Source organism: Dromiciops gliroides, chromosome 5 (assembly GCF_019393635.1).
Source record: "Dromiciops gliroides isolate mDroGli1 chromosome 5, mDroGli1.pri, whole genome shotgun sequence".
Classification (NCBI taxonomy): domain Eukaryota; kingdom Metazoa; phylum Chordata; class Mammalia; order Microbiotheria; family Microbiotheriidae; genus Dromiciops; species Dromiciops gliroides.
Genome location: NC_057865.1, coordinates 240,951,909 through 241,096,087, shown reverse-complemented (window position 1 = coordinate 241,096,087; position 144,179 = coordinate 240,951,909). Strand labels below are relative to the sequence as shown.

General features: G+C 37.3%; 2 protein-coding genes across 2 annotated transcripts; both read right to left on the bottom strand.

Annotated features, from left to right (window-relative positions):
• Positions 1 to 30,538: 30,538 nt before the first annotated feature.
• Positions 30,539 to 71,040, bottom strand: CPSF6 (cleavage and polyadenylation specific factor 6). Its single transcript, XM_043967687.1, has 12 exons — positions 70,912 to 71,040; positions 65,412 to 65,542; positions 62,824 to 62,893; positions 56,242 to 56,345; positions 47,467 to 47,612; positions 46,340 to 46,513; positions 46,102 to 46,212; positions 45,175 to 45,679; positions 43,360 to 43,475; positions 42,924 to 43,077; positions 38,704 to 38,896; positions 30,539 to 30,964 (listed from the first exon to the last, which is right to left on the bottom strand). The coding sequence occupies exons 1-11, from the start codon at positions 71,038 to 71,040 to the stop codon at positions 38,710 to 38,712; spliced, it is 1,827 nt and encodes a 608-aa protein (XP_043823622.1). The 3' UTR covers positions 30,539 to 30,964; positions 38,704 to 38,709.
• Positions 71,041 to 124,372: 53,332 nt separating this feature from the next.
• LOC122729389 (DNA polymerase epsilon subunit 4-like) lies at positions 124,373 to 124,867 on the bottom strand. Its single transcript, XM_043968242.1, is given in 2 exon segments — positions 124,373 to 124,708; positions 124,711 to 124,867. Coding segments are annotated over 2 exon segments (375 nt in total). The 3' UTR covers positions 124,373 to 124,490.
• Between the last annotated feature and the right edge of the window lie 19,312 nt (positions 124,868 to 144,179).

The window sequence follows — 144,179 nt, the reverse complement described above, 5'->3', positions numbered from 1 at the left end:
TCCTCCTGAATCCAGGGCTGGTGCTTTATCCACTGCACCACCTAACAGCCCCAACTTTGGTCTTTTCATTAAAAAATGCTTGGAAGTCCTCTATTCAACTAAAGATTCAGTTTCTTTCCTCTAGTGTTTAGACTTACCTCTGCAGGGTAAGTTATTCTTCGTCCTATTTTTTGCCTTTTAGGACATTATTTTCCAAGATCTCTTCTTATAGGGTAGAAGCCACAAGGTCTTTTGTGATTCTGACTCTAGGTCCTTGGTACCTGATTCTTTCAGGATGTTTGCACTATTATTTCTTTGGCACAGAAACTCTGGATTTTGAGGATGACATTCTGGAGACTTTTCCTTTTGGTTTTCTTTCAGGAAGTGATTGGTGGAATTTTCTGCCTTCTGGCCTGGGTAGTTTTAATTTAGGATTTCTTGAAATATGGTATCTAGGGTTCTTCTTTTTTCCTTTTCATATCATGGTCTTCTAGTAAGTCTGAAGTTACTTTTCAACCTGTTTTCCACGTCAGTTTTTTTAATAAGCTTACATTTTTCTTATTTAAAAAAATCTTTTGATCTGATTAAAATATTTCTTGCTCTCTCATAGTCATTGCTTTCTCTTTGATCTATTCTAGTGTTCAGGGAATTCATTTCTTGGTTAAGATTTTCTACTTTTCTAAGTATTTACTCTCCTTCAAATTCTATCCTTCAAGGCTTTGCCTTTCTTTTCTTTTAAAAAATCTTTTATTTCTTCCAGTTATTATGTAGTCCTTGTGGAAAATAAATTTTTTCCCTTTGAGTCTTTAACTAGCCATCACACTTTCTTCTTCTTTTGGAGGGATCTTTAAAAATTTTTGGGAAAAATTTGAGAGTGTTTTGATTCAATCATAGGTCCGGGTTTCATTCCTGAATTGGGGCTTTGTGGCAGGGTCAGACTCTGCTCCCTGCTGCACTTTTGGGTGGGGTGGTCTGACTGGCTTTTTTCTTGGGGTCTTTGTACTGACCTCCACCTTCCTGGGTATCATTCCTCCTTGTTCTTTGAGGTTCAATGCATCAGATCTTCAGGACCTTCTCTGATTGTCTGGACCTGAGTTGTCGAGGCCTCAGTGGTCTAAACACTCAGGCAACTAACTTCTTGCTAACCCCTAGACTTCTAAAGTGCTCACATTAAGGTTTTCTCAGTCGAGAAAGCCTCCTTAAGGTTGCCTCCCAACACAGAGCCTTGTAAGCTACATGTGCATCATCTCTAGTCCCAGTGGGGCTTGCTTTGCTAGAGGGCCTCTTCTCTCCCCCCCCCCCCCCACTGCATTTCTTGATCATTACACAGCCTTGTGCAAACTGCAGAGTTTTACTGGAGTAGATATGTGGGAACCGGATGATCTGTCTCCCATTTAGACAACTATCTTGGCAGGAAAGTTCCTGACCTTACTTTCTACTTCCCCTACCTTTAAACCTTGGTTCATGCTGTTTTCTTCTCTTGGAATACACTGATTTACTCATGTCTTCCTATTAAATCTTACTAATTTTTTCAGGTTCAGCTCAAATGCCCCAACAGACTTTCCCTGATCCCCTTAAGTAAATGCAATCTTTCCCATTACTGAATCCAATAAAATGTTATCCCTTTCTTACGGCACCTAATATATTCCTTTTATAATTATTGGTGTACTACTTAATCATCCCCACTAAACTATAAGCTTTTTGAAGGCAGGAGTGGACTATGTTATTTGCAACTTCCACAGCACCTAGGGCAGAGTTTGTATTATAAGATGGGAGCTTCAAATATGTATGAGCTGATATCCAAGGTTAATACAGAGGACACAAATATATAAGACCATGAACCATTCCCTAAAAGTGGTCAAAGGAAATAAACAATTTTCAAAAAAAGAACTGACAGAGATAGGTATCTCAGAGAGCCCCACCTCTATGCCATGCCTTCTCCTCATGAGAAGAAGTCCAAAGACTTCTCTCTTGGTTTCCTTTCCGTATTATTTTATTCTAAAAAAAGGGGGGGGGGGGGCAGCTAGGTGGCGCAGTGGATAGAGCACCGGCCCTGGAGTCAGGAATACCCGAGTTCAAATCCGGCCTCAGACACTTAACACTTACTAGCTGTGTGACCCTGAGCAAGTCACTTAACCTCAATTGCCTCACTAAAAAAAAAAAAAGAATTGACAACTATCAACAATCACATGAAATATTGCTCCAAGTCACTAATAAAAATTCAGATTAAAACAACACTAAAATTTCACCTCACACTTTGCAAATTGGTCAAAATGACAGAAGACTCTATGTGTTGGGAGGGCTACAAAAATGCTGGCATGCTAATATACACTGTTTATGCCATGAATCTGTCCACCATTCTGGGAAATCATTTGAAATATGGGAGAAAAGTCATGAAACTATATATTCTGACCCAGAAATCCCATTCTGGGCTTATATCCCAAGGAAGGCAAAAACAGAAAGGAGTATATGTGTGTGTGTGACCATATTATAGAAATACTTTTTTGTGGTAAGAAAAAAAAAAGACTTGGAACAAAATAGGTGTCCAGTGACTAGAGAATGGCTGAAAAAAAATGGCACTCTATTAATGGAATGGATTAATATATTGTGAGAGATGTCAAATATAAAGAATTCGGAAACAGGAGAAGGCTTGGATAAACTGACAGAGTAATGTAAGCAGAGTCAAGAAAATAACATGCAAAATGAATGCAAGAATAGACATGAGAAGAATATTTGAACAAAGTTGACTATTGACCCCAAAGCACAGATAAGGCGATGAACATCCCTCCTTTCCATGGAGCAGGAAAGGACTATTGATACAGAATGTTGCATTTACTGCTAGATCCTGTCACTATGTCAGGTTGTCTTGCTTAATTATTTTTCTTTATTATGAGGGACAGCTCACTGGTTAAAAGGGGAAGGGATGTATATCTAGGAATGACTGTACTATAAAATCAAAGTTATTAAGAGAAGTACTTTTTTTTGTGAGGCAATTGGGGTTAAGTGACTTGCCCAGGGTCACATAGCTAGCAAGTGTAAAGTGTCTGAGGCTGGATTTGAACTCAGATCCTCCTGAATCCAGGGCTGGTGCTCTATCCACTGTGACACCTAGCTGCCCCAAGAGAAGTACTTAAAAAAAAATCTATTCTGGATCAGTAATCAAAATCAATTTTCCCACTGGATCAATTACCATTTCTTTCCTATTACTGAGGAAGTTACCAACATCTTGCCCGCCCCATGTCGAAATTTTTTCCCCCCTTTTGCAGGGTAATGAGGGTTAAGTGACTTGCCCAAGGTCACACAGCTAGTAAGTGTCAAGTGTCTGGGGCAGGATTTGAACTCAGATCCTCCTGAATCCAGGGCTGGTGCTCTATCCACTGTGACACCTAGCTGCCCCAAGAGAAGTACTTTAAAAAAAATCTATTCTGGATCAGTAATCAAAATCAATTTTCCCTCTGGATCAATTACCATTTCTTTCCTATTACTGAGGAAGTTACCACCATCTTGCCCGCCCCATGTCAAAATTTTTTCCCCCTTTTGCAGGGTAATGAGGGTTAAGTGACTTGCCCAAGGTCACACAGCTAGTAAGTGTCAAGTGTCTGAGGCAGGATTTGAACTCAGGTACTCCTAAATCCAGAACTGGTGCGTTTTTCTAATGTCCATTTTAGGGGCAGCTAGGTGGCGCAGTGGATAGAGCACCGGCCCTATATTCAGGAGTACCTGAGTTCAAATCTGGCCTCAGACATTTAACACTTACTAGCTGTGTGACCCTGGGCAAGACACTTAACCCCAATTGCCTCACTTAAAAAAAAAACCAAAAACATTCTAATGTCCATTTTACCTACTTAACGTCATGTATACACTCACTCCCTTCTCTTTTCTGACAATTTCTTCCAATTTAATTCCTTATTAGTGTATTTGTATAGTTGATTATATATTGTCTCCCTCATTAGACTGAGTTCTTGAGAGTGGAGACTATTTTTGACCTCAAGGTAGGCACATGATAAATCTTTACTGACTAACCTTCCCCAACTACTAGTTTTATTTCTAACTAATTTAAACGGAATAGAAAATTGTAAAACTACGAAGCTCAGACTCGCAGGTTACTTGACCTGGGACTCGGACGTGAAATAAGAGTCCACATGTGGTGGTAAACGAGGTGGATTTGCATTGCCAATATTATAGAGGCATTTTTTCTCCTGCTGACCCTACGTTAGCCTAAAATAGCTTTGTCCTGAACAAACAGCAGAAACAATATTTATTTGATCTTTTCAGGATTTAAAAAATTCACTGAGTCAACATCAGTTTGCTTGGTATGTACTGACGGGGTCCCATACCACAAGGCAGAGAAACTTCAGCCCATGAGAGCACTGAAAACATGTCATCTTTTTATTCCGTGATTCCAGCATCCGACTTTTCTTTCTTTTTTTTTTTTTTGCGGGGCAATGGGGGTTAAGTGACTTGCCCAGGGTCACACAGCTAGTAAGTGTTAAGTGTCTGAGGCCGGATTTGAACTCAGGTACTCCTGAATCCAGGGCTGGTGCTTTATCCACTGCGCCACCTAGCCGCTCCTCGTCCGACTTTTCTTGACCCCATTTGGGGCTCTCTTGGCAGATCCTGGAGTGATTTGCCATTTCCTTCCCCAGCTCATTTTACAGATGAGGAAACTGAGGCAAACTGGGTTAAGTGGCTTCTGAGACTGGATTTGAACCAGGAAACTGAGTCTTCCTGACTCCAGGGCTGGCACTCTGTACACTATGGCGCCACCTAGCTGCTCCTATAATACCACATTCCAATGGGGAAATTGCCTGTACCAATGTAGATCAGCAACTCATCTGTAACTTAAGAGTCCTAGAGTCAAGGCAGAGATGAGACTTTAACTCAAGTCTTCCTACCTCCAAAGCAGACCTCTAGCCACTGGTACACCCGTAGTTCTTACCCTTTGGTCATGGATCTCTTTTGGCTATTTGGTGAAGCCTATGGACTCCTCTAAAAATCAATGCTTTTAAATGCACAAAATAACACATTACAAAGGAAACCAATTATAATGAAATGGCTATCAAAATATTAAAAAAAATTCACAGATCCCCAGCTAAAAACCATTGCCTCTCACTTCCTTAAGCACATAGTAGGCCCTCATAGAAATGCCAGCTATTATTATAATTATTTGGGGCTGGTTAATTCTACACACCCCTCCATGAACTTACCTGGCTTCCCAGCAGAAGTCCTATCTTATAGTTGGCCCGGTTCTCCAGTTGAACGTCCAACTTTCTGCTTCCCACATGCTAGTCCTCCCTTAACTACACCAATATGACAGAAATACATCCAAGGTGTCAGCAAAGCAGAATTGTAGCAGCTCAAAAGAAATGTCATGCACAAGTTTGCTCCAAATATTCACATGGACTGTTTGTGCCTGACCAGTGGCAGAGCCTTCTGAGCTCTTATTGGTCTGATCAGACATAGTCGGGTGCACTGTACCTTGACACAGGAGAACAAAGGAAAACAACTAGGATCACCTCTCTACCCTTATTAAACTCAGTTCTAACCACACCCCCTCCAAATCAAGCCCTATTCTCTCATTACAGGCAGTTGGGGCACAGTGGGATAGAGCGCCCAGCATGGAATAAAAAAGACCATAGTTCAAATCCTGCCACAGGCACATAACTTACTGGCTGTGTGACCCTGTGCAAATCACTTAACCTCTGCCTGCCTTGATTTCTTCATCTGTAAAATGGGGATAATGATAATAATAGCAACTATCTTACAGGGTTATTGTGAATATTAAACAAAATAATCTTTTTAAAAAGTGCTTAGCTCAGTTTCTGGCCCATAGTAGGTGCTATGGGAATGCTTATTTCCATCCCCACCACCATAAACTCCTCCACCACCTCCAGCCTTTTTTTTTTCTTACTCTTCTTTTTAGGAAATTAGCTTTCCAAGGCTCTTCCATAAGGGCCCTCCTTGAGCCACGACCTATAGTATCTGCAGAATCCTTGTGATGATCATTCAGCACGTTGCTGAAGGACCACAAACTTCTTGTTGCAAATTCATGCAGATGGTGCTGCCCTGTCGGTCCTTATGTATGAACAAACAGGCTCTGGCACCTGGCTCCCTGAGACTTTCCAATGTCACACTTAACTTTAGCCACCTACACAGAAGTCACAGAATTGGAAGGTGCCTAGGAAGTCACACCCTGTCTAATCTGCATCTTAAACAGGAATTGCCTCTATGTTAGAGGGATATCTCCCTGAGGCAGGTAGGTGGTGCTGAGAAAGCTGGACTAAGGAGTCAGAAAGACCTGAGTTCAAATCCCACCTCAGACACTTATTAGTGGTGTGACTCTGAGCAAAGCACTTAGACTCTCTTAGCCTGTTTCCTCATCTGTAAAACAGAGTTAAAAAGAGCACACTCATGGAGTCATTGGGAGGACTTATCAAGGACAGTGTTTTTGGAAAACTTAAAACACTATGTAAATGCTCTTATCTAGGTAGAGTGCCCTAGGGATATGACATTGGCTCTGTATTATTTCCTTTTTGTTAATGTCAAGGATGAAGGCATAGAGGGCATGGTTATCAAACCAAAGCTTAAGAGGATTTATTATGTCCGTGAGGAGGAAAAAAACTAATGGGACCTTAGAATATATAAAAAGAAAGAGTGTCTGGGGACAAGGAAGAACACCACCTAACTAGGTTCTCTGATCACTCTTTACTAGGTGTACTCCATCCCCGGTCAATAGCTCATCATTCCTCTACTTTAAGTCGTGATCTAGAAGACCAAAACCCATTCTCGGATACCATCTTTTAAAGCAGCTATTCACCTCTCAAGTTGGTAGGTCCTGGTCTTCTGAAATCTTTTACCTACAACTGGCAGCAGAGCCATTGGTAGGTTAGGGCTTAAGTGATCATTTTGAACGTTTTCAGTTTCTTCCTAAGGAATCTTTAGCAATCCTTTCCAGGCTTCTTCATAATCCTCAGTGATGCTTTCTAGGTTTTCTTCCAATGCTATCCTTTAGTCTTCATGTCAGTCAGCAGGCATAGGTTGTAGTTCTCATTTGAAAATGCTTCTCCTCTCAAGTTCCTTTCGATGATTACAATCTTGTATTCTGTATCCCTCTATTTTTCTATTGGCTTTCATTATGACCTGTGGTCCTTCAACCTTTCCCTGTTTTCCTAGTATATTAGTTCTGTCTTCCTTTCCTATAAAGGCACTGACTGGAACATAATTTCAGAGTTCATTTCTTCACTAAAAAACTGCTTACATCCTTTGGCTATCTCTTGGAATCTTGAATTTATGAAAGACATTAGATGAAAAGATCCCTTTAGTTCCCCCTCCCTGTTGTTCTCTTATTTTAGTTGTATTAAATTTCTTCATGCAAAGTAAATTGATTTTATGTAATCAAAATTATGCTGCACATATATTTGTGATCTCCTATATTCTTTGCCCATAAATTTTTCTTTCAAAACAAAGATCTGGATGGTACTCCTTTCCCAAATCTAATTTTTCAATGCTGCAACCATCTGTTTCATTTACCAGTATAAACTCACTTCCTGCTAAATTGCAGTTTTCCCACCTTGACTTGTCAAGCAAGTTCTTTTCCTGTGTAGTTTCTGTTTTGGGGTTTATTGAACACTGTTGCTTTTGGGGTTTTGGTATGCTTTTGGGTCTTGCTTATCTAACCAGTCTTGCTGAATTTATCAGTGATTTTAGTCAGCTTCCCCCCAAGACTGGGGGTGGGGGGAGCAGATTAGAGCCCATAATTTAGATTTTAAACAACAGTTTGGTGACCACAAAGGGATCTGAACCCCTCAATCTTCTGACCTTCTCTGCAAAACAAGCTGGAAAAGAAATTTTATGTTTTTAAGTTTCTCCTATTTTCATTGATTCTATGTGCCTGTCCCTTTAAATTTTCAATTGGGTTTCTTCTAAGTACCTGCTTTTCTCTAACTTTAGTCCCTTTAACCAGACAAATCATGGATAAGATCATATTAATGCTTCATTTTTGTGGATTTTCTATTTGATTTATCTTTATCTGTTTTCGCCTTTAATTAATAACTCTATAGAGTTATATAATATCTATATAATAACTCTTAATAACTCTATAAAGCTTTGGTATTATGAAAGGACCAACAGAGAAAATAAAGGGGTTGAAGAAAAACAAGAGAAACTTTATCATCATATTTCAAGAATCTGTTTCTACATATTTTGCAGAAATGCAGAAGTAGACAGCAAGATATTAATATGAGGCCTGGAGATTTTAAATATCAAAATAAAAAAATGTTCTAAATTCACTCAGAGAAATAATGTCAGTTCAAATGTTACATAAAGGTTTCCTTTTTATGCCATTGTATCTACATTTTAAAATTAATAGTATGAGTTTATTTTCACAGATTTTCATTCTTTTAAGATTGTGTTTTAAGGCAATTTGAATTTCATTGCCTTTATTCTTCCATGTGTATTTTGTTCTTCTAAATTGCTTTGTTTATCCAACTGATTATTTGATCAGATTATATAAAGTATTTCCTTGGTAAATTGATTACCATGACAAGTGTAAATTAATTTTAGAAAATACTATTTTTACAAAAAAAAAACCCACCCCTTTATTATTTGGAATTATTGCACATTGTAATTTATATTCTGAGTCAAAGCAAATTCATGATCATTATTATCCTTAATTTTAAATCCATGACACTGGGGCAGCTAGATGGCACAGTGGATAGAGCACCAGCCCTGGAGTCAGGAGTACCTGAGTTCAAATTCGGCCTCAGACACTTAACACTTACTAGCTATGTGACCCTGGGCAAGTCACTTAACCCCAATTGCCTCACTAAAAACAAAAAAATAAATCCACGAGACTTGGATTATGGGAATTTACCATTTAAAACACTAATTGCCTCCATCCATAAGAGGAATACATACAAGAGCAGGCACTGGACTGTCACAGAAGGGGAGACACACACAAAGTCCAGGTAGTGTACTACCTTGGGAAAGGCCGAGAGAACGGCTATTGGCAAGAGCTGAGGTTGGCTTCTTTTGGCTCCATTTCCCCACAATATTGTACAGATGGCTAGATGTTTTCATCCCATCCATCTCATTCTACACCTGGCTTCAATTCCCCCTCCTATATGCCTGATACCATGGACATCTCAATCCCATGCGCATCTGATTAAGCCTGACTCAGTTTCCTCCAATATGTTCAGTGGCATGGACATATATCCCATCCACTATTTTAAGCTTGGCATACTGCATGGGCTGTATATATTGCTCAAGTATGGGAATACTCATCTCCCATAATTTTTCTGTTCTTTTATGGTAACCCCCATAATTATCTCAGGTGTCACGATAAATACAGTGTTGAATTTGGCCTTGATATCTGTTAGCACAATTATATTAGATTCTTTAATTTCTCATAATGGCATGAGGATAATTAGGCAGATGATGCAAAAAGTGATGAAACAAAGATAAAAATTATTTTTTAAATTAAGATCACAATTGTCTTCTCAATTTATCCTCCACAGGGGGGAGTGTACTAATATTAAGTTTTAGAGAATGTTTCAATTTTTGTTTTTATTATATGTTTTATGTATAACAACTAAGATTCTGAATTTCCTTAGACATGTTTTTGAGAATTCTCATTGTTTGATTTAATTATTAGCAAAGCTATTTAAAGTTGTGCTAAACTCAATTTTGTAGGATATTTTCCTGATTACCAGCATCCACACATCAACACCTGAAAAGACTTCCATTCCACAACTACACCCCAGAGGACATTCCAAGAATCATCTGAGAAAAGACTTCCAAAGACTTAAATGGACATTTCTGTTTTCCTTTTCTACATTGTATACTGTTTATAATGTCCACTTACTAAAGGGGAGTGCCCCCTTTAGTTTTTTCTGTTTGTGATGTCCACCTGCTAATAGGGAAGTGCCCCCTTTAGCCTTTGTCAATGCTTCGCTCAATTTCTTTTTCTCTCTTTTCATTCCCTTTACTCAGTTAGTCACAAGCACCTGTAATGTTATTGCTTCATGTGAGGAAACCATTGAAGCACAGGGAGGGAAATGTGATAAAATAATGGAATTTGGCAGATGCCCAGGGGCCCCACCTGATTGATTTAGTATTGTTTGAATTGGGTGAGAATGAGAAACTAAGTATCTACTTAAGGATGATTGGATGGAGGCCACACCTGGCCAGCCCTGAGTGACCTGTTGGTGTATTACTGATGTCAGCAAGAGACCACTCTCAACCAACTAGCTTGAAGGACCTCACCTTTGGGAGAGGGAGAGAGGAACAAGGAAGTGGACACTTGCTCATAGAAGAACTCTCTTTTTGGTGAGGAGGCAGCAGGAGAATGTGTGTGGGGGGGCGGGCCCTCTTAATCATTTGGACACCAGCTTAGTGGTAAGATATTTCACATGGGCTGCTAGGAAAGGAAATTGCTTTCTTTCTCTTTGGCTATACTGAATTAGATCTGAGCTAGGATTGCCATGCTATAAAGAATCTGTTCTCAATCTCTTTCTCTTCACTAATGTATAATATATATTTTAATAAATCTTTAAAAAAGCCTAAACTCTTGCTGAATTTATCAGTGATTTTGGCCAGCTTCTCCCCAGGACTGGGGAGTGGGGGAAGATTAGAACCCACAATTTAGATTTTAAATAACACACCAGTTCCACTGAGATACTTTTCTTCTTTAATTGGTTCCAGTTTTTTTGTTTTGTTTTGTTTTTTGGTGAGGCAATGGGGGTTATGTGACTTGCCCAGGGTCACACAGCTAGTGTCAAGTATCTGAGGCTGGATTTGAATTCAGGGCCTCCTGAATCCAGGAGGTGCTTTATCCACTGCACCACCTAACTGGTTCCAGTTTTAATGATTACTGCCTTCTAAGAGATGCGGTAATGAAATTAATTCAGTCAATATGATTTTCATTATATTGGCATGGCCTAATCATGAAAAATGAACGTATCTCTAAATTATTTCTGCCCTTATTTCTGTAAAGATTCTTGTAGGTGGATTTCTGCAAGTTCTGAACAAATCTTGATAGGTCCGGTCCAACATATTATGCATTTTCTAGCTCCCAAAATAGTCGTAGCACACTTTTTCATAGCAAAAATACAAAAACTAGAAAAAGATAGGTATGCATGTACTAGGACAGGCTGAAAACATCAGTGTTCATATGACCATAATGGAGTATCAGCTAAACATAAAAAAATCATCAATAAGGAATTCAGAGAAATATGAAAAACCTTGTGAGAATTGATGTAGTAAGGGAAGCAAAACCAGAAGAGATGTGCCATGATAATAATGGGAATGAAAATACTACTAAAATGTGGCTTAACTCATGTTAAATATGACTCATCTTGATGAAGTATATTTCCCTCTTCCAAGAACAGAGTTAGGAATATTGCATATGTAGTAAAACATGGTTGATACCTCAGTCAATTTTGCTTAAATATTTTTGTTTTGAGAGTACTATGTGCATGTTGGGGAGGGAGTATACTGAGTTTTGTTGGTTTTCAATTGTTTTCTGTCATGTCTAATTCTTCATGACCCCATTTGGGGTCTTCTTGGCAAAGGTATTAAAGTGCTTTGCCATTTCCTTATCTAACTCATTTTATAGATGAGGAAACTGAGGCAAACAGGGTTTAGTGACTTGCCCAGCATCACAAAGCTATTAAGTGTCTGAGGCTGGATTTGAACTCAAGTTTTCCTGGTTCCAGGCCTGGTATTCTATCCACTATGCTAACTAGCAATCAATGTAGTAAGAGTGGTGACCAAAATGGAACATTAATGAAAAAAATCTTTAAATACAAAGAACAACAATAGCTTAGAAAGAGACATAGACAAGTTGGGTAGTGTTAAAATTGTGTTAAATTTAATACATTCTTTCATAAAATCCAAGTTACATGGAGTATTCTTTATATATGGAAATGTTCATGTTTGTTTAGGCTTGTCAAATTGTTAATAGATTTTTTTTTAAAAAAAAGAAAGCATATGTATCCCCTCATGAGATGTATTTGTTATTTAGCCTAGATTTAATTTGCATATCTTCCCACATATATATATATATATATATATATATATATATATATATATATATATATACATACACATATGCAATCCTGGCATAATGAACTCATCTATGTATCAGTCCTGTCTCTGACATGTACTAGTTGTGTAACCCAGGTCAAGTCACTTACCCTCTTTGCTCTAGGAAATTCTTTAAAATGACAAGTTGTAGAGATGTCAACATGCAGAATGAGGAATTTTCTTAGCAAGGAGTTCCCTATATCAAAGAACTTATAGATCTATCCCTTATCCCCCCCCCTGCCCCTTTTTGGGTGTCAATTCATAATTGTGGTCTATGGTGATTGGAAATAGGATAGAATGGAAAGGAAGGCAGCAATGGAAACCTGCACCAAGATACTACAGGAGGGGCAGAATAATGGAGACAGGTAATTAGGGCTAGAGACCACACATCTTTGGAATCTGGGACCAAGGAAGAACGAGAACACAAGCAAATTCCTTTGCTTCCTTAGTGATCAATGATGGCTTAGAAAATAGGGAATGTGAAAGCCCTAGGGACTGAAATTTATCTTTTATCCTGGTTTTAAGTAGAGTCAGTACATGGGAAAGCAGATGTAGTTTATTTCAACCAAGTTTAAGGGCTGTATTGATCAGCTATCTCAAGAATATGTTCCCCACTCTGGAATTTCTAATTTCCCAGATTTTCCCTGTTTTACTAATCTTCAGCATTTTAGGTAATTTTCATCACTTTTCTCCTCCAGTTCTATTGCTGGGTCATTAAGTGCTGCTGCAGAAATCAAGAATTATTGCTGAGTTCACAGAAAATCTATGCTATGAAACCTCACCTGAGGAGTGATGGAATCAGAAGATCAGAACACGAGAAGTATTTGGGCAGTAGTGTGAAAGACGGGTTGGATTAGAGAAGTTAGGGATGGATAAGCAGATTTGAGAATCATTGGCATTCAGATGATAATTAACTCTACAGAAGCCAATGAGAAAAGCAAGTTCAATAGCAGATAGCAGAAGCAAGGGGAAGTGACTTGATATTAGTACAGAGGAAGAGGGAGGTAGATCAAAGTATCTCACTGCTCAAGGAAGTTCTTAACCTTCTGCTGGCTACCAATACCATTGTGCACACCCCAACCCTCCCATTTGATGTCTTTAAGTCATTCTTCACACAATTAAGCAACTTCTCCCCACTGCACATACTTTTTTCAATAACTGGTTATTCATCGGAGATCAAAACTACCTAACCTACCACCCCATGAAACCTGTTTTCTTCCTCCTTCCCTCCAGCTTCAAAGGAAGAGGTTTTCTTACTCATTGGCAAAGCTAACCTAACCCCTCCAACTGTGCCCTTGATTGTCTCCTTCTGAAATTTCCCCTTTACTGCTCCGTCCCTATTTCAGCCCTTCCATTCCCATGATCCTGCTTTCTCAAGTTATCTATTTCTTTTCCCCATTATCACATCACTCACTTGCACTGGGGCTTTTAACCTCACATTTCTGACATTTTCTTTTAGGGTAATCAGTGACTTAATCCAATCGCTTTTTCCAGGGGACACCCACCTTTTTATTTCTAGACTTCTGCTTTAAACTCCCAAACTGTGCTTATCTTCTGCAAAATCAGCCTCTCCTGATTTTCCTATTGGTTATCATTATACCCTGGGCTAAAAGTTTTCAGTTGTCTTTGACTCTTCTATCTTCCCTTGATACTTCTGCCAAGTCATTTGAATTAAAGTTTACTTATCTTCTCTTTTATCTTTCTACCTCTCTTCCTCTATTCTAATATGAAGAGAATCAGTTGCCCTTGCTTGGATTACCTGCCACTTTGCTTGTTCTCATCAACTCTCAAGATTTAATTATCATCTGAATATGCTCACATCACCTATTGTTTCCTTACTCCAATCTATCCTTCACATCACTACCTAAATACTGCTGTGATCCCATCACTTCCTGTTCAGAAACTTTTAGTTTCTCCATTGTTTTTAATTCAATACAAATTTAGGTCCTCTACAATCCTCTATATCCCTTCTAGCTTTCCTTCACATTCATCTTTCCATACAACAATACTCATTGTTCCTCAAGTCTGTCTTTACCTCTTCAACACCTGAGCTTTTGTTCATTCTGTACCTTGCATCTCATGCCTTGAGTGGATATCATACTAGCTCTTCCACCTTCAGTTGCTGAACTTTCCCTCCCATTAGGGCTCAATTCAGATTTTGCTCCTTCCATTTTTTCAACTCTTCAACTGGAAGTGATTTTTTTCCTTCCTCAAATAAATCATTTGCTTAGTCTTTTCCTATGCATATTCCAGTTCCTTACTATTGTTTCCTACTAGAGTATAAACTCCTCAAGGGAGGCCACAAAATGAAAGGGTCAGCTTTGGCATCATGGTAGAGTGATTGTATATCCCTGAAAGGGATTACTTATCAGGATCTCAGAGAATGATGGCTACAGAATGTTCACCTACCAACTTGTTATCCTGTCACACACCACTTATCGTTTCTCCAGTTACCTAATATCTCTTCTCAAACTCTTAAAATAAGTTACAGCAAGTTTCTGAGTAGGATTTCAGACATTCTAAGTCAGAATTTTCAAGAATAAAAAGGTAGTTTTGCTGAATTCTGGGCTCTACTTGCTACTTGTGTTACTTTGGGTTAGTCATTTTGCCTGAGTCTGTTTCTTAATTTAACTCAGGAAAGTCATATTAGAAGACCTTTAAGGTCTCTTTCAAAGTTATAATCCTGGTTCTTCAACTGATTACTTAACTAAAAAAGTGCTTCCACCTCAATGATCATATAGAATTTTTCAGTTGCATGAGCTGTATTGCCAAATGAAAGGCATATGCAATTATTATGACTTAATGATATCAAAACTTTTAATTACGACGACCAGGAATCCTAAAATGCACTTCCCTTTCTTAAGAAATGAGGGTGGAAGGGGGCATGGTGGCACAGTAGATAAAGCATTAGCCCTGTATTCAGGAGGACCCAAGTTCAAATCCAGCCTGAGACACTTGACACTAGCTGTGTGACCTTGGACAAGTCACTTAACCCTCATTGCCCCGGGGTTGGGGAGGAAGAAACAGGGGTGGGAGTGGGTTTTAGGCATTAAAATATTGCACTGTCAAATTAGCCTCAGCTAATTTATCTTAAATTGCTTTTGTATTTTTATCCACTGTTACAAGAAATGGCTCACTGGACAGGGGTATTTTAAAATGAAAATTATATAAATGACATTTAGGATATCTTTAATTGCTATACAATATTCAAACCTAGAATTGCTTGCCTGCCTAATCTGCCAGATGCTTAGCTATTTCTCATCTCAGAGTACTAGAACCATCAAAGGAAGCATGGTACGGCAGAAATGGCTCCCAGAGCCATTGAACCCGAGTCTAAAGCACACCTCTAGTACTTGCTGCATATGGGACTTTGAACAAGTCAACCTTACTGCCTCTTGGGTTTTTCATCTTCAAAACTGTGTGCACTTAATAGCCTCTAAGATGTTGCCCTAAATAACTGGATGGAGGTCCCTATAATCACAAGGCCCTCATTAATGTTTTTTGTTTTTTTAGTGAGGCAATTGGGGTTGAGTGACTTGCCCAGGGTCACACAGCTAGTAAGTGTTAAGTGTCTGAGGCCGGATTTGAACTCAGGTCCTCCTGACTCCAGGGCCAGTGCTCTATCCACTGCACCACCTAGCTGCCCCTCATTAATGTTTTTTAATTCTCCTCTATGCTTGATTTCCTCTCATTACCCATAGCCTCTGTTCCAAACCTTTTCTTCTCCCACCCTTATTGAAAATGATTGGGTCAATCTCACTAAAAAGTCACCTGTCTCCATTAAACTTTTAAGCTATTTCCCCCTTCACTGATTATGGAAGAGGTATCCATAAGACTAATCCTGTACCCTTATTCTCATTTCCTCCACCTTCTCCAGTAGTCCCTATTTCATGTATCTTTTATTTCTTGATTGTTGGATCTTTCCCATTTGACTAGGAAAATGCTCACACACACCCTAATCCCCAAGTAATCTTTTTTTTTTCCCATACCCACCATCATATTCTGTTATTGAGCTATCCACATCCAGTGCTTCCTCAGTGTTCTGCAATCTGACTTCTGCCCCATATCACTCTATTAAAATGGATCTGTTATCAATAACCGTATAATTGCCAAATCAAGGTGACTTTCAGGTCTTATACTCTCTGTAGCATTTGATACTTGATTATATTCTGTCCTCCCTTGGATTTGGACACACTCAATTTTTCTCTTACCTTTTCAATGGCTCCTCTGCTTATCTTCTTTTTGATGCTTTAATTGGGAGCATTCTTCAAAGAAGGGCTAGTTCTCTCCCTCCAAAACCTCAGTCAGGGAGTTGATTGCCACCTCACTCCTAAATCTGTATGGCTCATTTTGACTAATCTATTGAACAAGAAAGTTACAGCTCGGGGGCAGCTAGGTGGCACAGTAGCCCTGGATTCAGAAGGTCCCGAGTTCAAATCTGACCTCAGACACTTGACATTTACTAGCTGTGTGACCCTAGGCAAGTCACTTAACCCCAATTGCCTCAAAAAAAAAAAAGAAAGAAAAGAAAAAAAGAAAGTTACAGCTCTCAAAGCCTGCTAGAGATAATCTCTTCCTAGAAGCCTCACTTAGTACAACAAAATCATGCTGCTAACAGAGCCTTTTCCTGTCTATGAGCTTTTTGGGGTATATGTCTATCAGAGGCATCTCTGGGTCCAAAATGTATGCACAGATTAGTGAAGTTTTGGAGTATAGTTCCAAAGTGCTTTCCAGAATGGTTTGAACCAACATCTCCACCAACACTAATGGTATACTCGATCTTGCCTTCATCCACAAATGTACCACTTCTTTGTTCATGAACTCTGAAATCCCTTATCTGATCAGAGCCTATTGCCATTCCAGAGTTTCCTCTGCCTTCCAACTCCCAAAATTGTGAACTTCAAGCCCTCAACCCCCACCCTCTTCTGTTCTAGGCTATCACTTCTATGTCTTCCCTGATAACTACATTTTCCTTATCTTAACCCCTTGGTCAATCAGTTCAACTCTATACTGTCATTATGTTCCTTGCCCAAGATTGTATTACCTATCTCCCCCTGCCAGGCCTCAGTCTGGCATTCATACCATCCACTGCTTTGATTCCTACCCGTGTATTGTTGAATGAAGCTGAAGAAAATCCTTAACCATGTGCTGTGTCTACTACAAATTTGTTACATAACCAAAATTTGGCCGTTACATTGACAAAAGTCAATCCTTTTACATCACAATCACCACAGCAGATCTTCTAAATCACTTTTTTAAACCTCCCATGCTTTTTCCTTCCCCAATCAACTAAAAACCATTCCCATTTCACTCCTTACTGAACACAGCATCTTTACCCTTCCTTCTTAGCACCTATCACCCAGATGTCTCCTGTCACTTTCCCCTTCATCCATCGCATGACCCTTTTCTCCTTGCTAAGTGATCCCAATTCCATCCTGTCTTCTCCAGCAAATTGCCTTCTCTCATTATTCCTCTTGCTTATCCTCAGTCTCTTCCTACTGCCTCCAAACATGCCTATCTCCTCCATTATCACAAAGTCCTCATTTGTTCCATCCATCCCCGCTTTCATCCTAGTTCTGATAAGATCCTTGACAATGCTTCTGTGTAAGCAATGCTAACTCTTGAGTATGGCATCTGACCTCCGCATCATTGAACTCAACCTATTCTCTACAACATTACTAATACTCCCTTGCCAAGTTTCATGACCTTTCCTCAATCTTCATCCTGGTGACCTCTGCAGTCTTGGACACGATCACCTTCCTCTCTTGGTTTGCTCGCTATCTATTCTCTCCTGGTCCTCCTGCCTGACCATTCTTTCTATGTGTGAGCACACAAAACTCCATCTAAGTCACACCTACTATCTGTAAAGGTCCTCCAGGGCTCCAGCCTGAGTGCTCTTCACTTCTCCCCCTGTGCTATCATTTGGTATTCTCATCAGCTCCCATGGATTTATCTGAACGCTAATGATTCTCATATCTACTTATCTAGCCTCAATGTCTTCCAGTTTTACATCTCCAACTATTAGAATTTTCAAAATAGATGTCCTGTAGATATCTTAAATTTGACAAGTTTAAAACAACTCATTACCTCCCAACCCATCCACCCCCAAACTTCCCGATTACTGTCAACTGCGCCAAAATCCTTCTAGTTACCCAGGCTTGTAACCTAGGGATCATCTTTGGCTCCTCACTCTTATCCCCCACACCCAATCTATTCCAAAGGTTTGATTTTTGCCTTTTAACATCCATCTCTTACTTTCACCAAATTCTCTACCCCCCCCCCCAAACCTGGTGCAGATTCTGATAACCTCACACCTGGACTATTTTGGTTTCTCTCCTTCAAGTCTCTCTCCATTCCAGTTCATCAAACACATTTTCCAAATTAATCTTCATATAACAGTTCTAACCATATCTCACACATAGACTGCATTCATCTTATCTCTCTTTCCCTGCCCCCATTCATTCCATCAACTCCAGGGGTTCACTATCACTTCAGCCAAATAAAAAAATCTCATCTGGTTATCCAAGCCCTTCATAACCAGGTCTACTCCTACCTTTCCAGTCTCCTTTATCCTACTTCCATAGTTTACAATCTAGTAATACTAGGCCCTGTTCTTCCTTGTACCAGACACTATTCCCCAATTAGGTATTTTCACTGGATATTCCCCATGCTTCCTTATCTCAACCAACATCCTACAAGTTTCAGCTAAAACCACACCTTCTACAATATCCTTTCCTAACTTCTAAATTATAGTGCTTTTCTTGAGTACCTTCAATTTATCCAGTACATAAATCTGTAGTCACTTGTATGTTATCTTTGCTCACTAGACTGAGTTCCTAGAGGGCAGGGACAGTCTTTTGATTTTTCTTCATATCCTGTGTTTAACAGGATGCCTGTCTCACAGTAAGCATCTACTGTCTAATTACTGCTCTTCCTTCACACAGGTCCAACACTGTCACCTTCCTTTTCTGTTATCTCTGCCAATGAACATGAAGTGGAATCTCATCATTGTTTCACTTTATGGTTCTAGGTGATTTGGGGCATTTCTTTTTTTTAAATGGTTGAGAACATGCTGCTTTGGGGATATATGGAAAAAAACTTTTTACATCCCTTGACTAATTAATCCATTGAGAAATGTTCTTAGACAACACTAACCCTAATTTATTTCTATGACTTGGATATCAGATACTATCAGAGCTTGATACAAAGGTTCTTTCTCCCAGGTTATCCTTCTAATTCCAGTAGATGTTTTTCAGTTCTTTATAGTCAAAATGTCCATTTTATTTTTTTATGGTCACCTCTACCTAAAGGTGAAGAACTATCATCTCTACTTTGATTATTATTATTATTTTGGTGAGGCAATTGGTGTTAAGTGACCTGCCCAGGGTCACACTGCTAGTGTCAAGTGTCTGAGGCCAGGTTTGAACTCAGGTCCTCCTGACTCTAGGGCCAGTGCTCTATCCACTGAGCTACCTAGCTGCCCCGATTATATCTTTTATACATAGATCATGTATTTATTTGGAACCAATTTCAATATATGGTATATGATGTTGGTTAGTCAGTTTCCATTTTTCTCAATAGATTTTCCCCAGTACTTATGCATGTTTTTATTCAACATTATGTTAAATTCAACTGCTTTTGGATCTTGTTTAAATAAGTTTGATGGATTACTGCTGATAGGTTCTTCCTTCCCATTGTGATGAACTTTGTCTAGTTAACCCTTAGAATTCTAGCTGGTACATCATAATTTGCAAAACCATTTAGGTAGTATGGTTGTTCATATTATCACAAGTCTACTATACATAATGCTCCACTTGCCTTTATTTTTGTTACTCTTGAAATTGTATTTATAATCCCTCTGTCTTGGTAGCTGGATAACTAGGTATTTTATACATTTTGAATTGTTTTTTCTCTTTTTTGGACTGATTTGGGGGGGGGAGTTATTTTATATTCTATTTTGCCGAATTTAACTTTTTGAAAATACAAATGCAAAAAGATTCTTTTCCCCCTTTGCCTATGCTTATTCCCTCAAGTTCTCTTTGGCTTGCTGCTTTTCTAACGCTTCTAGAACTCTATCATATTAACAGTGATTATCTTTTTTGGATCATTTCTGATCTTATTAAAGGCTTCTAGCAATTTTAGCAGATGCTAACCTAATCTTCATAATCTCTTTTAGATAGTTTCCATTATGGAAAGGTTTTATTCAGGGGTGTTACATTATTTCAAAACTTTTTCCGTGTCTATTGAGATCTTCATTTTTCCTCCTTATAATTTATGTTTATAATTTCCCTAACATTAAAACATTCCTGAGGAAAACCAATCTGATAAATTTAGTATTCTTTAAGTGTATTTTAATAGATGCTGCTCACTCAGCGTATCTAAAACTAAAGATCTTTCCTCTTACTTCAATTGTCTGTACGTACCACTCATCGTTTTTTGTAATCTTACCTTTAACCTTTGATCCTACTTACAAATACCAACTCCTTTCCATCCAAAACCTCATTCAAATCCCTTCCAGTCTAATCCTACCACTTAAAACATATCATTGCAAAAGCCTAACTGGTTTACCTCCTTCTTCCAAATCAACTTTTTAGCCACTCCCAGAACAAAAAGAAAATAAACAAAACCCCAGATATATCTCATCACACCACAATTTTTCTCATTGTATCCAAAAGCTCTGTTGTCTCCTGAGTCGAGTTCAAACTCCATTGCCACCCAATCTGAAACCAGTTTCATCCTCACATTATTTCTGCACCACACCAGATTGTCCTTAAGTACTTCTCCCTACTCATCCTCTGCACCTACTTTTAGTCTTGACTTTTCCCATACCCAAAGTAGTATTTTTCCATCTTGATCTTCACAACTGCTTTGTTTTTACTATTTGTATTTATTATACATGTATTTTTTGCTATTACTGTTAGACTAAATTCCAAATATGTCATTACGTTCAGCACCGTGCTGAATATGCCTGAGGGATCCACATGAAGTTTAGCATCAATATGGTGAGCTCTAGGAGAGGTAGGCCTTACCTAACTGTCCCTAGGGAGTGGCAAACTGGCCCTAGCTAGAAACAAAACAGGTCAAGGCTCCCAGGTAAAGCATTACTACGTTCAGGCCTATGAGTGTCCCTTGTAATTCTAGTCTGGGTAAGATAGGGAGACCCAGGCTTAAATGTCAATGGATTCAGCAGACCAAGGGCCAAAGTAAAGATGTCTATTTAGATACTCCAGCAAGAGATTCAAGTCCAAATAAGTCATTTAAAATCCATTTCTTGCCATGTGAACTTAATTTATGGTCTTTTTTTTATGGGAGCACAAAGATTTTGGGTTAAACATCCTCTTAACCAAAAAGATTTGTTTTAAAAATTAACTCCAATTAGATCATAGAAAGGGGAAAAGGACCCACATGTTCAAAAATATTTATAGCTGCTCTTTTTGTGGTGGTAAGGAATTAGAAATTGAGGAGTTGCCCATCACTTGGGGAATAGCTGAACAAGTTGTGGTATAGGAATGTAATGGAATTCTATTGTGCTGTAAGAAACGATGAGCAGGAGTTCAGAGAAATCTGGAAGGACTTGCATGAACTGATGATGAGATGAGCAGAACCAGAAGAACATTATACACAGTATCCTCAACATTATGTGTTGATCAACTGTGATAGACTGGATTCTTCTCACCAATACAATGGTACAAGAAAGTTCCAGGGGACTCATGATATATAACCTATATCGGATCGCCTGCTGTCTAGGGGAAGCGGGGAAGGAGGGAGAAAAATTTGAAATTGGAAATCTTATATAAACAAATGCTGAAAACAAAACAAAAAAATAAATATTAACTCCAATTTTACATGATCATAAATTAGCTGTCTGTATAGTATTATGAGGCTAGAAAAGAATTATGGGTGGTCAGCTGTTTAATGCAACGTCAACATCAAATAAAGTTGCAAATATTCATTATTTTCTCTCAACCCTAACCATACTATATATACATAAGACAATCTCCTTTTGAGAACTACCTCTGTAGCATCAATGCAACAAGACGCAGAAGTGGTTTGCTTCTATCTCTTCTATTCAAGTGCTGACCACTATAATCTGAAGACAGCTGCTATTCTATAGATCCTATGTTGTAAAAACATCTCACTAATGCTTTAGTAAACCCTTTTGAAAAATGAGGTATAAGCACCTGAATGAACTTAAATTCATTCAGGAAAAAACCCAACCATAAAAAGGCTATTTTGTGATATAAAAACAAGCATCAATGCTCACATGTATGAACTAGGCAACAATAAACAAAGTATCTGAAGAAATTACCCAGCAGAAAAATATGATGTAGCAAAAAATGTAAATGCTTATGTTAATTTCTTAAAATGATTTAAAAACCACTTTTGGTGTTTAAAATAAATTTCCTTTTTAAAAATTAGTTTTAGTTATTTTTGAAATTGAAATTTTGAAGAAATACTTTTGTAATAGTAGCTTAAATGGGCGGCTAGGTGGTGCAGTAGATAAAGCACCGGCCCTGGATTCAGGAGGACCTGAGTTCAAATCTGGCCTCAGACACTTGACACTAGCTGTGTGACTCTGGGCAAGTCACTTAACCCTCATTGCCCCACAAAAAAACAAAACAAAAACCAGTAGCTTATAATTCTTTGACTTGCATGAACTGGTAATGAGTGAGATGAGCAGAACCAGGAGAACATTGTACACAGTATCATCAACATTATGTGTTGATCAACTGTGATAGACTTGATTCTTCTCAGCAATACAATGGTCTAAGATAGTTCCAAAGGACTCATGATGGAAAATGCTCTCCAAATCCAGAAAGAAAACGAAAAACAAAAACACTGTGGAATATGGATGCAGATTGAACCATACTATTTCTCTTGTTTTTGGTGCTGTTGTTTATATTTTTTGAGGTTTTTCCTTTTTGCTCTAATTCTTCTCTTATAACATGACTAATGCAGAAATATGTTTAATGTTATTGTACATATATAACCTATATTGGATTACTTGCTGTCTTGGGGAGGAGGGGGGAGGGAAGGAGAAAAATTTCAAACTAGAAATTTTATAAAAACAAATGTTGAAAACTATCTCTACATGTAACTGGAAAATAATAAAATACTTTTATAATTAAAAAAAAAAACAAACAAAAAACCCCCCACAATAATTCCCTGGTCCCACTACCTATGGCTGAAGTGACCAGAGTAAAAACACATCGAAGATACTTCACCCTCTTTTTTTTTAAAGGTTTAAAAACTCCAAATTTCTACCCAAAACAAAAGTTCAATTGCTCCTGGAAACAAGTAATATTTCGAATTACAATCATAGAGGTGAAAGGAACCTTAAGTCATTGAGTCTATACATGTGAGGAAAAGGAGGCCCCGAGAGGCTTCCTCTTAATACTTTAAATTATCTTTTTCAAAGTTGTGATTGCCCAAGGTTGCACAGGTTTCATATAGGGCCTCTCTGACTCCCAAATCCATGGTTTTCCCCTCACTGTACCAGTCTCCTAACACTCTAAGAAGAGTACTTTAATCCTCTGAAATATTACACAATAAAATCTTAATGAGAAGCCAATTAGAACCCTTGTTAATTTTCTTTTCTATACTCAACCTTGAAGACAAGAAAACAAATTAAAGACCAATTTAAGTCACTACTTCCACATGAGTTTCTGTACAAATTCAGTCCAATATCTTATCTACAGATAGCTGATCTTCAAAATGATTGTCTTCAAAGAAAACTATACTTACTAAAGAACCATGATGAACATCTAATGCTCTCAATAAAAAGACTAAAAAATTAAAATTTAACTGGCTAATCTAGAGCTTTTGCCACTATAACACCTTGACGTTATTTTCAAATGTTTCAAAAAACACTGGCATAGTGATTGTGCAATCCAATTAAATTTAAGTCCATAAATTTAGCTTTCAACTTCAAATTTCCTCCCAACTATGCATATGCACATAAAATAGCAAGTAATTTTACCGACTCCTTTCAATAACTTAAAAACAACCAGCTAGTGGCCTATCTGTTGCAATGTATTAACCACTGAATTTCTCACCTGAAAAAAAAAAAAAAGCACAATGGTACACTATCTGGACTCCAGTTATCCTGATGAGTCCATATAAAAACAGAGTAACAGCTGACACTACATAATACTTTAAGGTTTGCAAAGTTACTGTATCTTTAAGAGGAAATAAACTTGGGAAGCAATAATTAAACTGCCCTGAAAAGATGAGTTAGTTGTCGTGAATAAAAGGCCTGTTACAGACTAGTTATGTGCCTCCAAGAGAATCAAGTTTAAATTGTGATAGTGAGCTAGAATGAAGGCTTGAGGTGTCTAGAATTTTTGAGGGGAAGAGATTTCAGTCAACATCAGGAGAACAGAACTGTCAGACTTGCTATTCTGATATTTTGGAGAGGTCAGAAGTGGCATCTGTAGGTGAAACAATTATAGTAGACAACTTCATTATTTTTAAAGGTCACAGAAGTAATCCTGGCTGTGCTCTCACACACAGTCAATATACTTGTTTGTTAGTGTTAATATGTTATATGGCCAGTAACAACAGTGCTTGTTGATATCTATGAAGCTAAGCTTTGAGACTGAGGTTGGATAAATACCTTATGAGAGATTTCCTCAGTATTCTTGGGGAATTAGCTTGAGCTAATTTATTAAGAGATTTTTTTCATTATTTAGTAATTGATGAGGTAATTGTAAAACAAATCCTTTAATTGGCTTTGAATAAAGAATAAAGTAATGAGTCACTACTAGCAGACTGAGTGAATGGGAGAAGAAAATTGCTCAGGAACCAAAGAATAGTATACTCCTGGAAGCTCTGCCAAAAAGCCAGGCACATGGCTATTTGTTCTGGAGATTACTTTTTATCCTCTGGTTCAGTAGCCTCTACAAAAATTCATCTGGATTCATTAAGTATTTAGTTCTTATGTAAAGGATGAACTAAAAATAAATCTGGGCTATTGGGTATTCAGCCTTATAAGCCTAATTCCAATTTTTGTTGCAAATTGACACAGAACAAACTTACTGAAACCACACATCCATAATTTGAATCCTTTAAAGATTTCTAAGACATCATCTATAAAAGTGCACTGTGTTTACTTAAAGCAGAATAAAACCGAGTTTACAACTTCTCCCCAAATAATTACTTTCAATCAAAAAGTTTATTAGGAGTCATGGATGGTGTAGAATATGATCTTCAAATTCACTATTATACTAATTCTAAAATATAAAAATTAAGCGATGATTCAGTAGCACTAATTACATTATGCCTAATATTTAAAGTAATTTTCACTACCTTAAAAAACCAAAACAATGTATGTAAGAAAGGCAGCTAGGGCATAGAGATCAGGACACTCCTATTTATGGTGTCTTTAACACCAACACAGAAGCTTAAAACTTCTATAACTGTTAACCACCCATCTTCTTACCCAGTGACCACAGCCAGGCTAGTCATAATGAACAGTATTTTGCATTGTTCACTAATGTTATTACAGTAAAAATTCAATTAACTAAACTTGCTCAAATTAATGTTACATGGTATTTTGGTTTTTTTTTTTCCCATGCTTGTTCCTTTTGCACATTATCTTTCTAGGTGACTCTTGAGAAATAAACAGACAATAGGATCACAGACTTTAGAGCTAGGAAGAATCTTATTGGTCAATTTAGTTATCCCTCTTACTTTACAGGTGAGGAAACAGCAATATGAAATTGAAATGCCCATTCAACAGACGGGGTTGGTGTAAGATTAAGGACTAAAACCTAAGTATCCCAACTCCTAGTCCAGGGAGCTCTCTATTATACCAAATGTTCTTCTAATACTAGCATAGAAGACAATCACAACTTCCTAGTAGGAGATGACCTTATTTCTGATACAGTATAAAATTTTACTTCTTAGTTTTACTATGTAAAGTCAGTAGTGTATGAATTATTTATGATTTTATAAAATAAGTTACAAGAAAAACTAAAAAGGACAGACTGCAAAGTATTTATCAAAACTGTATTTTATTTTTTCAATACAAGATAAATACCATGCTTGTTACTACTGCAGTTTAAGGCCAACAAAGGCCATATAGCAAACTGCTAAACAGTTACCTAAATGCAAAAGAAAAGTAAAGATGGAAAGTGGACATCAACACAAAATTCCAACTACAAACACTTTTAAAAAATGGAATGAGATTTCAAAGAAGCTAACCTGAAAGTCTAGTTCACCTGGACAGGACATTAAAATGATGTCCATTTGATCATATACCACCTTACCTTTGCACAGATATCTTATGAAGTCACCATATATTCAACAGCTAAAGATGTATGACTTTCTTTGGCCTGCTGGCATTAACTTATTATTTACAAACTCTTATTCAGGAATCCAAATAGACACTGGTTACACAGGTACAATTTTTTTGTTAGGGGCTTTCTAACAGAAATCACACAAAAATCTGATATGGTTGTACAGTACTACAAACAGTTGTCTATACAACCGGGGCCAAGGTGACAATATAATGATAAACAGGTAACTTTAAGGCTAGCCATCAACATTCGACATATCCCTTAAGACGATTATTTACTACAAAGGGTCCTCCTCCCTTTACCACCTGAGTACTATAGGTTTTCACCAACAAGCAAAATGAATTTACCATTATATTTTCAAACCATGTAACAGGGAATGCCAAGGAGTGTTATGCAGCAATTCTGTGACAATAAGAACCAGTGTTCAAAGACATCCTTTACACTAACTGCAGGCATCGACCTATTTATAAAATACTTTAAAAGACATTAATTCAAAATGAAGTTTTGTGATATATGCATGTGGAAAACTTGGTCATATTTAATACGTTAAATGGCCTTTTTGGAAATTTTGTGACTTCATTCAAATTAGTTCTAACCAAAGTCAGATTTTTAAAGATTTCCATTCACAAATGACCAGTGGAGTAGGAAGTCCTCCTAGTATTATCAGATAAACAGACTGTTATATCTCTACCTATACCAAGTGTTTATTTCCCACATAGAAAAAATAAGCAGTTTTAATTGTTGCACATTGAAATAGCAAACATCAACCACCCCAAGTTCTAAATAAGAAACAATGGTTAAGACAAACACTAAATCAATCCAAGTAGGATAAATATAACACAATTACCTGAATATTTTGAATATTCATAAAAATCCACGTTGCTTCTTCCCAATGCTAGGAAAGACAAGTATAAGCATTTCCTCCTAGAAGCCTAGACAAAGTTTTTTCTTCATATATTTTTTTTACCACTTTAAGATATTTTGCATTTTTAACAATGAATATTTCAATTGGTCTGTCAGAAACATAAATGCTACACGTAAGGCCACATCTCAATTTACTCAATTCTTTTGTATAATGTTCATTTTATAAGAAACTAGTCTAAGGCTTCCAAGAGTCAATTTGTATAAAAAATTTTTTTAAAGGCATTATTTTTTAAAAGGTGACAAGGTAATACATTATCGTAGGAACAGGAAATCAGAAATTCTTTCTGAAAATCACATAATTTTACCATAAATGGCAAATATATACAACATATAAGTCTGTAATTATCCACATACAACTGGGAAAAAACATTTACAGAGGACACAGGGATGCAACTAGTCATTATAACCAATTTTAAAAATACAGTCTTCTTAAAACTGTGAGAACATCAACAATGTAGTCTCAAAAATGAAATCACAACAAAAATGTTCTCTTTAAATAACTTAAACTGCAACTCAAACAGAAAAAAGACCTCTTATGTTACAGAGTACAGAAAATGTAATGATCGTTCAGGTATGAGCCAAAATGTTGGGAGTATTCTCAACAGAAAGGCCTATCAGCAGCATCTCTTCTTGTAAAATGATGTGTATTTTTAGATTATTGGCACATTTAAATACATGGGGGTAGAGGGGAGAAGCTTTCCCCTTTGAACACCCCCTTCATGATAAAAGATTGTGCAGCTTTCTATTAAAGCCTCCACATTTATTCAGAAATAACTGACCTTTAACGAGAAGAAACGTTCTCCACAGGAGACTAATTAAAAATAATAATCTTAGTTATTTCACATACCTTTTTTTGAATGGTTCTCAAAATCTGAATTAAGAAAGAACCATCTTTGTAAAGGGACATAGAATGGAGTACAAGTACAAATGAATGTTACCCATCGACACATTTACTAACCAAATTCCACAAGCCAACATGCATTTGCAATTTGAAGACATTGGGGGAAAAAACTGTGAAAATCATATCACACTTAATCAAGTAGCAAAAATAAGGTACTGTCCAAGTGCTACAACCGTAACGAAACTGGCCAATAGCATTCTGACTTTTTAAGACTAACAACCACTATTATTTCAAATTAAACTAAAGCTTGAAACCACATTTTTTACAATTATGAAGCAAGAAACAATGAAAGGCTCTGGAATTTTTTTTTGGTGTCTAAAAAAGGGCTGATTTCTTTGGATTCTTTTTATATGCAAAAACAAGAAAACAGTTTTCAATAACATTAGAGTTAATGAAATAATTGGACCTAGCCCATAAATAGAACTGAGAGGGAGATAGAGGGAACGTTAAAGAGGGTGTATAATTCATCCTATACATTCGTGAGAAACTAGGCAGTAAATGAGGGTCAATTGACAGTTCAACTGTAAATGAAATTGGACTTCTTTCCAGCAATAACTTACGATAATGAATTATCAATTCTGAAACAACAATTTTGGTACACTTTGCCCACAGCACAGAAGCCATATTAAAGAAAGTGGGGATGAAAACAGAGAACATTAGCAAAGATCTTCTGACAATATGTAATAAAGGCTAAAATATGTTTAAGTTTTCATGTAAATGCTTGTAAAATGTTTTGATCTTTATGATTCCATTTTAACATTAAGACAAAATTCTATTTTTATGCACACTTTAACTTACCTGCGAGTTGTCCTTTTAATATTAACTACTTCCCTTGCAATAGGTATATGTTCAATATCAATTCCCATTGTGTATTTTGAGTATTTTAACAAACAACATCAAAACTATTTGAAACCCCTATGCACAAACTAAGAAAATAAAAATCACATAACCTTAATACAACTTCCAAGTTACATTTTAAAAAGGAGGCATCACTTAAACAAAATTAAAGGAACATATAAAAATTACTTCTGATAGCATAGTTTTGACAAACATCAATGATCCCATGCATAAACATTCCAGTCACAAAAAAAATTTTTAAATAAAAATGGGAAAGGATAAATGGATAATTCCCAAAGTAAAAGGCGATTTGGGAGGAGATGATCTGATGTTAAAGGATCAAAGCCAGTGGTTTGCAGCTGCACATTACACAAGCTCTCAGTAAAAACTAACTCAAATCTGTGTCACTATAAAGGGTACCTCTTTAAAATTAAGCCCCCTAGGCCTTAATTAAAACTTATGGTAAAAACAAAAGCCAACACTCTTAGGCAGTTTTAAGGACAAGATACATTCTTGATGAATTGTTAGTGATTGATACTGTCAATGTGAATGACCTCCACAAACAAAAATCTAATAAGGTGATGGTCTGCTGATGCAGAACAAAGGCTGGTTTTTTTGCCATTTTTTCCAAATCTGAGAGGTCATGGGAACCAACTGCTTTAGAAACATACCTTTGTCAGTCATATAAACAGTTTTTAAGGTAGGGTTGCAAAAATCTCAGATGATGGATTTTGTAGCATAAACCCATAGGCAGCATGAATGTAAAGATGTATGTATATGATTCCCTTATAATGAGGGAGGATGTACATATTAATAAATATATGAGAATAAAATCTAGTATCTTAAGAAAACATTATGCTCATGAAAATCCACATTATCTGAAAAATTAAAAACTAAGGCTCTCTTTACTGACATTTGTCTGGTGCACAGCTGTATATATACTCTGTCTATGGCTTCAATACACCAAAAGCACCTTTTCAGGTAGAAATCTGCAAACAATGGCAGCACCTCAATTGCCAAGATGTTTCTTCAATGCTAATGGTTTACAATTGAATGTTCCTTTATACATTCGTGTTAAAATTAAGTTGCATACCATGGCAGATAATACAGATTTACTAAGATGTTGAACCCACAGATTTTTGACCCCTAACATTGACTGGATTACTTGGATCACAATGTTAGTCAAACTGTAGTTTTTACAATTTTACATACCATTTAGCAAATTCACAAGCCATCTAGGTAAAAATAGCTAAAAAAGCAGAATATAGAAATATTAAATACTCCGTGTAATCACCTACTCTAATATCAAAATCAAGTGCAAGAAACACTTAATTAGTATGTTTAATCCACTGAACGCAAGATTAGGTTGATGCAAATCCAAAAACTATTGCGATGCTTTTTAAAAGGACAGTATAAATATGTTTTCATAGTAACATTATCTTCAAATATTGCTGAACACAAGACTTTCCCTGAGGTGTAAACATCAAATAACTTGAACAGCTTTACACATCAGCCCCATTAAACAGTTTATTACAACACTACATCTATTGTAATCAAAGTGGTGCTGTTTACAGACATTATCATATGAACATTTTAACAAGAACAAACTACTATAAAAACAAGCATTTACTTGACTTTTTTCCAATTGCTTGCACATTATAATGGCCAAATGTATATAACCAGTAATAAAGTTGCAAAAGCTATAACTTTTAAATCACACAGGTTTCCTTCAAATAAAACAGTTAAGCAACATAAAAAGTAAAAGTAGAGCTACTGGTTACCATTTATGCAGATTTGCTTTATTCAGATCTATTCCTGTTCATTTTATCCATGAATCCTTACAGGTTCAGTTCAATCACAAGAAGCAAACTGCTGGACAAGCGTCATTTTCCCCCATGAAGAATGTTTCTTGTCTTGCAAGGTGTTCCTCTTCCTTCAGCTGTAATGTGTCAAAATTTGTGATGTAGATTTTGCTATTCCCCATAATACACAGAAAAATGTTGGCTTAACTATACAGACACAAGTCGTGCATCTACTTCACCATCATGTAATCTAACACAAAATAAGCATTATGGAAACAGTAGCTGTTTGTCTATTGGTAGAGAAACTGAAATCAAAAAACTACCTTTATATTTTTCACCCACAACACATTCTTTCTCCTCCCCCCAAAATGAAATTTTAGTGGCTTTAAAAAACCATATACGAACCAATAACAAAGCAGCTACTGTCTCTCTGTGATGATGGAGACATTTAGACCTTTTCCTAAAGAGGGTATACTACAAAAGTAAATGAATGGTGCTTGGATGATTTGACTGTATATTTTTATCCATCTACATACCAATTCTAAATTAATTAATTTAACAATTAAAAAGCTGAACTGAAAATAAAATGATTCTTTACATATTAGTTATATTTATTTAATAACATACAGGAAGAATATCTGTAATTGTTATAAATCATATGCTGCTCCATGATACAAAAAATGTAAATAAGTAGAGATCAAAATGGGCAATAACTAAATATGATGACATCTAAATACAAATTTTTAGACATAATACAAATGGAAAACATTTAAATTTCCACCCCTTTCCACCCAGACAAATTTCTAAACCAGCATTACTGGCTAGGCATAAGACATAATTTAATTTTTAAAAAATCTACAATGTTCACTTTAAATTATTGACTTTAAAAACTCACAAGTAAATGGCATAAATTTGATAAAATTTAAGTCAATAATAATCCATTACATAAATTTGCATATTTCATTGAGGTAGTCACAATTTAAACATTCAACAACTTCAAAAGTACTGAAAGCAATTTTTTTCCAGTGACAACATAATTTGTAGGGTTTTTTTTACACCAGATAGCTAAGAGATAATTCCATAAAAGACCATCCAAAAGTTCTTGTAAGGACTCCTTCAATAACGGAGGGGGTTTAAGGATTCACAGGACTCATATTTTGATGGTAAAAAGGTAGTCTGTTTTAGAATACTCTGCTGTGTGGATTCCCTCAAGTGAAAACAAATTCGCGACTACTAATATACAAAATGGATTAAGGATTCCTCTGCTAACTACTGAGCAGCGTCATGAAGGGGTTGTTTTTATTTGTGGTCTCCCTAGCTAATGTGGACGGTCTCACAGACTTCTGGTTTCCCCAGTGCATCCCACACAGCTAGCACTGAATAAACGCTAGATGATAATGCTGATGATTGGTGATGATGAGTCTGACTATACAAGTGTATGTGTTTGTGTGTAGAGGGGTTGGAACTTGATAATTAGTCTATATTTTCTTCTCTAAAACAGTTCTCAAATGCTCAGAGCTATTTTTTTTAAAGACTTTATATTGATTCTCCAAAAAAAATACTAAAGCATTGCTAGTGTTTTATTTGACTGTATTTCTAATTCTGGAACTTGAGAGAACCATAAGTCATCAATTATGAATTAAATTCAAATTTGTAGTTTATCTCAATTTTTTTCATCTTTCATCTTTTATATTCTTGGGTAGAGAAAAAAGTAAAGGAATGCAATGCAAAATATATGGGCAAAGCAAATATTTCGATCTGAAAAAAAATCAATTTTGGGGGTCAATTTTGGGGGGAGTTGGGAACATAACATGGAAGAGAAAATGTTTTTAGTACCCCTCCACACACACAACACTTTACCACATACATTGGCATTTTATATTGTTCAGTATTTAAACATGATGTTATTTCCTGACTTTTCTGGAAAGGTCTTTAAATGCATAGTACACATTTCTATATATAAACAGCATTGATTCATCATCTTATTAAAAATAAAATTAAACCCAACCTGAACCCTTAAAAAAAATCATACAGAACATAAAAGATATGGGGAACATTTCCAATATTTTAAGAAATCCTTGTTTCTAAACACTTCACACATTTATTAGTCACTTAGAAATACAAATTTCACAGTATCTCAGAAGAAGCGAATTTAAAAGTAAATTACAAATGTTTCCATTAACCCATTCAACAGCCTTTCAAAAATACTTAAGTAGACATCTACATGAACAAAGAATTATAAAATAGCACAGAAATTTCAAAAACTTTCTATGTCTGTGCTTTTAGGAATGTCATTCTGTGCTATCGTAATGATTATGCCATGCATGATAACTATGCCATTGACCTACAACAGCTAGGATTATGACAGCAGTTATAATGCAAAAGCTATGGGAAAAATTTGGAATTCATCAATCAATAAGAGAAGTTTATAAATGGAAATGAATAGTGTTTATTAAGTCCATGTGCAAAGAAACAAGATTCATTAACATTTTTGTAATGAAAAATCATAACAATTTAACAATATTTTTTAAATTATGAATGTTTCTGTTAAAAAATCTCACAAATCCATCAGTTATCTTTAAATTAATAAGGCAATTTCACATGGCTAATAAGATTTTAGTAAAGGCAAAAAGAAAAGCATTTTAAGTGGTGAATTTTGTTCAACTCAGTGGAACCAAAACTCTCTTTATGATTAAACCTTTCCTCTCTAACTTAAAATTGTACTGTGGTAGGAGAAAAGGATAAGGGCACCAAACAATGGGTACTTATATTTTGTTATTAACACCCGAAATAAAAAAGGAATGTAGGTCTAAACTCCTACATATTGATGTACTAATATATGAAAATATTATACAAACAATTCTCTGTTTATTGTAGATGTATACAAAAAAATCCACGATTAAAACACAATTTTGAGATTTTTCCCTTTTGGTCCCTGAATAGTACTTACCTCCTTTAAACTAAAAGGCTTTTCTTTAAAAGCTACAGGGTGGTATTCTGAATTGCCTCACAATGGCAGTAGGCTAATGATTTGGCTTTCTAACCATATTCAAAGTCAGTTCTAAAGCCCAAATAAGGCTCATAACACGTAATAACATATAATCTTCCCCTTCACCCAACTGGCTAAGAATTATTATATTGTGTAAATTTAAAATGTGCTATCCTTCAGGCAAGCTTTCAGATTATGAAAACATAAACTTTTCTTTTGAGTATTAGGTTTTCTTAATAGTAATAACTAATTATTCATTCAATATTAATTTGAATCATTCATTCAAACAAAACTACAGAGTCTAGTTTACAAACTAAACAGTGAAATTAAGTTTCACACTGAAATGAAGGTGAGGAGATGTAGCAACCCATAGTCACTGAGAAATATTATAAAAACAGGAAACTCAATGAATTTTTAAATAAAATTATAGTTATTCTCAAACCACCATGAGCAAAATATTTACAACACTTTCATGCAAACCATCATTTTACAAATAATGTACAGTCATCTAAAAGTCCTTAAATTTAAGGGGATATTACAAATAGACATACTTTAAACATTATTGGTCAGAAATTTTATTATATTTGGGGACCCAAAAGCATATGCAATAATAGGTAAAACACTGGCAGGACAAAAGAAACACAGGGCTAGATTATGCAGTTTTTAATAGGCTTTTAAGAGTTGAAAAAACTTGTTTAGCAGAGTGCTTAGTATATAGCAATTGTTTAAAAAATGTTTGTTGAATAAAATTTTTAATTTTTAAGTACCAAATATGAACATGCATCAGGGATCTCTTTCTGTAGCTCTTTCTGGTTTGTCAGTTCTAATCTAACTGCAATGTAACTGTGACAAAGCATACAAAATATTTGCTTCTCCCCCCTCACCCAATAAGCCAGGTTATTAAAAAAAAAAATTCAAACTCTCATTCTATAGCTGTTTTCTGGGCATCAGGTTTTCTACTATACTGCTATGCTCTTAGCAATTTTGTACAACCTATATAGAACACCAAAATGGGAGAAACTTTAAAGATCATCTAGTCTAAATATTAGAAAACCAAAAAAATCTAGGATCATAAATTTAGAACTAGGAGGCACCACAGAGGTCAGTGAATATAATCCTCTCATTTTACAGATGAGGAAACTGAGACCGCCACAAAGTTAAAAGCGCCTTGCTCAAGGTCATACCACTAGTAAGGCCTTCATGGTTCAAAGTCCTATGCTCTGTCCCCATACCAAATGCTTATAAGGTAACATTTGCCATGGGAACATTTACAGAAATGACTGGAGATAAAACAAGACTGATTTAGAGAACTGAGAGGAAGGGCAATGATCAGTCAAAATTTGACAAGCCAACAAAAAGTCTACTCTTATTACTCTCAAGTATATACAAGCCCAAATTAACATTATGTATTGTGTAGGGAATGTTACCAGAAAGAGGTCCTGCCAGAGTAAGTGAGATTTGCCATCAGCATTTTTACTGTTAAAAAGCAAAAGCATGGCTAAAACATGTGAATTGTTTGTGTCTCAAATAAGCTGTACCCCATATTCTTATTTTAAAACATGCTTGCTTTTCATAGCTAATACAAATGAAATATAGAAACTTCAGCCCAGCTTAGAATGACCCCATATTCCCAATTAATATAGTGTAAATTAACACAATTACTACACTATAATAGGGCTAAGAATTACTCAAACCAAACATTCAGGTTTTATTCTTTTCTTATTCTTTTCCAAGGAAATGAATAGGGACAAAAGAAAAAAATAAGCAACCCATCATACTTTCTTTTATGAAAATAAAGAAATTCACATCCAGAAAAGAAAGGGAAGCTTAGACTACTAATAACAACTCATTTCTTTTAAAACTATATAAAGCAAGCGCTATACTACTTATATTTTGCTTACAGCGGTTTGAGAATATTGATGAAGAAATTACAAAAAATGAGCACAATGCAGTTACATACCAAAATTTACAATAGTAGAGGTCTTCCCCTCAAAGTATTAATAATTTTATAAAAATAGTTACACAATTTTAAAAAATGAGTGAATGTACTTAACATGTTACCAACAGTTTGAACACACAAAAAATTGAGATGGGACAGACATAACAACTTGTTGACATCCATCAAATTAACAATTAAAAACGTGCCTGTTTTTGTATCAATGTGTCACTTTATAAAAATTTCCATTGCTATTTTATTTGCATACATATTTTCCACTGACATTCATTTGGCTTTCAGGCTGCTATTGATCCAATAAATACAGCTGAAGTCTTACAAGAAAGCTCAAGAGAACTCCTGAATTTAAAGCTTCAAAGCGGGGTCAACAGCAGACCTCATTTTAGTGGGTTAGCAATAATTTCTATCATTAAGGTTTGGGGTTTTAAAATTTTGCTTTTTAAGATTCTTTGGCTGAAATATTTTCTCTGCTCCACAACCTTTTAATTGACTTTTACATCTGTAATCAATAATGTTGGTACAGCAAAAGCACAACATATTTCAGAAATTCATAAGCAGTTTTTTCCCTTAGATGAAGGCACATATTACAACTTAGTTTGGAATAATGTACAAAAATAAAATGAGGGAATTTTGGTATGATACATCAGAATTTTAAGGAAAAGTTTTCAATAACATCTTGCCAGTTCATAGTTAATCACTGAATGTAATTTAACTCATGATGAAATACCTAGGTGATTAAACGTTGGAGTGTAATATCAAAGTATTTAAAATTTACAATGGACTTTACATGTCAGGAATTTTTGCCCAAACGAATGTATATTTTCAAAATGTCATTAAACATACTTAAAAACAAAGAGAAATAACCAGGCACAAGGCCTTTAATAGGAGGATCAACAAATTTAAGAATTAAATCCTAACCATATTCAAGTTTTATTATCGCTATGCTTTCATTAACTAGAAGCTTGCTGATGTTAACTGACAAAGTGTAAATAAGAAATTAAAGCAGAACTTGTATCTAAGCATAAATGAAATATGTGGTTACTAATATGATTCTTGAAATGAGATTGACAAAACTCAAATTATTAAAGATAACAAGCCATATGATGGTCACAATTTAGCTCAGTAATTAATTGGCACAATAAACAGTGGAATTTTTCCTGGTCCATTTGGCAAGGTCTCTAACTGAGGGCAAAAAAGTCATACTTTTAAAGATATTGATTCACAAGATTCTATTACATTCAATTCCTACCCATATGAAAAGTAAATTTATTTTAAAAATATATTTATATATGAGAGTTGGAATTCTTAGTAATTTGTTTTACTTCCCCCCTTAAAGAGGTTGTTTTGACCACTATCTATAAATACATACTGAATTTAAAAAAAACCCAAACCCTCAATCTTCAGTAATTATGAAACAAAAAGTTCAAGGAAAAAACCTAAAACTAGGAAAAAATTAAACCCATTAATGTAATGATAAAAATGTGTAGCCACTATTCAACTTAAATGGGTTACTTTCTACAGAGAATAATTCATTAATTACTTACTTTAAAATGTGAAACCATATCTAAGATGATAGGGGGGAAAAAATCTATTCTAGTTGTCTACACTAGATGAAGTTCAAAGCCTGAGCATTTAAAATGATACCTACATTAAAGACAATGGTGATTAAATTTCCTAGGTGCACCAAGTTACTACTAAAAGTAAACTATTAGGGGGCAGCTAGATGGCACAGTGGATAAAGCACCAGCCCTGGATCCAGGAGGACCTGAGTTCAAATCCAGTCTCAGACACTTAACCCTCATTGCCCCGCCCCCCACCCAATTACATAGCCTTTAATCTTTAAAAAAAAGAAAAAAAAGAAAGAAAGAAAGAAAGAAAAAGTAAATTATTAGAGGGTAGCCCTAGATAAGAAAGGGCTTAGGGATCAGTTAAATATGGATCAACCATCAACATAAGGGTAAATATGCTATTAATAACAAAAAAGTAACCTTTAAGTCACATGCATAAGCCATGAAATACCTTTCCCCACTTTTCATGTTATGAATAAATGCTATTTACAAATATAAAATCAAATTATACATGAAAATGAATTATACAGAGACATTTCTTCTATTAATATCCTTAACACATACAGAAGAAATTGTTTTAAAGTACAGAAAAAAAGATAAGACAAGCAATGGTTATGGCTTATGAATGACACATTGAAGCAAATTGGTTTCTGACCTTCAATTTTTAAAAGTTTTATTATCTACTGACATCCTAAACAAATTAGAAATGAGTTGGTTTTATGTTTATTTTGCATCATGAAATAGCTCTTTATGATTCAAACAAGTTTTGTGATTGTGAAATTATATATTTTCTATCAAAAAGCATTTAATCTTAACATAACCATTTGCTGATCCTCAAACTAATAACACCACCAAAGTATATGCTTACCCATGACAGACAATAACAATTATAGGGGCAAAACTTGCAAAGAAATTTTAAACCTAGTGTATGGGTATTTATATCTTATAGGAAATTTCAAACAATTTGTTTTAATTTATTGAAAATGAAAACTATGAAAATGATTTGTGGGATAACAATTTTCAGATTTTAGTAGTGGAGAATGAGCCCTCTTGATTAGATTAAAGTAGTTAAGATATCTTCCTCTTTTCCCTAAAAGAGAATCAATCACATATCATACAAATTAACATATTCATGCAGTAAGAATATTTGAAAGGAGGGAGGGATTTTTTTGTGTTTTTTTTTTTTTACCTGGAATTGCTTACCTGGCATTACTGTCCTGTGTTTTTCCTGAAGAACAAATCCTGCACATGTAGCGGGACCATTTAATATGTAGGTATTTACTGTATAAACAATAGCCTTGGAGTTATATTTAATGTTAATACTACTACAGACACTGACATACAGAAGGAACCAGCAATACCCACCTTCTCTTAACGGTGGCGATACTCTCGCTCTCTATCGCGTTCTCTATCACGGTCTCGGTCACGATCCCGATGTCTTTCTCGTTCTCTGCTTCTCTCTCTATAATAATCATCATGCCGATCTCTACTGCGGGATTTGTGACGTCTGCTCTTTTCTCTGGATCTACTGTGGTCCCTCTCTCTTGATCGTTCACGTCTTCTAAAAGAAATTACTAGATTAATACTCTTCTTAACTGGGTCCCTAAAAAACCAACATTTTATATCTCAGAGCAAGCAGTCATCCAGAAAGACAAAAAAATCTTTCAAACATAGTCTTGTCTACTTTGTCCCAATCCTTCCCTGTATTACTTGTCTTATGTTACCAAGAGCAACATAAGATTATATTTCTATTAACATCATGAAGTACTGAGCTATATAAACAATAAGGCAGCACACCATATGATCTTCAACACAAACTAGCAAACAAATAAATTCAGCCAATATTAAGAACTATAGCTGGCTCAAGCAAAGTTCAGATTCTATTATAGTGACAGACAGCTTGGGTTATCAGCAGCTCAACTGAAACCTGGAACACTTTACTCTTCTGATAAATATTCCTAGAATAACGAAAGCCTGAGCGCTATGGGTTCTCCCTCTCAATTGATTAGGTCTATCCCATTTGAACCTACTTTGACCAGATTGTTCTGACGTAACAAACAACAAACCAAGGAATCTAAAATTAACTATTATTTCAAGACAAAATTCCGTTTGTACATTAATGATATGGAGAAAAAGACTTTATAAATTGTATTTCAGGTCATTGATTTTTTTAAAAGTCAAGAATGAATCAGAAATACATGAAAAGAGATCAAAAGCAGTCCATGAGAGAAAAAGTATACACACACCTGCTTTAGTACTGTTTCCAAGGGTAGTGATTTTAGGAATGGGTGTTTAGTTCTAGGGGCAACAGTATCTTGTCTTAGTTTGAGAATAATCCAGGGAAAAGAATCAATCTCAAGGGAGAGTCTTTCCTCTATTGGTCTAAGGAGTATGAATCTGATCTAAGTAGATAGCATCATAATCTTTAGAAGAATATATGTTCACAAAAGTTAGATTTTCCTGCTGCTGTTGTTACTGAATTGTTTCAATTGTGTTTGACTTTTCGTGACCCCATTTTGGGTTTTCTTGGTAAAGATACTGGAATGGTTTGTCATTTCCTTGTCCAGCTCATTTTACAGATGAAGAAACTGAGGCTAACAGGGTTAAGTGACTTGCCCCAGATCACACAGCAAGTACATGTCTGAGACCAAATTTTAACTCAGGAAGACGAGTCTTTCTGATTCCAAGCCCAGTGCTCTGTCCACTGTACCACCTAGTTTCCCCTTATAAGAGTTGGAAAAAGAAGCACAAAATCTCAGAGCACAAAGAGCTATTAGAGATTATCTACATTAGGTGATATAAAAATTGCTAGGTTCTAAACATATTCTCTAGACGTGGTTTGAGGCCAAGGGATCATTTAACTTCTTATTAAGTTATAAAAGAAAGTGTTGAACTAGTTGATCATTCCTTTTATCTCCCAAGTTCCATGATTCTAGCCACATAACTACAGGATAAATTATGTTCCAAAGACAAAAGGAAAACATCCTTGGAAATATTTTGTCAACTCTAATCTCCCCTTTTCCTTCTTCTCTGTAATAATTGTTTCCATTTAGTTACTCTTCCAATTTCAGCAGATGCCATATGCTACAACAAATAAAATGGTGGACCGGGAGTCAGAATGATTTACAAACATGCAAGTTTAACACTTGGGTATGACCATGGACAAGGCACCTGACCCAAGTGAACTTCCATTTCCTCCCCTATAAAGTGACTAGTACTTGTTTAGCTCCACTTCCCATGGCTGTCCAAGTCACAGAATGAGAGAACAGAGTATTCTGCAAAGATTTAAAGGGTATGGGTCACTTACTATGATTTTGCAAAGGCTCAATTTCAGGGGCTTGTTTGAAGTCTTTTCCCCTTCTCTGCCCATTACTGTGAATGCTGTTAGTTTTTTACCCCACTTGACCAAAAGGTAGTAGTAATAAAAATGGAAGTGGCAGATAAATTAAAAGTCAAAGTAAATTTCAAAACAACTATTTTAGGGCTGAGAAATCCAAAGATAATGATAATATCTAACATTTACATAGCACTTACTACGTGCCAGATACAGGTACTACAGATATGATCCTTATTTTAGAGCTGAGAGAACAGAGGCAGACAGAGGACCACACAGCTATTCAGTGTTTGAGACAAACTCAGGTCACTTCCTGACTCCAGGCCTAAAACTATCTCCTGGGTCACCAGCTACATAGGTGCACAAAATACTATTCACAAAGCACTTTACATTCCTTCTGTGTTGTTTAAAATCTAAGTTGTGGGTTCTAATCTGCGCCTCTCCTCCCCCAAATCTTGGGGGGAAGCTGGCTAAAATCACTGATAAATTCAGCAAGTCTTACAACATACCTCCTTAAGGAGGTGCTGTTCTCAGAACAACACAGTTTGGTGAGCCAGCCAGGAGTGGTTACACTCTAACTCGAAGTAGGCTAATCAGCAAAGTCAATCATTCTCACTTAATTCAGTTTAGATTGATCTCCAGGTGAACCTTTGAGTACCTGCCAAATCCCATTATTTACTCACACTTCCTCTCTTATTCTCATTTGGTGTAGATACCTTTGGTAAGGGTATTAATTCACTTCATAGATAAGGGATAAATTAACAGTGGAGGTAAGTACTAAACTTGGGCCATTAGGTCAAACTGCCTCCTATTATGCAGTTTCTTTTGTGCATGTGTGGATGACATTACTCCAACTAACATGGTGCCATATAATAAAAAGATGAGTGAGTGACTCAGTGACTATTGCTTTGTGGCTTACATGGCATCCAAGACTTATTCCCTTTAAAGCTTTTGAAGGATGCCCATTTTACCATTTAGTACATTAATCAAGCTTAATATTAAAATACTTTTTTCTTTCTTTCTTTTTGTGCGTGGGGCAATGAGGGTTAAGTGACTTGCCCCAGGGTCACACCACTATTAAGTGTCAAGTGTCTGAGGCCAGATTTGAACTCAGGTCCTTCATTTTATCCACTGCAACACCTAGCTGCCCCCTTAAAATATTTCTTATTCCAAAGAGTTGTGAGAATAGCAAATTAGCAATACATATTCTCATGCTCCTTTTTAGCCTTCCAATCCTCCAACGAAAGATTTGTTGTGGTTAAACTGTTGACTTAAAATAAGGACCATTATAGCCAGAGGTTTATCCAAAACACCAACATTTGTACACCAGGACAGCAAGGCAATTAATTGTAGGCAAACTTTTAACCATTAAGCCTAACCAAGAATGAAACTTTCTTTGAAAATGAAAAGCTAAAGAGACCATAACCATGTGAACTGCTAATAGTTCTTTCCTCACCTGTTATTAGTTAAGTATGGTCACTGGGTATGGCAAGCATAAAAAACTTTAGAAAATTATTTAACAACCTTTTATCCATAAAACTCATTTTCCTCAAAAATTAGAATTTCTACTCAGGGCTTAATATATATCAGTCAAAAAGCATTTATTAAATAAATACCTTCTATGTGCCAGGAACTGTGCTAAGCCTTGGGAAGCCAAAGTAAGGCCAAAAAAACCCAGTCCCTGCTCTCAAGGAGCTCCCAGTCTAACAGGAGAGACAACATGCACACAACCAAAATTAAGGCATGTTCCAGCACCTGGCATAGAGCAGGCACTTAAGTGGCACTGGTTGATTAAAGATTCCAGAGCCTTCTGTAGATGGAGCAGCAGTGGCTGAAAGAAGGTAAATGACTTTGCTCAAATTCATACACAGGGTGAAGAGCAGAGTGGGAGTTGGAACCCAAGGACACTGAAGCCACAACCAAAGGTACAGCCAGACTATCTCTTAGGATGCACTACTCCAGAAAGAAATGAGGCATCCTTTATTGAAAGTAACATCAGGGGCAGCTAGGTGGCGAAGTGGATAGAGCAGCGGCCCTGGAGTCAGGAGTACCTGAGTTCAAATGTGGCCTCAGACACTTAACACTTACTAGCTGTGTGAACCCCTGGGCAAGTCACTTAACCCCAATTGCCTCACTTAAAAAAAAAAAAAAGTAACATCAAAAGCTTCATTTTAAATCCTAAAAATGATTGCAATAATTTTCTATTTGTAAGCTAACAGTTTTAAAAGGAACTAAAAAAGGAAAGTTTTACCTTGATCCAGAACCATAAGATTTGGACTCAATTCCATGAAGGCAGTCCTGCAAGGAACTAATAAGCACTTTGCAACGATCATCAGCAGATACTTTGGATTGTTTAATTAAGGAAATAGCAGTTACCAATGTCTCAATAGCACTCCCATAATCACCTAAAAAAATAAAACATTAGAAGTTAATAAAATTTCAGTAAAACTTATTTTCCTACTATTTGTTTTAAAATACTACCTAGCCATACAGCAGCACTATGAATGGCATATTATTTTCCAAAAGCAACCAACATAAAATGACCAAGATTTCAATTATGCATTTAAAAAAAATTTGTGAGATGGCAAAACCCTTTCTGGGTGAATAATTAGCATTAATGTTTCTGATTTTCAGGATCTTCTAAGTGCTAAGAACAAAACCGATTTCAAAGCCCAGGAAATACTAACCAGCACTAGCATCAGACACAGCTCTTGAAATGGCACTGCTCGAAATCGCCCTGTTTCTATTCATGATTTCTTCGAACTCTGCTTCACTCAATGGCGTTCTTGCAGCATCCATTTCTCTGAAATAATTAAATAAGCCTTAAGTTATGGCTTTCAATTAACAAGTCCTTTCCACCTTAAACAATCCAAACAAAAAACGTTCAGCTACTGTTTTTTAGCCTTAGTGATGGTGGTTCATCTAAATTTTGTTTTTCCTTGAAGAAAAAGTTCAAATTAATTTCACTAGATTTTACCTCCTTCACTTGGAAAAACTACTTTAAATACAAGGAAAACCTTAGGTGTCTTAAATTTTTATTTGAGAAAGCACGATGAGCATGGCTATGTTCAAATAGACACAAATGTTCTTTATAACAATACAAATACATATAACATTACAAAACCAGAAACAGGCCAAATAACCTGACATTATAGACCTTTAAAATTGGAAGGGGCCTCCAAAGTCAGCTAGTCCAACTATATAATTGAGCCAATTAGGAAACTTTCAGAGAGGTTAAAAAAAAACCACTCTGGGAATCTGACAGAAAGAAGGCAGGTTATTTGATTCTCTTTCACAGTAGCCATGGATGGTGTTCTGAAAGTAGTGTATAATCAGACATGACTGAGAGAAGATGCAGAAAGGGGTATAAACAATTCATTTAGTTCTGTCATTAAATGTGACAACGGGCATTCCTTAACCACATGACCAAAGCAGTCTGACCAGATGAATGAATGTGAGGAGGAGGAGGAGGAGGAGGCAGGCAAGGAAAGGCTACTAATGCAGGCTGGCTGCTCCCTAGTCCACAAGAGATCCCTTGGCTGAGGCTTTCAACAACTTGCTACGGGCTACACAGCAACATTAAGTCAAAGGTGGACCTTGAACTGAGGTCCTATTGATTTCTAAGGCTTACCTGATGCAATCCTTAATGCTTTGAACATACCAATAAAAAGGAATTTAACTTTTCCAATAATCTGATTATACAATCATACTTTTACATAATGACAATCTTGAGCAAAATAATCTGTACATTTCCTAAGATGTCTAATATATTATAGAAGTACAAGAACTGAGAAGCAAATAAAGTCTAAGGTATTTATCAAACCAAGTCACTTATCAAGCTGTTAGATACATGGAAGCAATCTTAAATTAGATTCTAATTTGAAATGAAGAATAGTTGCTTAATTGGCATACAGATTATTAGAATGCTTTGCTTATTTATCAAACAAGGAAAAAATTCAATGCACTTAAGGTGACTTAACGACAAAAGCAAATAAATGCATAAGTAGAGAAGTAAGTGAATGTATATTTAGACACATCAAGAAAATAAAGTCAACTCTTAGAATTGTGAATGGAATAAATGCATGCTCTTTGATGTGGTCATAGACTCAAGAAGATGGATAGGGACACCTCATTAAGACTATCTAGTCCAGCGCCTTCACTGTAACATCCAAATTTGCAGAAACCAGAGTTGGCTGGTTCTGCACTAAGTCTCACTCCAGGCGGTCAGTGACAGCTGGGGCCAAGCCCTGCATCCCTGTCTAAAGTGCTCTCCCCGCCCCATGCCTTGCTACCTCCTCACAGTCAGGGGTGACAAATACAAAAATGGACAGAAGGGAAATATCCGAGGCAAAAGAGAGTGGTTAAAGATGTTTTTACAGAAAAAGCGGATGGAGCAGGTTCTATTTAAAATTAGATGAAAAGGCACAAATGGTTACTTAACATCTCTTTTCCCCCACAAAACAAAGCACATTGCTCTTTCACACACTTATACCCTAACTTACCTTCCAGGGGGCCCATAGTCACCTCTATCATATGGGGGAGGCCGGCCATATGGGTCGGTGGGTGGTGGACCCCGGCTGTCTGATGTTGGCATGCCGCTGTTTGTTGGTGGGGGAAAGAAAGCTGGGTTCACGTGTGGAGCTGGTGGGGGGGCACCTGGAGGTGGTCCAGGAAGATGTGGAGGAGGAGCAAGTGTGAGGGGCGGCCCCAGAGGGCCAGGTGGGCGAGGTGGGAAAGGGCCTGGAGGCGGAGGTGGTCCCTGCTGTGGAGGTGGAGGACCAGGAGGGGGGCCGTAGCCTGGCACTGGAGGTGGAGGACCAGGAGGAAGTGGACCCAATGGAGGCTGCCCAAAAGGCTGTCCTGGAAAAAGAACTGGTGGTGGAGGGCGATCACCTCGATTAGGAGGCCCAGCTAATGGAGGAGGAAGAACCTGACCAGGAGGTGGAGGACCTGGTGGGCCGGGAGGGCCGGGAGGACCTAGGGGTGGGCGTGGTGGAGTTTGTCCAGCTATAGGATAAAGGAAAGAGAGAGAAAATTCAATAATAAGATACTTCTCACTCTCATGCCAAGATTATCCCTCTTAATATATAACCCACAACTTAAATCCTAAATTAACTATGAAGGCAAAGCATATTTGCGTAAACTTAATTTTTTTAAACATTTAGTTCTTAAGAGACGTTATTCAAATAAATGAAAACTTTAGTAAAAAGTATTACAATACTCAAGAGTGTTTTTTTAAATGTCTACCTTTCAGTGTATATACACTTCTTACAGTGAAATCACCCACCTTAAATTCTATTCTGATGCCAAGCTAGAAAGTGAAACGAGGAAAAATGGTCTTGAAAGGATTTTTTTAAAGAGGTAAGAAAATAAGACGGATGTAAATATTCTATATATAAAGTCAAGCAAGTTTGGAGAAAAATAAAGACCTTTTAGGCCAAAAATGGGTATTTCCTCTATGCTGTGCCCCATATGCCATGGAATCCTAGTTTCCAGGAACAAAGGCCGAGTTCCTTTAACAAGATGCTTGATCAAATTTCCTGGATTCCAAAAATAGCATAACAAGGAGAGTAAGTAACATTAATAATGCATAATTTGAAAAAGAGAGAAAAGGAAAAGAGGTATTGGGAGTCAAGTTTATCCATGGTAATTTGAGAAGATTTTTACCTGGGAAAGGTGGGGGTGGCCCTCCTGGTCCAGCTGGTCCAGGAAATCTGTCCCCACCTGGAACAGCCCCTGGAAAACGGCCCCGTCCTCTACCACCTTGTGGAAATGCTGCACGTGAACTGCCTCCTGGAGGGCCAGCTTTACCTTCCCCAGACATTTGTCCTGACTGTGTAGCTGCAAATATTCAAATACTCATAAATAGCATTTATTAAATCAATCTGCTGAAATGCAACCATTGTTGTCAGGGGTAAATTCTCCCCCTCCCCATCTTCATTCATAATATACTTAAACTTGTAGATGCCTTGGGCCTGTGCAAATTGCGTGGAAGTGTTGGTTAGGTAGGTGTTCATATCCATGATTTCTTAAAGTCTCAGAATCCAGGTTTTAAGGTACATCCAATGAGGAAATGCAAAACCTACTTTCAAAATACCAAGTATTCTGCAGCAACCAAGAATTTCAATTGTACAAACCACTCAATTTTATAAAGTTCTACAACATAAGAGCTTCTCAAAAAAGTGATAAGACATTTAAATAAATGCTTTCTATTTATGTTGGCTATATATTTAGCTGTCACGTCTCCCCAATTAGATCAGGTTCATTGAGAGTGTAAAATATGCCGAATCTTCATATTACCATGTGTAACAGTAGCAGTGACAGATCAATAAATATTTACTAAAAAGATTAAAAAACTTAAGCCATTTAAAATATTAAACTGACTATACTGCAGTTGTTAATGTTCCAAATACTTGTTTCAAAGTCACTTGTTTCTATATGGAAAGCACACAAAAACACTCCTTTTCTATCAATTAACAGTGGGCGTGACAGGATTCTGTAACTACATAATATCTATCTGAAGGTGCAATAATGCTAACTCCTATGAGAAGGGCTAACAACAAGACTTCAAGAAGAAAGGACCATGGTAATTATCAATACTAAGAGTTAAGGGATAATTAAATGGCTAAAGCCATCCTGAAGAATACATAAGCTTTCTTTCAGATTTCTCATTGACAACAATCTAAGTGTTAAGATGATTTTCACGTCACCTTATGGGGCTACAAAATATACTATATTTTTTTTAAAGGAGGTGAGGGGAGGAAGGAGGGATCAGGACGGAGAGTTGTGCTTACTTTTCCTGGACTGCATTTCAAATTGACTCAGGAACTGCTTATTACAAGGAGTCACGACAGGATTCTGACCATGTAGCTCTCTTTTAGGCAACAGATCCATTAACTTTTTTGAGGATGCTTCAGATCCAACACCAACAAGAGCAAACCTAAAAGAGCAGGAGGGAGAGAGAGAAGGGAAGGGAATTACAAAGTAGCCTTGAGGGCAATAATAGAGGAATTCTTCTGAATGTTTTTAAGTACCTAATGATCGCTTGTAAATATTTCCTACATTGTTAAACAAGTTCATAGAATTAGTTCAACATGAGCAAATCTGAGACTCAGAACAGTGAAGAAGGCCACTGAAAGTCATACAGCTGGCAAGTGACAAGGTCAGGATTCCAAGCCAGGTGCCCTGACTCGAGTACTCCTTTCCTGCTCACTACAATGGAAAGAGCACACTGACTCTGAAGTCAGAAAATCTGGGTTCCAAAACCACATCAGAGAATTACTCCCTGAATTATGACTTTACCTGTATTATTACCACCTTGAATAAGTGCTTCACCTTCCCTTAGTGTAAAATGAGGGAGATGGCCAAGATCCCCTTCTGGCTCTAGATCTATGATCCTTTCAACAGTGTCTCTCTTCGCTTGCAATTTCAGGTTATTAAATATCTAAAATATATTTCTAAAAACAGGCTTATGGCTATTAGCATATACTTGAGGGGTCTAATCACAAACAATGAATCAGAAAAGACAAGAGCATCAAGGTCAACTGCTATTAAATCTTTGCTCCTTTTTAGGGATAAATCTGCCACAGAGTAAAGATTATCAACAAGATCCTTGATCAACTTTCAGACTTTTCCACTGTCATCATTAAAAGATCATTTGAGGGGCAGCTAGGTGGCGCAGTGGATAGAGCACTGGCCCTGGAGTCAGGAGTACCTGAGTTCAAATCCGGTCTCAGACACTTGACACTTACTAGCTGTGTGACCCTGGGCAAGTCACTTAACCCCAACTGCCTCACTTAAAAAAAAAAAAAAGATCATCATTCAAAGGTGTTGTCATCATTCATTCACAAGCCACAGAAATCAATCTCCTTTCATAAAAAATGGAAATGCTGGGATATTAATTTTTAATTGCCAAGTATCAGTTTTTTTAAGCATTACTTGAAGCCTTTTAAGCTGCATTTGTCCAGCAGAAACAAAAACTAAAAGATTCTAGTAGGATTCTGTTTTGCAGGTGAATTTAAGTATGTAACATTTGGTCATCTTCTAGATTCCAGAGACCCTTTATTTAATTTCAATATTATTTACTTCCAGACCACCCCACCTGCCCCATCAGTGTTACTTCAGTAGGTAGCTAAATGTTGCTAAAGGAGAATACTGTTTAACCTACTGTAACTTATTCTCTACTAAAAAAAAAACCAAAACGAACTTTAAGAACCCAGGTTTACCTTCCTACCACAATACATTTGAATAGATCTTTAGTAGAGGTGGTTCATAGATTAGCAAAATAATAGTCCATTTACATAGTGTTTTCTAAGTTTACAAAGCACCTGCCATATAACAACTCTACCAGATGGTATCTCCATTTAAATAAAGAATTAACCAATCACAAGTGGCAGAGCCTGGAATTCAAATTCAAGTTTTCTGCTTCCAAGTCAAATGCTTTTTTTAACAAGAGCACACCGACTCCCAAATAGAATTGTCATAGTTCACTGTAAATGACTTCAAAATCTGTTGCTAAGAACACAGACTAAGATGGCCTCTCTTCCCTACTACTGGTAAGAATGAGAAATTTTCCAGCACTTTGTTATATGGGTCATAAGACCTCACTGAGTCACCTCCTGCTATTCATTGTACTAGAAAGTTGCCTAGCACAATGACACACAACCAGTATGTCAAAATAAGGAACTTGAACCCAGGTTTTTCTAGTTTCAAAAGTCAGCTCTCTACCACATCAAACTATATTTTCATTTTGTAAAAAACTGCTTATAAAGTAAAAGATTATATATTAATTCTGTTTTCTCATGGTTTATGAGAATAAAAGACATGTTTTGCTTTATAAAAAATGAGACCTTAAAAAATAAAATTTTATTACCTTTTAGAATATTTTGTACTTAAAATTAACTAGTTTTCTCACACTTTTCTTAACATTATTTTTACACAATATCAAAAAGAATAGTAACTTATCACATGAAAAGTAAAGCCAATATATCTAAGTTCCTGGAGTGTGGTAAAAAGTACGCCAGTTTTTGAAGGACCACCCTTTCGGGGAGGAGACTGATGGCTGTGCATGGGCTTCGCAGGCCTGCCCAGCTGCTCAGCACTCCACTTCCAGGGTGTGAGCTTAAAAGGCAAGGAGAGAACGGAAGTGAGATCTCTTTCCTGCTCTCCTGGTCCGATGACTGGCGCTGGCGCTGCACAACCGGACACTGACTGGAGTTTGACTTGGCCCGGCTAGCCGTTAGGAGCACCTGCCTGACGCGGCTCTCCCCCCCAAAGGTGGCCTTGGGCTTTTGGTGAGTTTTACAGGAATATAGACTAAGCTTAGACTTAAGACTATTTGTTTTGTATTTCTATTTTCCCTATCCTCTAATCAACATCACCTTGTGATTTCCAAACAATAAAGGCTCTAACTAGAGACCAGAGGCTTCTTCCATTTACTAGCCTGGGAAAAGTTACAAAGGGAGGTAATGCTCTAGTATCCAATTTTAAATCTCACAGGAGGTAGGCACTAATGCTTTCATTTTTGTATTTTATTCTCAGCATCCAGCAGAGTAACCCGGCACATTGTAGATGCTTCATAACAAGGTTTCCAGTGGTCGTTTGACGAGCTGGCAAGAATCATATCATACAAAGCAGGTGACAATGAAGGTCTATACCAGAGTAGCAATTAAGAGAGGCTGGCATGTGGTACAGATCTGAAATGGTTGGTGATTCACTGCCTAAGAAGGTGAAAAGGAAGAATCAGAGGTGACAAGAGTATCAAGAAATATGAAGAGGGAAAAGACAGCCAAGGACAGAATGTTAAGATGGATGAGCAATGAATGAAAACAAAAGGTTGATTAAAGGAGGAGGAGGAGCAGGAGTAAATTATCTATGAAGTCTAAGAAAGGACATCTACCAGGTCAAGAGAGCCAACAGCGTCCAAAGATGCAGAGGCCAAGGAGGATAAGAACTAGAAAAGACCATGGAATTTGATCATCAGATCGCTGATAACTGGTTTTATAACAGTGGCTAAAAGAGAAGTCAAACTTCAATGGTTTGTTTGAGAAGGCAGTGATGAAGTAGAAAGCTGTAATAAATGGTCAAGGAGGGACAGGAACATAGCTGTCCTGGGCTAGAAGAATAAAAGGAAGTCTTCTCTGGTGGTCCCACCAGATCTATTTTGTTCTCTGTGAGAAAATGGGGCATTGTCTCCTCTCAATGAGGATTATAACAGTCAATCATACTCCTGACCTGTTTGTAGGAGTCTCAGATCCCCTCCTCCCCTTCTGGCTAACAAAATCACATGGTTCAAGAAGCCCTGGTCTCAATTAGGTCCGCTCTGGAGTTGTGTCCATATAAGGAATAAGGTCCACTCCTGAATTATACCATATAAGGAAGAGGGGTAGGAATACTGCGTTCCAATTAGCTAGTTTTTGTGCATAGATTGTAATCCTTGAGTAATCAGACCAATGATGGAAAAGCAAAGGATCCATTGCGTTAGGGACTAGGGAATAAAACAGGGTTGCAAACCCCCTTTCTTTTGCACCCACTAGCTGCGACACTAGGGTGGTGCCTCCTTCTCATGAGAAGGAATAGAAGAGCCTTTGTCACATCGCTGCTGAGTTCCTGAAAATTACTGAGAAGATTATTTTGCTCTCACATGCTCTCTCCCCTCTCGAACACACATGCATACAGAGTATCCTCCCATTGCTATACTACAATGTAAACTTCATGAGAAATACAGGACCATGTCTTCATCTAGGTACCTCCAATACCTCCCACAAACTTTTATATACCCAGTACTCAACAAATATTTGTAGGGAATTTAATTGGACTGCTATGTTTCCCCAAGGTAATTGCAGGCACTCCCCATTCCTTAGTACCTTTGGTGAGTGTGAGACAGAAAATAAAAACACACAAACCATTTAAAAAAACTGATCCTGATAAACAGTGTACCGGAGGGGTAAACTGAATGTGTTAACCAAATTAGTTTTTGAATGAGTTTGCTTTCAAAAAGGGCAGATTACAAGGTACTAGAGGTAGTAGGAAATAGGATCAAAGATATAGGTAGAAGGTTTAGTTGTAGGAAGAATGTAATTTTCTCTGCATGGAGATAAAGTAGGTAAAGCTGTTGAGACCTATTAGAATTGGATGAGTGGGGGCTGAAGAAACTCCTTCCTTTAAGTATCTCAGTGAAATTCCAAGGAAGAATCATTTCCAGGCAGGGGGTACAGTCAAATCTGAGAGACCATGCACAAGTCATTAGAGCAAGCCCCAGATATGTGAAGGGATATAGGCAGTAGTGTTTTGGAAGCCAGCTGGAAATGGAACAGATTGTTCAACTTTTAGTGTGAGTATTTGCATCTTTGAAATGGGCTTGAATTGTTATCTAGACATCAATGATTGAAAAAATGCTAATAATGCAGATTAAACTTTTAAAAGTATGCCAGCACATTGCCCCTCATATGATGACAGGAAGTACCTGTTAATCTAGACCAGGGCTTCTTCAACTTTTTCCATTCGCAACCACTTTTTGCCCAAGAAATTTTTGTGTGATCCTGCATATATAGGTATATAAAACAGGTATACGTAACCTTTTACTGTTGCCACATTTTTTGTGATCCCCCCCTTCAATTACCTGGCCTCATATGTGGGGTTGTGGACCCACAATTTAAGAAGCTTTTATTTAGAACATAGCTTTGATGTAGAAAAAGTTGAGTATGAGGTAAAGCTGGGTACAAGTAGGGTTATTTGATGGAATAAGAAAACATTTAAGTTGATAGATACTCAACACTCAAAAAGAGGAAAGCCAGACATTTTCAATCCAAGTCTTCTATTGTCTTTCAAACCCGCTGAACAGGATAAATAAATTACTGAAGTTGCTAATGAAACAGAGAATTAAAAGGAATATTTTTCAATAAGGAAAGGAAATATTAATTTGTTTCAAATTTGTTTTTATTTCCATTTATGATTAAATGAATCCCATTTTTAAAATTCGGACACTTCATTATTTACTAGTTTTCTACTCAATGGCAGTAAATGTTTGTTAAATAAAATGCATACAACTCCTCAAAAAACTTAGCTCTGACTCAAAAGCCATCTGTTAGATGCCAAAAAAGAAAAGAATATTCAAGAACATCTTGCTTGGAAAAGACTGACTGTAGTTTTTAGGGAAACAAGTTAACAAAATGTTACTTCTTGAGAGCAGGGACTGTTATATTTTTTGGCTTTATATCCCAACTCCTCACAGAATGCCTGATACACAATGCTGAATAAATGCTTGTCAAATGACTAATGGTCTAAAGGGGCATTTTTGAAAAAACAAAAAAACCATTTTGGGGAAGAATTCAGAAAAACCTGGAAGGATTTACATGAACTGACGCTGAGTGATGAGTAGAACTAGGAGAACACTGTACACAGTAACGGCAAGATTATGTGATGTATCAACTCTGACAGACTTAGCTCTTCTCAGCAATACAATGATTCCAAGACAATTTCCAAAAGACTCAAGATGGAAAATGCTCTCCACATTCAGAAAAAGAATTATGGAGTCTGAATGCAGATCAAGGAATACTATTTATTTTTGTTGGTGGTTTTTTGTTTCTTCTTTCTTGTGGTTTTTCCCTTTTGCTTTCATTCTTCTCCCACATGACTAATGTGGAAATGTCTAACATGATTGTAATGTATAACCTCTATCAGATTGCTTTCTAGCTTCCAAAGCAGAGAGGGAAGGGAAAGAGGGAGAAAAATTTGTAATCCAAAATCTTACAAAAATATTGAAAATTATCTTTGCATGTACATGTAACTGGAGAAAATAAGAAAATACTATTAAAATGAAAGAAGAAAAAAGAGAGGAAACTATATAGTCCAATATCATTCATGAATACCGATTAATAAAAATTTATTTAAAGATTTTTAAAAATTAGATTACAATCCAAGAAATCATTCATTAAAATCAAGGGGGATTTATGTCAAGGATAAAAGGATGGTTCATCATTAGTAAAAACTATCAATATAAATAAGCACGTTAAAAACTAACATGCGATCAGAAAAAATGCAAATTAAAACAATTCTGAGGTCCTACTTCACACCCATCAGACTGACCTACGATGACAGAAAAGGAAAACGATAAATGTCAGTGAGCATGTGAGAAAAACTGGAACTGCTGGTGGAGCTGTGAACTGATCCAACCATTCTGGAGAGCAATTAGGAACTAAGCCCAAAAAGCTATAAAACTGTGCATACCTTTTGATCCAAGAATACCACTGCTAGGTTTATATCTCAAAGACATCCTCCCCAAAAGGGGAAAGGACCTATTTGTACAAAAATGTTTATAGCAGCTCTTTTTGTGGTAGCTAAGAATTGGAAATCAGAGGGATGCCCATTAATTGGGGAATGGCTAAATAAGCTGTGGTATATGATGGTGATGGAATTTGATTGTGCTATAAGAAATGATAAGCAGGATAGTTTCAGAAAAACCTGGAAAGACTTACATGAACTGATGTATAGTGAAGCGAACAGAACCAAGAGAATGTTGTACACAGTGACAATAATATTGTTTGATGAAGAACTATAATACAATGATCCAAGATAATCCCAAAAGACTAATGATGAAAGCATATTATTTACCTCCAGAGAAAGAAATTATATTGACTGAATAGACTGAAGTATGCCATTTTTTCACTTTCATTTTTTCCCTTTATTTGAGTCTTATACAAAGTGATTAATATGGAAATGTTTTACATAGCCTGTATCTGATTGATTACCACCTCAGGGAGGGGGAAATAGTAGAATTTGAACTCAAAACTTTAAATGTTTTTTTTTTTAAAAAAAGAAAAAACATTTTGCATCAAAAATACAACCAATACACAAAAATAAATGAAATAAAATGGGGGGGGGGCGCGGTGGAGAGACACTGAATGCCCACATATGCTATAACTAAAGGATTACATAGCATATGACTGACCTAAGATTTGTTAATTCTTTTCATATGACTCATATTGTGCTTATACCAAAATAAAAATGAAAATTTATTTCTATAATAATTTCATAAAGATGTAGAAAATGTCACAAGGAGACAGGTCAAAAGGGCTCAGAAAGCACATTAGTTAGCAAATAACTGACTTTAAATTAATAAGTAAAATCTTGCAAAGATGGACAATTATGAGCTGTATCATCTCATGTAGCAGAGAAGGAAGTAATGCAAATTTAAAGCAAACTTGCCAAGATATTAAAGTCAAGTCATTCCAAGGTCCTTTAAAAGGATGAAAATGAAAGGAAGACTAAAAACAGAAAAATGGACAAGATTTGCAAAAAACACGTCAACAAGCTGTTTTCTCTTCCAAGAATAGTGGAACCGGGGGCAGCTGGGTGGCACAATGGATAGAGCACCAGCCCTGGAGTCAGGAGGACTGAGTTCAAATCTGGCCTCAGACACTTACACCTACCAGCTGTGTGACCTTGGGCAAGTCACTTAACCCTAAAGAACAGTGGAACCACACTACTAATTGTTAACATTACGATCCTTGAGATTGCTTAGAGAAAACAAGAATGACACTAAAAAGAACAAACAAAAAAACCCAAAGTAGTCCTATTAAACAGTACAATTATAGGAGATTCTTGATAGAGATGACAACTGTGAAGGTGTTGAAAGGTCAAAATAAAAAGGTACTGAAGGGGAATATACCGAAGGAACTGAAAAAATCTTGCACCTTATTAATACAAAGGAGTGTGACCAAGAGAACAATAACTACAAACTATATGTAGAGAACAAGAAGGTTTAAGTGGTATTTTTTGTTTGTTGTTGTTGGGGGAGGGGAGGCGCAATGGGGATTATGTGACTTGCTCAGTATCACAGAGCTAGTAAATGTCAAGTGTCTTGAGGGCATATTTAAATTCATGTCCTCCTGAATCCAGGGCTGGTGCTTTATCCACTGTGCTACCTAGCTGCCCCCAAAATATGGGAGCAAGATGAATCTACCTGCAATGTGGTGCCACCATCCCCCCAACCTTTTTTTTTGGGGGGGGGGGGGGGGGAATGAGGGTTAAATGATTTGCCCAGGGTGACACAGCTAATAAGTTTCAAGTGTCTGAGGCTGGTTTTGAACTCAGGTCCTCCTGAATCCAGGACCAGTGCTTTACCCACTGCACCACCTAGTTGCCCTAAATGGTATTCAACAGATAGGCATCTTTACCATTTCACAATTAACAAAGATATAAAGAAAAAAAACATAGTATCCTTGAAATCAGGTCCTATTTATTTTTTTTATTCTATTTCTTTTTTTTTTTGAGTGAGTCAATGAGGGTTAACTGACTTGCCCAGGGTCACACAGCTAGTAAGTGTCAAGTATCTGAGTCTGAATTTGAACTCAGGTACTCCTGACTCCAGGGCCAGTGCTTTATCCACTGCGCCATCTAGCTGCCCCTTTTCATTCTATTTCTAATAGATAGTTGGTACTTTAATAAATGCTTTATAATTATTCATAATACTTCACTTCTATCAATATGAAACAGTAATTGCACTGCTAGCTCAGTGAAATGTCAGTAATACTATAATAGGAAAAAATTAGGACAAAAAAAAATCTTACCCCTTTGACTGGCCATTAGCACGGTTTTCAAAAAACTTTATCTCCAATATATCATTTACTCCCAAAGAATGAACTGCTTCAGTTAAATCTTCATCAGTTGTCCACTGCAAGACATTAAATTTAAAATTTAACCCCTAAAAATATATTTAAAATTTCACTGCTTGTGGTAAAAGATAGTCTAAAACTTTAGGTAAAAATAAAATCTAAACATTACCCTAAACAATTCTTTTACCACATGAAATTGTTTCTCTTCATATGGTCTACAAATACAACAAAATTAGTGACTAGAGGACAGGAATTAGAAATAATAAACACACACAATTCTGCAGAATAACAAGCTCTAAATTACAAGTTAAGTAGACTGACAAAAATGATAATGCTGTCAAGAATGCTATGTTTTACATATAATTAGTTGTGTAGTACACAAAAATATAACTGGGAGTAGTATAATTTTTTAAACATACTTTTCCCCTTGCCCCCAAAGCATAGCCTTTGCGTAGAGGTCCTAAAGACACACCATCTGTTTTTTTTCTTTTCTTTTCTTTTTTTTGCAGGGCAAATGGGGTTAAGAGTGACTTGCCCAGGGTCACACAGCTGGTAAGTGTCCAAGTGTCTGAGGCCAGATTTGAACTCAGGTACTCCTGAATCCAGACCAGTGCTTTATCCACTGTACCACCTAGCCGTCCCACGCCATCTGTTTTCTAAGGACAATTCCAGCTAAGCACAGAGATTTTGCACCAATAAGGGATTTAAGTAATATTCTTTATCCAAAGCAACCTATGTACAAGATGTCCCTTATTTCCGTGCAATGACAGTGGTAGAGAAAGAGGGGCAGCAGATGCTAAGAATCAGTTTTCTAACAGACTATCAACATTAACTGAGACTCTAAATATGAAATCCAAATATTAAAAATGACTACAAAACTGGAAGAAAGATTACTCACAGGTTCTCTTTGGAGAAGCAACTAAAAGATGTTGCTTTATTATGTAGCCAAAGGCAAGAAGTGTCATTTCATGAGACACGAGGTCATCTCATGCTGCAGTGCGCTAAGTCAAAAAGCCCACTATGGAGTTAACTGTGGCTTATGAACCATCGGAAGAGTAAAAAAATTCTATGAAAAACTAAAGTGAGCATGGAATAGTTTACCTGTCAGATCTATGGAAAAGGGAAGAATTTAGGACCAATTCAGGACCAAACAAGAATGTTATGAAATAGAAAATGGATAATTTTAATTATATAAATTTAAAAGGGTTTTGCACAAACAAAACCAATGCAACCAAAATGAAAAGGAAAAGAAGAAACTAAGTGGGGTGAGGGGAGGGGGATTACAGCAAGTATCTCTGATAAAGGTAGTCTTTCTCAAATATATAAAGAACTAAGTCAAATCCATAATATGTCAATCTCCAAATGATAAAATGGTCAAAGAATATGAACATGCAGTTTTTCAAATGAAATTAAATCTCTCTATCACATGAAAAAAATGCTCCAGATCACTACTGATTAGGGAAAGATGCAATTTTTTTGGGGGGGGTGAGGCAATTGGGGTTAAGTGACTTGCCCAGGGGTCACGCAGCTAGTGTTAAGTTCTGAAGGCCAGATTTGAACTCAGGTCCTCCTGAATCCAGGTCCAGTGCTATATCCACAGTGCCACCTAGTTGCCCCTGGGAAATGCATATTTTTTAAAAATTCTGAGGTACTACCTCACACCCATCAGATTGACTACTATGACAGAAATGGAAAAATGATAAATGGTTGGAGAGGATGTGGGAAAATTGGGCACTGATGCACTGTTGGTGAAGTTGTAAAAACTGATCCAACCATTCTGGAGAGCAATTTGGGAACTATGCCCAAAGGGCAATCAAACTATGCATACCCTTTGATCCAGTAATACCACTACTACTAGGTCTGTATCCCAAAGAGATAAAAACCACTAAAAGGAAAAGGACCTATTTGTACAAAAATATTTATAACTGCTTTTTTGTGGTGGCTAAGAATTGGAAATTATGGGGATGCCCATCAACTGTGGAATGGCTGAACAAGTTGAAGTGGATGATTGTGATGGAATACTATTGAACTATGTGAGAAAATAATGGGATATGGAACACCTAGAGGCCCCCGCTGTTCCAGGGGATTATATTAAGAATGATGTGGGGGCAGCTAGGTGGCGCAGTGGATAGAGTACCGGCCCTGGAGTCAGGAGTACCTGAGTTCAAATTCCGACCTCAGACACTTAACACTTACTAGCTGTGTGACCCTGGGCAAGTCACTTAACCCCAATTGCCTCACTAAAAAAAAAAAAAAAAAAAAAAAAAAAGATTGGATTGACTTTGCTGATGGACTCTTTAAGTTGACTTGATTGAAACCATACCTACCTGAAAGCGTGCCCCTCAGGTGGTGGTGGTGGTGGTAGTAGTGTGTTCTCTGAACTTTGACCTCAGCACAGTCTGCTCATGGACCCCTCCCCGCCAAGTCCAGTGAACTAATGGTTTTGGGTGATGCTAGCCAATTAGCTTGAAGCAGTGTGTAAGGACTGCCTCTCATTGGGACCTGCAAGAAGCTCTGGTCACATAGGGAGAGAGACTTCCTTTTTGGCCTAAGACTCGCAGGTGAAGGCACCATTTTCGCTCTTTTTCCCTAGATCCTAGAGTGAGGCTTTCCTAACTTTCAGGGCAATGTGTTCTATCTTTACTAATACCTAATATGCTTTAATAAATGCTTAATACCCGCAAACTGGTGCTAAAGCTTCTAATTTATAAGTAGCAATATATTAGAAACACCTGGTAATTTTCCCTAAACTTGGGACAGAAATAAGGGGACCACATATATTTTTACTCACTATAACTATAAGAAACGAGAGCTAGATACTCTCAGAAAAACCTGGAAAGACTTATATGAACTGATGCAGGGTGAAGTGGGCAGAACCAAGAGAACACTGTACATAGTACAAGAATATTGTACAATGAACAAACTGTGAATGACTTAGCTATTTTCAGCAATACAATAATCCAAGATAATTCAAAAGGATTCATGAGGAAAATGTTTGGATACAATAGCAGACACAGGGATAGAAGGTAAAGATGTTGGAAGACAGGACTAAGGAACAAGAAAAGATATCAACTGTTAGGTCATACCAAAATTTTATACCTATATAACATGTGCCCCTTTTTCAAAAGTCAGAAAGCAATAGCATATTGAGCATTAAACAGCACCAAAAAATAAGTGATTGTGTCGTGACAGGAAACAAATCATTAACAACCTAGGGTCATTCCAAATTGGCTTATCTTTTTATTTAGTTGTTTCAGTCCTGTCAGACTCTTCATTTGGGGTTTTCTTGGCAAAGATACTGGAGTGGTTTGCCATTTCCTTCTTCAAATCATTTTGCAGATAAGGAAACTGAGGCAAACAGAGTTAAGTGACTTGTCCAGGGTCACAAAGCTAGTAAGTGCCTGTGTCTCCCTTTTGGAGAGGCAAAGAACTATGGGTATAAAACACTGTACCCATTGTAATATGTAGCTGAAGTATCCATTGGTTTAATTGAACTTCTTTTCCCAATCATATTATCTTTGTTACAAGGGAAGACTTACTGACTTGGGGGCATATCCAGAAATGAATATAATATAAAATCAAAGATATGAACAAAAGTTTAACACACATGACCTTGACAAGGAGAGAATGGCTGTCAAGGATAACACCAATTTTGAACAGCTTCATTTATAAAATCTTTTGAAGGAGGATAATGGAAGAGTATAAGTAGCAAACACTTCATAAAACACTAAGAAGTGTTAAAGGAAAAAAGAATTTTACAAAAAGTTTAATCTGAGACCCACATAAGCCAAATCAACCATTCCAAAAGCAGTTTACAGATGAAATTAGAAGAACAAAACTGATGAAAAATGAAAAAAAATTCTCATACTTCCTACGAGAAATTTCTTATTCCATCAATAACAATGGAAATACTACTATATGTGGAATTTCCTTTATAATCCTTGAAGAAATCTGGATGGAACTCAAGAAAACAAAAAAAATGGGAAAAGAAGCTGGGCCAAATGAAATATGTAGAGAAGACACAAAACAAATTGGGAGAATTATGATCACACTAAGGTATGATCTCAAAATACCTTTAATATTGGAAGACTGAACAGCTGGGAGGAAAAAACATCAGACATTACTACACTACAAAAAGGTACCCTGAGGATATCAATAACTCCTGACTCGTGACTATTGTCTCATGTCAAACATATTTTTTTATGAGAATCCAAACATATCAAAGCACAAGAAAGTAGAGAAGGGAACAGACAGCTTTGCAAATTATATTCTCTAGCAGACCCCATCTTTACAATCATTCAAATAAGTGAAAGGGGATGGAACATTTAAGTTTCCTCTGCTGACTTTTAAAAAAGTATTTGATTTTATAAGATTTTTTGAAGGGAGTTAACAATCATCTAATTATAACTACGAAGCACAGAATCAAAAAGCTATTTAATAGTATCATGGAGCCTATCCACCTCAAAAAAAAGGGAGGATTCCTTTTAGATAGTGAGAATCCTCTAGGTGCTCGCTAGAAAACATTGTACAGACTACATACATCAAGCCCCAGGACATTTCAGAGACTCCTAAATCGAGCTCCATATTTCTAACTATCCACACAGGGAAAAAAAGTGGATAAAGAATGCCTGTTATCTAGACAGCCATAGAATTGATCCATGAACATATATTCTGGGTAGGCAACACAGACAATGAACTGAGCCCAGAATGAACGGGAAGAAAGCATAGGCTTGAATGAACTACAAAACTGGGTAACGCTTTCAATTACCCTAAATTTCTTCTCAAAATATTAATCTCATAATTTTTAACAGCAGTGTTGAGAATCAGGAATAAAGCTACAATCTCACACAAATTAAAATTGCAAGGTCACCAAAGGACAACTGTGAGATCCATAGCAGGTACAGAGAAGCAAGAGCAAAACGACCAATGACAAATAAGAGGCTCAAGTAGAAAAAAGTCATAGGAGAATATAACTGGAAAGAGTTGGGCTGGTCACATACTGAAAGACAAATACAGACTAATAATCTGAGTGGGGCAATGTTACCCATATAATATAAAGGCCCCCAGAGCACTGGAAAAGACCCCTCATGGTAGATTTACAGGACAGGGACAGGAGTCACCCAAAATGAGAAAGTAGGAATAGGCTGTAATTTGTACCAATGGAGAGAGTAATCACATTAATGAGATAAAGTTATTCACTTAAGTATACATATCTATACTTTTCCTTTTAAAAGGAAAAAAAAATTAGAGATATAGCATATTCGGACCTATATGGAATTTCCAAAAAAAGAGTAATCAGATATGAGGGAGGGAGAAGGAAGAGAAAAGTTACCAGGAAATTCAGAGACTTGTATTCTAATCCTGATGAATCCACTAACTGGACAAAACATTCAACATGTCTGGACCAGTTTCCTAATCAATTAAATAAGATTAGACTAGATGATCTCCTAAAAATCCCTTTTGGTTATAAAGCTCAATGATTATATATTTTCAACATAGCAAAAGGAAGTTCGTAAAGCTTACTTAAAAAGCACACCAAACAATTTGGTTTATCAATGAAAATATTTTATGAAATAAATGATCTTGTAAAACTTTTTTTCCTATCTTTAAAAATAAATACAAAGGGTCAGTTAGGTGGCACAGGGGATAAAGCACTGGCCCTGCATTCAGGAGGAACTGAGTTCAAATCTGGTCTCAGACACTTGATACAGATTACTAGCTGTGTGACCATGGGCAAGTCACTTAACCCTCATTGTGCCCCAAAAAAACCCCCAAAACAATAAGGTGAATCTGAATTAATAAAAACCAAGAATATTTTTAAAAGAAATGCAATTTATAGAAACACACTCCACTACAATATTTCTAATTAAAACAGCCTTCAGTTGTTTCTTCCATGATAGCCAACTGCACTTAAGAAAATAAATTTTAGCTTTATCATTTAAACACATCCCCTTTAAACAAGTTTATCAAAATCCCAAGAACATCCAAACTTGGCAGCAAAATCTGCATCAATATAGTGTACACAGACAATATTCCTAGTCAATAAGAGCTAGAAATGACAGCATCTCAGCCTGATGTCAAAAAAAAAATATTTTGAAATCAGAAAGCAAAAAAAAAAATCATACCCTCTCCCTCTTAAATTCCAAATCATAAAGAAATGAGGTGGCTTTTTCAGAGTAGGAATGGAGTGTCTAAGGTAAATTAAGATATGAGGGGAGTAAAAAGGAAACTGCTTTATCTTTTAATTAAAAAGAAAAAAACATACTTTTTTCAAAACTCTTTGACTGGCACTTCACTAAAGTCTCCTCTGGCTCAAGTAATTATCACAAATTAGTTGGAGTCTGAATGTTATAAGGTTTTTAATCATTACAGTGATAATACCTCACCACTTCATTCCCCCCCCCCAATTTATTCAGGAATAAAAGTAGGGAAAATATTTAATAATCTCACATTTGTATTTTTAAACAATTAAGAAATTACAAGAAAAATTTCACTGACACAAATTCAGAATAAACAGCTAGTGTAGCAGGCACTTACCCAGTAAGATTTCCAATGTACAATGCAATTCTCTTCCCAGTATATGTATAAACAACATTTGGTGCTGATCCTTTACCAACATCATCGCCAAACAGATGGTGGGAGAGCATCCATGTAATCTCGATCCTCTGGGGCATCTCCATTATTTGCAGATGGAGAGATGACATCATCATACAAATCTATTTGATCATGCCCACCATATTCAGCTTCCTGAGATATAGAAACAATGCTCTAGATTACATAATAGAATATTACTAAAGGTTGAAACACAAGGATATTGAACTTTTTTCTTTTTTAATCTCACAGAAGATACTCAAGGATCAAACTACTCAATACAAAATGTTACCTCAACTTTATGGAATAGATGAATTCATGAAAGATGCCTGTAAAGCAAAGTTCTGTATACTGAATCTTATTTCCCATTGACTTCTATTATAAAGTGGAGATAAGTTCCTCTGGAAAATTTAACATGAAGACAATAAAATACGAAAAGAAATTTTGGTACAATCATAGTTAAAAAGTCGCAACACATGAATACAAAAACAAACATTTGCAACAATACATTGGAAGGGAAAACCCAGTAATTACAACCTCATACACCACTTAAGACCCAGAAATCAAAGCTTTTTCCAAATCCTCCCTAATGTTCTTCTAAATAGTTTTCCTTTAGCTGATCAAATTCAGTCTCTTAGCTCTTTATGAAAATTGCTAGCTTTTACAAATGAACATATCAATCTGAGATGTGGAAAAATAGGAAAGGAAATAATTTATGATGTAGTAAATGAAAAAACTGGGGGAAATAAACAACAGATCAAGTAAAATTGTCACAACTGCCTACAGACTTAAACAAATAGTTTTGTTGAAGTATAATATTATAAATGTGCTGCTATGAATCTCATTCCCAGTCAAACAGGGAATCAATCAAGCTCACTCTTGCTCTTGCTCTCTGCAAAGAGTTGTGAACTTTGACTATAGTAGTGGTTTAAGGCAACAGATTAACTTGTTTAGTGAGTACTTGATGTTCATCTACCATACATAGGAAAAAGGGGGAAAAGCTTCACTGCTGAAGAAACCATAGTCTAGTCCTTGTTCCTTCATGTTTTCCAAGTGAAGAAAGGTAAGGAAAAATGATTTTTAGCAGTGAAAATCATGGAGGAGGGAGAACATGTTCATGAAGAGAGAAAATAAAGATAAAAATGCCACTGACAATTCTGTATTTAAATTTAAATTCCATATTTAAAATTAACATTTACATTGCTTTAAGTGTTTAACCCTGTCTACCTCCATGAAAGGGAAATAAGTACCATAAACACCCATTTTTTCCTCATCCTTTTCTTCCTCTAAGATGCTAGAGGTCTATGGTTTTTGTTTTTGTGGCAGTCAGATGCATCTGAGATGGCAAGAAATTAGAGGAGATTCAAGACAATTGCTGAACAAGAAAGCTGTGAAAATCTGAAGACACAGCTTCTCAATATTCTCCAATGTGAAAAGTACTCTGAGAAAAGCACACAAAGATCTAGATACAGTTATAGAATATGCAGCTACATGAAAAACTCCCAGAAAAAAACTTATGATACAATGGTAGCCAGATAATACAAAACATTTCTAATATGGATCCCCCCCAAACATGGAAACGTCATAACAGCATTTGATCTGTAATGGAGAATATATTTATATGCACAACAAAATTCAAGTTGCTCTTTACGTAAATGTACCAAATTGGTTAACTGATATATAATATAAATGGAATTTTGTATAGCTTTCTCTATTTATGGGCATACCTAAAAATAAGGGTCCTCTGAGCTCAATAAGCATCCACAGAATAAAATGGCAGAAACCAAGACTATGAATCATGGATTGATGCCAATTTTATTTCGTTTGTGCGGTAGGGTTACAAAAAAAAACATACCCACCCCTAAAAATCTAGATTTCTGCTTTGCTTGTAAATAAACAAAATAACATGCTCATATTTTATCTATAATAGTAACAAAATTTGTGGAATTTTGTTTTGAAAGTTTCAGCATGAGCTGAAGCTTCCCATTTTGTAGTTGGCAGCACAAGGGTTCCACACATGGAACAGAAAGGGGTCACAAGTTCGAACCTGCATTTTCAGATCATAAGGGGTTGAGGGCACTTTAAACTCTCTTGCAATCGCTCTTAACAGCAAGTAGAATTATTATTATTCAAAAGAAGTTGTGTCCCCATCCTCCTCTGCAGAAAGTATAACCACAACATAGGGTCTAAGGAAGAGTAAAAAAGAATGCAATGGTTAATAGCAGGGGTAAAATAAAAGTATTTATGTTAATACTTTCACTTACAAAAAATAGATTAACATGCCAAGCCACTTCTTTTTCATAATCGTCTATGAAAATAGTAACAATGAGTAAACAGCAATTTGTAAACAAAACCACATTCTACACTAACCTGGTATTTTACAAGCCACTTACTATTTTTGTCCATCCTTGAATTTCTATGTTGATACCAACCCATCCTTCCATATTGATATGGTTCTACCAATACTAGGATCAGCCATTTTTGTCTGGTGGTTGTACTGCTTCCAATTGGTTGAAGCATGATGCTAATGTTACCATTGTCCTGGGTTTGATCTCCATGTAGCTAGAGCTTCATTTTGTTCCAAAGCCATAGACTGTACTCCCAGCATAGCCAGCTGTTTCACAAATGTATGCCATTTGGATTCGGTGAGAAAATATGGATGAATCTGAACCAAATGTATCACCATTTACTGGAAAAGAACTCAGAAAGCATACGCCCTACTATGAAGTGTCCGTTATGTCGATCTTGAAGCCAGCCCATACCACCTACCCAAACATCCATCCTATCCAACTTTCTATTGCCACCTTGAATGTTGTTTCAGAGAAGCTTACGTTCACACAAAAAACCCGTAAACTTATTCATGGGCACAGAATGAGCCCCAAAATATCATTTTAAAATAACACAATTTTTAAAAAATAAAGAGTTAACAAGCTCTACTCAAAAGATATTATTTCTAATTATCTTTTAAGAATATTTGTGACATTCGAAATGAAACAAATATCACCCTTCTATTCTCTGATAAAGGTTTCATACAGTACAATGCTGGCCCATCTTAAATGCCTTTTTGTGTAAATGAATACTGACATGGAAGCAAACTATAATCGAAGCGATTTCACTGCTAATAAGCATCAAGTCCATTTTTCTAACTTTTCCCATTCTTGATCATCCTATTGTGTAGAGACTAGAAAATCTATCAAGCAGTGCAAATCACTGATAAGACACTTGTAACACACTGCAAGACATAACAAGATTTGTTCCTGCACTGGCAGATCTATACCTAATGCAAAGTTTGGGAAAACTCATTAGAAATAAAAAGTAAAATATAAGACAAGTTTCTATAGGCTGTTGTTTTTGTGGACAGTTCATCCATGACAGAAAAAACTAATATAATAATTTATACATGTTCACAGACATAGACAAGGTAGGGCTCTCTAGACACTCCTGTATCTCTCTCTAATACAGCTCACGACTGCTCTTGTTGATCCTGCCACTCTGGTTAATGCTCACTCTTCTATTTTTCTCTGATCTTTCATTCAGCCACCCACAAAGGCAAAATAAACCAACTGTCCCGAGGACATAAAACTATTTGATACAACTGGCCTTCAACTAAAAACAATTTTTAAGTTAATAAAGAAAAGAAAAATCAGGGAATTCTAAAGTAAAAGGATTTAATTTAGTCACTTGATTAGAAAATAATAATTTTTTTTAAATAGCTTACATGTATATGGCATTTTATACTTAAAAGCAAGTTCTACACAGTTCTCATTTGATCATAACAGTCCTCTGAGTTTGATTAGAGATGGAAAACCAGGCTCAGAAAGACTCAGTTAATGTGATCAAAGTCACAGTGCTTCTAAATAAATGGTGAAGGCAGAACTTGAACTGGATCTTCTTTCTAGTACAATGCTCTCCATTATGCTACAGTTAACATTGTCCTTCACCCCACATAGTACATGTGATAGCATGGATAACTTAAAATATCCAGTAAAAGAATCATATGTATTTAACTTTGGGATACATTATGACTTATACCTTCCCAACTATGCTTGGACTAGTGAGACTAAAATTTACTTTCAATTCTTGTGAACGGCAAGAGGAGGATCGGTTACTAAAAAATTACCACAAAAAAACCCTAGACAAATCAGCAATAATAGAGATGTATTTCGAAAGAAAATAAGTAGATGAACAAGAAAGAGTTAAAAACAGGTTTTATGGACAAGTTCTCCTAAATAAGTTTTCAACGCATACACCTTAATCCAAGTAACATCACCATTCTTATAAAGTGAGCAGAAAGCCTCATTTTGTCTTCTAGGAACAATAAACTCAGCAAGAATAAACCTATCCCATGCAACAAAAATATTAAGAACAAGCAATTTAATTGCAGAACAATAATGGTTTAAATATACACAATGGAAAACTTTCTTCACTTCCATCAGCTAAATAAATAACATGATGCTGTTGGGAAAATGAAAGATGAAAAGTAGATACACATTATGAAATAAAAAGTGAGGAAAATAATTTTTCTAATCACTAGATAAATAATCATTTTCTTTTTAAAGCTGCAAGTTGGGTCCCTCAGATCACAGAACTCATATAATCCCATGCAAACAAACAAAAAGAAGCTATACTTCAGACACTTAGTATGTGTCCACTTTTCTGTGCCTTAGTTTCCTCATCTGTAAATGAGGACTCAGGTCTAGGAGGTTTTTTCCAATTCCAAGTCTATGATTCTGTGGCTACATCACAATAGCATCAAGATGTCTACTTTTCAACACATCAACCAGGATTGATTTTTATGTAGTTGAGGCAAAAGGAAAAAGAAATGAGTCAAGATGCTCAATTTAAAGTAAGTATAAATCCTGGCACAAACAAACCATTTCAGTTAGCTACGTTTCTGATGCTGTTCCCTTCCCCAACCAAAACACATGCAAGTGTATGGTGGAGGAGGGTGGGGAGGAGGATGCAAGTAGTATAGCAAAAAGACAAAAGCCCAAATGACTGCCTTCAAAAGAGTAACTGTTCCCAATTTGATGGAATCTAGGGACCTCCAATGAAACCCTCACAGAAAACATCAGTCTCTTGTGCTTTTTTTTCCTTCCCTCATCTTTCCTCACCACTCAAATTCATCTGGTCAATGAAGGAATTCTTTTCCTCACTCCCAAAGCACATTGTATTGGGGGGGGGGGCAATGAGGGTTAAGTGACTTGCCCAAGGTCACAGAGCAAAGCACATTGCATTAATAAGAAATCACATAGCTTGATTTCTAATATATGTATTCCTTTTTAAAATATATGTAAAGGTTCACTTAAATTTTAAAGATAAACTAGAAAATACAGAATTCTCTCTCTGTACATTCAAACACTATATAATTTAAAAGTACAGGTTCATGAAAAGAATTATAGCAGAAAGCAGGGGAAAAAATAGCATAGGTCAGTGATATCTAGAATATAAAATCAAAGCTATCATTTAACCAAACTACAAAAACAGTTCAAATTAAATGCCTAAAGATGACACTAGTAAAGTCACTTGAATGTAGGCTACCTTCTAGATGTTAAAAATTCTGAATAAAAAAAGTTGACTATAAAAGTAGTCAATGAAACCCATGAAATCTCTCACCCAGGCTGCAGGAAGATAATGAACATAATTAGAGTACCAACTGGCATTACAAAGAAAACATCCCTCCAGGATCAAGTCTGCAACAGCCTTGAAGTATTTCTGAGAAGTGAAGGAAATTGGAAAAAGATTTGGCTACTAAATGATGCCCCAAGTATGCCCCCTCTTTGGAGAGGGAGCTCAAAGTCAAGGACAGAAACTCCTGTAAGGAAAAGTGAATAAAGATTACATTCATCATGCCTTCCCAGGCCTAAAGCAAACCAAGGATTCAGAAAATACATAGCTAGAAGAAACTATTTACTAGCAGTAGTTGTGCATCTAAAATTTTAAAAAACCTTTGATATATTATTTGTGTAGCACTTAAAAGAGATCTTGTTATTCTTACTAATATTTTAAAGACGCTTGGCATAATCTTTAATCACAAGGGTTTGTAATACAAACAACTAAAAATATCAAAAATACATCACATGAATATGTTAAAAGAACTAGGAGATCCTTTTAAAAAGTTTTGGCATTCTATTTTTATGTAGTTTTCCAATGTTCTGTGCTTACTAAGAGTTTAAGGATACTTAAATGGCATAACTTTAAGTACAATGAACTTTCAATAGAAACACTACAGATATTAGTGGGGCCTATAACACAAAAAGGTTAAGAACTTCTGAACTAGAGTATCAAAAAGCATGTATCCTATTTTTTATGGTACTCAAATATTATATTCTTATTAATAGTTTAAAGACATTTAATTGGCATACTCTTTGAGTACAACTTGCCATATTAACATTACGCACACTTTTAAAATGACATATATGTGTGCATATAAAACAAGAGGATCCAAAAAAGCTTTGGCATCCTTTTTCTGGTACTAAAAAGATGTAGTCTTACTAATAGTTTAAAGACACTTAACTGATATAACCACTGAGTACTGATGGGCTTGAAATAAAAACCAAATATTTAAAAATATTTTTCCATCTTAAAACATTTTAACCATTTATGGCTTTAATATTTTCAAACATTCTTTGAAGTTTGAAAGGAATAGGAAAACATGGTGATTTTTTCTTTCCTACAACACTACCACAAGGTACAAAAAAAAAGTAAATTAATCTTTAGGGAAAAACAAATCTGGTGTGTCAATCAACACAATCATCCAGATACAAACTCAGCAAACGTGTGGAAATTTATAAATTTCCTTTCTCCCAGGGACAGGAAAAAAGGAACCCATCAGGGATGAAATTTCTATGGACTTTGGGATTAAAAACAACTACACCACTACCAACACGACAACCTCCCTTCCCTATAGGTGTTATCGAACAACATACATTATCCACTTTCTGGCTTCTTCCAAATTTCAACTAAAACCTCACTTTACTACGAGTAGTCCTTTAAAAGAAATAGAAAAACAAACAAAACAGAACAGAACAAAACATCCAAGCCCTATCCTCTTCCCCAACATGTGCTACTGAAGAAAACACAATATCCATCTCCTGGCTTCCAAGTCTCAACTAAAATCCCACCTTCCAAAAGAAGCCTTTCTGTAAAACCAAAACCAAAACAAACAACTCGCCCCCAAATATGTGCTACTGAGCAAAACACATCAATCCATCTCCTGGCTTCTTCCAAGTTCCATTTAAAATCCCATCTTCCACAAAAAAATCTTTCTTAAAAAACAAAAACAACAAAAAACCCTCTTCCCCCCCAATGTTATCGGGGAGAACCAATATCCACCTCTTGGCTTCTTCCAATTTTCAACAAAACCCCCACCTTCTACAGGAAGCTCTTCCAGGTCCCTTCCAAGCTAGCTAGCACCTTCCCTCCCTCGGTGATTATCTCCCACAGACTGGGTCTTTCTCTGGTTTGCACGTCGTCTCTCATTCAAAAAGTAAGCTCCTTGAGGGCAGGGGCTGATTTTTTGCCCCCTAAGCAGTGCATTTCCTTCAATAAGCATCTAAGAAGCCAAGCACTAGAGGCAAAAGACCGCCCCCCCTCCCCCGGGAGCTCCCAACCTAAGCGCAGAGAGTGAGCCCCCCCCCCCCCCCGTGCAAACCCCCAGGCAGCCCTCCCCAGTGGGCGCTTCCTTCCCGGGGGCATCCCCCCGGCTCCCGTTCCAACAGCAAGGGCAGACGTTTTGCAAAAGAATGCCCACCCCTCAGAATGGGAATCACGGTTCTTCCGGAGTAGAAGACCCGGGTCAGGGGAGATTGGGAGCCTCCTCGGGGGGCAGGAACACTCCCCCCGCCCCCCCTCGGCCTTTCTTTGTATCCCCCCCCCCACTAAGCCCACAAAGCCTGTGGTCCGGAGCAAGCTTTAATAGAAGCGTAAAAAAAATAAAACGAAAGGACTATTTTTTTAAATAAATGCTTCCAGTTCCGGGGTTCCCCGAACCCCTCCCTCCAGAGGGGCGTCCACCCCCGCCCCCACTCAAACGCTGGAAGAACCGGGGTCCGGAGCCGGGGGGAGGTGCGGGTGGGGGCGGGGTACTGGCGACCACAAAGCCTCCCAGGACCGAGCCGCGTCGATGGACGCGGTGCATTCAGACGGGGGTGGACATTTCATTTCGAGTGACTGATGTGACTGAATTTGTTCGTTTGGAAGGGGTGCAGGGGGCCCTTCGGCCACTCGGCGTCCGATTGGCGCGCCCGGTCCTTCAGGTGTGAAGAAGGCATTCCCGCCCGAGGCCGCCGCCTGCCCCCTCCCGGGCCCGGCCCCGCGGTCCGGCGGCGGCGGCCAGGCCTCGGGCCTGGGGAGGCGGCGCCGGCGGAGTGACCCGCGGCCCAAGCAGCAGGCGGGGTCCGGGGAGAGCGAGGCGCGAGGGGGGGCACAAAGGGCGGCGAAACAGAGGCTTCCATGAGGCGAGGGCAGCAGAAAGGAAAGGGCGCCGGGGCGGGAGCGCAGTGGGTCCCTCCTCAAGGCCGGGCCGGGCCGGGCCGGACCGGAGGGCGGGCCCCGGCCGTCCAGCCCCTGCCCCCGCCCCCGGCGCGCACGAGGCCCGGCCCCGCCGCCGCCGCCGCCGTTCGGGGCCTAAGCCGAGGCGGGAAGCGCCGGGACCCGTCGCCCACAATAGGGAGGCGGGGAAGGAGCCGGAGCCGAGCAAGCCAGGAGAGCGCCGCGGGGGGAAGGGAAGGGGAGGGGAGGGTGTGGGGAGAGCGGGAGAGGGAGGCCGGGAGCGGGGCGGCCCGAGAAGTTGGCCAAGGTGCAGCCCCCGCAGCGAGCGGGAGGGCCCGGCCCCGGCCCCGGCGGCCTGCGCGCAGCCCGCTTCGGCCGCGCGGGCCTCCTCGGGGAGGGGGGGGTGGGCCGCACGTACCTGGTTGAACTCCTCGCCCACATCAGCGTAAATGTCTATGTGATCCACACCGTCCGCCATTTTCCCTCGGCTGCCGCTGCCGCCGCCGCCGCGGCCACCTCCAGCAGCTCGGTTCACAGCAGCAGCAGCAGCGGATCTAGCGGAGGGGGGAGGGGGGATCCATTGCGTCACTTCCGAGTCAGGAGGCGGGAGGGGTGGGCGCTGTGGGCGGCGGGAGCTGGCGCTGTGGCGGCGCGCTGTTCGCGGGCCTAGTATTGCGGCTGCACCGAGCGGGAGGTGTGGGCAAGGGGCGGAGGGCTTCCCCCCCACCACCACCATTTCAACCCCACCCTCTCCCGCTATAAGGCGCGAGCTTGTCCGCTTGCTGCCAGCCGTACTTCTTGGGGTCTTCAGGGAGGCCTGGGAAAAGGATGATGGTCTGACACGTGGCACAGCCTTCGTTTCCTAATTGTTTGCAATTAGAAGGAGAATGTTTACGTATATAATTTGGGAATCTAGTAGCATCGGAGGCCCCTTTTACTTAACACCCACGCATCTCCGTTTCCCTCCAAGTCCCACACCCGCCTCAGTTAATACAGCTCCAGAAAAAGAAAGTGGTTCGAGCATTTGCATGCATGCCGCATTTGGTTTTGCATGCTGCATTTGCCTTTGCATCCTGCACGTCTGGCCATTGCCGCTGTTACCTCATTGCATGACCCCTTCTCCAGCCTCTTCCCCTGCCACTCATTCTTTCTCTTCGTTTACACTGACAATTGGCTGTTATGTTTCCTCCCGGGAGGGTGGGGGGGGGGGGCGGGAGGAAGAAAAAAAAACAGCAAAAATATGCCGTGTATATTATTAACGTTAAAGTGTTTTTTTAAAAAGGGTCAGTCGCTGAGTACTGGCCATATCTTCTGATTCTGTAAACCCTTGTGTCAAGGGACCTTCTTTTTTCTGTCTCTAATTATGTTCCCTCACAGGATTACTTTCCCTCCGATATTCCTCTAGGAAGGTGAAATCTGGCTGAGCTTTCCGGAAACACTGGAAGAGAGGAAAACCATTTAGAAATTCATTTGAACTGAAAAAAAAACTATAAAGGACCTATTATTTGCTATTGAGGTAGTCCAGGGTTGAGAGAAGAAAGGGAAAGAAAGATTAAAAATGGGTGAGATTTCAAAAAGATAATCGATACAGCTTGGAAATCTGGAGAAAGCGAAAGGAATAAAATATGTAGTTGTACCCACAGGAATGATGCTCGTGATAATGCTTTTTCTATGCATTATTTCCTAAAACAAGGGAGATAATAATCTAGCCTTCCTCCAAATTTTGTTCTCTCTGTTAGGGGAAAAAAACAAAACACCAAACTGACTGTATGAATGATTTAAGAAGGTTCATGAGATCCTACAAGAATTCTAGGAAAGGATATTAGAGATTCTTCTAGACTAGCTCATCATGATCATGACTTTGACTTAAATTTCAATATGAGGTTTGGATTTTTTCAGACTGAAGTGTGTAGTGTTCTTTAATCCATCGGACTCCTATAATGTTGTTGATCATTAGGGCAGGTATTATTCAATCTCATTCATTCCTCTACAACCCAGCTGACTGCAACCCATTCCTGTCCTCTTACCTTGGGAGATTTTTTTTGTCCATATCCTCCTGCAAATCCTCCTTAGAGGATCTGTGCAAGGCTAGGGTTAGTTGTTTTGTTTAATTTTCTCTATGTGCTATGTGCTGTTTGGTGAGACCTTGATCTTCATCCTGGGACCAACCCTGCTCAGTAGCGACTTTGCTGGATGCTATCTTTTATGCCCCTTCTTTCCAAGGCAGCATAATACATTATGTGTACTAAACATTGTGTCTCTGACACATACTATCTATATGATCCTTTTTTACAGGTCATTTAACCTCTTCTTTGTTCCTTGTACCTTCATTTCACCTCAACCTTTCTGTGAGGGAAGCAATTCTTTAAGACTAATTGGTGGGGCAGCTAGGTGGCTAACCTGGATGCAGGAGGTCCTGAGTTCAAATCCTGCCTCACACACACTTGACACTTACTAGTTGTGTGACCCTGGGCAAGTCACTTAACCCCAATTGTCTTACCAAAAAACAAAACAAAACATAATATGTACCTAATGATGACATACTCTGCCCCCCCCCAAAAAAAAAGACTAATTGGAGATTCTGATAGAGGGAGTTTGTCCAGCAGGAACTTCCAACAAGAATGGAAGAATTTGTCATGTTTAAGAAAGAAATACCTGCTTTCCCTCTCTATGTACTCCAAATTTTTATTTTATTTTATTTTATTTTGCTGGGCAATGGGGGTTAAGTGACTTGCCCAGGGTCACACAGCTAGTAAGTGTCAAGTGTCTGAGGCCGGATTTGAACTCAGGTACTCCTGAATCCAGGGCCAGTGCTTTATCCACTGCACCACCTAGCTGCCCCTGTACTCCAAATTTTTATGCTTTTGAAATTAGGATCTGATTCTAAGCCATTGGGCATTACCAGAGAGAGAGAACATAGAACAGGGATCTTAACTTTTTTTTAGGACATGGACCCCTTAGACTGTCTGGTGGAGTCTATGGACACCTTCTCAGAAGAGTGTTTGTTGCCTTACACCCATAACTGAAATCTGCTCATCATTTCTTATAGCACAATAGTATTCCATTACAGCCATAGACCACAACTTGTTCAGCCATTCCCCAATTGATGGGCATCCCCTCAATGTCCAATGCTTTGCCATCACAAAGAGAGCAGCTATAAATGTTTTTGTATGTGTGGGTCCTTTTCCCTTTTTTATTATCTCTCCATTTCTCACCAGCTGAACTGCTTTGGGGCTTCTCCATCATGCCCTTGAGCCAGGTACCTTCCCCCACTCCCCTGCTTTTCAAATTCTTCTTATGTTGCCTTTCTCCCATTATATATATTTTTGGTGAGGCAATTGGAGTTGTGACTTGCCCAGGGTCACACAGCTAGTTAAGTGTCAAGTGTCTGAAGCCGGATTTGAACTCAGGTCCTCCTGAATTCAGGGCCAGTGCATTATCCACTGTGCCACCTAGCTGCCCCTCTCCCATTATATTTTAAGCTCTTTTCAGGCTGGAACTATCTTCTTTTTTTGTGTTTGTATCTGCAGCACAGCACAGTTTCTGGCACATAGTAGACACTTAATAAATGTTTGTTGACTGACAGGAGAACCAAGAGACATGTCAAAACCATCAAAAGAGGAAAAAATCGGGAGGGCAATTAATAGTGTTGCAGAGAAGTCAAGGAGAAAAGGCCATTAAATTTGGCAATTATGAGGTCATTGATCATTTGGGAGAGATGAGTTTCATTTGAATGGGGCACAAAACAAGGGGGACAGGAGGGGTATGACTAACAATAAACAAAGACTGGGGGCTTTGGAGTGCAAGCAGGGAGGGAGGGATGGCTAACAGGAGTTCAGCAAAGCAAGATATATGATTAAAATATTCTGTTATCAGCAATGGAACTGAACATAGAATAATCTGAATAAGTCTCAGAGTCTAAACTGATTCAAGTTCATATCCCTCTCATTGGTTTGTTGTTGTTGTTTTTTTTAATGGGGGTTCTAATCTGTCTCCCCAGTTTAGGGGGAAACTGACAAAAATCACTGATAAACAAATTTAGGTTTTTTAAGGGGTTATTGAAAGATAGCAAAAGAAAGAGAAAGATTGAGAACAGAGTTCCTATAACCTGATGATCCTAAACTTCTCAAGTCCTCTGCCACCACCACGCTCGGAGCTCTCTGCTTCCTCCTTCCTGTTCCCCTCCCAGAAATAGGAAGTTCTTCAAGCTGATTGGTTGACTGGTCCTGAAGGTGGTCAAAGTTCAAAGTTGTTAGCTTCTGAGAACAATTACTTTCTTAAGTACCCTTAAGTACCAGCCAGATATGTTTACTCTCTAGTAAGGGATCTACAGTCAGTTGCCTTATCTAATTCAATCAGTTTAAATCTCCTGGTGGGTCCCTGAGTATCTGCTAAATCCATTATCTTAATACTGAGGGTTAGGAAAAGGGTAGCCATGGGAGATTTGAGGAGGGAGGAGAAGATTTAGATTTCCTCTCCGTAGTAAAGATCCAGTCAAGATTATATAACATAAATTTGTAGTAGACTGAATCACCATAATTTTATAACTATCTACAGCTCCATTCAACAGCACATGAATAAGAGTGGTGGGAGTAATCCAAGGTTAGGGTTTGGCAAAGCATTATAGGACAAGGGGCCAAGGGATTTAAGTGCATAAAAAGAAGATTATATGGGAAATGACACACTATTATACACAACTTGCTTTTTTTTTTTTGAAAAATTATAATTAATTCAACTCATCCCTTTCATAGCTTTTGTTTGTGTTGTCCTCTGAACTTCCTTCTATTCTCTGTATTTTAAAACACGCTTTTATCCTTTTTTTTACTATCACAAGTTGTCCTTTCTTTCCCAACCCTTCCCTCCTCCCCCAATAAAAAGGGGGAAAACAGAATCCTTATGACAAATAAACAGTCAAGGAAACCAAATCCACACATCTGTTATGTATATTTTGTACCTTGGGTTCATCATTGGTCCTCTAGCATCATAGTTGGTCATTGCATTATCAGAGAGCTTAAGTCTTTCAAAGTTGTTTTTCTTTACATGGTTGTTTATTGTATAAATTGTTCTGTTTCTGCTCACTTCACTTTGCCATCAATTCATACAGGTCTTCCAAGTTTTACAGTATATGTATATACAGTGTGTGTGTGTGTGTGTGTGTATGCACATGTATGTGAATGTGTATGTATTGAACTGATGACAAAAGGGACCTTTTCAAAGAAAACACACACACATCTTGGATATTAGACAGAGAAACTCAATACAAAGATTGTTACTAGAAAACTATTACTTTTCTCATTTTAACTGCATAGATTTTGTCTATGCAAAAACTTTTCAATTTATATAATAAAAATACTCTATTTTGTCTTTTGTGATCCTCTTTATCCCTTGACTGCTCATGAATTTTCCCCCATCCATAACTGTTAAAGGACATAGGCTTTTAAAAATGTTTAATGTATTTTTATTTCATTAAATATTTCCCAATTACATGTAAAAAATGTAAGCATAATTTTAAAAAATTTTGAGTTCCAAATTCTCTCCTGCCCCTCCTCCCTCCTTGAGAAGGTAAGCAATTTGATATTGATTATACATGTGAAGTCATGCAAAACATTTTCTTATTAACTGAGATTGCTTTTTAATAAGGAAAAATAAACTTCTCTCACAAAGTACATCTATGACATCAAAAGGATTGCATACTATAAATTTCTTTTTAGAATTGCTATGTGTAACAAAACTTCATTTGATAGGAAGAACCTGGTGCTACACACAGCACATTGATATGGCCAATTATACATAGAGCAGCTATGTATCATTGAATGGCTCAATTTACAGATAATTCAGTGGAAAGAATTGCTTATTTATCTGAATATCCTTTTCAATTAATTGAGAAATTTAAATCTTACTAATTTGCATTGCAAGTGGATATAGCAACAGATGGAGTTAAAGATGCTTTTTTTGATATAGATATAAGAAATTCTCTTGAAACTGATGTTAGAGAAGATTTGCTACTTTTTAAACCTTTTGGTAGAAATGCCACATCAAGAAATTTTTAATGTAATAATGGATTTTTTAAAAGTGAAAATAATATAATTAGGAAAATTGATACATTTTTTAAAATTGTGCCTTATGAGAAATATAAGAAAGTAGATACCTGCTTATTAATTCATATGACTGGTCTACAGTAGCTATTCTCATTTTATTTTAAAGACCTAGATATTTTAAAATATAAGTGTATGAGGAATCTACATCAAAGAAAAATATTAATACTGATAATGTACTCCATTTTTTACCTCAGCTACCAGAAACAATTTAACATAGACCTAATATCCAAGTATTTCTAGTTAGAGAGATGTCCAAACTTCCATAAACCCTTCTGTCCAATATGACTGCCCCAAAATGATTTCAGGAAATATAGGAATCTTGAACATGGGAAAGATCCACAACATGCAAAACTGCAGTTTTGAGTTGACATTCTAGAATAGTCAGTACTTGCTTTCTTCCTGGACTATTCCACTTAAAGACCAAAAAATAATTCCTTTCTGTATCATTATCTGAACTTTGACTACTCTTCAAGAGGACAGCACTCTTAGATGGGTACTGGAACCAGTCACTTCAGGTCAGTAAGGATACAGTATAAGAATCCTATCCAGACAAGTTTGTTTTATCACCGTTAATCCTTTTCCTTGTGAAAGTATTGCTTCTTAATTTTTCAGCTGAACTAAGACTTTAAATATGCTTCCAGATCTATTTATCACAGAGGGGGAAATGATACATTTGGTCTTATTTTCTCTTAACATGAATGACTAGGAGACTTGTCTTATGATAGTGAGTTTTCTGGTTTATCAAACAGAACAATAACATTTTTTATTGTTTGAATTTCTTATTTGTGCGAAATGTTTTTCTGTTAAAGCTGCTACAAAAACAATATGTCAACCTGAATTAGTGATTGAAAAAGAATTATAAGTAGCAATACCACTGATGAAACTCCATGTTTATAGAATCTTGGCCCTGAAAAAATATCACATTAATAATAGTTATCATTTTTATGTTATGAAACATGAAAATTGTAAAGAATTTAACATTAAGTATATACATCATTATTTTCTATTGAATGTTTGAAGTTTTTTTTTTGCATTATAAAGTTTTAGCAAATTCTACTTTTATTTTGATAAAGTAGATACTAAATATTATTGCTTGATCATTTTATTAAAAGTATCAGGAGTTGGAGGGAAGGTATAAAATGTAGAAAATACTCATTGCCCCTCAAAAAAAGGGAGAAAATACTAGTGTTTAAATATGGGAACCACTGCCTTGCGGCACAATTAGGTCCTAAATACAGAAGAAAATCCCTCTGCCCTGGATTTGTAGAGCCTGGCACAGATTCTACTAAACCTATCAGGAACCTAAAAGCTTCTACATAAATGAAAACTGCCCTGTTTTAGAATAATTGAAAAGTTCAGACCTAGATCCCAATCTATACTGCAACTGGATATTTGGACTCAAGACTTTTGCATGGCATTGAGAAACCTACAATTTTCATGGGTCACACCCTTCAGTTAAAAATGAGAGTGCTTTTGAAAGCCATGTTATAATTACCCTAGGCCATATTTGATTTAGTTTTATAGCACTTGTTCTATGTTTTCTCATTTTTGCTCTCATTCTTCTTGTTTTATATGAGTTTGTATTTTGAAATTCAAAAAAATTCTACTTGTCATTTGCCATAATTATTGTTTTTATGACCTTTTCCCTATAATATATCTAAGTTTTTGCTTTTAAATTTTTTTTAAAGATTTTTTTTTTTTAAGTGAGGCAATTGGGCTAAGTGACTTGCCAGGGTCACACAGCTAGTAAGTGTTAAGTGTCTGAGGCGGATTTGAACTCAGATACTCCTGACTCCAGGGCCGGTGCTCTATCCATTGTGCCACCTAGCTGCCCCCGCTTTTAAATTTTTTAACATTCATTTTTTATAATTCTGAATTCCAATTCTCTCCCTTGCTCCAGCACTTCCCCAACCCATTGAGAAGGCAAGCAATATGATATCAATTATACATGTGAAATCATGTAAAACATTTCAATATTAGCCATGCTATAGGAGGAGGGAAAGCAAGAAAAATAAAGAAAATGAAAAAATATATACTTCAATTTACACTTTGAATTCAACAGTTCTCTCTTTGGAGGTGGATAGCATTATTCATTATGGCTCCTTATTGTCTTGGATCATTGTATTGATCAGTCTACTTAAGTCTTTCACAGTTGATCATCCTTACAATATTGCTATTACTATGTACAATGTTCTGGTTCTGCTCATTTCACTTTCCATCAGTTCACATAAGTCTTTGCAGGTTTTTCGGAAGACATACTGCTCATTATTTCTTATAGCACAATAGTGATCCATCAAAATCATATATCACAACTTGTTCGGCCATTCCCCAATGAGGGCATTCATTCAACTTCCAATTCCAATAGCAGTACAAATAGAGCTGCTATAAGTACATATAGGTCCTTTTCCTTGATTTCTTTGGGATACAGACCTAGTAATGATATTTCTGGATCAAAGGGCATGCTCAATTTTATAGACATTTGGACATAGTATCAAATTATTCTCCAAAATAGTTGGACCAGTTCACAACTCCACCCAACATGCAATAATGTCCCAATTTTCCCATATCCCCTCCAGCATTTGCCATTTTTCTCTTCTGTCACATTAGCCAATCTGATAGGTATGAGGTGATACCTCAAAGTTGTTTTAATTTGCACTTCTAATCAATAGTGACTGAGAGCATTTTTTCATTTGACTACAGAAAGGTTGATTTCTTCTGAAAACTGCTTGTTTATATCCTCTATATGTTAATTGGGGAATGGCATCTATTTTTATAAATTTGGCTCAGTTCCCTATATGTTTGAGAAATGAGTCCTTCATTGAGAAAATTGCAGTAAAATGTTTCCCCCGTTTCCTGCTTTCTTTTTCATTTGTGCTGCATTGGTTTTGTTTGTGCAAAAGGTTTTTTTTAATTTAATGAAATCAAAGTTATTTATTTTATTTCCCATAATCCCCTACATCCCTTGTTCGGTCATAAACTCTTCCCTTATTCATAGATCTAAGAGGAAAATTTTTCCATGGTCCTCTAATTTACTTATGATATCACCCTTTATGTCTAAATCCTTTATCCATTTTGACCTTAACTTGGTACACAGTGTGAGATATTGGTCTATGCCTAGTTTCTGCAAACTACTTTACAGTCTTCTCAGCAGTTTTTGTCAAATAGTGAGTTCTTGCCCCTAAAGCTTGGATCTTTGAGTTTATCAAACACTAGCTTACTATGATCATTTACTACTATGTATTGTATACCTAATCTATTCCATTGATCCAACACTCTTTCTGGGCTAGTGCCGATTGTTTGATGATACCACTTTGTAACATAGTTTGAAATCTAGTACTGCTTAGCCACTTTCCTACATTTTTTTTCATTGATTCCCTTGATGTTCTTGACCTTTTGTTACTTTTTTTCTTCTGGCTTTTATAACTCTTTCTTAGTTTGATTAGCATGGCACTGAATAAATAAATTAATTTAGTTAGAATTCTCACTTTTTATTATATTGGTTTGGCTGACTCATGAGCAGTTAATATTTCTCCAGTTGTTTAGATCTGTCTTTATTTGTATGAAGGGTATTTCATAATTATGTTCATGGAGTTCCTGTGTCTGTCTTGGCAGGTAGATTCCCAAGCATTTTATATTATCTGAATTATTTTACATGGAATTTCTCTATTCTTGTTTCTGGGTTTTGTTGGTAACATATAGAAATGTTAATGTTTATATGGGATAATTTGTATCTTGCAACTTTCAGAGTTGTTAATTGTTCATTTCAGAGTTGTTAATTATTTCAACTAGTTTTTTAATTGATTCTCTAGGGTTCTCTAAGTATGTCATTCTATCATCTGCAAAGAGTAATAGTTTTGTTTTCTCACTGCCTATTCTTATTTCTTCAATTTCTTTTTCTTGTTTAGCATAGAAGATTATTGAATAATAGTGGTGATAATGGTCATCCTTGCTTCACCCCTGATCTTATTGGGAAGGCTTCTAATTTATCCCCATTAAAAATAATTCTTGCTCTTGGTTTTAGAGATTTACTGCTTATCTTGGTTTTTTTTTTTTTTTTGGTAGGCAATTGGAGTTAAATGACTTGCCCAGGGTCACACAGCTAGTAAGTGTTAAGTGTCTGAGGCCGAATTTTAACTCAGGTCCTCCTGAATTCCAGGGCCGGGCTCTATCCACTGCACCACCTAGCTGCCCTACTTATCTTGTTTTAAGCTCCATTTATTTCTATACTTTTGGGGGGGGGCAATGAGGGTTAAGTGACTTGGCCCAGGGTCACACAGCTAGTAAGTGTCAAGTGTCTGAGCTGGATTTGAACTCAGCTTCTCCTGAATCCAGGGCTGCTGCTTTATCCACTGTACCACCTAGCTGCCCCCTATTCCTACACTTTCTAGCCTTTTTTTTAAATAGGAGTGAGTATTGTATTTTGTCAAAAGCTTTTACTGAATCTATTGACAATCAAGATTTTTTGTTGCTTTTGTTACTGATATGGTCAACAGCACTATAGTTTTCCTAATATTAAAAAAGCCCTACATTTCTAATATAAATCCCATCCAGTCATAACATATAGCATAGTTTTTGTCACAAATGTGATGTATTGATGTACTCATCTTGCTGGTATTTTTATTAAAAATTTTTACATCAATATTCATTATGGAAATTGGTCTATAGTTTTCCCTGTGCATTTTTGCTGTCCATGGTTTACATATCAAAACCATATTTTTGTCCTCGGAAAGAATTTAATAGGACTTATTTACCTATTTTTTCAAATAGTTATTAAAATATTGGAATTAATTGATCTTTAAATGTTTGGTAGAATTTGCTTGTAAATCCATCTGGTCCTGGGGATTTTTTTCTTAGGAAGCTCATTTATGGCTTGTTCAATTTCTTCTTCTAAGATAGAGTTATCTAAAAGTATTCTGTTTCCTCTTCGGTCTGGGCAATTTTAATTTTTGTAGATATTCATCCATTTCACTTAGATTGTCAGTTTTATTGGCATATAATTGGGCAAAATAATGAATAATAATTGCTTTGCTTTCATCTTTATTTGGTGTGCATTCATCCTTTCCATTTTTATACTGGTTATTTGGTTTTCTTCTTTTTTTTAATCAACTTAACCAATGGTTTATCTATTTTATTGCTTCCCCCTTGCCCTAAAAAACAGCTCTTAGTATAAATTTACTAGTTCAGTGGGGTTTTTGCTTTCAATTTTTAAAATCTTTCCTTTGATTTTCAAGATTTTCATTTTGGTGTTTATTTTGAATTTTTTAAATTTGGTCTTGTTTTTTAGTGTATGCCCAATTCATTGACCTGGTCTCTTCTTTCTTTTTTGATAAAAGTTTTTTAGCAATATTAAAATTTCCTCTAAGTAATACTTTGGCTGCATTGCATAAATTGTGGTTATGTTGTCTCACTGTTGTTATTTCTCTTAATGAAATTATTGATTGTTTCCATGATTTGTTCTTCAATCCACTCATTCTTTAGTTTAGATTATTTAGTTCCTAATTCATTTTAATCTATGTTTCCAAGACTTTTTATTGATGTAATTTTATTGTTTTATGGTGCCAAAGTGTGCATTTAATATTTCTTGTTTTTTGCATTAGTTTATGAGGTTTTATGCCCTATTACATGATCAGTTTTTGTGAAGGTGCCAAGCACAAGTGAGAAACAAGATATACTACTTTCTTTTTCCCATTTAGTTTTTTCCAGAGGTCTATCATATCAAACTTTTCAAAAATTCTCTTCATCTCCTTACCTTTCTTTCTTTCTTTCTTTCTTTCTTTCTTTCTTTTCTTCTTTCTTTCTTTCTTTCTTTCTTTCTTTCTTTCTTTCTTCTTTCTTTCTTTCTTTTTGTAGACATCTAGTTTTGAGAGCAGAAAGTTGAAGTCCCCCTCTAGTTTTACTATCAATTGCCTCCTGTAACTCATTTAACTTTTCATTTATTAATTTGGATGCTCTGCCACTTTGGTGCATATATGGTTAGTTTTATATTTACTTCATTATCTATGGTACTTTTTAGCAAAATATACTTTCCCTGTTTATCTCTTTTAATAAGGTCTATTTTTGGTTTTGCTTGTCTGCAGTCATGATTGCTGCCCCTGACTCTTTTTTTTTAACCTCAGGTGAAGCATAAGAGACTCTGCTCCAGCCTCTTATTTTTAACTGTGTGGTTTTCCATTTCAAGTGTGTTTCTTATAAACAATCTATTGTTGGATTCTGGTTTCTAATTCAACTTGCTATCTTTTTCTTTTTTATGGATGAGTTAATTTTATTTCACCATTCACAGTTATGATTAACTCATCTGTTTTCTTCTCTCTTTCTTTTACCCTGTCCCTCCTCAAAAGTCTTTTTTTCTTCTGATCATTGCCTCCCTTAATCTGCTTCCCCTCCCCCTTATCACACACCCCTTTCTCTTATCCCCTCCCCTCCTACTTCCTTTTTGAGTAAGATGGATTTCTTTACCTAACACTCTGTGTGTTTGTGTATTCTTCCCTCTTTGAATCAATTCCACTGAAAGTGAGGTTTAAGCATTGCTTGCTGTGCCCCCCCCCCCATTCTACCCTCCACTGTAAAAGTTCTTCTTTTTATGTGATATTATTTTCCCCCATTTTTCCTTTCCTTCCCCCTGTGCATCCCACTCTCCCTTCTATTTTTTGATCATCCCAACATAATTAACTTACATTCATGTCCTCTGTCTATGTAGATGATTTCTAACTATCCTAATATTATAAAGCTCTTAGGAGTTCCAAATCTTATTTTGCCATATAAGAATATAGACAGATCAACTTTATTAAGTCCTTTATGATTCCTCTTTTCATATTTACTCTTTTTCATTGTTTCTCTTGAGTCTTGTTTTTTAATTCTACTTAGCTCTGATCTTTTCATCAGGAATACTTGAAAGTCCTTTATTTAATTAAATATCCATTTCTTTCTCCTGAAGGATTATACTCAGTTTTTTCTGGCAGGTTATTCTTGTTTAAAATCCGGCTCCTTTGCCTTCCAGAACATCATATTATGATCCCCTCCATTCTTTAAATATGGAAACTGCTAAATCTTGTGTTGTCATGATTGTGACTCCATGAGATTTAAATGCTTTCTTTCTGCTTCTTTCAAGCAGATCTTGGAGCTCTAGAATTCGGCTATAATATTCCTGGCAGTTTTCATTTTTGACATCTCTTTGAGGTGATTAGTGAATTCTTTAAATTTCTATTTTACCCTCTGGTTCTAAGATATTGGGATAATTTTCCTTTATAGTTTCTTGAAATATGATGCCTAGGCTGTTTTTGGTCCTCGCTTTCAGGTAGTCCAATCATTCTTAAATGATCTCTTCCTTGCTCATTTTCCAGGCCAGATTTTTTTTGATATTTCACATTTTATTTTTTTTTTCTCATTCTTTGATTTTGTTTCTTCATGTCTCATGGAGTAATGAGATTTCATTTGCCCAATTCTAATTTATAAGGAATTATTTTCTTCAGTGAACTTTTGTGCCTCATTTACCATTTGGCTAATTCTCTTTTTTAAGGTGTCATTTTCTCCACTATTATTTGTGGTAAAATATGAAAGTTTTTAACAGTCAGTTAGGATACTGAAAGACGCCAGTTTTTCAAGGACCACCCTTTTGGGAGGAGATGAACAGTCCGCCTGCTGCGCATGTCAGACTGCCTGCCGGGTTTTTGACTTCCGGGGTGGAGAGAACGGGAGTAGGCCTTTTTGCCTGCTTGGCAGGACTCCTGACGGCTCGGCATGGTCTCTCTCTCTCCAAAGGTGGCCTTTTCGGTTTGGTGAGTTTTTATAAGGAATATAGACTAAGCCTAGACTTAGACGATTTGTATTGTATTTCTATTTTCCTATCCTTCTAATCAACCATCACCTTGTGACTACATACAATAAAGGCTCTATCTAGAAAACCAGAAGCTTCTTCCATTACTAGTCTGGGAGAGAAATTAGGGAAAAGTTAAGTAGGGGAGATTTATGATCTAATATCCAATTTTAATCTCACATATTTGTGTTTCTATTACCAAGCTGTTAATTCTCTTTTCATAGTGGTCTTGCATTACTATAATTTCTTTTCCAAATTTTCCCCCTACTACTCTTATTTGATTTTTAAAATGATTTTATTTGATCCTTCTTTAGCTCTTCCAGGAATTTTTGTTGGGCTTCTGTCCAATTTGCATATTTTTTTCCTTTGAGATTTTGCTTATAGCTGTTTTCATATCATCTACTGAGTTTGTGTTTTAATGTCCCTATCACCATAGAGCTTTTTTATGGTCAGGTTCTTTTTTTGTTCTTTGCTCATTTTCCCAGTCATTTCTTGACTTTGAACTTTATAGTAAAAGTGAGCACTGTCCCAGACTTTAGGGTTTTTTTGTTTTTGTTTTTTTTCCACAGCTAGTTATGTAAGTTTTCAGTGCTTCCAAGGTGGTATGATTTGGGGAGAGATATGGCTTTTCTCTCCTGGTCTGCATTCTGGTCTCTTACCCAGGAAAGGCCTATGCTCCCCTGCCACTACAAAACACTTCTCTCAGCCCTCTATCTGCAAGCTAGAACTTTGTATGAAAAAGGGAGTTGCCAAATATATAGCTTCCTGTTCCCATGCTGAGTTGTCAACACAGGAATTCCCTGCCATTTCTCTTCTCTTTTTTTTTACCTATTTTCCCAAATAGTTTATATAGTATTGGGATTAATTGTTAAATGTTTGGTAGAATTCTCTTATGAATCCATCTGGTTCTGGGATTTTTTTCTTAGGAATGTTCTGTTCAATGGCTTGTTCAATTTCTTTTTCTAAAATTGGGTTAAGTATTTTATTCTTATGTTAATTTGGGTAATTTATATTTTTGTAGATATTCATCAATTTCATTTAGATGATCAAATTTATTGTCATATCACTGGGCAAAATAGTTCCTAACAATTGTCTTAATTTCCTCTTCATTTGTAGTGAGTTCACCCTTTCATTTTTGATACTAGTAATTTGGTTTTCTTCTTTCCATTTTTTGGTCAAAATAATCAATCATTTGTCTGTTTTATTGTCGTTGTTGTTTTTTCCCCCATAAAACAGCATCTATAGGGTCATCTAGGTGGCACAGTAGATAAAGCACTGGCCCTGGATTCAGGAGGACCTGAGTTCAAATCCACACTTCGACAATTGACACATAGTAGATGTGTGACCTTGGGCAACTCACTTAACCCTCATTGCCCCGCCCCCAAAAACCCCAACAACAAACAAACAAACAACAAAATGCCAGCGTCTAGTTTGATTATTAGTTTTAATGGTTTTCTTACTTGTAATTTATTCATTTCTCCTTTTACTTTCAGGATCTTTCAATTTGGTGTTTAATTGGAGGGTTTGATTTGTTCATTTTCTAGAATTTTTTTTTTTTTAGGTTGTGTGCCCCAATTCATTGATCTGCTTTTTCTCTATTTATTGATGAAGCAGTCTAGGGATACAAATGTTCCTCTAAGTACTGCTTTGGCTGCATCCCATAACTTTTGATATGTTGTCATTTTCTTTAATGAAGATTTGTTCTTTGATTTGTTCTTTGACCCACTTGTTTTTTTAGGATCAGATTATTTAATTTCCAATTAATTGTTAATCTCTTTCAATTGTCCATTATTAAATATAATTTTTATTGTATTGTGATCTGAAAAGGATGTGTTAGTTTTTCTGGTTTTCTGCATTTGGTTGTGAGGTTTTTGTAAACTAATACATAGTCAATTTTTTTATAGGCCCCATATACTGCTTAAAAGAAGGTGTATTCCTTTCTATTGCCTTTCAATTTTCTCCAGAGATCTATCATATCTGACCTTTCCAGAATGTTATTCACTTCCTTAACTTCTTGTTTTTTGGGGTTTTTTGGTTAGATTTATCCAGTTTAAGGTCCCCCACTAGTACAGTATAATCGTCTATTTCTTCCTGTAACTCATTCAACTTATTCAAAAATTTTGATGCTATAGCATGCCATCTCTTTCTGACTAGTTGTCCAATCCACCTTCAGATCTCTAGGCTGAGAGGTCCCAAAGTTGCTATTGTTGCTGTTGGTTGCCACATCTAAAGACTATTGCTAGTGTTGCCATAGTGTGCTCTCCAGGCCAGCCCCAACCTCAGTGTCACAGACCTCTCCTTCCAACCTCTTCTGTTGTCTTAGGCTGGAAAAACGTCTCACCTAGCCTTTTGTTGGCTAGTTGTTGTTGTTGTTGTTGTTGAATCATTTCAGTCATGTCTGAATCTTCATGACCTTATTTGGGGTTTTTCTTTGCAAAATAGGGGAGTGCTTTGCCATTTCCTCCCTCCAGCTCATTTAACAGGTGAGGAAACTGTAGCAAACAGGTGACTTGCTCAGTCACATTAAGTAAATGTCTGAGACCACATTTTGAACTCAGGTCTTCCTGACTTCTAGTTCTAGTGCTCTATTCACTGCACCACCTAGTTACTCCAGAATTTGATTTGATGTATATTTTGAAATTGTTTGGAGGGGTATGTTGGGAGAGCTCAGTTAGGTTGTTACTTCTACTCTACCATCTTGGATTTTTTTTTTTGCCCCAATTTTTATGTTTTCAAAGATTTGGGTTCTAAAAATTACTGAAAGTGAGATTCATTGAAGATTTATGTAGTTCATACATGGTAACACTAATAGTATTGCTATAACCAAGCTTAGAACAGTCTCGTTGGTGCAACTCACAACTCATTTATGTTTTCTTCTCCTGTGCAGTTCTTGTCCATGTTCTTCTAAAGATCATCCACAGAGGAGTCATTTCACATGCTAAGTACCTTCCAAAAGGTCTTTTTATATTTGTTGGCCTGTCCATAAACATTTCTTGCTCTTGTTACATGTTCATACATTTCTTGAATGGTTATCCCTCATATCAGCTTCTTGTGCATAGGTCTCCTTAGAAATATGATGTAGCAGGGCAGCTAGGTGGTACAGTGGATAAGCACCAGCCCTGGATTCAGGAGGACCTGGGTTCAAATCCAGCCTCAGACACTTGACACTTACTAGCTGTGTGACCCTGGACAAGTCACTTAACCCTCATTGCCCCCACCAAAAGAAAAAAAAGAAAGAAAAGAACAAAAAGAAATATGATGGGGGCAGCTAGGTAGCTCAGTGGATAGAGCACTGGCCCTGGATTCAGGAGGACCTGAGTTCATATTCGACTTCAGACACTTAACACTTACCAGCTGTGTGACCCTGGGCAAGTCACTTAACCCCAATTGCCTCACTAAAAAACAAACAAACAAACAAAACAACAAAAAGAAATATGATGTAGCTTATTTGAGCTCACTTGGCATGTCTAAGCATTGACCTTTAGGTCATCAGTCAGTCAATCGACATGGATTTATTCAGTGCCTTCTCTGTGCCACACTGTGCTAAGCTCTGGGGATACAAAAAAAGGCCAAGACAGAAGGAAATCACATTCTAATGGAGGGAAACAATGGTCAAACAACTATGTAATCAAGATATATATATATATTTAGATTTTAAACATCACTATATATATATATATATATATATATATACACCACACACACACACACACATATATATATATATATATATATATATATATATATATATATATAGTGATGTTTAAAATCTAAATGTGTGGTTGCCTTAAATTAGAAGCTTTAGCACCAGTCTTTGGGCATTAAGCATTTATTGAAGCATACTAGGTATTAGTAAAAGAGAACATGTGGAGTTCAGAAAGTTAAAAAAAAGCCTATCTAGCCTAGAGTTCCAGCCTGGTCTGGTTCTTCCTCAAGTCCTCCTCCATGAGCCTGCTTCAACCATGAACTGCCCCTCACACTGAGTGTGGAAGCTTTTTATAGGTCTGGAGGATAGGCAGTCCTTACATACTGCTTCAAGCTGATTGGTTAGCATCATCCAAATCCATTGGTTCACTGGCCTTGAAGGTGGTCTTGAGTTGAGTTCAAAGTCCTTAGCTTCTGAAAACAATATCTTCTTTTTAAAAAATAAAAGTATTTTATTATTTCCAGTTACATGTAGAGATAGCTTTCAGCATTCGTTTTACAATAAGATTTCCAATATAAAAATTTTCTCCCTCATTCCCCCCCCCTCCCCCAGACAGCAGGCAATCTGATATAAGTTATATGCACACATATACACACATATACAAATACACACATACACATATACATATACACATACACACATACACATACATAACAACATTAAACATATTTTTGCATCAGTCATGCTATATAAGAGAAGCATCAGAGCAATAAGGAGAAACCTCAAAATAGAAAACAACATCATCAAAACAAAAGAAATAGTGTGGTTCAATCAACATCCATATTCCATAGTTGGTTTTTTTTTTTCTGGATTTGGAGAGCCTTTTCCATCATGAGTCCCCTAGAACTCTCTTGCTACCATTGTATTAGTGAGAAGAATCAGTCCATTACAGTTGATCAACATGCAATGTTGATGATACTCTGTATAATGTTCTTCTGGTTCTGCTCATCTCACTTCATCATCAAGAACAATATCTTCTTTTTTTTTTGTTTGTTTGTTTTGTTGTTTTGGTTTTTTTTGGGTGTTTTTTTGGAGGGGCAATGAGGGTTAAGTGACCTTGCCCAGGGTCACACAGCTAGTAACTGTCAAGTGTCTGAGGCTAGATTTGAACTCAGGTACTCCTGAATCCACAAGCCAGTGCTTTATCCACTGCGCCCACCTAGCTGCCCCCAAGAACAATATCTTCTTAAGGGCTGGCCAGGTGTGGTTATAATCTAATTAACTTTAAGTAGGCTAATCAGCAAAGTTAATAACTCTTACTTAATTCAGTCAATTTAGATTAATTTCCAGGTAGGGCCTTTGAGTATCTGCCAAATCCCATTATTTTCTCATATTCCCCCATGCTTCTTAGAAACATTGTTTCTGTAATGACGCAATAACATTACAGATACTTATGACTAACAATGTAAAGGGAATGAAAAGAGAGAAAACGAAATTGAGTAACACATTGACAGTAAACTAAAGGGGCACTCCCCTTTAGTGGTGGTCATTACAAATAGTGTATGCAGTGGGGAAAAGGAAAACAGGAAAATGTCCATTTAAGTCTTTGGAAGTCTTTTCTCAGGTGATTCTTGGGATGTATCTGGGTGTTGTTGTGAAGTCTCTCAGGTGTTTCAGATACTGATAATCAGCTGGAAGGTTTCCTACAAAATTGATCTTAACACAACTTTAAATAGCTTTGCCAATAACCAAATCAAACAATGAGAGTTATCAAAAACATATCTAAGGAAATTCAGAATCTTTTAAAGATGTAATTAAAAGCAAAAATTGATTTTTTAAAAATATTGGGGCAGCTAGGTGGCACAGTGGATAGAGCACTGCCCTGGAGTCAGGAGTACCTGAGTTCAAATCAGGCCTCAGACACTTAACACTTACTAGCTGTGTGACCTTAGGCAAGTCACTTAACCCCAATTGCCTCACTAAAAACAACAAACAACAAACAAACAAAACAAAAAACCCTTAATATTACTGTTAACTGCCCTGTGGGAATAAATTGAGAAGACAATTGTGATATTAAGAAAAGAATTTTTAAAAAATCTTCATTTCATCACTTTTTGCATCATCCTGCCTAATTATTCTCATGCCATTATGAGAAATTAAAGAATCTAATATAACTGGTAACAGATATCAAGGCCAAATCCAACATTGTGTCCATCATGACATGTGAGATAATTATGGGATTACCACAAAAGAGAAGAAGCTTAACAGCTTCCACACGTGCTGCCTTTGGCACATCCTTGGCATATCTTGGTCAGATAAGGATCCCCAACACAGAAGTGCTCCAACCTGCGCAACTTTCCAAGCATCTACATGCTACTGAAACAAAGATGGCTTCCACTGGCTTGGTCACGTGCACTACATGGCAAGATGGATGCATTCTAAAGACCTACTCTATGGCGAATTAGCCTCTGGCCAAAGACCTGCTGGATGCCCCCCAGCTTCGATACAGAGATGTATGCAAGCAAGACTTGAGGGCTCTGGGAATAGACACCAGCAGCTGGGAGGAGATGGCCAAGGACCTCGCCCGATAGAGTTCAGTACTCAGGAGAAGCTTGCGTGCAGCTGAGATGGGCCTCCAAGTTCTGGAGGAAGAAAAACAAATGAGACGCAGGAACCCAACGGGCAACAGAGAGCGCAGTTTTCCAATGTCCTCATTGTGGCAGGAGCTGCCGTTCCCGTATCGTATCGGACTGTGCCTGTGGCTCTTCAAGGTGCTGATCCATGGTTGTCCGTGACTGGCGGAAGCCTACTACTACCACAGAAGAATAGAGAAGTGATGGGAGATGAGCATTCCCACACTTGACCAATAATATACAGCCCATACAGTATGCCAGGCTTAAAATAGGTGGATGGGATATACATCCATGCCACCAAACATATTTGGAGGGAAATGAGTCATACTTAATCAGATGCATGGGATTGAGACGTCCATGGCATCAGGCATATTGGAGGGAAAATAGAACCAGGTGTAGAATGAGATGGGTGGGAATGGAGCCAAAGAAGCCAACCTCAGCTCCTGCCAATGGCCATTTCTCTCAGTCTTTCCAAAAGCAGTGCACTACCTGGACTTTGTGTGTGTCTCCCCTTCTGTGACAGTCCAGTGCCCTGCTCTTGTATGTTTTCCTCTCGTGGATGAGGCAATTAATGTCTCAAATGGTAAATTCCCATAACTCCAAGTCTCATAGGGATTTAACAGCTGAGGATAATGATGACCGCAAAAAAATGTGCAATTTGCTTTGACTCAGACTATTAATATACAATTATGTGATAATTCCAAATAATAACCTTTTTAAGCTTAGTAAAAATAATACTTCTAGAACTTAATTTATACTTGTCATGGTGATCATTTGCCAAGGAAATACTTTATAGAATTTGATAAAATAATCAATTGGAAAAACAAAAAATTTAGAATATTGGAAAATAATCCAGACTGATATTGTCATTATGAAATCAAGATCATCTTGCATGAGAGATAGATGAATTGAACAAAATCCACTTGGAAGAATAAAAGACAATGAAATTCAAACTGGCCTAAAACAATCTAAAAAGAATGAAAACCTCTATGAAATAAACTCATACTATTAATTTTAAAATGTAGATACAATGGCATAAAAGCGAAACCTTTCAGTAACATTTGAACTGACATTCTCTGAGTGAATTTAGAGCATTTTTATATTTTATATATTATATTTTATAGAAATCTATATCTAGAATCTCCAACTCTCATATTAATATCTTGCTGTCTACTTCTGCATTTCTGCAAAATATGTTCCCATTTATGGCAATAGAAGCAGATTCTTGAATTATGATGATGATGAAGTTTCTCTTGTTTTTCTTCAATCCCTTTATTTTCTCTTTCACATTACCAATGCTTTTATAACGTTATTAATTAAAGGCAAAACTCAGGTAAAAAATAAGTCAAATAGAAAATCCACAAAAATTAAGCATTAACATGATCTTATCCCCCATTAGTTAGAGAAAAAGCAGGTACTTAGGTACTTAACAAGTAGAAGAAATCCAATTGAAAATTTAAAGGGACAGGCACATACAATCAATGAACAATAGGAGAAACATACAAACATAACATTTCTTACCCAGCATGAAGATCAGAAGGCCTGAGGGGTTCAGCAGTATGTAAACTGTATGTATGCATCTTATTACACAATGTTATCATAATATAACACATGAATATGTATGAACTATACATATATGTAAAATTATTCTCTACATAGTGGTAATTTATCAGTCTTTCTCTGGATACAGATAGCATCTTTCTTCATATGTTTTTTATTGTTAACTTGGGTATTTATTTATTTGGGGTTTTTTGGTGAGGCAATTGGGGTTAAGTGACTTGCCCAGGGTCACACAGCAAGTAAGTGTCAAGTGGCGGAGGCTGGATTTGAACTCAGGTCCTCCTGAATCCAGGGCCGATGCTTTATCTACTGCACCACCTAGCTGCCTCAATTTGGGTATTTATTGTAGTCAAAATGACTTATTTGCTCAAAGTAATTTTTTTTTGTAGGGCAGTGAGGGCTAAGTGACTTTCCCAGGGTCACGCAGTTAGTAAGTATCAAGTGTCTGAGGCCGGATTTGAACTCAGGTCCTCCTGAATCCAGGACCAGTGCTTAATCCACTGTGCTACCTAGCTACCCTTCAAAGTCATTTTTAAAGCAATATTGCTGTTATTATATACAATGTTCTCTTGGTTCTGCTCATTTTGCTCTTCATTATTTTGTGCAAGTCTTTCCATATTTTTCTAAGATCATGCACAGTAGTATTCTATCACAATCATATATACAGCAACTTGTTCATCCATTCCCCAACTGATAGGCAATTTCTAGCCCTTTGCCACCACAAAGAGCTGCTATAAACATTTTAGATCATATAGGTTCTTTTCCTTTTCCCCCTAATCATCTTTAGAAATAAATCTAGTAGTGGTACTGGTGGGTCAAAGAGTATAGGCAGTTTAATAATTCTTTGGGCATAATTCCAGATTGTTCTCCAGAATGTTTGGACCAGTTCACAATTCCACCAACAATGAATTAGTTTCCCAAATTTTCCACATTCCCTCCAAAATTTGTCACTTTCTCCTGAATTTCTTTTTAGCCAATCTGGTAAGTGCAAAATGATATCTCAAGGTTGTTTTAGTTTGCATTTCTCTAATCAATAATAATTTAGAGCATTTTATATGACTATAAGTTGTTTTGATTTCTTCATTGGAAAATTGCCTGTTCATATCCTTTGACCATTTATCACTTGGTGAGTTATGCGGGAAGAGGAAAAAAAAGAAATAGAGAGAAATTTACACAATAAATTTAATATATATTTAAAGGGAATAGCAAGTTGTACATAGTAGATTTTGTGAGAAAATAATAGGGGTTTTAACCACACTTACCTGAAATCTTTGTTCCCACTAGAGGACCTGTTCTCTGGACTCTGACATTAGCATGAACTAATAGATTTGAGTGATTCTAGCCAATGAGCTTTGAACAATGTTTATGGGTGGGCTCTGCTCCTGCCCTCAGTGAGCTTGCACAGTGCCTAGCATATAGTAAGTGCTATATAAATGTTAGTTGTTGTTGTTACTATTATTATTATCATTATTCTCTTATGTTTTTTATAGACTCATTTAAGATTTAGCAGTTTCTCTCTGCCTTGGGCATGCTTCAAAAAACCTTTTTTTTTTTAAATAGAAATCCTTTCCCCTTCTTTCTGATTGTAAGGCACATTCTACTTATCTGCGAATTATGGATAATTGATGGCATAATAGAATACCTCTCATGCATCAAATTCACTAAGAAACTGAAAAACTGTCAGAAAAGCTCTGCTGAAAAGCATGCAGCCCTGTAGCTTAATGATCTATTTTCACAAAGTGTTCATTTTTCATTGACTTAAGTCCCATATTTGTATGTATCTCTTTCATCTTAAGTAGTCCTTTCTAACTGTCATCTCTACGATTACCTTATGAAGTACTGGTGCTCCCTATTCAACATAAATAGGACAGTTTAGCAGAACAATAAGCTGAGGAAAATAGATAATGGGGTCTCTGTTTTGGACATGTTGAGTTTGAGATCCCAACCTGATATCCACATAGAGATCTGATCCAGAAGGCATTTATTGATATGAATCTAGAACTCAGCAAAGAAATTAAGTCTGACTATATATGTACATGTAGAAATGATAATTAAGACCGTGGGAACAAATGAGATTACTAAGGGGCAGTGGGGAGTATAGATGGAAAGAAAAGAGGATCCAAGATAGAGTCTGCAGGACACCTGTGCTTAAATGGAAGGAAAAAATAATGGTCCAGTAAAAGAGACAGACAAGACTTCATCCTAAGGCAAGTAGGTGTTAACAAGGAAGGAGTGATAATCGGTTCAGGGAAGGCAGCTTTTCCAGGAGGATGGTGATTATTTGACTAGGAAAGAAGGTTTAAAGAGGTCAGATAGGATGAGAACTGAGTCACCAGTTAAGGGAAACACTAGTAACCTTGGAGAGAGTAGATTCAGTAAAATGATGGGATTGGAAGTCAGATTTTTTTTTTTTTTGGTGAGGCAATTGGGGTTAAGTGACTTGCTGTTAAGTGTCTGAGGTCGGATTTGAACTCAGGTCCTCCTGACTCCAGGGCCAGTGCTCTATCCACTGTGCCACCTAGCTGCCCCTGGAAGTCAGATTTTTAAGGGAATGAGACATAAGTGGGAGATGAAGAAGTAGAAGCATTAAGTATAGTTGTGGTTGTTTTTTGGGGTTTGTTTTTGTTTTCTTTTAGGCTTTGAATGTGAAAGAAAGAAGAGATGGGATGATAGCTTGAGGAGATGGCAGAGTCAAGTGAAGGGTTTTTAAGGATGGGGTAGAACTGGGAATGTTTTAGGTAGCAGAGAAGGATCCAGTTGATAGATATTAAAGAAGAGAGAAGGGTGAATAATCAAAATAACTTCAGAGGAGAAAGGAGGGGGATGGGTTCAAGGACACAAGTGGAGGAGTTAACCTTGACAAGGAAGATGACCACCTCTTTCTGAGAGGGAGGAGCAAAGGATGAGAGAATAGGAGAGGGTATAGAGGGATTGTGATGTGTAGAGTTGAAGAGGCTTATAATGGATGCCCTTGTTTTTCTCAATAAAGTAGGATGCAAAGTTTTACAGTATCTCCTGAAAGACTTGGCAATATTTCAGAAGCAACCTAGTAGGTCTTCCAATAGTTATCCTAATTTCTGTTTCCTGTGTCAGTAATAAAGAAAATCATAGGTTCTCTCTCCCCCTCCCTTTATGATTTTACCACCTCATACATTTTCTTGATATTTTGTAAATCGATTTTCCAATGGGACTCGTTGTTGGTAATATCTTAGAACCTATTTAGGTCTATTTGTGTGTTTTCCATTGCCCTGTGGGTAATCTGCAATTTTATTTTCTCAGAGATCATGGCATTGAATGATTCAAAGACATAGAGGAAAGGTAGAATACTTTTAGTGTTTTTTTAAAGGTGTTGTTGGGGTTTGTTTTGGGGTTTTTTTAATGAAGGAACAGCTTGGGATGGATTTAAACCATCAAAGGTTGAGTTGTACCTATGAAAGAATTAGACTTGAAAAAGAAATGATGAACCTAAGACCACTGAATGAGTCCCAGTGATGTGAACATGCATATCCAACAGGTAGTTTTCTACATTTCATTTTGGAAGTTAGCCACAAGAACTGGAAATCAAGGGTAACTGAGGACTGAAGAGTAAAATCTCATTTTCAGAAAATATAAAGAACAAGTATAATTTTGCAAGGACTCAGAGAGATTGTGTCATTTAAAAATTTCTGCCATAGTAAACTAACTTTTATCTCTGCTCAAAGAGTAGGCTGATCTCCCTCCTGAAAGAAAAATGCAAAAGAGGCCTGGCTCAAGGAATGTTTCTCCATTCCCTCCAATTAGGAATGCTTTAAAGAGAGAGAGAGTAAGAGAACTTTCCAGGAAGATATCGTAAGCTTGGTATCACAGAGAGGGACAGGTACAACATAGAGAAAATAGTAGTTCAAGGGCATCAATGTTTATTCAAGAAGAGAGCCAATAATAAAATCCATGGCCTCAGGTATCTACAATTGCACAAGGTGAACTAGAATGCCTGAGGCAAGAAGGCAAATCTGATTTCACTGGAATCACTAAGCCTTAGTAGGATGAGATTCATGACAGCATTCTGGTTTGGCAGAGTATACCTTATTTAAAAGAAACAGATAAAAAGTGTCTTCCCAACTTCTTTGTCTCTTTCAAGGACATCAGCATCTTTCTAGTCTTCTGGTTTGAAATTTCAATCATGCTCAACTCATCCCATATATGTACTCATTTGCATATCTTGCCAGCATATCTCACATTCCTGCTTTCTATTTTATAATTTAAAAAACTTCTACTGTTATTTAGGAATTTAATGGAAGTTTTATTTTCAGTTTTGTTTATCTCTTATTTTCAGAATTTCTATTTGGAGAGCTTTTGTATTTTTTTTTTAATAAGCACAAATCCACTCTCTCTCCTACCTGTACCTCCCTCCCCAACTGAGAATGAAAGAAAATAGAACCCCTATTATAAATATGTTATTGTTCAGTCATTCAGTTGTGTCCAATTCTTTGTGACCCTGTGGACCATAGCACACCAATACCATCCATGGGATTTTCTTGGCAAAGATACTAGAACAGTTTGTTTGCCATTTCCTTCTCCAGTGAATTAAGGTGAAGAGAAATTAAAAGACTTGCCCAGGGTCACACAGCTAGTGTCTGAGGCTGAATTTGGATTCAGATCCTCTTGACTCCAGGCCCAGTACTCCATCCAATGAGCCACCTAGGTGTCTTGTTACATTTTATTAGTCCAGAGGACTAAAGTTAAAAACATGCTATTTATTTCCCTGTAGAGAAGAGAAGGATTCAACAAGCAGAATGAGATATTTTTTTGACATGGCTAATTCAGAAATTTGTTTTGCTTGACTATACTTGTTTATAAGCAAAACAAATTTCTGCGATAACCATGTCCAAAAAAAAAGTCTCATTCTGCATGTTGAGTCTTTTACATCTCTATAAGGAAGTGGATAGCATGTTTTATCATTAGTCCTCTGGAATTGTGGTTAGTCATTATGCTGATCAGAGTCCCTGATTCTTTCAAAGTTGTTTGTCTTTACCATATTACTCTCATTTTATAAATCATTCTCATGCCTCTGTTCACTTCACTTTGTATCAGTTCATATAATTCTTCCAAGTTTTATCTGAAACTATCGCCTTTATCATTTTTCATAGCACAATAGTATTCAATCAGATTTATATACCATGACTTGTTTATCCATTCTCCAATTTATGGGTACCCCTTCAGATTCCCAATCTTTGCCACCTCAAATAGAGCTACAAATATTTTTGTACATCTTCAGAGTTTATTTTGTGTAGGACTAAGGCGGCAGCTAGATGGCGCAGTGGTTAAAGCACCAGCCCTGGATTCAGGACCTCGGACACTTGACACTTGACACTTACTAGCTGTGTGGCCCTGGGCAAGTCACTTAACCCCCAATGCCCCATATATATATATATATATATATATATATATATATATATATATATATATATATATATATATATATTTGTGTGTGTGTGTGTAGGCCTCATCTCTCCTTTAACCCACCTTCCTTCTAATTTCCTTTTTTCTCTTCTCCCCTTTTCCCTCCTATTTTCCTATTGAAGGAAATGTATTTCTATACCCAATTGTATGTGCACATATTCTTCCCTCCTTTTACCAGTTCAGAAAAGTGAGGTTCAAGTCACTACTCCTTCCTACACTTTTCTCCTTGTCTATATTTATGCACTGTGATCATGTGACATAGTTTTCCCTAACCTTACTTTGCCTTCCTCCTTCCCCCACAATGTATTCCTCTTTCCTTCTCTTTCCATTCTTCTCTTAATATCAAAACATAAGAGAACCACTCCTAGACCATGTCTAATTAGACTCTTTCCATAACTCCTGATGATGAAAGGATTCACAGAGCACATATGTTATCATCTCCCCATATTTGAAGATGAGTCATTTATCCTTGTTTAATCCCTTATGACTGTTCATTGGTGTTTACCTTTTTATGCTTCCCATAATTCCTTTATTTGAACTTCAAGGTTTCTATGAAGCTCTGGTGTTCATCAGAAATGTTCAGAAATCCTCTGTTTCATTAAAGATCCATTTTTGTCCCTGTAGCCTTATACTGAGTTTTGCTAGCTAAGTTATTCTGGGTTATAAGCCTTTATTCTTTGCCTTCTGGAATATCATATTCTAAGCTCTTCACCCCTTATTGAAAATATATCGCATGCATAATTATGTGTGATTCTGACTGTGGCTCATCAGTACTTGAATTCTTTTTTTTTTAATTAATTAATTAATTAATTTTTTAACGTATAAGGTATTTTATTTTTTCCATTATATGTAAAGATAGTTCTCAACTTTTGTTTATACAAGCTTTACAATTTCAGATTTTTCTCCCTCCCTCCCCCCTCCCCTAGACAGCAGGTAATCTGATATAGGTTATATCTATATATCTCTATACATATAGATATAGATATATATACACACACATATATATACACATAATAACATTAATCCTATTTCTGCATTAATCCTGTTACAAGAGAAAGAATCAGAGCAGTGATGCAAAACCTCAAAATAGAAAAAAAAAACAACAGCACCCACAACAAAAGAAATAATATGGTTCAATCAGCATCTATACTCCACAGTTCTTTCTTTCTTTTTTTTTCTTGGATTTGGAGATCCTCTTCTATCATGAGTTCCCTGGAACTCTTCTGTACCGTTGCATTGGTGAGAAGAATATAGTCCATCACAGTAGGTCAACACTCAATGTTGATGATACTGTGTACAATGTTCTTCTGGTTCTGCTCATCTCACTCATCATCAGCTCACGTAAGACCCTCCAGGTTTCTCTGAACTTTTCCTGCTCATAATTTCTTACAGCACAATAGTATTCCATTGTATTCATATACCACAACTTGTCCAGCCATTCCCCAATTGATGGGCACCCCCTCAACTTCCAATTCTTTGCCACCACGTAAAGAGCAGCTATAAATATTTTTGTACATGTGGGTCCCTTTCCCCCTTCCATGATTTCTTTGGGCAAAAGACCTAAAAGTGGAATTGCTGGGTCAAAGGGTATGCACAGCTTTATTGCCCTTTGGGCATATTGAATTCTTTTTCTCTGGCTGATTGCACCATTTTTTTTCTTTTAACTGTGTAATGATTGGAATGACGCCACCTGCTGGGGACTTACTGTAGGAAAGCTCCGCCATGAGGAGAAGGTATCTGAGGGCAAGCCATGTGGTCAGGTCCTTGGTGTCAGGAAGTGATGTTTGCTCATGGGTGCTGTCAATCAAGGCTACCAGCCAATTAGCTTGGAGATGTGTGTGCATGTGGATGGGATGTGGCAAGTTTCACAGGAGGCTTGTGGGATGAAGGAGGTGTGGCTCGCTCTCTTTTGTCTGGACTCTCGTGGAGAGTAGAGTGATAGATAGCTGAATTTAGGCCTCTTTCACTCTCTCTTCACCAAATTCTTATTCTCCATAATAAATGCTTAAAAGTCTAAACTCTTGCTAAAGTTTCGAATTTATTGGTGACCACTCATTAGATATTTTAGACAGACTAGCTAGAATTTTAGCCCCTTACAACTAGAAGCCCTAGATTTTGGTTATAACATTCCTGGGAGTTTTTATTTGAGAATTTCTTTCAGGAGAGGACCAATGGCTACTTTGTATTTCTACTTTGCCTCTGGTCCTAAGAGATTTGGGCAGTTTTCTTTTAAGATTTCTTTAAATATGTATTTTATCAACAAAACCCAATAGGAAAAGATAGAAACAGATCATCCATTTAAAGTGACTACAGACAGTATAAAATACTTGGGAATCTATCTGCCAAGACACAAACAGGAACTACATGAACAAAATTACAAAATGCTCTTCACACAAATAAAGACGTCTAAATAATTGGAGAAATATTAATTTCTCTTAGGTACACTGAAATAAAAATGACAATACTACTTAAATTAATTTGCTTATGTAGTGCCATAGCAACCAAATTACCAAAGAATTACTTTATAGAGCTATAAAGAATCATAACAAAATTCATCTGAGGGAACATAAGGTCAAGAATGTCAAGGGAACCATTGAAAAAACCAGGAAAGAAAGAAGACTAGAAATACTAGGTGTCATACTTTACTATAAAGCTGTAATCCTCAAAACAATTTGGTACTGGGTAAGAGATAAAAAAGTTGTTCAGTAGAATAGATTAGGTACACAATATACAGAAGCAAATGAGCACAGTAACTCCAAAATTGATCACCCTAAAAATTGTAACCCTTGGAGCAAGAATTTGCTAGTTGACAAAAACTGCCAAGAAAATTGAAAGTTCATCTGGACTAGACCAACATCTCATACCATATACCAAGATAAGTTAAAAATTGGCATATGTTTTAGACATAAGATGTTATAAACAAAATAGTGGAACATGGAAAAAATTGTCAAGTCTATGGATCTGGAAGGGCTCATGAACAAACAGGAAATGGAGGGGTTCACAGAAAATAAAATGAAGAATTTTCATTACATAAAATTAAAAAGGTTTTGCACAAATGAAACCAATGCAGCTAAAATTAGAAGAATAGAAGGAAACTAGGAAAAATCTTTGCATCAAGTTTCCTTAATAAATAAAATAAATAGGTTTCTAATATAGAGAGAGAACAAAGTCAAATTAATGGGAATAAGATCTACTTTCCAATTGATAAATGGTCAAAATATGGGAACAGACAGTTTTTAAAGGAAAACATTAAATCTATCAATGGTCATATTGAAAATATTCTAAATCACTAGTAATCATAGAAATGCAAATTAAAACTCTGAGATACCACCTCATATCTATCAGGTTGACTAAGATGACAAAAGAAAGAAAGAAGGAAAGAAAGAAAATCAGTAATGCTGGAAAGGATGTGGAAAAATAGGTACAGATTACTAATGTACTGTTGGTGGAGTTGTGAACTAGTCCAACTATTCTGGAAAACAATTTAGAACTATGCTCCCAGAGTTATTAATCTGTATACACTCTTTGACACAGTGATACTGCTATAGATCTACAAACCCAAAGAGATCAAAGAAGGAGGAAAAGAGATCATGTGTAAAAAAACAATATTTATAGTAGCTCTTTTAGCGATATCAATAAAATAATAAATCAAACCCCAATTTGTATCCTGTGGTGCAAAGGCTCACACTGAATATTTGACAATAGGCTCTTTCAAGAGCCAGATTAGAGATGGCTCCAGTGAACTATGATCAAATTGCTTTTCCATGGGTAATGGAAGAGATAGGGATACAGATAGGTATGAGAATCTTTTTCTCTCTATGGACTCTCCTTCCTCTCAAGAGATTTTTTTAAAAAAACCAAACAATATAGTGGGAATTTTAGCTCTCATGTTATTTTCTTCTTTTCCTAAGGTAAAAAAAAATATAACTTTCAAGGTCTTTAGCAACTTAGGCCCCCTTACAAGGTACCTGGTCCAAGCTTTGCCAGAAGGACTGTTATTTAGTTCTTTATACAAAATGGCTATCCAAATGGGTAAGAATTCAGGAGAGGCTTGGTGGAAGAGGTGGTACAGCATCAGAGCATGAAAGACAGAAGCATTGAATTTTAGAGATAGAAACAATAGTGGGCTAGCTAGTAAATGTTTAACAATCAGCTCTAACCTCACCCCCAAATGTACCTACGACATACTTTTAAGTTTAATCTAAATTATTGACATTTTCTCCATCACTTTCTTAAGTCTAGACAATCAAGAAAACAACAAATCAAGCATTGATTTGCAGCTTTTGTCAGTTTCTGAGGTGTAAATGCTCACACTGAAATTTTAACAAGAGGCTTTCTCAAGAGCCAGTTGACTCCAGCACACCCCAGAATAGAAGGTATTTCAGCCACCATCTTCTCTAACTCATGCCTCCAAAAGAATCTCTACTTCAAAGTACCCAAAGGTGATCACCTTCAGCTTCTTGTTTAAAAAAACTCATATGAGGGGGAATCCATTGCCTATTAGGGCAACACATTCTATTTCTGGTTAACTCTAATTTTTAGGAAGATTGTCTTTATGTCAAGCCTAGATATGGATATGTAAGATTGGTACAGGTGGATAAGATATAAAAGGGCATTGGTGAAAAGCTATAGATTCCTCAGAAAGTCTAGGGTGTATGGATGGGGTCAGTAACTAGTTTAGGGTGTTTGGATGGAGTCAGTTAGCTGGAGGAAGGCGAGTTTCTGGGAAGGTCATGTATGGCAGCTGTGGCCCATCTGAGGGCAGCAGAGATTTAAAAGCAGAGCCCCTTGGGCAAGAACTCATTGTTTTCTGCAAAAGACTGGGAAAGAAGTTCACTCCCATCATTGGTCAGCACAGGGCAAAGAACACATGGAGCTAGGCAGCCAAACTGTTTCTCACAAACTGGGGAGATTGAGCAGTGAGCAAGAGCACAAGGGGATCCAAAGTTCACACAAGGAAGAAACAAATTTGAGAAGAAAGTCTTCCCTTGAACAGAAGGCAAGATGGAGTGAAGGGTCTGAGATTAAGTATAGTCAGAGACAAGGGTCTACCGGAGTCAGCTGGTACCTGTTCCCAAGAGAGCCAAATTTTCAACATGAGCATTTACACCTCAGAAATCAGTGATTGTTCTGTTATTTTGTTATATTGTCTAAACTTAGGAAAGTGATGGAGAAAATGTTAATGCAGATTAAACTTTAAAGTTTGTCCTAAGGGGATGGGGGGAGGTGTGTGATTCTTAAATATTTACCAGTACACCACTGATCAGAGAAAAAGCTGGATTTTTTAGCCATTTCAACCTCAGACCCAGGAGGTTCTGTTTGTCTCTTCTAGTCTGGTACTTTTTAATGTTATTAAATCACAGAATTGGAAGGGACCCTATTTTATGGATGTGGAAATGAGGAAAATAAAGTGACTTGCCTAGCATCAAGCATCCAGGTAGTAGAAAGATCTCAATCTTGGTGGAACCAATGTGTGCAAATCCTTGTAGTCAGGAATGAGGTTGGGCTAAAGAAAAGGATCATTGTGGTACAATGGGAGAAAGTTGTAGCTATAGGCTGGGACATGGCTGTGGAAAGCCTTGAATGCCAGCTTGAGAATCTAGTCTCTATCCTCTAAAGGAGCAGGTAGGTGGTACAATGGATAGAGCTTTGGACTTGAAATCAGGAAGGCCTGAGTTCAAATCTGGCCTCTGATATTTAGTAGTAATGTGATCTCAGTTTCTTCATCTATAAAATGGGGGAAATAATAACAGCTATCTCCAAGTATTACTATGAGGATCAAATGAGATAATAATTGTAAAGTGTTTAGTATGGTGCTTGGCACATAGTAGGTACTTTATAAATGTAAGCTATTATTATTATACAATAGGAAGCTTTTGGGTCAGGAGAATGATGGGATGAATTATTCTGACAACAGTGTATGAGATAAGTTTGAGTTAGATAAGACTAGAAAGAGGGATAATGACAGCATTCTATAATGGGAAGAACACTGGACCAGATATCACAAGATATCATCAACCATATTTAAGTTTAATCTGTAATATTAATATTTCTCCATCATTTTCTTAAGTCTACATAATCAACAAACTAATCAATCAAGCCCTGATTTGTGACATTTGCCAATTTCTGAGGTGTAAATGCTCACAATGATAATTTAACAATCAGCTCTCCAGAGCCCAATTGAGCTGTTAGCACACGTCTGAGTAGTTCCACAAATATACACAAATCACAATTTCATTGAGCTTCAATTTCTCCATGTATAAAATAAGAGACATAGATTAGATGATTTCTCAGAACTCCATTAGCTCTAGGATTTTATTTTTTTCTGGGACACTATTATAATAATCTATGTTTGAGACTGTCAAATCAATAATTCCCAGACGTGTAACTAGGAATATATTGATTTAGGGCAAAAAAGTTAAGTGGCATGGGGTTGGAGTGGTGACTTGCCCACATTCATATATATAATTAGTAGAAACTGAGTAAGTGCTCTGAGCTCCTGACATAACCACTTCAAAAAACTCCAAATACATCCATATGACAATTCTTGGAGCAACAGAACCCACAAAAGAACAGGCTGAGATCATTTTCCAACCAAAGACGGCTTAGAAGTTTGGCAGGAGTGGGCAGCTAGGTGGTGCAGTAGATAAAGCACCAGCCCTGGATTCAGGAGAACCTGAGTTCAAATCCGGACTCAGACACTTGACACTTACTAGCTGTGTGACCCTGGGCAAGTCACTTAGCCCTCATTGCCCCATAAAAAAAAAGAAGTTTGGCAGGAGGGGTCTGCCATACTGGGATGGAAGTGGAGCCCAACTTCACGGTTATGCCAACACAGATCCAGCCCCTGGCAGGCCATGCCAGATAAATTTACTCCTGGAGCCTCTGAATCAGCAGCAGTACAGGCATCACTGGAACTAAGCTTACAGTCTGGTGAGAGGGCTGAACAGTTTGTTAGGGGGGCAAATACAGGGGTTTCTGCTGGAGTTGAGGCAGAATTTGGTTGTTCTACCACAGCAGGGAGCCAGGAAGAAATCTTGAGTGGAGGTGGCCTAGGTGGGGGAGGGACACAGGCTGGTCAGAGCTATTAACCCAGAGAAACTTTTGTTTCATGGTTGGATAGCAAGTTGGCTTGGGCTTATTTATAGACCTGAGCACAGGCCAGGTGAGTGAAGAACCTGTCCCTCCTTAAATCATACCACCTGGGAACCCCTGACACTTGGGACAGTGCAGCCTGAATGTAGTGCCCCACTTTAAGGAGTTATAATTCAAGAAATAGGTGGGCAAGATGAACAGACAGAGAAAGATGCAGACCATAGAAAGTTTCTTTAATGACAAGGAAGATTGAGATGCACCCTCAGAAGAGCATAGAAATATCAGGATATTTGGATACCAATATCCAAAGCTTCCAAGAAAAATTTGAATTGGTCTCAGGCCATAGAGGTTCTCAAAAAGGACTTTGAAGATAAAGTAAGAGAGGCAGAGGAAGAAATGGAAAGAAAAATGAGAGTGATGTAGGAAAGTCATGGGGAAAAAAGTCAACAGCTTGAAAAGACAAATGGAAAAACTCTCTGAAGAAAGTAATTGCCTAAGAATTAGGCTTGAACAAATGGAAACTAGTGACTTTATGAGAAACCAAGACACAATAAAGCAAATCCAAATGAATAAAAAAAATTGGAAAAACTGCTGACCTGGAAAATAGAGCCAGGAGAGATAATTTGAAAATTTTTGGACTACCTGAAAACCATGATCAAAATAAGAGCTTAGATATCATCTTCCAAGAGATTGTCAGGGAAAATTGGCCTGTTGTTCTAGAAGCAGAAGGTAAAATAGAAATTGAAAGAATCCACTGATCACCTCCTGAAAGAGATCAAAAAATGAAAACTTCCAGGAATATTATAGCCAAATTCCAGAGCTCCCAGGTCAAGGAGAAAATATTGCAGGCAACCAGAAAGAAATAATTCAAGTACTGTGGAGCCATGGTCAGGCTAGCACAGGATCTAGCAGCTTCTACCTTAAAGGATCAGAAGGCATGGAATATAATATTCCAAAGGACAAAGGAACTGAGATTACAACCAAAAACCACCTACCCAGCAAAACAGAATACAATCTTTCAGGGGAAAAAATAGAACTTCAATGAAAAAGAGGACTTTCAGGCATTCTTGATGAAAAGACCTGAACTGAATAGAAAATTTGACTTTCAAATACAAGGCCCTAGAGAAGCATAAAAAGGTAAACAGGATAAAGAAATCATGAGGGATATTAAAATGTTAAACTGTTTACATTCCTACATGGGAAGATAATAGTTCTAACTCATAAGAACTTTCTCAGTATTAGGGCAGCTGAAAAGAATATACTTAGAGGGCAGAGATGTGAATTGAATATGAAGGGATGATATCTGTAAAGCATTTTTTTTGTTTATAATTTTTTTTGTGGGGTGGTCAGGGTTGGGTGCCATGCCTGGGGTCACAGGGTTAGTGAGTGTCTTATATCTGAGGCTGGATTTGGGCTCGGATCCTCCTGGGTCGAGGGTGGGTGCTTTGTCCACTGTGTCACCTAGCTGCCCCATGATGACATCTTTAAGGTAAAACTGAGGGGGGAGAGGATCGCACTGGGAGAGGGGGAAGAGGAGAGGCAGAATGGGGAAAAATCTCACATGAAAAAAAGCAGGAAAGGGCTTATGGAATGGGGGAAGAGATGGGGGAGGAGTGGGGCAGTGAATGAGTCTTACACTCATCAGAATTGGCCCAAAGACCTTAATTTCATCAGAGTTGGCTCAAGGAGGGAATAACATACACATTTAATTGGGTGTAGTAACCTAACCCTGCAGGAAAATAGAAGGGGAAGGGGATAAGGAGGGAGGGGTGAAAGAAGGGAGGGCAGAGTGGGAAGGGGGCAGTCATAACCAAAACACTTTTGAGGAGGCATAGGGTAAAAGGAGATCAAAAATAGAGTAAATATCATGGGGAGGGAACAGGATGGAAGGAAACAGTGAAAAAATTTTGAAGCCGAGGCAGTAGTAATGTAAGATGACAGTGATGATGGTGGTGGCTGTGATTATGATGATGATTGGATGAAGATGAGGATTGATTAGTATTGATTTATGATGAGGACTGATTGATGATGATGATTGCAAAAAGTATGGTACTTTGCTGAGCTATTGTGAAGAAAATTCTTTGTCAGGTATAAGGTACTATATAAATGTTATCTATTACTGTTGTTTCAATAATCAACCTCATGGGTTTATTGTAAGGAAATCTCTTTTTAAAGTATTATATAAATGTAGTTTACTATAAAAAAATGATGAGCAGGATGCTATCAGAAAGACCTGGAAGGACCTGCATGAGCTGATACAAAGTGAAATGTACTGTATACAAAATAACAGCAATATTGTGAGATGATCTGCTGTGAATGACTCAGTTATTTTCAATAATGCAATGATCCAAGACAACTCTGAAGATCTTATGAAAAATGTAATCCATCTACAGAAAGAGAACTGATGGTATTTGAATACAGATTGAAGCATAATTTTTTTTGTTAATTCCTTTATCTGAAGTTTTGTTTTTGTCTGTTTTCTTTCACAACCTGGCTAATGTGGAAATGTTTTTCATGATTTTTCATGTATGGTTTATATTGAATTACTTGAGTTCTTGGTGGGGGTGGAGAGGGAGGGAGGAAGAGAATTTGGAACACAAAGTTTTAAAAAATTTGATGTCAAAATTTGTATTTTACATGTAATTTGGGAAAATAAAATTCTAAATATAAAAAAAAAATTAGTAGGAGCTGACTTACATTGGGAAGCTCCCAGATGATCAAATTTCTGATTTCAAACTAGCTTTCTAGTTTTATACAAGGCCTACAAGGCTAGACCAAGTTCCACAAAATAATCTGAACAGATTTCCTTTCTCAGGTTGAAATATCCTTATTGAAGGAGACATCCATGCCTTGTTCACACCTAGTTCACATCTCAGATTAAATTGAGATGTGTTCAAACTGTAAGGAATTAATTGTGATTTGGGGTTTCCATGACCACATCTTTGCTTCATTATGGTCAGACCAAAAAGATATAATCTTGAAAAGCCATGCCGCGTTAGCATCCGGAAGCTGACTGGCTTATAGCTGTAGAGCCGCTTGTTAGTTCTGTCAATCAAAGCTACCAGCCAATTAGCTTGGGGCTGTGTGTGTGGATGGCCTTATTTCCATTTTTCATGGGAGGCTTTGGGAGAAAGCCTGGAAGGAGAGTGTTTGCTGTGGCATGCAAGAGAGAAAGAGAAAGACGCTGGTGTGGTGGACCTTCAGACTGAGCCGGGGGACACTGTGCAGTTGATTCTCCTTGGAACTGCAGTTTCTGGGTGGTGGTGAGTTTGTGTTGTTGAAGCTAGGCTAGCTCTTTGGGCTAGCTTGGCTGGAAGCAGGTTTGGGGTGCCTGGGGCCTTTTTATCCTGAAGATTTGGATTTTAACCATCTGGGAAGTGGGACATTTTTCCCTTCCTCTATCCCCTTTCTCATTGTCCCTTGCCCTATTAACTTCATTTGTGTTGTAATTTTGTTCCCATTAATAAAGCCTTATTTGTTTGTGGAAAAGAGGCTGTTAATCTCCTTTTTTTATCAGTCTGAGAGAAATAACTAAACAAAAAGCAGTTAATGCTGGACCTAGAGGTCTCTCATTTTCTGAACCCCAATATTATGGTGAGCTGTCCAATTAACTCTCCCCATACTAAATTTGGCCCTTACAAAACCTGACAAATGCATTAGGCAAAGGAGTGAACCATAGCCAAATCCATTGGCATTTTTGTTGTTGGTGTTGTTTAATATGGCCCAGTGAGCTAAGAATGTATTTTACATTTTTAAAAAATAAATTGTATGATATTTTAAAACTGTTCTTACCTCTGGGGACCATTTAAAAAAAAGTTGGCTTTACAAAAACAGGGGGGCTAAATTTGACCCTCAGACCAATTCCTGCCTCAGAGTATAATTTATTTAAAAAGGATAAATGATTTGATTAATTGATTTAATCAACCCTACCCTTGAGAAGTACTGTAAATGACTTATCTGTCATTAAGTTATCTTTCATTGGCAAATATCTTGGCTTGAGCTTATGTTTTTCCATTTGATCTCTCCTGAGATAATCTCTCTCTCAAAATTGTTAACTAGAATATCATATTGTTTATCAAGGAATTTTTTATTATAGTGTGCATGGGAATCACCTTTTTAGAGAAGATTCTTAAAAGGCTATTTTTTGTATTGATGCAGCCATTTTCATAGTAGCAAAAAAAAAAAAAATTGAAACTAAGGGGATGTCCACTTAGTGGAGATCTATTAAACAAATTATTTTATATGAATGTAATGGAATATTATTGTACCATAAGAAATAAGGACATGGACAATTTCAAAAGAAACTAGGAAGATCTGAATGAAGTGATGCAGAGTGAAGTAACAAGAACCATGAAAACAATTAATATAATAACAACTACATTATAAAGAAAAACACCTTTGAAAGACTTTGGGACTCTGGTCAATGTAATGAAAAACCATCATTTCAGAGGACTTAAAATAAAGCACACTACTTTCCTCCTGCTTAAGAGGTAAAGGACTTAAAATGCAAAATGAGACATATATTTTCTTGATGTGACCAGTGTGATTTCTTATGTTGGAATATATACATTTGTTATAAGAGTTTCCTTTTTCTTTATTTTTATTGTACAATTTGGGGAAAATTGGGAGGTAGAGGATTAAAAAAACATTTTTCTGATTTGAAAAAATAATAAAATTAAGTTCAGGAAGAAAATTTAAAAAATAAGTAAAATGATCAATGAAAAATTTAAATAAGGCTTTATTTTGATAGAATCAATTTTTTCTAATCAAAAAGCAATAAATACAGCAGGATATTGTATTCTACATCCTTTCATTAACTGAGTGAGTGTGAAGATGTAGTCTTTTATAGAAAATTATGTATTAAAGCTTTCTTTCCCCCTTATATTTAAAACAAATTTACTTGATATTTAGTTCTTACATTACATACATTTCCAAATATATCCCTCACCCCTTGACTCCCCAGAGAGCCGACCCATATAACAATTTTTTTTAAAAAGCACAGAGTACTTTTGAGCAATTTGGCAAAATGAATCAATGTATCAGTTACTTAACAGTATATACAATATTCCCCACCCATAGTTCCCTACTTTTGCAGAAAAGAGAAGATACATTTCCTTTCTTGCATTTTCATCGATAATATCCTAGATAGATACAAAATTCATCAACATAAAGCTTTTTTAGATATGAGAATCTAGGGATATGGGTAACTGTTCATGTATTCTCTCTCTCTCTTTTTTTTTTTTTTGCAGTCAATGGGGGTTAAGTGACTTGCCCAGGGTCACACAGCTAGTAAGTGTCAAGTGTCTGAGGCCGGATTTGAACTCAGATATTCCTGAATTCAGGGCTGGTGCTTTAACCACTGCACCATCTAGCTGCCCCCTGTTCATGTATTCTCACTGTCCAGGATCTTTTCCCATTCTTTTGGAATCTTTCTCTTCAAAACGATGAGGAGATTCTCCAGTTGCCTTTGTTTGTGAAAAACACCGTTGACTGTATCAGGCTCTGGAACACTGCAGAGCTTCCTTAGTGAGATCCATGGTCATTTGAAAGACAGCTTGGTGATCCACACTGGAAAACCAAGTAGATAAAAGATGCAATTTGCCCCGATTAAAATATCCATTTGGATGGAACACCCATTGATAGTTTATCATTCCATTATCTTGGACTGGTAATATAGATAGACAGTAATATAGGCTCTGAAGTGGACAGGGGAGTGAGCTAGATCCCATTTGGAAAATCATGTATCCCTTTTCAATGGTTCCAAGATGTTCCTGATGCAAAAGTACATATTTCTAATGTCACATTTTTTTTTCTAATGGCCATAAAACAGAACACTATAATCTTAGAAGTATCAAAATTGTAGGTCACCCAAAGAGCAAAGCAAAAAATCACAGGGGATGTAAGTAGTCTATAGTATATTACCAGTGATGTATTGTGTAATGATGCAAAAAACCACTGCTGGACCCAGGGGGGCTGTGGACCTTCAACTCTTCCTCTCCCTTAAGGAACCCATCTCTTCTCAGTACTCATGCACTGAGGTTCAAACCTGAGAAACCCTGACTTCTAAAGGAAGGGTTCAAACTCGTTTGTCTCCTCTGTCCTCTATATCTTTACATCTCTACCTCAGCATCATGGAGGAAATTCCTTAAAGTTTAGATTTGTCTTGTGTCTATGAATACCTCAAAGGGGACAAAAGGAAGGTGCTCAAAATACAGTAAAATCACTGATAGAACAGCTATTTATTTCTTCTGCACATTAGAAAATGCTGGCAAAGAATTGGAAATTGAGGGAATGCCCATCAATTGGGGAATGGCTGAATAAGTTGTGGCATATGAATGTAATGGAAAACTATTGTGCTGCAAGAAATGATGAGCAGGAAAATTTCAGAAAAACCTGGAAATCAGTTTACATAAATTGGTGCTGAATGAAGTGAGCAGAACCTGGAGAACATTGTACACAATAACAACAACACTGTGCAATGATCAACAACAATGGACTTAGCTCTTCTCAGCAATGTAATGTTCCAAGACAATTCCAAAAGGCTTATGATGGAAAATGTTCTCTATACTCAGGAAAAGAACAATGGAGTCTGAATGCAAATCAAACAATACTATTTTCACTTTTTTGTTGTTTTTTGTTTTTTCTTTCTTGTGGTTTTCCCCTTTTGTTCTGATTCTTCTACAACATGACTAATGTGGAAATATGTTTAATATGATTATACTGTATAACCTATATCAGATTGTTTTCTGTCTTAGGGAGGGGTGAGGGAAGGAAAGGAGGGAGAAAAATTTGGAACTCAAAATCTTACAAAAATGAATGTTGAAAACTATCTTTACATATAATTGGGGAAAAATAAAATACTATTAAAATTTTTTTAAAAAGAAAATTCTAAGGACACAAGAAACTCATGAGCATACATTATTACAAATAAACACTTTAAAAACATAATTAGTAATATAACTACTCTTATATGATCCTGTTAGATTAAAGACAAATATTATAACATGAAGTAAGGTGTATGAATCCTACGTAGGCATTTTATATTTCATCTTAGCTCTGCACTGTCCAAACAATTCCTCCTAGGTACCTGACTTCTAATAAATCAGGCCAGGGACTTGTACTATTCCTCCTGCCATTGGTCATGCTCTCCAATGCAGAAACTGCTTAGAATCAATTGCAACTGAGAGACTTGGGTGTTCCTCACTTCACAAACTTAGAAGGCTATCTTCAAGACTGGACATTTCCACATAGGGATTACTGTTTATTCAAGAAAAGAAGCACAAAATAAGACTGCAAGGCTGAGTTCTCTTAGCCAAGACCCTGCTCTAGCTGCCACATGAAAGTAGTTTACCATTTTTCATTTCTAATTTTTCAGGCTTTTGACTTTGTTCAAATATTTCTTGGCGTCTCAATGGCTTGTTAAGTTCTATTTGCCCTGTCCTGTATCCTGGGAGTCCACTACTTGAATCATGTTTCCTACAAGTTCCCTAGGTTCTCTAGAGAGAGGCTTGAATAGTTGTGACTCATTCTGAAGATGGGGAGAAAAACAGAGAATATTGTTACCCCCTTTTTAAGGTTCACTGAGTTAAGTGGACTTAGGTAGAGTTAAGTTCACTAAGAGTCCAGCGACTCTTACTTCTCAGTGTCCAGTAGGGGATGGCTTCATCATTTCAAAGTGCCAAGTCCTTCTACCACTGAGCCACTTGTATCCTTGGAAATTATTAGAGGAGCACCACCACGTGGAATTCAAACCCCTCTACTATACTTGAATATAAGAAATGATTTTTAAAAACGTCTCATTTCCCTGGTACTAGTACTAGAGCAAAACATGTATGACCAGAAAAGAAGGTGTATTTGTCAATAATCCAAATGCCTAACTAATATCTACAAAAGAGGAAAAGACCTCAAAGCAGGCTTTCAGTACATTGGGTAGATTCTCTATGGACCATTAATGGAAGGATAGAGGCAAGGATCACCTAAAGTGAGGAGGCTTAGATTACTTATGATTTACCCTGATGGAAAGAATGCTGCTACATTGATGAAATTATAGGTCCATTGAAATATCAAAGTATTAAGTTATAACCAACCAAAGGATGACAAGAGTCTATGTTTAGATGGTGGTACAAGGGATGTAAGGGGTGGGATAGATTCAAGAAGCATTTCAAAAGATAAATCAGCGGGTTGGTGATTATGTGGAGCTTCACTCAGAAATGACTACAACCCATGGCTGCCATGCTGCCTCCGTTCTTTCAAAAGTCTGTAAACACTCTGTGTGACCCTGGACAAGTCACTTAACCCTCATTGCCCTGCCCCACCCCCCCAAAAGTCTATAAACACTTTTGAAAGTGGAGAACATAACTGACTCCATTTTGTCCTGCATTTGCTATTTTTCTTTTTCTTTCTGTGGAATGCCCCTTTAATACTACTTCAAGGCCTCTCTTCACCCTAATCACTTTAAGACTACAAAAGAAAACTCAGAGGATTTCAATAGTTCAAGGAAGTTAGTCCTTTCTCTTTATCTTATCTAATAAGCATTTATTTGGCAGGCCCTTAATGAGTGGTTATTGACTGGCTGACTAACTGATACAGAAAGGTTTTCTTTGGTCTGGTGTAAATATATCCTAAGGAGGATACATTCTTTCCTTTGTAACAAGTAATAAGTATCTTCTTTTTGTTACCCTAAGTACTTTTTCCTGTCTAAGTTTTGTATCTGCTCTCACCAAAACTGCTTTGCCAAGGGTACATCTCTTTAACTCAGGAGGAGAGAATATGTCATCTGCAGAATTGTCATACACACGTCCATCACCTATTAATGGTATGCCAATTCATACTTAATAGCCCACCTACATTTTTGTCTGTTTCCTTAAAATATGAAGCCTCAGTTCTACCTTGTACCTTGTACTTTAACTAGACCCTTCCAAAGACAACCCTACATACTGAACTACAAAGTCTTGTAGTGCCCAGAAGCCAGAGCCTTCTTCTCTAAGGTTACTTTTTATTTACAGTATGCTTTTTGTATGTATCTATTTACATAATCTCCATTTAGAATATAAGGTCTTTGAGGGCCAGCACTTTATTTCCTTGTCTTTTTTGTCCTTATCACTTAGCACAGCACCTTGGCATATAATAAACCCTAATACTTATTGGTTTAAGCATTCTTCTTTGGTTCAGCTCCATGCACCCCTACCCATGCCCACCCCTAAACTCAGCCATAAAGACCAACTGAGTCCTGTTATCCTGCTTCAGCCCACTCTACAGATCTTTGCTTCCACCACTTTGAAGTAGAGCTTAGACCAGTCATATTTTTAGTGCTGCATTCTTTCTCAGCCCTGTGGTTCCTTTATCTCATTGGTTGAGTTCCTACTGGAACTTCCAATTGGAAGAAGGGCCCAGACCAGCTTTGTTTCACACTCTACACTTTACCACTAGTGGTTGCCAATAAATTATAAGCTTTAGCAATAGTATTTAAGTGTTTATTACAGAGCATTAGGATCAGAGAGAAAGGTAAAAATCTAACTATTTCTAAGAGACCCTATCATCCAACCCACCATGGCGAGATCAGGAACCAAAAAGAGACAGAACCCCTTCACCTGTGTCTGCTTCCTACTTCGTGTCCTCCTCCCAGAAATGGGAGGCTCCTCAAGTTGATTGGCTGGTAGCCTTGATAGACAGTACCCACAAGCAAATGTCACTTCCTGATGCTAAGGACCTTGGTCTCATGGCTTGCCCTCAGATGCCTTCTCCTCATGGCAAAGCTTTTTTATGGCAAGTCTCCAACAGGTGGCATCATTCCAATCATTACACCACCATGATCCATGTTGGCATCTTGCCATCCTTTCTTCATCCCCCCCTCCACACCTCAGATTCCATGTGTCATTACAATGTAAGTTTCTTGAGAACAGGGAGTATCTTTCTTTGTGCTTGTATTTGTATCCCCAGAACATAGCCTAATGCTTGGTACATAGTAAGAACTTAATAAATGTTTGTAGACTTGACTTTGCTGACTCCTGGTGCAGATCTGATTAGCCCTTTAAATCCCAGCACTCTAAGAATGTTGGGTCCTGACAGGCTATAGGTATTTTAGAAATTTGAATAATATCACTACACTTAATTAATGGTTGCCTAATAAATACTTATACTTCACTTCTTATATCCATTCATTCTGTGATTTCTGCTTATAAGGCTTTGGTTGCTGGTTAAAACCAATAACTTAGGACAGTGGTGACAAAATTCTGGAGGAGGTCACATCCCTACTCCTCCAACAGTGGAGGGAGAGCCCAGAGTTCTTTCTATCTCTCCTAAAAAAATAGTACAGGGTAATATATGTAACTTTCTAAATGTTTGCTGAATTGATAAGTAATAAATACCCATACAAGCCACCTATAAACATTCCTCAACCCCCACCCCACCCTTTTTCAAGGATTTGCCATCTTGAAGGGGGGAGATATTTATCTCACCTCAGTGCCAATCTGAGTTCCTCTGCAATTTGGCAGATGGTCTTTGAGAGTTCCTGGGGCCGACTAATTCTTCACTCTGAAATCTACCTGGGAATAAACTTCTCTGATCCTTGGACTACAATGATACAGTCTTTTGCGGACACTGGATCTTCTCAGCTTGGTAGCACCTACTACTGTTTGCACTCAGTTAATAAGACATTTGAGAGCTGAGGGTCCCCTCTTCTTCCCCAATTACCAAGGCAAAAAAAAAAAATCCCTATGCTCCTTCTTTATACACCTTTGAGACTTTCTTTTCATGACCTATTTTCCCTTTCAGAACTATGATGTGATGCTAGGGGGTAGAGTGGAGAGGTGGAAGAAAGATGAAAAAAAGAAAAAAGAATAAATTAAGACTAGATTCAAGAGACTCTTTGCTCCAGACTAGCACAATGAAAGTCCTTGGTGAGGTCTTCAAACATTTAAATGCTTCAGAGACTGTTTTTGAAAAGAATGATGGACAACTCTAAGAGTAACTCGAAGGTCAGTTCAATGATTTTGAAAGACCCTGCTCACACAAGGGGAAATTATCTGAAAGAGGAAGCAGGCATCAGTTCAAATTTTCCTGAATAGCTTTTTAAAAAATGGGACCTGTATCATCCAAATAATCTCTACAAAGCTCCTTTAATTCTAAGAAGTCAAGGAAACTTATTGCCAACTAAAGGTTTAATTTACGTTTAGTATAGTTAACATCATAGTTTTAGATAAGCCAAATTAATGATTTGGTAGAATTGTATCATTTATGTGCGATGCATTATAGTATTGTAGAACTCCTTGTATAATTAGTATGTACAGCTTTATAGGACTTGGCACCAAATTTTACTATTTCAACTTTTTCTAGAGGTTTGTAACTATTGTATCTGCTTCTATGACACGTTATTGAACATATCAATAATTTAGTTGATGCAGGGTCTTTGGTCAGAAATGTAACCCCACATTATAACATCTTTTCCTATGGGAAAAAAATAAACTAGTTTTATGATCATCTGCTTTATAACACGGTTTCCAGGAACATGATGAAGCAAAAAATATTGGATTGACCATAGAGGGGAGAGCTAAACTGCACGTACTACTATAAGTAAAAACATGCCATTATTAGAAAATGAATGGCATGGGAAGAGTCTTATGAGTTGGGAGTGAGTCCCAGTTCGGTATGTCAATAAGGAAGCCACCATTTCCTCATTTATAAAATGTTGACAATAGTAGTTACATTATCATGTAAATGAAAAATGCTTTGCAAACCACAAAGCATTATGTAAATTTGACTTCTAGATTGGCTCCAAGGTCCTTTCTAGCTTTATATCTATGATCCTATTAAATGACTTGCCCAATAGAATCATAGATAAATGACTTTGGTTCTAGTCCTAATTTTGCCACTAATTAGCTATATGACCTTGAACAATTCGCTTAATTTCTTTTTTCAATCTCAGCTAGGTGATGCAGTGGATAGAGTGCTAGGCCTGAAGTTAAGAAGAATCGTGTTTGTCGTTTACTCCATCTATTAAATAGATTGTGCTAGAGAGCCTGTAAGGTCCCTTCCAGATTTAAAATTCTCTTGTTACATACTTCTAGTTCTGGCAAAACAATCATATCACACAGGAAGTCAAACATTTTTGGTCTTTTATTAAAAAATATCATAGCCATCCAAGGTTTCTTTCTTTCTTTCTTTCTTTCTTTCTTTCTTTCTTTCTTTCTTTCTTTCTTTCTTTCTTTCTTTCTTTCTTTCTTTCTTCCTTCCTTCCTTCCTTCCTTCCTTCCTTCCTTCCTTTCTTCCTTAGTCCCTCCCTCCCTTTCTTTTTTCCATACTGGAAAGAGTAAATGATCAGAAAATAGCTTAGCTTTAAGAAACCTTAGCTTTAAGAAACACAGTGGATAGTACACCGGCCCTGGATTCAGGAGGACCTGAGTTCAAATCTAGCCTCAGACACTTGACACTTAACTAGCTGTGTGGCCTTGGGCAAGTCACTTAATCCCAATTGCCTCACCCAAAAAACAAAACAAAATAAAAAAAAGAAAGAAACCTGGTATGCAGAACACTTATTGCATAATTGTCTTTTACTATATACTAAAAATTATCGTAAATTATTGTAAAGGATTACTGAGGTTAGAACAAAAAATAATGGTTAATATTGTGGCAGGAGAAATTCAGTTAGATATAAGCAAAGCTCTCCCACAGTAAGAATAGTTAATCATCATGATAGCATATATGAAGAATCTCTTACCTGGAGGACCCACAATAAAATGTAAGCCAGATAGTGTGCAGTTGCTGCCTAAAGGGAAATGCAACCCACAGGTGGAAGGCATAAATATGATAAATATGATAGAAGATCTGGCCCACAATTGCAGAGTGAGGAAGAAGGCAGTACCTGCACCATAAGCATACCTAGTAAGAGAAAAGATCAAGGCAAGATCTAGGACCAAAGACGCTGCCCAGCTCTGGCAGGGGTTTGCTGGAGCCAGCTGAAACTGGCTCATGAGAATTGACTGATAAATTTTTACTGTAAGCATTTACACCGCAGAAATCAGCACGCACTCACTACAAACCAGGGCTTGGTTTATTGGAGGGTTTAAAAAAATTATCTACACTTAAAGAAATAATTGAGAAAATGTTAATGGTGTGAATTAAACTTAAAGGTGTATTCTACACACATGTATTTTTCAGAGTTTGTTAAATATTTACCTGCATGACCCTCAATATTGGGCTAGAATTATATCTACTTGCCACTCCTCAAATAGCTTTAGAGCTATAACTCTGGATTTAAAATGGAAAACCACTTTCCTGATTGCTCTTAGGGGGCAGGTAGCTTTTTCCACCAAACTCTGGTTTGTAACGATTGGAATGACGCCACCTGCTGGAGACTTACTGTAGAAGAGTTCTGCCCATGAAGGGAAGGTCTTTGAGGGCAAGACCAGGAGTCAGGAAGTGACGCGGGCTAGTGGGAGGAGGAAGGAAGAGACTGGCGCTCAGTCTCGGGCTCTTTCCTGAGGACGCTGGCGGAGAAGGGAGCTAGAAATGCGCTCTCCCTTTAATAGATAGAAATCTAGGCCTTTCTCTCTCTCTTTACCAAATTCTTATTCTCCTTAATAAATGCTTAAAAGTCTAACTCTTGCTAAAGCTTATAATTTATTGGCGACCACTCATTAGATATTTTAGACAGTTTAGCTAGAATTTTAGCCCTTAACAGATGGCTGACCACGAAGAGGAAAGCTAACCCTCAGTCTTCTGATCTTCTGGTTGGGTAAGAAATTTCCCCTCCCTCTCCCTTTAACTGCTAAGTACTGGCGTACTGGCTGTGTTTTACCTTTAAATTTTTTCAAATGGACCTTTTAAACTCCCTAATTATCCTATTTTTGATTTTAGTCTGTTTAACCAGACAAATGGGAGATAAGATCATGTTAATGCTTTGTTTTTGTGGATTTTCTATTTTTCTTTTTATTTTTGTTAAAAGAGCCAGCAACTTACTCACACAAGGAAATATCTCTCCCTCTCCCAACCATGCTTTTTCAGAGAAACCTGAAGACATTCCCGCAGCTTTTCCCAGTTCTAACACTAATTGTTGCTTTAATTTTGCATGCCTGGAGGCAATGACCCACCCTCTAGAAGCTTTTAATCCCCTAGCACCTGGAGGCAAAGTGGGGGAAGAGGAATCCAGGCCTGAGTTCAAAATCAAGTCTGATTCAAATTGCTCTGGTCCCTCCCCTCCTCTCCAGACCCCACCCTCTACTCCTCCTATGGCCAAGCCCATAGCTTCCCCTGCCTGGGAAGTCCAGAGATCTGATGCGCATGCTCAACTTTTTCTACCTGCATTTGCAGCTTCAGGCTCAGCCCTTCCCTGGCCTGGCTGTGCTTTTGAGACAATCTTAGAAAACTCTTTAAATTCCAGATATGCTCGTTTTGTTCATAATTTTGCTAACCTGCTTTTGTCTTTAATTAGTAATCTTATAAAGCATTTGTATGGTGAAAAGCCCGACAGACAATATAGAGGGGTTAAAGAAGAAAAACTTAAGCTGAATAAGAATGACAGTCAACATAGTTCAAGACTTTGCTTCTTTTGCCATGGAAGGGTATATATTTTACAGAAATGTAGAAGTAAGCAGCAAGGTATTGATATGAGTATTGGGGATTTTAGATATCGGAATCAAGAGTGTTCTGAATTCACTCAGATTATTAATGTCAGTTCAGAGGTTACATAGGATTTCTATGCTATTACATATACATTTTGGAATTAATGGTATAGGTTTATTTTCATAGAGATTTTAATCCTTTTGAGATTGTGTCTTATACTTAGTTTCTAAAACAAGGAGAATATTTGTAAAAGTTTTTTATAGTCATGTGATCAAGTTTATATTTCATAATACTCATTAATATTAAGTTCATGCTCATTTAGATTTCCTTAGTTTGAATTTCACTGTCTTTTATTGTTCCATGTGTATTTTCTTCTATACATTTATCTAATTTTAAAAAATTGCAAGATGGTTTTGATTTCATAATACAATGTTAATTCTAGGAGTATTGTGCTCCCATGTTCTGAGTTGTTTGTTTTTGTTATTTTTTCTCAACTGATTATTTGATCAAACTCTTTAAAGCATTTCCCTGGCAAATTGGTTGCCATGGCAAGTGTAAAGAAGTATTATTTTTAATAAGCATATTCCAAAAAAAAAAGAGGGGAACATTTGTAAAAGTTTTCTTTTTTCAAAAAAAAAAGTTTTCTTTGAGATTCTGTTGTGCTTTAACTTGTATTTAAATATGTTCTGATTTTTCACAAAAGTAATTGTATACTAAGTAAAAAAAATGGGTATTATTTGAAATTGTTGCGTAATTATATATTGTGTTCTGAGTCAAGATGTATTCACATTTTTTGCAATCATTTATTATCCTCAATTTAAAATCCATATGAGACTTGGATTATGGGAACTTATCATTTAAGACATTAATTGCCTTTATTCTGAGTTATCAGATGCCAGTTGGCCAAGATGCCATCCAATCACAAGAGGAATACATGCAAGAGCAGACACTGAACTGTCACATGAGGGGAGACATGCATGAAGTCAAGGTATGGCCGAGGGAACGGCTTTTGACAAATGTTGAGGTTGGATTCTCTTGGTTTAATATTTTATTTTATTTTTCCCCACAATATTGTACAGATGGCTGGAAGTATTCATCCCACCCATCTCACTTCTACACCTGGCTTCTATGCTCCCTCCTATATGCCTGATGCCATGGACATCTCAATCCCATGCATCTGATTAAGTCTGACTCAGTTTCCTCCAATATGTTCGGTGGCATGGACATATATTCCATCCACCTATTTTAAGCCTGGCATACTGCATGGACAGTACATATTACTCAAGTGTGGGAATGCTCATATCCCATCATTTCTCTGTTCTTTTATGGTAACCCCCATAATTATCTCAGGTGTCATGATAAATAACAGTGTTGAATTTGGCCTTGACACCTGTTACCAATTATATTAGATTTTCTAATTTCTCATAATGGCATGAGGATAATTAGGCAGATGATGCAAAAAGTGATGAAACAAAGATAAAAATTATTTTTAAAAATTAATATCGCAGCAATTGTCTTCTCAATTACTCTCCATAAGGGGGGACTATAATAATAATGTAATTTTAAAGAATGGTTCAATTTTTGTTTTATTGTATGTTTCACGTGTTAACAACTAAGATTCTGTATTCCCTTAGACATGTTTTTGAGAACTTTCATTGTTTGATTTGATTATTGACAAAGCTATTTTAAAGTTGTGTTAAGCTCAATTTTGTAGGAAATTTCCTGGCTGATTACCAGCATCCACACATCAACCCCTGAAAAGACTTCCATTCCACGACTACACCTAGAGGACATCTGAGAAAAGGCTTTCAGAGACTTTAAATGAACAGTTTTGATTTGTTGTTTTTGTTGTTTTTTTTCTCTTTCTGTTATAATATACACCATCTGTAACATGTACTCTCTGCAGAGGCCCTCCCTTTGCAAGACTAATGTCAAAGCGTCGGTTCATGAGGACAAAAAATCGCCCCTCTGGACAAAACTTTCCTCTCTTCCTTTTCTATATTGTTGTTCACATATTATTAGTTAGCAATAGTTATTATATTGTTTTTACTGTTCCGTCAAGGAAACATTTTGTTTCTTGAGGAACAACAGGGGGGACTGTAACGATTGGAATGACGCCACCTGCTGGAGACTTACTGTAGAAGAGTTCTGCCCATGAAGGGAAGGTCTTTGAGGGCAAGACCAGGAGTCAGGAAGTGACGCGGGCTAGTGGGAGGAGGAAGGAAGAGACTGGCGCTCAGTCTCGGGCTCTTTCCTGAGGACGCTGGCGGAGAAGGGAGCTAGAAATGCGCTCTCCCTTTAATAGATAGAAATCTAGGCCTTTCTCTCTCTCTTTACCAAATTCTTATTCTCCTTAATAAATGCTTAAAAGTCTAACTCTTGCTAAAGCTTATAATTTATTGGCGACCACTCATTAGATATTTTAGACAGTTTAGCTAGAATTTTAGCCCTTAACAGGTTAAACAAAAGACTATCACAAATAGGGAATAGAGAATAAACCCACTTATCCAAGCAAAAACTAGAAATAGATATCACATTTCTTTAGATTAGATTATACCAAAGAATACACAAGAGTAAATAAGCTTTTCAGCTGGGAGCAAGATAAGATCTTGGCTCAAACAAGGAGAGAACTTTTAACCCAGGGGGATATCTATTCCTAGCAATGTCTAGAGTTATAAATTGTGGAGGTCATGGAACATGATAAGTCTCACTCCCAATAGTCTTGACTTTGGCTCTGAGGATTTCAGTCCCCTATTCAAAAGTCTCTCTCTCTCTCCACTGCTTCCCATGATGTTCTATCTTGAAGTACGTCTGCCTGCCATGCCTCACGGCAGGTGTGTAACATACAGTATTCTCTTAGTCAGTCAGGAGTCATATCTCTCTTCAAATATAAAGTGCACAGCATAAGGTTGTCTTTCAGGCACTGTCCAACTAGAAAGTTTTTTGTGGTGGTAGTTGAAAGACAGAGGGCAAAGATAAAGGCTTTGAACATGGGGAAGAGTATTCCAGTTCTTTTGTTTTAATTTTTATGTTTACATTTTATTTTATCAAACCATACAAATCCTCAGAATACTACCAACTAAAATCTCCACAATGCACAATTCCATCAAATAGCTGAGTAAAAGAACTTAAAATATAATTGATATTGATTGTACAGGCATGTATTTTCCCTTCGTTAAAAGAAAGGATGAAAACTACATATTCTATATTAAAGGCAAGCTTCTTGAGGTTGAGCTTCTTTCACATCTATCTATCTATCCTATTATAGCTACATATTTATATATTCTATTATTTTATATTTCTATATATTATAAAAAGCTATAAATTAGTATCAACATTATCCAAAGCTTTTGAGTTTTGTTGCTTTTAAAAATTGTGTTGTTATAGTCTTAGCAATTGAGCATATGGTTATTGTGGTCCTACTTTGTTCACTCTCCTATATTTTATATAAGAATAAAAAGCGATGTCAATGTGCAATCACAACATCCCACCTCACCTCCATCAGTTGATCTAGTCACAGGATTTAGTTACAGATGATGAGGTTTAATGTGGTGCACATCATTAAATTAATTGTAAAATTGTAGTCACATGGAATGATCACTTTGTGTAGTGCAAATACTTTTCTCTGATGGATTGGACAAGTGAAAATCGAGCACATCCTCACAAAGCTTTAAATAGTTAAGTTCTAAGGATAAGAATTTTAGGGTGGAGGGAGGAAAGGTCTAAAAGGGAGAGTACAGGATTTCTCTCCCTCTTCCCTACAATTGGTTATGACATCTGACAGACTTGTCCAAATGGAGATGCCCTAATCAGCAGTTTCAGAGTTTGTTCAAATCAACTCAATGGAGCAGATACATATTCTAGATAGACATTGATACGCAGAATCTGTTCTTTTTTTTTCTTTCTTTTTAAAAAAAACATCTTTATTTTGTGCTTCATTTTTCAAAAGGCCTCTTTACCAAAAAAAGTTCTTCATCTCTCTTTCTCTGCAGGGATCAGGTGAGGAACCAACTTCATCAGGGGCAGACACAGGCAGTGATGAAACTTGCCAAGAAAAGCCAAGAGTTGAGATCACAGACCAGCCCATTCTTAGGTTGCTTTTCAGAGATCAATAGAGCAACAGGAAATAGAGGAATGGGCTGGAATAACAGACAGTCTTCTCCTAGAAAACAGCCTATTTAGGACGGTGTTCAGACACAGTTGAGGCCTGCTGAAGTGCAGGTAGAAGAACACAGGATTTCAAGAAGAGACTCCAGGATCTGCAGAACACATGCAGCTCAGTCCAAAGTGCCTTCTAGAAAAGCAAATTCATCCACAGCTTCTATTGCATTATCCAGGTCTTTCCTCTGGAGAGTCTCCCTTTTCCCTTGTTGGGCACAGAAGTAGGCATCTTTTGCAATTGTCTCCACAAACAGTTCCGCGGCTCGAGCCAGGATGAAGATGGCTTCCTGGCCCGCGAGTGTCACGTCTGGGTCCGCTTTCACCAGCGCCTTCACCGCTCCAGGGGCAACCGCGACAAGCGGGGCCCGGTCGACGCTGCCCGAGCCTTTGGCGGAGGGGCGGCCGCCTGTGCTGCCTCTCCACCGGAGTCTTCTTCCGCCACTGGCGCCGACGCCGGGCCGGTGGTCACAGCCACCATGGCTGCCACCACCATCCCGAGCCCCCGTGCGTGCCGCGTGCGCCAGAACCTGTTATTTCAAAGAGTTAGCAGCTTTGAGGTGAACCCTAGAAGCAAAAAGAGAGCCAGCTATGGAGTGGAGCAGACCCTGGGAACCTAGCCGAGCAATCTCCTCAGTAGAGATACTCTCCCCATGGGAGGCATCTATAACTAGAGAAGGGACTCTGAGACCTGGGAGCACCAGGAGCAGTGATGTGCTTTGGAAATATCTTTATTCTACAAGTATGCTTCACTAACATTGTACAACAAGTTTGAGAAAACTCATAAACAACGTCAATCTCTCCCCCTGAGTATCAATCCTGCATCTCCCAATGCTTGCTAGACATTTTCACTTGGATTACCCACGGGCACCTTCAGCTCATCACTTCCTGATGCTTTACATCACCTTCCTTTGTATACCTTTCTTTCCTCTAAACTTCCCCTTTTCTGCCGTTAACACCTCACTCTCCTTTTCTCCGGTGGCTCAAACCTTGAAATCATCTTTGACTCATCTCTGTCTCCGGCCCCCACTTCTAAGTCTAAGCAACTGTCAAATCCTACTAATTCTACCATCACAACATCTTTTGTATTGACCTTCCCTCCACTCCATGCTTCTTTCACACCATTACCATCCTAGTTCAAACCTGTATCTCTCCTAGTCTAGGCTACTGTAATAGTATTCTAACTGGTGCCCCTGACACTAGTGTCTATTCTCCAGTTTCTCCTGTACACAGCTACCACAATAATGGAGTAAATGCAGAAGTGTGATCACTGGACCATTGGCAGCTAGGTGGTACAATGGATAGAATGCCAAGACCTGAGTTCAAGTCTGGCCTCAAACACTTACTGGCTGTGTGACTCTAAGCAAGTCACTTAACCTCTGCCTGCCTCAGTTGCTTCAGGTGTAAAATGGGGATAATAATCACACTCCCAGAGTTGTGAAGACCAAATGAGATAGTATTTGTAAATTGCTTAGCATAGTACTTGGCACATGGTAGGCAATATATAAATGCTGTTATTAGATTTTGGCAGTGATGCAGTGGATAGACTGCTGGTTGTTGTTCGGTCACACCCGACTCTCTGTGATCCCATTTGGGGTTTTCTTGGCAAATATAATGGCATGGTTTGCCATTTCCTTTTGACTTGTCCAGGGTCACATAACTAGTAAGTGTGTGAGGTTAGAACTCACAAACATGACCCTCCCTGACTCCAGGTCTGGCACTTCATCCACCAGACCACCTAGTGTCCTTACTTTCCTTCACAGCTCAATTCAAATACCACCTCCTTCACAGAGCCTTTCCTGATCCCCTTAGCTACTACTTCCTTCCTCTAACAAATTATCTGGAATTGGTTCTGCTTATACCTATGTATATATAGGTTGTCTCCAACAATAAAATGTAAGCTTCTTGAGGACAGCATCTGCTTAAAACTTAAAAAAATTTATTTATTTTAATTTTATTTGTCTATGACAGTAGGTACTTAATAAATGATTGTCAATGGATTGATTAGTGAATTTCCTATCACTGGAGTTCCTTCAGCAGGAGCTGGATTGCATGCCCACTTGTCAGGGATGCTATAGAGAGAACTCCACATCAGACAGACAGGTCAGACTGGATGAACTCATAATCCTTATTCTTACTTAGCCTTTCAGCCAGTGCTCCCTTCAGGATCTTCCTGTACTGTATCATAGCAGTACTGTAAAAATTGAAGCCTTTAATTGTCCATCTTGAGAAGCTTAATTGCTCACATTTTTTTCTAGAAAAAGCAAGGAAAAGCAGGTTGAGCATCATTTTATGTAATTGACTTCCCTTAACACAGGTCTGGTAAGACCTTTTATTTCTTCCCACCAGTATACATTTTCTCTGAAATCCATTTAAAGCCTTAAATCCCTGCAATCCTTTGTTCCCTCCCTCACAACTACTGGCCATCATAATTATGTAGCACACTCAGCCCCCTAATGGTATCCCCTGTTGGCTACTCCCAGGTCCATGGTACTCAAGGGGCACTTATCTATCTCAGTTCATAGCTGAGTCCCCATTTCCACTGAATTGCTCCAACTAAGCCAGAATGGAACACACAGCATTATAATAATGCAAACGTCATTTACTTAAGATAGACTGTTCAGTAACTACCAAGAAGTTTAACTAAACAGCATGCACTCATGCCAGCCCATCCATTTTTCAAACTACTACCTGCCAAACCTCAAGGGACTAAAACCTGGGAGTCGATCCATCTCCAGTCCTATTCCTCTGCATTTCTACTTTTAAGTGTTGCTGCAGTTTGGGATTCAGGAAAAGATTAAGAAGGATTTGCCCATGGGATAAATGCTGAAACTTTAATATCTGTAAGGCACTACATCTTGACCTATAAACAATGAAACATTGCAAGAAAATGTGTTGCTTATTCTCAGGACTCAGAAGTGGGGAAACCTCCTGCCACTGTTTCTGCTGTACCAGGAGTGTAGACATCACCTGAGCCAGATAGAGTTCTCTTTTTTTCTCTTTCTTCCTCACTCTGTCCTTTCGCCAGCCTTCACGTAGTTCACCAATACCCTCATGAAAATCTCATCTTCTTTTTAAATGGAACATTCTAAAAGTTACTGACATGTATAGGATTCTGGGAGATATAGTTCAGAAATTCCTGCAACCCCTTAATTAATTTGTATATTTTGTCCCTTTCCCCAACATTTTTTTGAAGAAAACTGCTTTGACCAGTGAAACCTTTGTACAATGTTTAACCACTTATATTCGGGGAATCTTTTAGTTAGGCTCTCTGGTCATCTCATTGTTGAGGCAGTCCATCCCCTGTCCTAACTCAGAGTGGACACTGGCACAAGCACAGATGCATCAGCCTAATGCTTCAAATACACACCTTTGCCAACATATGTTGTTTGACAGCTGCCTACATTTAAGCATTAAACAAACCCTTAAGCCAAACTATAAGCCAAGTTATATCAACTCTGAGATTCTATGATTCTAGGTTTCTATTATTTCTTTTTGGTACATAGTAAGTAGGAGGATCTGATGTTAGCACTACATACAATGTTTGTCCAGCAAACATTTGGAAATTCAGGGCAGACACTGCATCTGGAGATACAGATTTCATAAGCATCTGCATAAAGTCAATAATTAAACCTATGTGGGGGACACAATAGTTGCCAAGGGAAATAGTTTAAAGGGAAAACAGAAAAGAGCTGAAGACAGAGCACTGGGGGGGAGGGGGCGTTGTTTACACTTAGATATAAGGACGAAGAGAAGCAAAAGGAAATGGATAAGGAGCAGTCAGACAAATAGGAAGAGAATGAGGAGAAAGCGATGTCTCTGAAGCCAAGATAGCAGTTACCGAGAAAGAGTAGGCTATCTAGAAGAGTCAAAAACTGCTAAATGGTGTCAAGTCCTGAAATAAATCAGAGTCATGAGTTGAGGAATAAAGCATCTTTAATTGAGATAAGGTAGCAAACCTACCACCCTAAGGTATATCCCACCACCAGACTCATAAAAGTATAAAGAACAAAAATGTAAGAGTATAAAGTTCTTATACTTTTTGGAAAAAAAGGGAAGATAGAATGAGGTAGTTAGTTCTGGTCATGAGACCCCAGTCGTCCTTGGCAATCTGGGCAAGGAAAATCATTTTATTCTGTCTGGTTTTGCCCTTTGTGGCACGAATTCCAATGGAAGGGACATTAGGAGCTGAGATCCAGTTCAAGCTAGTTTCCTTTACAAGATAAAATCCCAGGGTAGGGGGATTTAGGTGTGGTTCAGTTTAACCTAATCAAGAGTAAATATTTTAAGAATAGGATTGTAGGGGCAGCTAGGTGGCACAGTGGATAGAGCACCGGCCCTGGAGTTAGGAGTACCTGAGTTCAAATCTGGCTTCAGACGTTTGACACTTACTAGCTGTGTGACCCTGGGCAAGTCACTTAACCCCAATTGCCTCACACACACACACAAAAAGAATAGGATTGTAAGGACATTGCTGAAATTTGGACATTACTAAGGTCATTTAAGAGGTGACTAGTTTAGTATTAACAATTTTCTGTCAGTAGTCAGGGAGGGATGAAAATTGGGAAGCTTGCAAGTCAACGCATCACTCTCCTGATGTCCTCTTTGAGAAGAGAGCATGAACAACAAACCTTTTGAGTAGGGATTATTTCATTCATTGTATTTGTATCCACAGTGCCTATCAGTGTCTAGAACATGGAAGGCATGCAATAAATGTTTGTTGATTAATCGTTCACAATTTAGAAATGGGATCCTGATTAGGCTACTCACTCAGAGCCCCTGATCAACCACTAGATATCCATCTATAGCCCATCTGTCAGTTAGTGCCCAGTTAGTGGCAACTTAAAAAAAAAAACAACCAAAAACTTTTCTTTTTCATTATGTGATGACCAAACTGATTTCGTTCATAGCCTGATTCACATTACTAAACATGTGACATCTTTCTGTATCTGGCAAATTGTGTTCTTCTTTAATCAACCTGTTTTTCTTCATTCTCACATAATTTCCCATTAAATAATTGTTTAGAGTGAAATACAGCACCTAATTGATCATTTCAGGACAGGCAATTCTAGTGACTCCATTAATCGCTTGAATGACTCACAGGTGGAAGCTTATTTTCAGCCAGATGTTCTACCCTGTATAAGAACTATTGGATAAAAGTTGGATAAATCACTGCTTTTTCCACAATGGTTTAACGTCACTTTAAGCATTAAAAACACTTTTGAAAAGTTATAGGTATGCAATTCAATTCAACAAGCATTCATTAAGCACCTACTACATGCAAGACTCTTAACACAGAAGTCCCAGATTTAAAAAAAAAAATATTTCATACTAGAGGATACAAAACAGAAAACATGAATAAATACATGAATGAATGTTGTATATGGGAAAATATCTTCCTGTTTGTTTTCTTTAAATATCAAGCTATCATTGATTTAGAGCTGGATTGGACCTCAGGGATCAAATCCCATTTCCTCATTTTACAGATGATGAAACTGAGACTTGGAGAGGTTGTAACTCTTCCAAATGAGTCAAGTCAACAATCACATTTACTAAGTGTCAGCATAGTGCAATGTATTGGGAATACAAATGCAGCCAAAAAGAAGACAGCCCCAGGCCTTAAGATCCTAAACTCCAGATTGCTATTTCTTAATGGAAAAAGAAGGTCTCAAGTTTTATATCCAAGGCTTGACTGGAAGGGTTTTTTGACCAGAAAGATTAATGACCACCATGAGAACACTTAGGCCCTTGGACTCTTCACAGAATATTTTCTGTGTATCCTGGGCCATCGCCAGTCATCTTAACCTTTGTCTTGCCACTGGAGTTCAATGATTATGGAGGAGAGAGTAAAGTTGACCTCATATCCAATTCAATCACAAGTCAAGACATCATCTTTGTATTGTCATTGGTCCTTTTCAAGAATGAAGGATGGACAACAATGACTCTCCTCCCACCCAATGTACGTCTCACAACGAACACATAACAAATAGCAAAGAGACCCATTTATCTGTGTTTATAGCAAAATAGGCATATGAGAATATATACTAGATAATACAGATTGAAGGAGCTCCCCCATTTGGAGCAAGATAGCTCAGCCAATGGAGGGAGTCCCACATCTTACCCAAAGGGAAATTCCTTTTAGTCTCTAGTATAGCAAGATGGGAATAAAAATATAATCAGAATTTTATGTCGTTTTCTTCCCAGACTCTCTTTGTGACTCTGACGACAGGTTGGAATCACACACGTAGTCTCTCTCTTTCTCTCTTTGCTTGGTAATGAGGGTTAAGTGACTTGCCCAGGGTCACACAGCTAGTAAGTATCAAGTGTCAGAGGTCAGATTTGAACTCAGGTCCTTCTGAATCCAGAGTTGGTGCTTTATCCACTGCGCCACCTACTTGCCTCCACAACCCACAGATAGTCTCTTGGTGCTGAAAGAGACTAAGGAGACCTGATCTCTGGACTCTCCAGCTCTTTTCAACTCCAGCCCCACACCTCATGCAGGTGTGGAGAATTGATCTCCACCAGTGAGTAAAGAATCTTAAACCTATGGGCTTCAGGGCTAACATACTCATGATTGCTTTGCATGCATAGGCTTTATTGCAGGTGTTAGTCATGAGAATAAACTACAAAATATGAAATTGTTTTAAAAAGAAATTTATTTGGTCATTTGGTAGAGGAGGAAAGTCCAAAGAAGGCTTTTCTCTCAGTCTCTGCAAGGTTTACATAATATAGGGTTTCAAAGAAGAATATCTACACAAACTGCAGTTATTTTGTAAAGGGGACAGTTCCCAGACAAAATCCAGTTATGTATGTGTGCATGTGTACACACATACATTTGTATGCATGTCATATGTGCACACACACATACACATGCATACATACCTACATGTATGCATACATGTACACACATACATATTCATAAGTATAAACATCTGAATTAAGGTAGATTGAAATGTAAGCATGAATATTCAACTTTGGGGATCCCCAAACCTCAGTTTTGGGTGGACCCTAGACCTGGATGGTATCCAAGAATTCCCTGCAGTCATCTAAATTCCCTAGGATTTTCCCTGAGGTCAACCAATTTCTAACACATTAAGCCAGATACAGACAACATTAATAAAAAAAGTTTTCCAAACAATGTAATAAAAGATTTCCCTACAAAGGACACTCATTTTAAAAAAATGCACAGAGGGATTGACGTGGTCTCCTCCATTGAGGGACTTCTCTCAGTTCTGGACCTATGCACTCAGGGTGGGCTCAGTAGCTCTTAAAGATAGTGGGGCAGCTAGGTGGTGCAGTGGATAAAGAACTGTCCCTGGATTCAAGAGGACCTGAGTTCAAATTTGGCCTCAGACACTTGACACTTACTATCTGTGTGACCCTGGGCAAGTCACTTAACCCAACATTGCCCCCCACCAAAAGATAAGTGAGTTGGGCTTTTTTTTCTCAACTTTGATTCTTTCTACATCCTTATCTTAGAGTCTAAGGGGAAAATATCACTCAAAGCTTACTTTTGGCTCAGGTCTAGAATCTTCCCAAAAGCAGGGGACTAGAAAGCAGTTAAAGGATGGCTCTTTTTTCTACAAAGGAGAAATTCTGCACACAAGAAACTCACAAGCATTCATTAACAAGAACTTCTAAAAACAGTAGTAATCATTTATAACCACTGTTGAAATATACTGGCAGGTTCATATCATCAATGCTTGCTACATTGGTAAGACTGCTGAAAAAGCATTTACCTTCTCTGCTCTCTGCTCTCTCCTTCAAGGTACATATCTTCTGGAAGACCAGGTTAGGGTTTAGGCTTATGTTCCTGAGAGAAATGAGCATTTTTCTACTATAGTAATAATTGAACAAGGATTCAGCATTGTTTTTTAATCCTTTCTTACCTCATTTAGGGACCAGCCCCTGTAGGTCACTCAGCCATTCTCTGAAGGGAAAGGTTGATAGAGGAGATTTACCTAATCCTCAGGGTACATGCCTCAATTTGGGGCAGGACCTCACCCAAACTAGGAGACCTTACTTCTGTCTGAAGTATAAACAGAATCTAATCTAGGTGAATTCTTCCCCAGAGCAATAAGCCCATGTCTTCGTACTCCTCTATTGGAGTTTAGGGTGACCTAGCCCATAAAGAAGAAAAGCAATTAGAGGAGTGTGGGTAGAGACGAATTCCTTTGTCCAGATTACTGGAGAAAGGTCAGTCTCATGATCAAGCCACATTCTCAGCAGGAGCTGAAGATTTTTAGCCCATTGCCTCATTAATTGTTCAGGATTGATTTTCAGGGCACCACCTTTTTTCTAAAAGTATATCAACACTTCCAGTCTCTTCATGTCTTTGTCTTTCCTTACTGAAAGAAACCATTGACCATCAACTTATTAATTTTTACTTAGCCTAATTAATACATTGGTGATTAATTACCCAGAAACTCTGTCTTGAGTTTTTCATTCATCACATTCCTATGGGTCATTATCTTCTTCAAGGAGAACTGGAGTGGATGATAAGAATGCAAAGAGGGGAAGATAAGAGTTGGATTTAGAGTCAGAATGTCCTAGATTGGGGCAGCTAGGTGGCACAGTGGATAGAGCACTGGCCCTGGAGTCAGGAGGACCTGAGTTCAAATCTGGCCTCAGACACTTAACACTTACTAGCTGTGTGACCCTGGGCAAGTCAACCCCAATTGCCTCACTAAAAACAAAAAAACAGAAACAAAAAAAACCCAACAACCAACACATGAAGGTTTGTATGGCATTGTCATTTTTACTTTGTTAGCACAATTTAACCATAAGCAATTACTCTCTACGATTATTTAGGTCTGTATTTTTGTTAGGAGTGTTTTGTAGTTGTACTTATATAGTTCCTGAGTGTATCTTAGTAGGTAGTTTCCCAAATATTTTATCCATTATGGAGTTATTTCATAGGGAATTTCTCTTTCTGTCTGCTGGGTTTTGCTGGTAATATATAGAAAACCTGATGGTTTAATCTTATACCTTGCCACTTTCCTACAGTTATTTTTTCAAATTAATTTTAGCTGAATTTCTTGGGTTTTCTAAGTTGACCATCACATTCTTTGTAAAAAATAATAATTTTACTTCCTCTTTGTCTATGCTTATTCTCAGTTTTTCATGTCTTATTGCTATAGGTATCATTTATTTTTTAAAAGTTATTTTTATTACATTAAATATTTCCCAATTATATGTAAAAAATTTTAACAATCAGTTAAAATGTTTTGAGTTCCAAATTCTTTCCCTCCCTCCTAACCCCCACCTGCTCCTTGAGAAGGCCAGCAATTTGATTTCAATTATGCATTGGCCTCACGGTTATGCAAGACATATTTCCATATAAGCCATGTTGCAAAAGAAAACAAAAAATATAAAACAATAAAAATAAAGCTTAAAATGTGTTTTAATCTGCATTCAGAGGTCGTCAGTTTTCTCTCTGGAGGTGGATCGCATTTCTCATTATGGGTCCTTTGAAATCATCTTGGATCATTGATTGTCTTGACCAGAGTAACTAGGTCTTTCACAGTTGATCATCCCATCCTTACAATATTGCTGTTACTATGCACAATGTTTTTCTGGTTCTGCTCACTTGACTTTGCATGAGCTCATATAAGTCTTCCCAGATTTTTCTGAAAACTTCCTGCTCATCATTTCTTATAGAATAATAGTATTCCATCACAATCATATACCACAATTTGTTCAGTCGTTCCCCAATTGATGGATATCTCCTCAATTTCCAATTCTTTGATATCATATTACTTCCTTTAATTCTTTTTATCTCTTGTTTCATCATAAACTCTTCCCTCATTTATACAGGTACATTTTTTTCATGTTCCCCTAATTTACTTATGATATTACCCTTTGTGTTTAAATATTTTATCCATTTTATCCAAATCTTTTATCCTTCTTATCAAAATTGATAAATGATTTAGACATGTCATTGGCATGATTTTAGTCTATACCTATCTGCCAACTTTTTCTGCATCTGTTGATCATATGATTTTTGTTGTTATTGTTATTGATATGGTTAATTATCCTGATAGTTTTCCTAATATTGAGCCAGCTCTGCATTCCTGGTATAAATCCCACCTGATCATAGTGTATGATCTTGGTGATATATTGCAGTAATCTCCCTACTAGTATTTTATTTAAAATATTGGCATCAACATTCATCAAGGAAATTGGTCCATCATTTTCTTTCTGTGTTTGCTCTCCCTGGTTTAGGTATCAAAACTATATTTGTGACACAAAAGGAATTTGATAGGACTTCTTTGCCTATTTTTTAAAAAAATAGTTTATAAAGTATTGGGATTAATTGTTCTCTGGTAGAATTCACTTGTGAATCAGTCTGGTCCTGAGTTTTTCTTAGGGAGCTCATTAATAACCTATTCAATTTATTTTTTCTGAATATTAAATACCTGTGGAAAATGAGGTACCCCTGACAGGTGAAAATAAACCCTGATTGGTGAACAATTAATGTGGACATATTAATGAGGAGGTAGGCTAAAAGTCTTCAGCTCCTTCTGAGAACTGGTTTTATCATGGAACTTGGCTGTCTCCAACAATCTGGACAAAAGAATCTAGGTTTTCTCCTTCATAAGCTGGGTTCCCCTAAACTCCAATGTAGGGTTAAAATGACATGGGTTTATTTTCCAAGGGCAAGATTCACCTAGATTAGATTCTGCTTGCACTCTAAGCAGAAGTAAGGTCTTCTAGTTGGGTGAAGTACCACCCAAGATTGCAGAGCATGTATCCAGAAGATTAGGACAATCTCATCTATCAGCAATGTCCTTCAGAGACTGACTACAGGGGCTGATCCCTGAATGAGAAAATATAGGGAAAAAACCTTAATCCTTTTTTAATAATAGGTTATTAATATAATAGAAAATAATAATTTCTCTCACTTGTATTTGAAAGTCAAATTTTCTATTCAACTCTGGTGTTTTTCATCAGGAATGCTTGAAAGTCCTCTGTTTCATTAAATATCTATTTTTATCCCCCTTGAAGTATTATACTTAGTTTTTCTGGGTAGGTTATTCTTGATTGTAGTTCCAGTTCTTTTGCCTTCTCTAATATCATATTCCAAGCTCTCCACTTGGAAGTTTTCAATTCTTCCAAGGTGGTGTCATCTGGGGAGAAGTGTGGTCACTACTTTCTTGTTCTACACCCAGGAAGGGACCCTGATCCCTTGGGATTGCAATTGATACGTCTCCTCAGGGCCTCTCCTCCCTTGGGACAGGAAACAATAATGTTCCTCAGGGTCCCTGACCCCTCGGGGCCAGAAGTGTTACTGTCCCTCAGAGCGTCCACTCCCTTTTGACCAAAAGTGCTCATCTCTGCCTGCGCACTATGGCTCCAAAGTGAGTATAGGCAATGTAATTGCCCCTCAGGGATTCCACTTTTGTTTTTTGCCTGAAGGTTCTCTTTTCTGCTCTTGAATCATGACCAAGAAGTGAGCATAGGCAATGCAGTTGCCAAATAGCATCTGGTCCTGTGTCCAGTCCCAGCATAAGGGTACTTTGTAATCTCTTTCTGATCATTTTTCCAGGTCTCTGGCCCAAGAGTTCCCAAAGACACTGCTGCTTCTGTCACAACTATCTACTCACACCATTGGTGTTCCATCCACATGGACTCTTGGACTAGCTTCCTCCCCACATCACAGATCTCTCTTTCCAATTTCTTATGTTGTCTTGGGCTGGAAAAATGTCCACCCCGATCTTTTGTTGACTCTCACTCCAGAATTCAATTTGAGGTGTTAACTCAAAGTTGTTGGAAGGGAAATATTGGGAGAGTTCAGCTGAGTGCTTTTTCTACTCTGCCATTTTGGCTCTGTCCCTGGAAGTCTGGTAGCATTTCTAATAGTGTTAAACAAAACTAATTTCAAGGGCAAAGTGCTGACTTTAAAAAAAGAAGGGGTTAAAATCAATTCAAAGAAAAAATGGAGCAAATACACAACTAAAAATCATAACCTTAAATACAGATGGATTGGGGCAGCTAGGTGGCGCAGTGGATAGAGCACTGGCCCTGGAGTCAGGAGTACCTGGGTCAAATCCGGCCTCAGACACTTAACACTTACTAGCTGTGTGACCCTGGGCAGTCACTTAACCCCAATTGCCTCACAAAAAAAACAAAACAAAACAAAAACAAATACAGATGGATTAAATCATCCAATTAAAAAAGAGTGGCAAATGGATAAGAAAACAAAATCCAGCAATTTGCTGTGTGAAGAAATATAACTCCCCCAAAGATATATCCCAAATGAAATTGAGAAACTAGAACAAAATTTATTATGTATCAGGTGATTCCATGAAAACAGAAATTGCAATCAAGTGATCTAACATAGCAATAAAATAAAAAGTCATAGTGTCACTGGAGAATATCCATTATTTCAGTGTACTTTTATTAATTATGTTTATCTTTGACAGTACCATTAGTTACTGAGAATATGCAAGTTAATTTTCCTTGCTTGAACAAATTACACCCTAGGGTACTAGAGGGGAAAAAGCCTCACCAACTTGTAGATTATGCTAAACTGTGGAGGCCTGCAGAAGATTAGTAACTCATGAATTGACTTGGAAGGTCTGAGCTCATAAGACCCAATGTAGTCTTATGAACATACCATTCATCTGCTGCTGAAGATCACTCTTGCAGATAAGATGCCTGGTTCCACATGTTTGTTCCAGTCCTCTGCCTCCCACAGGGGCCTTGCACATACTGTTCCAGGATGGAAACTTGCTAATATCTTTCATCTATCCCTCCCTTGGTGTACAAAAAGCATACCTGGGGGGACTATGAGTTGGCTCAGCACTGAGGTGATGTCTTCGATTATCATGAATCTTTAATTATCGAAACCTATAATAAATCCTAACACGTAGAAAGTTGAGGGTCAGAGTTGAACTCTGCTAAAAAGGGCGCCACATGAAAAATAATCAAGTCAAGTCGATAAGCATTTATTAAGTGCCTATAATGTGCCAGGCACTGTGATAAGCATGGAAATAGGAGGGCAAAAAATAGTCCCTGCTCTCAGGGAGCTCACAGTCTAATGGGAGAGACAACATACAAAACACATGTACAGCTAAGTGGTGCAGTGGATAAAGCACCAGCCCAGGATTCAGGAGGACCCTGAGTTCAAATCTGGGCCTCAGACACTTGACACTTACTAGCTATGTGACCCTGGGCAAGTCACTTAACCCTCATTGCCCTGCAAAAACCAAAAACAAACCCCCAAACCAAATGAAATATATACAGGATAAATTGGAGATAATTTCAGAGGAAGGCACTAAGATTAAGGAACACTGGGAAAAGCTTCTAGCATAAGGTTGGGACTTTAGCTGAGACTTGAAGAAGCCATGGAAGCTAAGAATTCAATTATGAGAACAGAGAGTTCCAGGCATTGAGGAAAGCCAATGAAAATGCCCCACCTCCAAAGATGAGATGTCTTGTTGAGGAGGAGCAAGGACCCCAGTGTTAACTCACTGTCCTTTTTCTGTTTAACATTTTTACCAATGATTTTGGGTAAAGACAGACATACAGTCCTTCGATTTCTGTCAGTCATGGTTCTGTAAGTCTGCCATAAACACAAGCTTAGGGTGAAGAATTGCTCAGAGAGGATGTTCACATGACACATCAACCACTCATGTAGGTCAGATATTTTTGTCCCAGATTTTCTTCCTCATTGTAGATGACTACAGGATAATGCAAGGAGGAAAGCAGAGTATCATCAAAATGGCAGAGAGGGCAATTATAAACTGTAGAAGTTGGAAAGCAACGTCCTCTTGTATATAGCCCTCATAAGGGATGCTGGAAATCACTGTCCTGACATTGAGACTGCCTATGATATAATACAATTTTTAAAAGTTGGCATTCCAGACTTTTAGGATGACTGTACTAAAATGGTAGAGCTGTGTGTTGAAATGAAGAACATAGAACCACATGAGACTTCTTAGGGTACAATAATGCATTTCATTTCTGGGATCTGGTATTCCTAGGTGACTTTGGAAACCTATATTGATGTTTTTCCATGCAGTCATTTTCTGTAGTAGGGGCTGCTGGGTAGAACAGTGGTCACAACACTGAGCCAAGCATCAGGAAGATCTGGATTCAAATTATGCCTCAGATATGTCCTAGCTGTGTGATCCTGGGCAACTCAGTTGACTGCTGTTTGTTTCTTTTTCTTCAACAGTAAAATGGGGATAATAATAGCATCTACCTCCTAGGGTTATTGTGAGGAATCAAATGAGATAATAATGTAAAGTGCTTAGTGTAATGCATGGCACATGGTAGGCATTTAATAAATGCTTGTTTTCTTCCATCCTTCCTAGTTATTATCCCTAGGGAAGCCTTGTATATCAAACTGTGTAGCAAACTAACAGAAGGGTTACATACCAAATACACCAGGGAGACAGATGATCATGATAGAGGATGTAAGAATAAGGTTAACCAAAGGGCAACTGAATCCATGACATTGCCTTCTTATCCCTTCCCTATTCTCTTGGGTATTGCTTTGTCAGAGGTCATTGCCATCTCTGGATACCTTATCTAGTTCTTCCTCCACCTCTCTGTCCTCTTACTCAAACTCTGAAACATCTTGAGATAACAATTGGTTGTCTAAAATGTGCCCATGACTTTCTTTCTCTTCATCTGCTCTTCTCGAAATGTTGGTTATGTCAGTTCCAAATGAAAGCAATAATGAAATAAGCCTGCCTTGATGCTCTTGTAGTCTGTAGGAGGAATACAATGGATGTCTCCCAAGGCCATCTGTTGTGAGGTACTCACACCACCACTTTGCTCTCAGTGCTTCATCATAGTCCTGTGCATTGTACCATATCTTGCTCACAATCTGTCTACTATAACACTTCACAGCTATCTCTAAACCTGGCAGCCCAGATTTCTAATCCTGTTCTCCAATAGACCAAACCATTGTTGGTGGAGCTATGGATTGGTCTAGAGATGCTGTAGAACTATTAGGAACTTTTTGTTTTCAGATCACCTTCATTTCCAAATAGATCACCTTACCTTTCCCTACCTAGTGACTGATTTCATGTTAATAAAGAATTGTTAAGGAGGGTGGGGAAGAATTTCAGCATAATCAACTGAGAGATGAACCAAGTTTGACAGTATATACATTATTTTACACCCATATTTCTGCATTTTTACAAAGAAATACAAGAGATATATTTTCTCAGCTCTTAAACCAAACTAAGCTTCTTGGCCCATAATCACACAATATTCAGGAGTTTAGTTTTTGTTTTGGGGGTTAGGTGTTTTTGTTGTTGTTGTTCTCATTTTACATTGTTGCAGTCATTGTCTATATTGTTTTCTTGGCTCTGCTTATTTTTCTCTGCATCATTGTGCATATCTTTCCACACTTGTCTGAATTCTTCATATTCATCATTTCTTGGATTTCAATAATATTCCATTACTTTTATATACAACAATTTGTTTACTCATTCTTCAACTAAAGGCTACTTTGTATGGATATTTTGATGCATTTTGGGATCTTTCTTTCTACCTTTGACTTTTGGGGACTTATATGCCTAGGAGTAGGATTTCTGGATCAAAGGATAAACACAATTTTGTCCCTTTTTAAAAAACCATAATTCCAAATTACTTTCTAGCACAGCTGGACCAATTCACAGCTCAGCCTTCTAAGTATTAGGGCATGTCTGTCTCTATCCCCTCCAACTTTATTTTCATCTTTTGTCATTTTTGCCAAATTGTTGTATGTGATGTGAAAGCCCAGAATTACTTTTATTTTATTTTTTTCATCATTTTACTTGAAGTTTGAAGCAATCTTATTGCTTCAAGTATAAAGTAATTAAAGCAATCTTGCATATTATTGTTATTAGTTTGTAATCCTTTTAAGAATTAGTACTGTGATCCTGGGCAAGTCACTTAACCCTCACTGCCCTGCAAAAAAAAAAAAAAGAATTAGTGCTTCATATTCTTTGATCCATTTAAAATTGTTCTTACATATTTGCCTTATTTCGTTATGTATTATGGATATCAGATCCATATCAGAGATATTTGATGCAAAGGTTTTTCCCCAACTCAATTAAATGCATTGATTTTGTTTGTGTAAAAAACCTTTAATTTTTTGTAACTGAAATTACCTATTTATGTGCACTATTCTTCGTCACTGACAAGCAGGTTCCATGGACAGCTAACTCCTCCAGCTCTCACTCAATAGTGACATAACTGACTTTACTTCTCAACTCTCTTCTTTCCCAAACCCCAGACTGATGTTTCCTGATGCAATTTCTGGATACAAACAAGTTAAATGGAATTCTGACATGTTGGGGCTTCCCCCAATCAATGACAGTTCCCTTTCCTTAGTTACTACAGGCAAATGAGGTGAGACAGAGTGGATCCATATAGATAGTACATACAGATATGTTCAGGGTAGTACTTATGAATAGAGAGGCACTCACCACATTATTCACTAAAGATTTACTCTTGTAATTTTTTTTCTTTTTCGCAGGGCAGTGAGGGTTAAGTGACTTGCCCAGGGTCACACAGCTAGTTAAGTGTCAAGTGTCTGAGGCTGGATTTCAACTCAGGTCCTCCTGAATCCAAGGCCAGTGCTTTATCCACTGCGCCATCTAGCTGCCCCCTAATCTTGTCATTTCACACCTAAATTGAGTGCACCTAATTAACCACCCATAGATAGGCTTTTCTATAAGGAGTACCAGAAAAGGTGTTTTAGGCCCTGCATTTGTTTACATTGCTGCAACAATAAAACTTTGTGAATGACTACATGACTGTCCAATGATGAAATGGAGCTGAAGTGAAGAGCGTTGATGGTATGTGGATCCAGAAAAACGTACAAAAGAGCATTGCTGCCCTGAACACCCACTTCAGTGATTATGACACAGCTATTCCCTATGCAGAGGCCCCGAGCTCCACACAAGTGATTCTGGGCTAGTTAGAGGGTAGGGAAGGGGGGAGGGGCGGGATGGGAGGGTAATGGAAAGGGACAATGAATGCTGAATGCGGCATATGAAGAAAGGTGTGGTTTCTGGTCAACTGGTCAAAGGATCCAAAGAGATAACATTGAAAGTGCTTTGCAAACCTTGAGCTGTATAAATGCTAGACATGATGAGGATGAGAATACTCCATTGCCTTTCTTTATTACAAGGGAAGAACCAGGCTATGTGGGAAAGATATCAGCAATATAATATGATTTTATTACTGTATAACTTTAAATGCCTTATATAATACTGTAAAACTTACAATGGTGTAAAACTTTTTTTAATCAAGAAATCATATGCATACATACATACATACATACAAAGGAAAGCAGAAAAGGATTTTTTCCTTTTATAGGTCTGGAGGGCACAATCCAGATCTTTGAAGAGAGAATCAGACAGAAAATATTAAATGTAATGAAAGAGATTTAACTCCTCCACTTTCTGTATTACTGTATGTTTTAAATAGAAAATATCATTAACAAATAGAATAATTTTACAGTTCCTGGATCTACCATTGACTTTCTCCTGGCAGGGCTGTAGCTTACTGTATTTCATTACCAATTGTTATCAGATCTGAGAATTGTGAGAAGACAGGGGTTAATGTTTCCATGGCAACCCTCCTTCTCAGTCCTTTGTATATACACATAATGATGGGATCTTTCAGGGTTCACAGGGTTCACTAATTCATGGAGCTGATTATTGTTTGTACCTTACCTCTATGGAAATGTTCCATCTGCGAATGGTGATGATCTTTTTGGAGGTATAGAAGTATGTCATACTTTGAATGCTTCAGACATAGTTAATAACATTTTCGGTGAATTGATGTTGATTAAGTGAACGTGGCAAGAATATTTCACATTATACAATATTTTTGGGGCTGACAAAAGCATTTCCCTTTGTCCTTTGGGTTGGCATTGAATAGTTTTCTTAAACCTATTTTACCTAGGGCAGTGATACATGGAAAGGTTAGGTGACTTGCCCAGAGTGACATAAAGCAGCAAATGTCATGCCAAGCCCAGCGCTCTTTCCATTATCCCATGTGCCAAGTTTGATGATGAAGTGTCATATGAGTGGCAGCTTTGTATGGTGGGAAAAAGCACTGGCCTTCAAGTAAGAAGACCAGGTTCAGGTTCCTCTCTCTACTACTTACTTACTACCTGTGGGATCATGGACAGGCCGCCTGACTTTTCTCTCTTCCTCCAACAATTGTCAATTTTCAGTTTTTGTCAGCTTTGCCAATCCAATGATATGAGGCTAAAACTCATATAGTTCTTTTAATTTGAATTTCTTTAGTTAATAATGATTTGTAACATTTTTTTCCCTATGGCTGTTGATGGCTTGTGTTTTTTCATTTGAGAACTGCTTTGAGATCCCTTTAGGTCCTTGTTTATTAGGCAATGGTTATTAATGTTTTACACATTTAGGGTGTCTCAAAAGTCTTAATGCAGTTTTAAACTTTAATAGCTCACACATAATTGCAAAAGCTCTTTTCTTCTTTGCTCTTCTAATTTGTTTCTGATGTGAACATATACATACATACATACATATATATACATATATATATATGAGAGAGAGAGAGAGAGAAACAGAGTAAAACAGACAGAAAGACAGAGAGAGAAATAGAGAGAGATAGAGGCAAAGCCAGAGAGACATAGACACACCAAGACAACTGACAACACAGATTCTATATTCTACAGGTCACCCCTTGAAGTTTTTAAAAGGTGAATGAGAAGCATTCAGTGGAAAGAGTAGATTTGGAGTCAGAGACAGAGTTCAAATTTTGAGTTCTGTTATCATTATTATTATTATTATTATTATTTTTAGTGAGGCAATTAGGGTTAAGTGACTTGCCCAGGGTCACACAGCTAGTAAATGTTAAGTGTCTGAGGCTGGATTTTAACTCAGGCACTCCTGACTCCAGGGCCAGTGCTCTATCCACTGCGCCACCTAGCTGCCCTTCTGTTGTCATTATATCTGTGATCTTGAGTCACTTGCTTGACCTCTTTGGGCCTCATTTCTAGAAAAGGAAGGGATTGGTCTGAATGACTGCTGATGCCCCTTCCAATTCTAAATTGATGATTCTCATGTAACTCTGGGAGGTCATAGTTACCTATTTGTTAGAAAACGGCTTCAATCCTTTTAACTATTTTCTCAAGAATTTTTAAAAAGTGGATTTAGAATTTCATTAGTGGGGAATTCCAATAAAGGAGACTCTCTGTACCTCACGTAAACTGGTAACTGTTCTGCAGTGCTGGCTCTAGAGCTGAATGGGGCAATGAGACTTATCCATGTCAATAAGTGACTTATCCATAGTCATACATCCAGTATTTTTCAGAAGAAGAACTTGAACCCAGGGCCCCATGATTTTGAAGCCAACTCATTCTCCATGCTGCTTATAAGAATATCATTATTTCATTTCTTGGTCACTTATAAAAGATAATACCAAACATAGGAAGGCAGTGTGTTATATTGGTGAGAGCACTGGACCAAGTGAGACGATTAAAAAGAACTTAGCTCATAGAAAGCGCTTTATAAATGCTATTTAGTAGTATGGCTAGTAGTAATAATAATTGTGGTGGTTGTTGTTGTTTGTCCTTCATTCTCATAGAGGATCGTGACATTGAGGTCATATCATGACTTGCAGTGAATTGGATTTAAGTGAGGGAGGCCTGTGCAAAGTCTCTCCTCAGAGTCATCTGAGTCCAGTGGCAAGATATGTGTCAGGACAACTGGAGATGGCCTCGGATATTTAAAGCAATTGGAGTTAAGTGACTTGCCCAGGGTCATACAGCTAGTAAGTGTCTGAGATGATGTGTGAACTTAGGTCCTTCTGATTCC

Bases quoted from the DNA above. Each gene is read 5' to 3' on its own strand.
- CPSF6 (XM_043967687.1), bottom strand. From the start codon at position 71,040: ATGAAATGTCCACCCCCGTCTGAATGCACCGCGTCCATCGACGCGGCT. The intron at 62,894-65,411 runs GTAACATTAGCA...ATGTTGGTAAAG, and splicing joins AGATCAAACCCAGGACAATG to GATCAGCACCAAATGTTGTT. The intron at 46,514-47,466 runs GTAAGCACAACT...GAATATTTGCAG, and splicing joins TGAAATGCAGTCCAGGAAAA to CTACACAGTCAGGACAAATG.